General features: G+C 42.9%; 2 protein-coding genes and 2 long non-coding RNA genes across 8 annotated transcripts; 1 reads left to right on the forward strand and 3 right to left on the reverse strand.

Moving 5' to 3' along the window:
- Positions 1–7,062: 7,062 nt before the first annotated feature.
- Positions 7,063–52,543, reverse strand: ZCCHC2 (zinc finger CCHC-type containing 2). 4 transcript variants are annotated; one of them, XM_053943703.1, is made up of 15 exons: positions 51,510–52,543; positions 36,884–36,995; positions 33,485–33,561; positions 31,257–31,328; positions 27,907–28,019; positions 25,846–25,940; positions 22,435–22,518; positions 20,474–20,531; positions 17,644–17,782; positions 16,096–16,160; positions 15,145–15,239; positions 12,242–12,370; positions 10,049–11,557; positions 9,002–9,074; positions 7,063–7,803 (listed from the first exon to the last, which is right to left on the reverse strand). In XM_053943703.1, exons 1-14 carry the CDS (start codon positions 52,434–52,436, stop codon positions 9,007–9,009), a joined length of 3,543 nt encoding a protein of 1,180 aa, XP_053799678.1. In that variant the 5' UTR covers positions 52,437–52,543; the 3' UTR covers positions 7,063–7,803; positions 9,002–9,006. The 4 variants fall into 4 exon arrangements, with proteins under 4 accessions (XP_053799678.1, XP_053799687.1, XP_053799674.1 ...); XM_053943712.1 differs by having other exon boundaries at positions 7,063–9,074; positions 17,644–17,779; XM_053943699.1 differs by having other exon boundaries at positions 7,063–9,074.
- A 7,162-nt stretch (positions 52,544–59,705) lies between these two features.
- Positions 59,706–82,407, reverse strand: LOC128791581 (uncharacterized). Its single transcript, XR_008432081.1, has 4 exons — positions 81,449–82,407; positions 77,224–77,391; positions 75,165–75,333; positions 59,706–61,301 (listed from the first exon to the last, which is right to left on the reverse strand). It is a non-coding gene; the product is annotated as an uncharacterized LOC128791581 (long non-coding RNA).
- A 2,944-nt stretch (positions 82,408–85,351) lies between these two features.
- On the forward strand, positions 85,352–86,992 carry LOC128800661 (uncharacterized). Its single transcript, XR_008435028.1, has 3 exons — positions 85,352–85,628; positions 86,142–86,238; positions 86,386–86,992. It is a non-coding gene; the product is annotated as an uncharacterized LOC128800661 (long non-coding RNA).
- A 3,667-nt stretch (positions 86,993–90,659) lies between these two features.
- On the reverse strand, positions 90,660–117,108 carry TNFRSF11A (TNF receptor superfamily member 11a). Of its 2 annotated transcripts, none has more exons than XM_053946860.1 (11): positions 116,726–117,108; positions 115,956–116,165; positions 103,589–103,670; positions 103,027–103,152; positions 102,329–102,472; positions 101,132–101,225; positions 100,691–100,785; positions 99,700–99,807; positions 97,810–97,859; positions 95,321–96,173; positions 90,660–91,214 (listed from the first exon to the last, which is right to left on the reverse strand). In XM_053946860.1, the coding sequence occupies exons 2-11, from the start codon at positions 116,013–116,015 to the stop codon at positions 90,832–90,834; spliced, it is 1,995 nt and encodes a 664-aa protein (XP_053802835.1). In that variant the 5' UTR covers positions 116,016–116,165; positions 116,726–117,108; the 3' UTR covers positions 90,660–90,831. The 2 variants fall into 2 exon arrangements, with proteins under 2 accessions (XP_053802835.1, XP_053802825.1); XM_053946850.1 differs by having other exon boundaries at positions 97,810–97,862.
- Between the last annotated feature and the right edge of the window lie 4,463 nt (positions 117,109–121,571).

Genomic DNA, 121,571 nt, shown 5'->3' on the forward strand with positions numbered 1-121,571 from the left:
TACCCAAAATATGGGCCTGAGACCCACGTGGGAAGACCTGGCCAGCACATAGGCAGGATGAGGCACACGGACAGCACCAACCAAGCAGCACCAAAGCCCCTGGCTGAGCTGAACTGGGGCTGCTGGGCCCATGGGAGGCTGGGCAGGCTCATTGAGGCCCATTAGTGCCCCCAAGGCCCAGCTGTTCACGTTGCATCAGCTTTGGCTTGTTTTCCCCTCGTGCTTTGCCGAGCAGCCGCCCCACTGGTGCTCCGCTCCGCACAGCAGTCGGCGCGGCGCAGCTCCCACTCAGGACAGCACAGGCAGCTGTGGTGGCTCCCCGCCATCCATCCCTCCCTCTGCTGCCTTTAAACTCTCACGTTTCCCTCTATCAAAGGCACGGCCAGCTGTAAAAATAATATCCTGGCATGGATGGAACAACAGGGGCACAATATGCAAACACCTATGCAGAGCAAAGCGAGGCTGTATGCGGCTCGAGAGAGCGAGCATTTGAAGCAAAATTAATTTTGTTTAATTTTATTAAAGAACTAAGGGCACTTCCCAGCTTTTAAGTGGCAACAGGAGGAACCTGGCATGTCCCTCCATCAGAGACAGACGGGAAGAGTTCACGGACCAAAGGGAAGAGAGCATATGGAATGTGTTACACATGTCTGTCATTGAAGTAAGGAGCTTTAAAGAGTTCAGAAGGAAACTAGATACATTTCCAAACAAAAAAAGGCTGAAAAATGCAGGGTGAGTGACAACACCCAGTGGGAAGGGGAGAGGGCTCCCATCACCTTCCCTCTGACTGAGAAAGCCTGAAGCACTAAAGTCTTTTGAATATGGAAGTTGTCTCAAACTGGTTAAAGATGTGCACTGAAAGATGAAACTTTAGAGCATAAATCAAGAAGGCATTTCTGGGAAATTAAAGAAGGGCCCAAATAAATGGTTAAATTTTCTTGGAGCCCACAGTCTGGCTATACACACTATTGGAAATGTCAGGCTGACTTGACCTACTGCATCCCAATCCAGGCTCTACTTGCTTGCAGGAAGACCATTGGCTAGGTGCTTTTAAAATAGATCCAAACCCAGAAACAATTGAAGTTTGTAAATGAAGCTTCTGTAGCACAGACCACCAGCAAGCAGTTGTGGTGCCCCGTGGCTCCTGATCACAGCACCCACTCCTCTGCCAGCAGGATGCTCACCCCCACCCATGTGCAAATCAAAACCTGCTCTGAAGTGCTGTGCGCGTCACCTGCCACTGGCCAGGAGGTGGCATTCCCCTGCCCGAGGGGGACCCAGGTGCTCTGGAAAGAGCAGGAAAGTGAGGGCAGATCACCAGCTAAACGCAGGTTGAGATGTAACCTGCAAGCCACAGGATGGTCCCTGCTGAAGTGAACTAAACACCTCATGCTCCTGTTGTCTTTGCTGATGGGGCTGTTGGTACAAATGAAAACACGGCTCACACAGGTGCCTGAAAAAGTTTCAGAAATGGAACATCAGCATTCTCTTTCTTCAAGCTCCCATGCCAGGTTTTGGGCAGTGGTCCCCACATCCTGAGCCTGAAGGCAGAGTGCTGGTCAGAGCATGAGCACCCTGCTCCTCTCACATCTGCACTGGGCAGTGAAGCACAGCACCTTCCCACCAGCTGTCCCATACAGGCATGAGCATTAGGAACCTGCTGGCAATAGATGGCAATTAAAGCACTATAACAGTCCCTTCCACAGTGAAGAACAAAACTTAGGGAAATGCTGTTGTTAGTCTCCAGCAGCTTGGCTAGACATCTCTGGCTTGGACAAAGTGACAGCTTTGTCACCTCAGGGCAGCTGCTCTCCCCAGTGGTGCTGGAGGCTTGACAGCCTTTGGGAATCAAGCTTTAGTTGTAGAGTATCCAAGCACATTTGCTTTCCTGTTTAACTCTGAATTAACATCCTGTTCTTTGCCTCCTCCAACTAAGAACATGCTAGAAATGAGATATCCTTCCTCAGAAAGGGAGAAAAATGTGTTTTCAGTGTGCAGTGCAAAGTCCCAGCTCCCATTTAGCTGCCTTTGCAATGGCAGGCACTGGCACAGGCTCAGACTCTGATAGCTACCCTCTTGCACTGGTTATTTTAGTTTGAATTAGCAAGTTGTACTATCATTTGGGAGTTTCCCTATCACAGATTAAAGCATTTCAAATGGCCCTCCATGTCCTTCATAACAATGTTTAAACCATGAACCATAACATTACAGTCTCTGTCACCTTCATGTGCATGGCTTTAGCACACATGGGAAAGAGAAAGGCTAACCAGGGCAAAAGTGAGATGAAAAAAACCTCCAGCAAACACATAAATGAGAAATGGGGGAAAAAAAAAAAATCAAAGGGTGACAACACTCAGAAGAGTGTCTTAGTTAGCTCTGTGTAGCCATAACAATTATGAACACATTATAAGGTTTTGAATGTATTGTTCTAGTCTGTCCCATGTCCACATAACTCAGCCCTGTGCAGATTGCTGGAAGGGCTCATCTCCTCTGTCATGTGTCTGATCTGGCCAACTCTGGCCAACTGCACTGGGTGACATGCAGAATTCAGCTGCTTTTGTACCAAATTGATGCAGTTGCTCTTTGAAGTTCTGTGCTATGAAATTGATCTGAGCTGTGGTAAGAAATCAAGTGATGTGTGGAAATTGTCTCTCCCCAGTGCCTGTTCCTATTTTTTGGTGCTGCTGTTGCTTTCCCCTGCCCTCCTCTCCTCATGTTACTGCTCTTTTCATCTGTGATCTTTATTTTGTACACTGACATAGGCCAGGATGTACATGCCTCATTTGAAATACCCAGGAGGCCATGGCAAGATGTACCTCAGAGCCAATCTGGTCTTAAAGGAGCAATTAAAATAAGTCCCATGATGCTTTCATCCAGAAGTCTTGCAATTGCTAAGCTGTCTGCTCTTTTGCTGAGGCATGTACATATCCTGTAAAAAACATTTTAAAGAAAGGAAAGGAGCATCCTGATAGCAACACAATTACTTTTATACAATTACTTTTATACATTATATTCACTCAGCCTAGACATGCCATCAGTTTCAAATCTTAGTTTTGGTCAAAAGAAGAAAAAAATCTGATGTTGAAATGGCATCAAACTACAAATGATGTAAAAGAATATTTTAATGTAATATTTGATTATATAAATTGTATTTTATTATGTATCCCATAATTTTTTAAAAGATGTTCCTAAGCAGCATTTTAACACCAAAGCTAAGTGGCAAGTAAGTTTTTAATGCAACGATCCCCATCTTTCTGTAGTCACACCAATGAGCATTGGTAGGAGTTAATTCTTATCTTTGTATCCATCTTCAAAATCCTCTGCCTCAGGAAAAAAAAATACTTTAAAAGTCAATAAAAAATGGACATTTTAGATCAGAGGATAGTTCCAAGATGAATGCACAAGTGGTTAAGATACAGCTTTCCTTTTCCAAGTTCAGCACTTTTTTTCAGCCTCTCCTTTTGTACCTTGTGCTATTGACTCATTCATGTAACGATGACTGTGTACACCAGTCAGGGAACACATATCAACATTAAAAATAATAGTTTTATTATGTTCTGATTCTTGGGCAAAATGTTCCCAAGCATGAGATATTCCAGATAAATCTGTGAACCTTCAGGCTAAGTAGAGAGAGGTAAGTAAGACATTATCCTCAAAGATAACCAAACTGCCTCAGGAATTACTCCAGGAAAAAAAAAAAAAAAAACAAAAAACAAAAAACCTTCACAGTGCTCAGAAAGCAATTCTCATTGTATGAATGCAAGCATCTAGAACCTTTTTAATCCTCAATAGTTCTTAAGACACAGCCTCCACATCCAGCTGCAATTCTCTGTGTCTTCATTATGACACCTCGGCTATTCTAGCTCTTGTTTGGGTTGGCAGGGACCTTTAAAGGTCCTCTATTCCAACCTCCGTGCAATGAGTAGGGACACCTTCCACTAGATCAGGTTGCTCAGAGCCCTACCCTGCCTGAATGTTTGAATGGGATGGGGCACCTACCTCCTCTCTGGGCATCCCATGCCAGTGTTTTACCACCCACAGAGTAAAGAATTTCTTCCTAATATCTTATCTAAACCATCCTTCCTTTAGTTTAAAACCACCTTCCTGGTAGGCACCCTTGAAATATCAGAGGCCACAATAAGGTCTCCTCAGAGCCTTCTTTTCTCCAAGCTGAACACCCCCAGCTTTTCCAGCCTTTCCTCATAGGAGAGGTGCTCCAGCCTTCCGCTCATCTTTCATGGCCCTTCTCTGGACTCAAGGTTCACATCCTTTAGTTAGGGAGCTGTCCCAGAGCTGGACACAGTACTCCAGCTGGGATCTAACCACAGAGGTATAGAGGGGCAGAATCACCTCCCTCCATCTGCTGGCCACACAGTTACCATTCTTATTTTTTTGAGAGGTAACAAGTAGTATGCTCATCATGTGAGAAAATACATAAACATGAGAAAACTCAGCAGAAACGAGCATTACAAAATCACAAGTCAAAGCTTATTTAGATGTCATGAAGATGCTAAAACCAAGTTAAACTGAAGCATTTGAGATTAACTCAGCTGTCAAAGCATGGTGCCAATAACACCAAAGTCGTGGGTTTGATTACTTGGACTCGATGATCCTTGTGGAGCCCTTCCAACTCAGAAAATTCTGTGATTTCTGTCATCTTAAGTGGTACTTACAAGTTCCCATATATTCCACTGGTGGAGTTATGCTGCCACCTATTGTGAGGATGAACCTGGCATGTGTTATTTTGCTAGGCAACGTTTGCAATAATTACCACTTGTCTTTCTCTTCTTTGTATTAGAAGTACTTTTTTTCTGAAATATCTGCTGCTGATCAATGTTGGTGAGAGGCTGTGGGCATAAGTGGCCTTTCAACCAGACCAAATACAGGTGTTCATACATTCTGATCTCTAATCTACCACATGTACAGTTTAATTTGACTCTGTCTGCTGCTGTCAGCTCAAAAGCTGGTCCAAAATGAGAACCCTGTTTTACTTTGATTGGTGGTTGAGGAATTCGGCCATGGGCAGAGAGGCAACGTGCTCCCCCAGCATAATGCTCCAAGATGTGCTTTTCCTTCCTCCCTCATGCAAGGAGCACAGGACTATAGGTCTGTTCCCCAAAACCGAGACAGCACTTGAGCTATAGTATGAACTCATAACTGTACCTTTAGGACACCTCTTCTTCCCCCCAAGCACAAGGGCAGTCCACGTGGCCTTTATATATATTGTGCCCGACTCCAGCAGCTGCAGTTACCAGCCCTGAGCAGGAAGCTCTGTTGCCCAAAGCTCATTTTTTCTGTGTGCAGAATTTAGGCAAACTTATTTCAGGAAAGCAGCCTCAGGAGGCCCAGGCCAGCACACCTCCAGAGGCTCACACCATGAGCAAAGCTGAAACAAACTACGATAGTAATTCCATCTCTCTAAAACTGTAGCTTGGCACCGGTCAAGTTCTGCAGTTCTCAGTGTACCTTTCCCCACCTTTTTACTTCCCCTCTGCCTTGGCAGAACACGGAGTTGCTCTGTTCCTTCACCTCTCCAGTAATACCACTTAAGCCAAGACCTAGGCACTAGGCCATCCCTGCCATCCAAAGGTCACTTAGCTGGGAAAACGAGGCCATCTGTTCAGCCACAGCAAGCAGCGTGCATCATCACACTTCCTTGTGCTCCCTCCTTCCAATCCTTTCCATGCCTGCCTCATTACTCATTTTTTCTTCCAGGTTAGGAACCAAATGGTTCCAATCCAGAGCAGCACTGCAAACCAGGAGCAGCGCTGACTCAGGAGTCACTCCTGGACAGCCTGGATAGCTGCTCAGGCCAACCAACTAGTGGGATTTTCTCATTTATCTTTTGGGTATTCAGCAGCTTCCAAGCCACTCTGCAGGACAGAGAATCTCTGGAGCTGCAGCTGGAGTGAAACCTGATTGCACAGACAGCAGTGGTACAGCCAGAGAGGACAGCCAGGTACAAGTGCTGTCAGCTCTCCAGCAAATCAAGCACCAGAAGTATGAGGTGTTTCTGCTGTTCGCTGTGCCACAGGGTACGTATTTTTACACTTCTAAACTGAATCCAGCCAGGATCTGTCGAAGTCAGGGCTGCTTGCAGCACAGAGGGAAACAAATATACCAGCAATTCAAGATGGCATTGTAAGTAGCAGATGGCATTTTTAGAGTAGCATCACCATTCACAAACTCCTTGGATAGGTATTTGCACTCCCTTGAGTCCAGGGAAGGGACATGAGCCACTTGCAGTAATGGAAACTGTGACGGTGTCTGTGTGACTCCTGGGTTCAGTACCTTACCATGATTATGGGAATTGCCTGAAAGGTTGGGTTCATGGGCAACTTTCAGCCTCCTCATCACCTGAGCTGGTTTCTCCAGAAGTAGGTTGTTCTGGGAGTAATATGGGATAAAAATCCAAGGTAGACTGTGGCACGTGGCTCCATAGATAAACCACAGCCAAATAGTAGGAAGAGAAGTACTCTTTACAGCAGAGTGAGATCAGAGTCCTCAGTACCCTTCTCTTCCTAAGTACAACTCAAGTACATCCAGACACTGTATTCCTAGCAGACCCTTCAACTGCCCTGATTAGGCAAATTTTTCTAAGCTTCTTTCCTACTCCTAGCAACTTCTGGTGCCCTTCCATTTATTTTAGAAATAGAAGGTCTCGCATTCTGGTCACTACAGGACTAGGACACACATTATTTGCATGGCAGTAAAACAAAAAAATAGCACATTTAACCTGGATTTTAGGCCAAATCCAGGAGCCATCAGGTTAGGACAGGCTTACCTGTTCTGAAAGGGCTGAGGTCCAAGTCTTGGGTCTATCACACAAGGGCAACCTGTTTCTACCAGATGTGCTATATCTTAGAGAAGTTTAAATCGAGATACAGTATCTTAACTTCAGACACAAGACTGACCTCAGTGTAAGTCAAATATTCTTAGCTTTGCCTCAAAAGTAATAAATTCCAACCAAAATGGTAACTTGCCAAAACCTTCCATCATCCCATCCCTATACCCAGCAGCAGCAATTCATCATTCTCAGTGATAAAGGACAGTACATGCACACAGGTACTTTTTTTCTTTTTTTTTTTATTGCTGTTAATTCAAGGAAAAAGGTTGCATAAAATCCAATCTCTTCTAGAAATATAAGTGACCTTTCCAGTACATTTCAAATATCAAAGTATATGGTAAACATACAAATAAAGAGAAGGTAACATACCTCCTATTTACAGTACAGTATTTTAAATCATAAAATAAGTTCCATAAAGTACAACTGGCAGGTAATTCACAATACAAGTCCATTGGTGGTTTAACACCCTCACTTCAACTCAAACGCAGTTCAGTCATTTCAAGTGGTCCAAAAATACCCAGATCAAATAAAAATTTTAATCAAAATAATTTTCATTTACTACTTAAACTTTTTTTTTTTTTTTAAATTAAAGCTTTCATCTACCTCCCTCCCCTTCCCCCCTCCCCAAGAAAAAAGTTTCAAAATGTACACTGGTGCTATAAATATAAATGCTATCTATGAAGAAATGTAGTAATCAAGCTTTTTTTTTTTTTCTTCAAGTTTTTTGTTTGTTTAGCAATTTATTAGACAGCTGAACCAAAGATTGATTTTTATTTCATCCCTCTACCGGACACTGGGTCTGATTTTAAGAAAAAAACATTTCTGCCATGAACTGTGAGGAATGCCAAACCTTATGGATATACAGTGGTAGTTGTTCATCGGTGTTGAATGCAGCAGTCAAAAAACACACTCGTCTTCCAGATAACCTCAGTGCACTTTAGGAAATCAAATATTACCTGGAAGCAATTTAGTACATATATTGGCTTTTAAAAATAAAATAAAAAATACAGCAGCATTAAACTTACTTACTCATGATACTGACATGTTTAATACCATCTTAACACTCATTTCAGTCTTTCACATTATACCGTAATTACGCATAGTGGTAAATTGTTATAAAATAGTGAATTTCCTATTTGGTAGACAGGTTCTAATACTAATACCTGACTATTTTGTAGAAAACCATAGCTTTTGTTCAATTTGAAATAAAACATTTACATTCTAAGTACAATGCAACACTGTAATAGTTTAGGAAAAAAATATTCAATCAAGTAATGTTCATTCTGTGTTGACACGATGTAGAATAGCTTTAAAAAAGGAAAAAATGCTGTCAACTTTCATTACAAATGCAAACACACTGAGTACAACATTCATACCATTTTTTTCACCTTTGTTGCTGAACATACAGGCTAAAAAGCTACAAGGGAAGAAAAATCTGTCAATTTAAGCTCGTTCATTTTTCTAAATCTGTTCCAGTCCACACAGTTTCAGCCCCTTTCTGTTCTATGTATTTTCATTTGTTTGGCCCTTTCGAGAGCTGCGTATCTGTATTACTATCAGGTATAGTACACATACACTATCGTGTTTTCCTTTGGACTCTGCTAAAAGGATGTTTGAACATCTCCCCTCAATTCATGAGCATTAAATTTAGAGTACGGGTAGGGTCTGTATGAACTGCTAAACATTCATGCAAATCCAACGAATCCACGTGGACAACCAGGGAAAGTAAAGAAAACAGCAGCATAAGGAGATTGGGGAGGGAAGAAGATTGTGGTAGGGAACATGACCAAGTTTCTTCTTTCACTATATGACTGCTCCACCAGTGATGTCAGAGGTCAGAGGAATTTTTTGTTTTTAAACTGCAGTAAACATTGCACATGTCTCAAGTCTTCAGTGCAAAAGCATGGTTCGAATGCTCTGTCTGATTGTTTGGCTGTGTGTGTGAATTACATGCATTACGCAAGCCTCTTGTAGAACCAGGAGGAGACCAGGGACTCAGCCTTCTTCTTTTGTACGGAACAGAGGTGCAAAAGCAATGAAAAATTCCAAAAGAATATAAAACCGGGAATGTCCCAAAACACAAGATCAACCTCCCCCTCCCACACACACCTTCCCCCAAATTCCCAAGCTTCAGTTTAAGTAGGCAATGTTTACTTGTTTCAGTCTGCAGAATCCAAGGTATCATTGGAAGGGGGAGGGGGAGGTGCGTATCTCAGTCTGTAAGTGCCTAAAACAGGAAAGAGAACTACTAAGTCACTGCTCACAATTAAAATGGATTACAAAACCACTACAAGGTATCAAAATGGACATGCTCTTCAAAAGGCACTATCATCCTCCAGTCCTTTTAAAGTAGGTCCTCAGACTTTATCCTATTTTCTTTCATCCTCTTTCTAGAACTGTAAGTTTAAAAAAAAAGGTACAGAGTGTAGATACAGGACTTGAGCTCTACTGGAAAAGTGAAAAGATAGTCCCAACCAAGGTCCATCTTTCCTGTTCCGGTCCAATCAAACTACTCAAGTCAGAATGGGAACGAGGGCAAGAATCAAAAATAGATTGTGCTCGATGCAAACGCTGCATTTTCCCCATTCTTCTGGACGGAGAGAGAAATGGAAGCTATTCCTTTTATATTTATCTCCAATTAGTTTCTGCCTTTTTGCTGCAACTTGTCTGAAAAGTTAAATGGGGCATGATGGGGCACAGAAGGATGGCTGATTGTGCAAAGGTAAGCCCTAGAAAACATTAAATATCAAATGGCCAGTCTATTGGTTTTTCTTTCAATTCTCAGAAGCTTAAGGAATCCAAGGTCATATCATAAACAATAACTGATTTCTTTTTGCCAATGAATTCTCTCAAAAAGCACCCCAATGAATGGGAAAATTAAAACAACATGCAAGTCTCAATGCCAAAACCAAACCAGTGAAAAAATAATGACAATTTAGGACTGGTATCATTTTACTTTCCAGCTCTGAACCCATTTTCAACTTCATGCTGTGAACCCCATTCCCTTGCACTGTTCTACAAGATTTTCAGGCAGAGATAGGATACTTTGCAGTTTTAGAGCAGGTCACTAGTGCACAACCATTTACACGAAACATACACACGCACGCACACCTTTCTGCAAGACCAGAAACAGCACATTCAGAAAGGTAAAGAGAAACTACCAAACTCAAAAGCAAGTCCGCTGGGAGTTATCGTGATTACCTTGTTGACTGGCCTCCATGGATGACTGCTTACAGTCCTGCGCATAGTGTCCACTTACACCACAATTGTAACATGAAACATTCCCATTCTTCTTGGGTCCCGACCCATTTGTGTTGGCAACTACGTTAGGTGCTGGATATACAGGATAGAACCTCCCAAATCCTGCCATCTGCTGCATACCATAGTTGGCTTGGCTTCCCATCACTGGGTCATGCATAAGCCCATTTGCATACGGAGACTGAGGCAGGAAGAACGGAAGTTGTGTTCCATTGCTTTGATGTGCTTGATTGAGGTAGCTGCCATTGCAAAGTGATGGCAGAGTGAAGAAAGATGGAACTCTGTAGACTTGTCCATGAAGTGGGTTATGATAAAAATAGCTATTAATCTGAAGGCTGCCATTGGTCCCACAGCTACACCTACGTCCACAAGAACCGCAAGGGCCAGATCCCAACTGCTGCGGAGGTAACATTGTCCCGTTAGTGTTATTATTCCCAACAGCGTTTATGTAGGATGTGCTGTCACTCTGTGCAGTGCTGTGTGTTAGAGCGGGGCTTGGGCTGGGGGCAGGGCCTGGCGTGTGTGTCGGGATTGCAGGAGGAACAGTGGACTGGACCTGACCAACACCAAGGCCAGCGGACTGAGGTGGTGAGGAAGTTGCTCCAGTGCTCAGCACGTTTGTATTCTGGTTGGGCAACACACTGGTAGCGTGAGGGCTGCCTGGCAAAGCGAACGAAGCTGGTGGAGGTGGCGGTGCTGCTGTGGAGAGACCAGCTGCTGGAAGAACTACCTTGAGATTGGTAGGCTGAGGGATTGCTCCTGGGTTTCCCTCAATGTGAGGCACCATTTGATTCAGTCCTACCACCTGGGATGCAGGTTTTGTGATGGGATCTGTAGTAGGAACTGGGGATCCTGGGAAACTACCTGGATTGTGGACTGGGATAAAGGCAGTATTTGGTGATCCAATACTTAAGCTTCCTGTCGGCTGCTGTGGTCCATTAACTGTGCAACTTTCTGATGATCCCTGTGGAGAGGGGATTTTCAACCTATGTATTGCCAAATGCAAAGCAGGGCTACCAGGCTGGACAGAATGTGGAAGGAAAGAGGATGGGACTGGCAAAGGGGAAGCCATGAGCTCAAGGCGTTTCTCAGGTTCACCAGAGGTCACTGGGCCCATTCCCGCAGGAGGGGAATTCGCAGCCTCTCTCACTGGCGACACAGCGACAGGCGTGGTAACCAGCATTCCCATGGTTTTACCATCTGCAGATATGGGTGGTGGGACAACTGCTTCAGGCTTTTGGGCAGCGCTGTGCATCACACAGTGTAAGGCAGGCATGAAGGAAATATGCTGAAACTTTGCATTCAAAGGATCTTCTGAAAGGCTCCCATTTTCATTATTCACTGAAGAAATCTGAGCAGATGATTTGCTCATATTTGATGAACTGACAGCACTGTAGCCTGTAAACCTGGTTGTATTTTGATTCCCAGAGTCCTCAGAATTGCTGTCTGTATCTGTGGGGACAAAAGCATTTGTAAGTCAGAAGAATGAATCTTAAGCAACAGAGAATCATGCCCTGGACCCATTTACCCATATAAAATCTATTGAGTTTGACGACATGAATGACAGTTATGTCTTCCTAAACTGTGACAACTTCGAGATTCTTTTCATTCATCCAAATTAAGCTAGGTCCATCTTCATGACTTGCCTGTATCCACCTGCCCAACTAGCTACTGTGTCTTTGACTTGTGCATATCTGCAAATGTGAAGAGCAGGACACAGTGATTTAGGAATTTGCATCTGTCTAGAAAGATATTAACACAGATTATTTAAATTTGGAGGGAGTGGCAAATTGTCAGTACAAAAAGACGGAGCTCCTGGACATGCCACACATAATTTCATATAAACCCAGCCCCTTTCAGGCCAAAGTTTTCCACATTATTGTACTGTGGAAATTTCTCAAGAGAGCTGTATCATTGAGGCCAAAAAATTATGGCACAGGTTTAGTAACCTAAAACTCTGGTATTTAAACAGTGCTAGAAGCCCTCAAACTGCCCAGTCATGAAATCCACAAAGAAAAATGTATTCTGTGGCTAGTTCAGAAAACAAAGTACCTAATCAAACTGAAAAACTAACTAAAATAAATGCAAGAAAGTCTAGGAATAAAGGCATTCATGCACACTCTTCATAAATACAACCTCTGTCTTTTTCTTCTTCACTATCAAAGCTTTCCTGTCCATCATGTCGTGGACTAGAAGGAGAGCTGTAACTTTCAGATGATGTTTCTCCACACGTATCATGACCAGATCCAGCATCCAAATTCAGATCTAAAAATAAAAGTTGTCAGTTTTATTTTTGATCTCAGTGTATGGAAGTGAGGTTATTTTGGTTTTCTCACATCTCCCGCTAGTTGAGATTTTTGCCTGTCCCTACTTAATTGCATCTGTCCCCCGTATTCCTGTCACTTCCATTCCCAGCACTCAGGACTGGTCTCGTCCCTAAATTTGTGATGAGTGAATCTTTGGTGTTAAAGAAGGTGATACTGAAAATTGATATTTATGCAAAGCAGTGAAAAGAATGATGATCCTGAATTATTCCTGTGATGTTTATACTGGAAAGCACTGATTTCCTCTGAACAGTAGTGATCCAGCATTTCTGCTGGCAGAGCTGCAGCGCTCCTCGGTGACAGGAAGCTAACTCAGCAGGACATGGCAAAACAATGCACCACTTCACAACTCACTCTTCTAGAACAGGCTTTAACCAAACTCTATCAACAAATCCTGTTTAAAGAAAAAGAGGTGAACTGAAAAAGTGGTAAACTGTTTTCTAAATTCTGAATAGATCATAAGACACTCTTTTGCTGGAAACTGCCCTCAGGGTGGGTAGCTACTATGGTTTGGCTTTCAAATTCAGCCTCAGAGGGGAAGAAGAATGACAAATGCACCCTCTCTCAGAATCTATGACAGACACAAGCTGGAAACCCCAGCCCACAAAACCTTGGTTAGCAAAACCTCAGGACAAAAATTAGAACACAAATTATGATAATAATTTATAAAAAATTCCCCATTTTTTATTGCTACTGGAAGTTTAACAGGTTGGGATGGCTCACCAAAAAGTTGCCTTGATGCTTCAATTCTTGGAATTTCCTGAATTAAACCCATAATTGATTAAATTATTTTAACAAGTACTTTGAACATCTTATATAAACTGGAGCCTCACTGTGGACCTGAGATCACTAAGACCCAGAGTCTGAAGCGCTTATCACAGCGTATCTAGTCTTAAAAGTTACCATTGTAACTAACTAATGCTTCAGACAAGCTCAAAATAGGGAGGAAAAAATGAAAGAAAACATGATGAGGATAAGAATGACAGACTCAAACAGAGCATTTCAAACAAGGCCTGGATATATAAACCTAGGCAGAGATTCAGACTGTTATTTTTTTTTCCCATAGACTATTTCTCCAATAAGTATCTCAAAAGACATTTGATGTTTATACATAGGTTGAAAACTCGTCTCTGAGCAGGATTTAATGGCTTCCAGCCTGTGGGTTACAGCTTCTTTTTGAAACAGCCAACAGTTTCACAGGAGGCAGTTTCACATCTGTAGAGTGGTCGGTAGTGAGCAAACAGAACTCCTATGGAAAAGCATTCCCTACTAACTTTGCAGAATCAGACAATCAACTATGTTGGAAAAGACCTCTGAGAACAAGTCCCTATGCCTAACACCACCTAATCAGTTAAACCATGGCACCAAGTGCCATATATCCAGTCTTTTTCAAAACACCTCCAAGGATGGTGACTCCACCACTTCCCTGGACAGCCCATTCCAATGCCCAGTCATTCTTTCTGTGATTAATTTTTTGCTAATGTCTAGCCTGAACTACCCCTGGCACAGCTTAAGTCTGTGTCCTCTTGTCCTGTTGCTGTTTGCCTGGGAGAAGAGACCAATCCCCACCTGGCTACACACTCCTTTGAGGTGGTTGCAGAGAGTGATAAGGTCTCCCCTTACACACTACTGCATCCCCCTCCTAAAGTCATTGTCAGTTCATAAAACTCAGTGCGCTTTGCCTGACAACAAAAACATTAAGAAATGCATGCAGCAGAGCTCTGCTGTAGAGTATGTTTTCTGCTTAACGGCCCTTAACTATAGCTTTCCAAAACTGTTCTAATTTTGCTAAGATTGTGAACAGTGAGTTCTTAAAAGTTTTACTCAAATGCTGTTTGTAGAAGGTAAAAACACCTGCCCATAAAACACGTCAATAATTCCAAACTGGATCCAGCTGGAACTCTCCAAGGTGAGAAGCGGTGAGAAGAAAGAATGAAAGCTTAATCAAGATTGTATCACAAATGGAAGCAACAGAAAGACAAGGCACTTTTAAGAGTTCTTTCAACACTTATGCCAATTAGGTGATGTAAAAAAAGGCAAACTCTGTCAACCTTCTGTCACAAGAACTACATGTAAGACAGGCAAGGTCGCAACTGATAGTGGGAATTTAGAAAACACCAAGATGGTGAAGTCAATGGGTAGCACAGATCTTCAGAAATTTGTAATAAAGCTTGGGGACTCAGTTTACTAAAGGAACACAAATACAATTTTTTCTTACAACTGACTGATGTACACAAGTCTTGGGCTAGACACTACATTTAGGATTACCCTAAACTGAAAACCCTGCTAGGGCAGCATACACAGTTCTGTGCTGTAGCTCAGCAGTCACTTTGTTTAAACACTACAGTTCATCAATGGTTCACATCACAGGTTTTATACAGGTTTCTTGTGGGCCATCACACAATATATGAAGAAACTAGTAGGCTGCAAAGAGCACACTAATGGCAAGATGCTCCATGTCCACAGCAGTAGCCCAAGAGCAGCAACAGCCCAACAGCACCTATGCATGAAGACACACACCCCAAGCAATTGGATACAGAAGACTGAGTCTAGTGCGTTCTATATAGCAAGTCAAAGCACAAATTAGATTGCCAATACACCAACTTGCACCAGAACATTTTTCAGACTTGTGCTCTCCCCTTTACAGAAGGCCCCGAATAAATCAAGTTCTGCAAGTTCTGTTTCTTACTAAGAGCTTTGGAAAAAGCACCTTACCTTTTGCTGTCCCAGTACGGATGTGCTGCGATGCTGCAACTCGAACTCCATTGCTCCTGTTAGTCAACCTGCAGTCAGTTTTCTTTGCTTTCTCCCTGTGTAAAAAATTTCATGGCTTTTTTGCAAATGCATGAGCACAAATAACCAACCATGAAAGAACATGGAATGACACTAGAAACAAAGGCAGTGACTCCAGGCCAGAAATGCATATTTAATAGATATACCAAGAAATAATAAAAAATTAAATAGAGGCTGATGGCGCAATATACCAGGAACTAAGCTACAAGCAGCGTTACTAAATACTTTGAATAAAGATCTATATAAGAAAAGACAAGAAAAAGGAACAGGAGCAGCAAACAGTAAAGTAATTTTTGAAAGCTGATGTGTGTAATGCAGCCCTACACCAGTCTAGTGTAATAGCATCTGGAAACTTGGAAGTAGGCAGAGTATTAGGTAAGGGTGGAAGTGCTTTCACTTCTCACAGTGCAGAGTTGTGTAGCCTGCAGGAAGTTCTGAAGCCCTCTGATGTGCAAATTATCTTCAATAAGACCTTTCAGCCAGTTACCACTCACTTCATTATGTTAAAGGTTGCCATCAACCCTCATTTGATTTTCAGTATATCCTGGACAGCTTTACATCTTTTAAGTTTCAAATAAATATAAAGGGAAAAAGGCAATTTAGTATTGGCTAAGAATGTACTTCCACTTCTTCATCTTTTAATTACATGCCAAGCAGTATTTTGAGAAATTAATGCATTCACTTAAAATTCTATTTTTCAAGTTACTTCTTTACAGAATATAAAATAAGGATTTGTATGTAGCCTTGCCTCACACCATGCCAGCTCTTGTGCCAGCACAGCAAATGAAAGCACCTAATTGACTGCAGACTCTGTTTATCAGAGTGAATGCATTACACTTCATTTCTGGATTACCAGTTACATTAGAAACCTACTTTTCCAGCTGTGGCTTTCCTTTCTTCTTGCTTACTGTAGACAGACTTCGTTTTTCCACCGTGTGCTAGACAGAAAATGCAAAGCAACCAGTCAACCAACAGAATTTTTAATGAAAGCCAAGACAACACCCCTTCTAGACCCGTAGGTCCACAAGTCCAAGAGTAGTGGGCTCACAGGTGCTATAACCACCCAAACAACCACTTGTTCAGTACATCTGAGCCTGTAAAATAATGCATCATGTCTTGTTTACAGGAGAATCAGTAAAACACTCAGCAAATTACTACTTCCAAGTATGCCAGAGATATCCATCAAATTATTGTTTATATGCTGTTCTTCCACCAGAGGATAAAAACAAATGTGTTTCATCACATACCTGCTGAAAAGGCCAATCATCAAGCTTAAGGAGCTACAAAATTTGTTGCTATAAATGGAATTATTTGATAGTTGGCAGTGGGAAATACATGTGACAAATTATTTCTACATAGTGACAAGCAGGTACCTAGCCTTAAACTGGAGGTTTAAGCTGCTAAATTAAACTCTAGAATACAGCATACAAGCACATAAGAAAAAACATAGGACCTACATAATTTTTAAAGTATGCTATCAATAACTGTTATTAACAACTCATATTTGGAAAGGAAGTAAAATTTATGAAAATTCTGAAATAATCTCTGTCCAAATCACTGTATCTTGACTTCCATTAAATAGCTTTTCCTTTGCTTTAGTAAATTAACCTTTTTCTTGCTTCAAGCTTGCAGTACTTCAGGCTTTGATGCAACCCACCATTTCATGTTTAGAAGCCAACCTCAATTCACTACCCTGCTTTATGAAATAAGGAAACAATTTTTGTTTGGCTTGCTATTCCACACATAACAATCAATAGCCAAATTCCAAACATAAATGAGAGTAATATTAAATAATCCTAACATTCTGTGTTTTTCATATATAAGCAGTGAGCAAGCTTCCTTCCCCCAATTTCAGTAGTAGATAATTTTATTTATAAACGATTGTGCTGTTTACCTATATTTACAATGAGATTGAAGAGACACAAATCCCAGAAAAAGTGTATATGTATCTATCTATTAATTTTTTTCAAAGATTATTACTTAAATAATGCAGGCAAGATAGAAAGAATATGTTTAACCTGTTGTACCTACTGTAGCATTAATACAGTTTAGCTATTAATACTGTTTCTAGTTTGCTCCTTGCAATAACAGAAATTGCCCAGGTGTTCTGGAATCCTCTCTGATGACAATGCTACAGTAACAGGAAAACGCCTGATAACAAATTAACATTAGACATTTCTGATTATTTACATTCTGCTGGGAAATTTTATTTACAAATTCATAAACAGAATATTCAGCTGAGACGGTGGTAAGGAATTACAGAGGGTTTTCTAGAATCCAGGTAAGTCAGCAGCAACTTCAACACTTACTTTGTACAATTTTAGGAGCACTTTTCATCTTTTAAAGCTAAATCTCATCATGTAGTGGACAGTCTCCTCAAGTGTCTTGGAATATGGTTTTAAAGAATAAACAGCAACACACCTGGTCAAGTAGGTTAGTACAGTGCTCTGGGTGCTGCTGGACAATACAGCTTTTCCTTCTCCAGTCCATTACCCCATTCTGTTCCGAGTGCTGAATGTTAAGGCTATCCAGTGAAGAACATTTTGCACTGCTAGTGCTGCTGAAAAGAAAAAAGAAGCCCCAAAAGTTACGCTGATGTGAACAAATCTGCAGGCTTTTCTTACCAACATACATGTTTTGCATCGTGACAAAGTTTGCTTTTAGAAAACCTTAGGAATTTTCAAGAGATTTAAAAGATTTAAATTACAGCAGTTCTTGTGCTCTAAAGTTATGATCTGACCATAACTGGAGTTCCTTTTTTAATTTGTCTAGTATAATTTGATGTAAAATTCAGAACAACAGAATTTGTAGAAAACAGTAATTGAGGGAATGGTCTCCTTGGATATTTCTATACACAAAAACTTTGCTATTTTCATACCAGACATGTGGCAATTTTCCAGATAGAAATGTATTCTGAATTCATCTTCTTTCTTCCTTATCATTAATGACAAAGCTGGAATTACTCTGTAATCCCTGTTTCAGAATTCATGAGATATTTAAAGAATGGAGCACACAGTTACTACAGATCATACTGTAGCTGTATTTGTTTCAATTTCAAAATGGTCATCTTGCTTTGCATTTTCACCTTCAGGAATGCTAGTTTTGAGTAGTGCTGGGAGAGGGGAGTTACACTTGGCATTTACTTCGGACTTTACAGCAATTTCCACCGAAACTCTGCTCTACAGCAGCCGGTCATAAGCAATATTGAACTAGGTCTGAGACCACTGGTCAGCTAAAGCTGCTGGAAAATAGTCAGGGTTCTGACAGAATCTAAGGCACAAGGACCTATAACCTTTTCATATCTCATACAAAACTATGCCTTACTGCAGGTTGGATGCAAAAGAAAAAAAAAAAAAAAAAGAAAAAAGTAGTTAACACTTGTAAATTCTTATCTAAATACTTATGCTGATAATTGAAAGTGCCTTTTAATTCACAGCTACTTGGGAGCTGCTTCACGAAAGTTACCACAATATGAAATGTTACTCAGTTCCCATGATGGCAGAAATCCAGCTCACTTGAAAGCACAAGACATGCTGAAGTTCCAGTAGCTACTTACCAAATACCTCTGTGAGTAACAGCTCAAACTACTTAAAAGATACACAACAGAGTATTAAAAAAAAAAAATTAAGAAAATGGCAAGAACCCGAGGTCCCAAAAGAGACATAAACCCCTGATTGCAAAGATAGAAGCAAGGTCACTTTAGAAATTTCTGCCAAGTGGAGGTAAATGATTTCACTGCCAAATTTGCAGTCATTTCATGGAAACTGTAATACTACTAAAGGTTTTGTTTTGTATGTGTGATCTCATTCCTACCAGTAAGTTTTTGGACTTTTCAAGAGTAAGGCTGCAATACTGAATGAAAACAAGAGGAAGACAGATGCACAATGTCCCAATGCTATTTGAGATGAACTGCTTGTGACTTTCAACACCTTTATGCATATTTAAAACAGAAAAGTTTCATTCAGTGCCATTTCTTTACAAACCCATAAACAAAAGGCATAGATTTTAAGGAGACAGATACATAAGCCAAACAGGAGAGGACTAACAGACCTCTAGCAGTCAAGGAGTAAATACATTTCCCCCTCTTAGATAAACAGAAAATAATAGTTAGCTAAAGAAGTTTCTTTCTCAGAACTCTGTGGAAATGTCTCTCTCTTTCCTACCTGAAAGATAGATCCTAATCCTAAACTACAGTCATCCTTAGTGTAATTCTTTATACAATGAATAAAAAAAAGACAATTTCTTTATTAATAACCATAAGCTACTACATTTGGATCCTGCTCTGACGACTTTGTAGTAGACACTATATCCATCATTGTAATCACAGATTTTGTCAAGTTTATATTTTCTTCTTGAGGAAATATAAGCTGAAAGTAGGACAGTTTAAAGCCAAAACAGACACAAAGCACTAAATTGTCTTGTGGTGAGTTCACAAGAATTTAGTCTGTTAAAGATCTCTGTACCTTAATCAACACTGTTCTGTGCTATGTTTATATTCTAATTACTGGAATTCCAGGTAAATTTTCACCACAAGATAAAATACCTTTTACAGATAAATCAACACTGAACAAAATTGTAAATCACAATAAATTCTGTATCCATTTCTTTCCCTTATTTTAGTTGAATTATGCACAACTATACGCAAACATACCTGAAGTTTTTAATCAAAATACATTAATGAGTGAATTCACATTAGGTACTTCAGGGATCTTAAGACATATATAAACTACTTTAATATGGTTAGGAACTGCTTCCACTTACAATGGACACAAACCAGCAATGTGTACGTGCATTTGCCAGTAAGCAAGGTAAGAATGGACTACCCTCTCCTACAAACTCCTCTTTGAGGTTACTTAGGCTTCAAACCAATAGCACTGGAAATTTTCAGTACAAGTATGGGGGTATGTGCACATAGGAAAGATACATGCCATACAGATTATGGCATGTAATATCTTATAAACACAAATCAAAACATCAATTCAAATAGTGAAGATTCAAAAAGTTTGGGAAAGAAGAGCTATCCAAATGACCTAGAGCAATAGATTTAGAAATAGGGTCTTCTGAACTATTTTTCTAATAGTTCAGAAGTTAATACAATCTCCCAAATGATAAAAATAAGACCAGAACAGCCCACCACAAACAAACAAAAGCTCCACAAAGAAGCTTTAATCTAGAAGGACACATACTCTCAAAGCACCAACAAATGGAAGTTCAGACATGTAACATGGTCACATTACACTCTAGTACCTACTTGGCAACAGGACTTTTTCCATTATGTTTCTTGTGAACTGCTGTGTGTTGCATTACATCTGGAAAAAAAAAAACCACCAAAGCATTATTTCAACAGAAATTCCTTTTAATCTTTTAAATCAATCCAGCAAATTCATCTTTCCACCACTACCAGGCACATAGCAGAAGACATCTTCATTAAACAGGTCAGGCTCAATTTACAGTGCTGAAATTAGCAGATGTTGCATAGAAGAAGAATCAGTTTGTATAGATTATATAAACAAGACTCTTTACCTTCCATTTCACAGAAGAATGAAACAGAAAGAGAGGAACTATGACAATGCCAATGTTTGCTCACCTCTATATTTAATTCTAAGTACTGAATGCATGACTGAATATCACCCAGTATGAAAGAACAGAGATAGAAGAAAGGAATGAGTCAGAAAAAAATACAACATTTTGTAATTTCTTCTGAATACTGAAATTAATCTCAAAACTATGTCACACATTCTGACTAGCAAACAAAGACAAGTCCTACACTAAAGTACTGCATTCTGAACCTGAAAATTCACTAGGCAAGTAAAGCTTTAGAAATTACACCTGTCAAAAAGAGATCTGGCCTCAAGGCCTGGCTGGGTGGGTCTCCAAATAACCTGGTATGGTGGAAGGCTCCCTGCCTGAGGCAGATGGTTTGGAACTTTAAGGTTGTTTCCAACCCAAACCATTCTAAGAGTTTACGAAGAAAAACGGAGAACTGTAGAGACATAGTCTACCCATTTTTTTAAGAAAGCTGTTAAATTTTAACAAAAGCAATTTTCCTTAATTCCAACTATTGATGATCTTAGTATTCTTGGTACTTAGGATTTTTCCTGAACTGTCAATGCTACACCTAAGTTCAAATTATGATTTAAAATTTTGAGGAAAAAAAAATCATGGTTTTTAAACTTCTGGTAAAGACTTCACTAAAATGGCACAAATGATGTTCTGAAATGCATTTGTAGTTTCACCAGATGAAGAGATTTATGTCTTTTAAAGAGCAGTATATAAAAGACTATTTGAGCAAATATATTGTAAATTTACTTGTATTGTAAATTCTTGGTGTATTCTTAAGAGTATGGCAATAATTATTTTCATAAGAAAAAGCTGTTCAAACTGCATACATAGATTACTGAATCCACAGAAGTTCAACAGCAAGCTTCTTATGAATTATTAATGTGAAAGAGGATGAGAGTGCTGTCATTACTTGAAAGCCAGTGAAAGTGTTCAGTGGTCCGTGTTCACCCATCAGTCCCCTTTCCCATCCTTTCCACCTACCAGAAGCTTGCATTTGTTCCCTTCTAAAAACAATACAAAACTGGCTTGCTGTTCCTTTCAGAATGAAACTACTGACCAGTCACCAGGCTGCTGCTTCCATGTGTGAACTGTTTTTGAGGCATTTGAAAAACGCTAGCTTTCAGACTGTAATCAATACTCATTACAGCCCCAACCTTAGTAACAGTCCAACGTATCAAAGCAGCATAGGTTCAGAATAAGAAGAGGAAAACGTTAACATTTTTTCTGTGTAAAATTAGAAGCTAGATAAATTTGGCATATTTAATGTAAAACAGTCTTGAAATACTCTTGAAATACCCTTGAAATACTGCACTTAACTCTGAACCCCGGTAAATGAAGAATAAATAGGTAAAGACACAAAAGTCTATAAATAATCTTGGCTCAAGTAAATTGTGAAGTATATTTTACTGGTTGTTCAACACAGCTGTGAACTTCTGCCTTCAAGCTGTCTATGAATGGTGCCACTTCTTGAGTTACAGAACAACCTCTTAAGGAAACTGCTGAAAGTACACAAAAATTCTTCATTTGCAGAGCAGATTTAATTCAGTTTTTGTACCACTTTATATCAATGGAGAAATCAGTCAAGTGTATGATTTCCAGAACTGAGTGTGGTAAAATATCTCAAAGAACCACCTTTGAGTACACAACTACCTTCCTCCTGACTTGAAGCTTCTGAACTGTCCTCCTTGAAGTGTTCTGCTGTCTTAACCGTCTTCAAAGAGGGTTGTAAGTTACCTGCAGAGAATAAAGTTCACGTAGTAACTTTATAGATCTTGAACAACTGGACAGTTCCTGAATGTTTGCACTAAACTGGAAGCTAGGGAAATGGAAGACTGAACTTACTGGTTTGCATGTGGCAGCTATTTGAACATTGCCTTCTTCAAAGTAGGCCATCTCCAAGAGTAAAGGCTCTTAAGAGATACTTTTATTTTGAAGAAAATAGTGTTGAAAATAATTTTAGTGCTATGGTACAATTTCAAAAGGCTGTGATTGTGAAAATTATTAGAGATATTCCTACTATGCTGCACTTCAGACTTTTCTTTATAATCATTTTGTTTTACAACAGGAAATGGGAGGAGAGCAATGAGAGTTACTAGCACTCTTCTGCAACAAATTACTCTCCTCCACTGTCAAATCATTCATCTGCCAAAAGAGACCTAATTTGGGCTAAAGTCTTCTAGTGCCCTTAGCACAGTCTTCACACATCATTTTTGCCTTTTTATGGCCAGACAGGATGAAAAATAAGTAGGAATAATATTAACAGTTTTGTTGCAAAAATACCACTTCCATGCTCTGAAAAAGGTCTTAATTTCTTAAATTAAGAAAGAGTCTACTCTTCCCCTCTCAAAAAGTTCCAAGTTAGTGCAGGTGAAAGCATCTGAAAGCTTTTGCTTAGGAGCTTGAAACATCGGTAAGATCTTTCTGAATATCATCTGCATTGAAGACACTAAACTCCCAGAGATCATGCTCTCAAAATCAAAAGCTGGAATCAGAAGTCTACTCCAACCTGAAAAATTGTCTAAACGACTGAATTTATGAACCAGGAGGGAGCTAATTAATTTCCTCCTTAATAGAACCATAGCAGCATAATTAAGCTTACTGAATATTCAGTGTGAGATCCCCACTATTAATTAAGGTATGAAGACCTATCCCAAACATAGAATTTACTTCCACATAGGTTTTGCTAAATAACTTTGTATTTCTGTAAAAAGATATTTTTATCCCTGACTACTGTATAGCAACTGAAGACCAATTTAAGCCACAAATGCTTTGTCTTTCAATTAATTCTTCATGTTCTATTAGAGAACGAGATGAGATTTTTCTTAAATATATGCTTCCTTTCCCAACACTGTCAGCACATGCAAAATGTATGACTACAACTAACTTGCAGTAACAAGGAGCAGGATTACAGGAATCCCAAATAGGAAACCTAGAAAAACACAGAAACCAACACCCTCAAGGGCCACTTAACTGGGGTGATTTTGGCAACAGGTGGGGTGAGTACTTTTGTCTTAGTACAGCTTCTATTAGCCTGCACCACAGGAAATGTGACTGTGAGCTACCATGGACAAGTCATCCGGTCCCTCTTCTCAAAAGAAAAACAACTATGCTTAAATTTATCACACTAATTCTCTTTATCAAATGTTTTCTTAATATCTAACTCAATGTCAGGGCCTGAATCATGCCAATGGGCTTTGCAACTCTTCCTTGCTCTCCCAAGGGCTTCACCTGCCCACAGTGAAGATTCAATCTGGTACATTGCAGTTTTGCAATTCAGGGTGTGACTGCTGGGAAAAGAACTGGCAGATGCCTCACCCAGGGCCTCCATCCTTTGGCTCAGGAGCTGCGTTTGAGCTCAGGCCCTTGCCTAGGGTGCACCGCCAGCACACCTGTGCCTGGACATGAATCTTGCTGATCCTGTTCTTAACCCTGATCTACTGACTTGTTTTTCTGCCTTGACCTCACACCTGCCTCACTACTCTGGACTTGTCTGGTAATTACCAGGTTCTTGCCTGCCCCTGGTCCTAATCTTCTTCATAAGAAGTTAAGCCTAGTGCTTTCTGTCTTATCCATCAGAAAGAACAGATCACCCTCTTTACATTACGACTCTGGTATTTGAAGACTTAAATCATCTTCCATTTGAGTCTTTCCTCCTCTCTGCTAAACAATTAAGTTCCTCATCCTGTCTCTCATGCATTCTACATCTAACAAATCCTCATGAACTTTCATGTACTCAATAATTTATTATTATAAAAATTATCTCACATTTAAGATCACTAATCTATAAGACTTCTGACAGAATTGACATTAGTCTATTCTCCTTCTGATCTACCCACCCTGCAGATCATTTCTGCCCAGTCAACTCTGTCAGGTTGGAACTTGGCACTGGCTCTTTTTTGAAACCATTTCAAACTACTGCCATGTACAACAATGCATTTGCAAGTCCTTCCCAACCAGATGTAGTCTACAGTCTAAAATATGCACACCCTGTCCAGTGTGCCCAGCATTAACATGAATCTTTCTGGACTTTGGAAACTCTTTTCTCCCCATGCAGCCTTTCAGTACAACAGAGATATCCAAAGTAAATTCCAGCCAGTTCCACAATTACCCTGATTGTTATTAGTTTAACATTTTCACAAAATTGCCATGTAAGGATGTACTAAGTGTTTCTAAAAAATGTTACAAAGGGACCTATAGCTTCTATCCTAACCACAGCGCTTCTATCTCATCATGGAAAGAATACATCTGTCACAGATCACAGACATCATTTCAAACTGAAGTCTGCTGTCATTCCTCTATTTTTTTCGAAATGAATATGAGCAATCTGTTTGGAACCTCCAATCTATTCAATTCCTTACTAAGATCTTTGGCAACTTCTGAGGCCTCACAGCCAGTGCCTCAACTGTCATGGTGTATAACATGCACTGAAATAAGACAAGATTCAATGGAAACAAAGATCACATCCTAAGGCATCCATACAGAGAAGCCAAGCTTTGGTCACACAAACAACTGTAATACACAAGTAGGTTAAGAGGGCCACCAAAGAAATCTCTGCAAAGCAAATGCTGGAACACAATTCTGTATGTTCTGAAATTAGGAACATCCCATCATTTATGTACTCAAAACAAATCTCAGTTTAAACATCAAGACAGATGCTTAATCTACAAAAGAAAACAAACAAAAAGCAGATGTGATTTTTCATGTCAGTTCAAACTTTTTGTTCCAAAATTTAAGATTTTGTGAAAGGAAGAAATGCCAAACTGTTGAACATAGTCAATTCATAAGAGTCTATTTGAACAGCATGATGGTACAGAGAAGAATGAAAGAAAGAACGAAAGACAGAATGAACAAAAAGAACACAAGCTGATGCTACATAGCATGTTCGCACAGTCAAAAGTATGAGTATCTGCTCAAGAAACTGTTAATTGACCAGGAGTTCAAATACAACCAGTGGAATACAATACACAAACAAAAAATTGTAGAATTGTACTTAGGAACAGCAGCAAGATTAGCTTTTTATAGACTTTTCATTATACAAAACAGTATTAGGATATTTCTTACTGTGAGTGTGCAAAGATTCTGATGAAATTGATTGGAAGAAGTTGTATACTCTCTGATTCTGCAGAAAAGCTTGTGATGTATTTGAAAATAGCTGCCTGAAATTTAAGTGAGAGTTTGTTAAATTAAGTAACAGAATCATAGGAAGAACACAAAAATTTACTACAGTACCATTTAGAAGCAAAACAGGCAGTTCTTAGATGTCCAAACCCTTCAAATTGCACATTCAACAATGCTAAAAGCTCCTTTGAGCTTTGCTATTAAGCACTAGTGTAAGCTTGGAGTACAGTCAATATAAGCATTCGGAAGGATGATTTTTTTGATTTTAAAAAGGTAGGTGCTTTTGAGTCATCCCAATTCAAACATTTTAGCCACTTATAACATTTTATTAAAGAGTAGTTTGGATTGAGTCCAAAAGCACTGGACTCTCAGTTTTAGCTTTTTTTTTTTTTTTTAACTGAGAACATATTTATTTTCCCAACACAATGCATCTCTTTCTTAAATACATTTGTATGGTTAAATACAAAGTTGATTTCACCTATAAGGTCAGTATCTGAATTTCAGAATTATCTCCAGATCTAAGGGCAGGATGCTCAACATTGCTCTGCACTGGTCTGAGTCAGTTACCAAGATGTCAGTGACAAATTTTACTAGCTTCAAATAAGAAAATAGGCCAACAATGAATGGTTTTCATTTCCCCCACACAAAGGTTTCAGGTATTACTTGCCAAGAGGCACTACCCAGCTCTATTTCTTTGGAGGAGGGGCAGGGGAGAGCAATTTTTGGCAAATGGGCACATATTGAAACCCCCAAATAAGTATATATTTATGCTAAAACTGACACTGAAAGAAAAAGGAATTTGAATACAGTAATGCTATTCTCTTGAGATTATTCATGTAGCATTCCTGTATAGTCACAACACAACCTACAAATTGTAATTACAGTTGCTTACTCTAGCACAGTTCAGTTTGTTCAAAGGTTACCTTTGAAGTGAGTCTCTTGGGTTTGTAATTACTGTGCAGTGAGGCTTCACAACCTTTCTGTATTACAATACATTCCCTTAAGTCAACCTCTGCTTAACAGGTTTATTGATTTAAAACCACTATGCTTATTAGCCAGAATTGTTCACAGAGATTAATTTTTGGCTTGACAATCAAGTCAATAAAGACAGACAAATATTACAGATCAAGATTTATTAAAAAATTGGCAAGGAGGTAAGTGGAGGCTCAGAGTGGCTCCACATCTTCTTTAACTAAAATATTAGGACAAAATGCTAGAACCAACAGAACATTATGAGTAGGAGTTTAAGAAGCAGTGCCTGATTCCTCAACTACTTCAACTCAAGAGACACTGCCTAACATGATGAATAATTGGTTTTCAACAAGGTTGAACAATCTTGACTGAAAAGGATAAATATAATAAGGTTATCTGTATCAAACAAACAAACAAAAAACAACAACAACAACAAAAAAAAAAAGAGGAAAAAAAAAAAAAAAAAAAAAAAAACCCCAAAACAAGTAGGCAAACCCAAATTCATATTACTGTTCTGAGTTACAGAATTTGACCACCAAGTTCTCTCATCACTAAACAGCAGGTAAATGAGATATGGGCCATTTTCTTAGAAATACATGAGCTACTTTTAATTTTATATACATACTTCACTATTACTGTTAATTCCTTTTAATTTCCGTTCTGTCTCTCACTCTATCCTGTCATAAAAAGTAGAACATATGTGCTCTGAGTTACTGTTTCTAGTATTTCTAAATATACCCTTGTGTAAAATATACCCTCCACAAATGCTAATCATTACTATATAATGCTGCTTAGGACAAATATTTTCATAATTGTGCAATTACTTTGAAAGAAGTAATTCTATGAAATTTAGTAAAAGTCTTAATTTAAAGAAAATCTAAGAGTCAAGAATATCTACTTCATCACTGACTTCCCACTTTCTTTGCAAATTGGTTTTAGGTAGCAGAATTTCCACTGTCCATAGGAGTCTTCCAGCTTGACTTCCATCACTTTTCTGGTGATTAATTTCAGGCTATTTGCTAAAACATTTACCTGATTATGGGCTCAAGATCAGCATGCCTTCGTTCTTCCCTCTTCTGAAAACCCTGATTTAGTGCTCTTAAAATAGCCTTGTCAAATGCTTCAGAAGACAGTTCCTTTGGGAGCTGAGAAAAAGGTTAATGTGAAAAATGAGTAGTTGACATTTTAAAGACTATATTTGTTCGCTATGTGTCTTTATACTTTTTAGTATCAACAAGAAATTCAATTGTTTCAGTTTGAGTGATGTATTTTACAGACCAAAGGTACAACAAATCAACATCATCTAGATTTGCAAGAGAAACACTTTGCTGTAAATCCTCACAGCAAATCCAGGCATAAAACTGTTTAAAGCTCTATTTGAAAGAATTACATTTGGAAATCTACCAAATACTATGGTCTTTTCCAAGATAGTTTACAGCCTTTTTCTTTTTCCAGGATAGTTTACAGACCTTTTTTTTCATTTATTCTTTAAATCTTTCACATATAGAAATTAGTTCTGAAAATGACACAAAAAAAAATAACCAGGCGTGACTGAATGCACTGTACTCACAATCATCACATAGCTAGACTAAACAATTTTAAATAAACAGGAGTAGAAAGGAAACCATTTCAGTTATTTAATACCCTAGACTTCATCAGGCAATGTTGAGATTAATTAATAGCGAGTTCCTCCCCAGCTGCTATTAACACTGAAACTTCTTATCACAATTCATCATAACTTTCCAATGCCCATACTACAAAGTGAGGTCTTCTGATGTTCTGGTTGAGAAGGCAAAATTCTTGCTACTTAAGAGCATGTCTATTTTAAATGAAGAATATTCCCCAGAACAAAGTTTTTTCACCTTACACTTAAGTACAAAATATTGTACTTAAGTACATCAAAGCTGATCAAATTTGTTCATCTACATTTAAAAAAAATATTTCAATATGGCGCAATTAAGAGTAAACTGCCACTGAAAACCACTTTTTTTTACTAAAGTTCAAAGCTATTGCTAATGTTGTTAACATCTGCCACCAATTATGATAAACAGCACTAAGTAATTTACACTAGAGCAGCATCTTCCTCTTGTATATGTGGAATACACCTGACCCAGAGAGCCAGCTGCATATTGCATCCTGCTACTAGAACAACGGCCCAGCACTCAGTAATTCTTTCACTGAATGAAGTGGTACTAACAGAGGGATGCTGTGTCTGCTGAAGATAATTGCTTGGTAACACACCTAAGAGGAACTCCTGGAATGCAGACAGACAGGTGCTGTTAGTATTATGTTAGTACTGAAATGTCTTAGATCTAAAACCAAAAAGGGCTGAAAGCAGCTGTTCTTAACAGACTCTTTGGCTTTAATATGTATTACTGAGGAACTGTGACTGAAGAATTAGTCCGTGTTAACCAAAAGGTACCAGCAAGTTACTGCAGAAGTGTAGGAATGAGCAAATCTCCTATCCTAGTATTTTGTAATGTAGATTTGTCTCTGGAAACAGTTACCTTCTTGTCTTTAAAACTTCCATTAAAAGGAATGCAATTCCTTCTGCAGTTAAAGATTCAGTTATACGAACCCAAGATTAGGTGCTTAGCTTAAGGTAATGAGACAGCCTTGTTACTTACAAGCTTATTAGTCCTTCCACATATGTGGGAATTTCCTACTTGCAAAGAATTTTTCATGCTTATCACCTAAGAGAAGCCAGTCTTTAATATAAAGCATCCAAGTTATGCCATTTACTACCTTAGTTTTCCCACCAATGCTTCTAATCTGAAACAATTTTTACCATTACCTTATTTCTATCACATGCACTGGAATTTTCCATCAAGTATTTTGACCATTCTTTCCTGTCCCTCGGAACCTGAGCATACTATTTAACAATGCCATGTAGATTGGAACAAGAACAACAAAAAGCCAAAATGCAAGGGAATATAAGGCTGACGTTTGTACTTTATGTTTTTTAAAGCAAGTAAGTTCTGTCCTGTTTTATTTAACAATCCTCTCTTACTTCTATACCTACGGCTATCAAACCTGCACAAACCACACATACTTTTCAGCTGTTCACATTTTCCACAGAAGACCGCAGGAAGCTCATAGCAGCTTGTGGTTGTCTTCCTCTTGTTCTGTCATCTCCTAGACACTGCTGGAGCAGTCAAGCCAGCACATGGAACACCCTCTATCAGTCAAACAGCATAACCCTTCAATACTCTGGAATCATGTCTGTTTTCCTGACTCCTCTAGGAAGCAAGCAGGTTCTACAAGGTCCATTTCAGACACTGATGTTTGTCTTACACAAGTGGGAGAACGGGGGGCATGCAGAGCTGCATAGGACCCTGTATGAAATGCTGTTTTTAGGGTTCTCTTCAGGTGCAGATGCATGTACCCTAAGCTGTGGAATAACCCACTTGCAACTAGACATGCCATCCATAATTCAAATCCTCACAAACTAAGCTCTGGGAACTCTTAGAACAAGATATTCAACTAGATTAAAGCAGTTGTGAATATTCACTGCTTAATTTCTGGAATACCGGAAAACAATGTTGATAATTTAAACAGTGAACAAGGCAATGACCTTTGTACAGTGACTGGCTTTCCACTCGCAGTTAACATTGCAGTTAAGAACACCGGATACCATCAAAAATGTCCAAACAGATATCTCATTACTGCCCTGAGTAGGGAAGAGTTTAAATATAGAGTAATTTCCCCAAATAGGTGTAACGCAAATTATTAGACAGTGGCAATGAACACACAGTTCGAGGTCATCACACTGATGGGGTCTGTACATGGCCTATGCACAGAAATGTATTCTCTGATCGGAGCAGAGAGGAAAACAACTGAGAGAACTTTTAGTTTTTTTAAACATGGATACACACGCATATATAGTTGCTAAATTTTCCTCAAGTTGAACTCCTTGTGATGATGAATAGGCCAGCCTTTGCTCTACTGAGGAATACAACAGCTAAATCAAAAAATATTATGCTTATGGCTGTGTCTCACCAATTAAACATAACCAATTATATTCTTTAAGGTCCTTCTAGCAGGAATACAAGCAAATGACCAGTGGTTGTACCTATACATGAGCTCTGTGGGGAATATTGGAAACTCATCTGGTAGTTTAATTAAAACTCTAAGCACCATTTCAGATGAGACTAACAATCATCTCCTAGGAAACTCCCCAAACATTCTGCAGGGCTGCTTCTTCTGTCAAGATCCTTCTTTCCAATATATATAATTAAATGGTTAATGCAATTGTGAAGTACAAAAATCTGCTGGCATGCTTTTGTTTCTATAATTACACTCCAGAAATCACAGCTCTCCTAGACTACTTCTGAAGTTATAAACCTGATGTGTAAACACTACTGTAGTATTTGAATACATACTTTTAGCAGGAATTCCTGAAGCTCCTGATGTGTTTTTGTTACACATGTTACAGAAAAATCAGACCAGGTTACCTAGAATGAAGGAAAAAAAAATGAGGAATGTTCCTTTTTCCAAATTCCATAGCAATTAGCTTGTCAGAACAATTCCATAAATTTGGCAATCTCAGAGTTAAGACTCACAATTAAGCAAACACCATGCAAAACAGGGATAAGGCTGTACTTTTTCAAAGATATACTAATTCTGAGTGCGTATTTTAGGATCACCTTCATGATATTTGTGGCTAAAGGGAGCATGGACAAATTCAAGGAAATACAATGAAGTCCCTGAAGATTACTAACTCAGAAAGAAGCCAGGCAGAAGGCTCTGTAATTATGAGACTTGGATCAAACAGAAATAATTAACCACAAAAAACAGGTACCAGAGAAAAGGACTGTAGGTCAGATATATTGGACTGAACTCTCACTGTCATTACCAGGAGTCAAAATGAAACAAAAAAAACCCTTCTGTTTCTATTACCTATAAAATAATTTTATCTGCCTCAGACTCAAATCTTACACAGTCATATAGAAGGTTTTAGGCTAGAAATCATAAAAAGTACTGCAAGTTACTGAAGAAGGCACTCAAGACTCGGACATCATTTTGGCATATGCCTGTATAAAATTTCAGTAGCTTATTGCTCTGACATGACATGCAAGTAGTAAAACAGCACCTTCACATGCATGTTTTGAGTAAATAATAAGTAAGCTCGGTTAGATGAGTGCTGCTTGGCTTTAAGCCCACTTCTGGGCCAAAGATTCCAATTAGTTACATGGGAAGATTCAGGGTAACGGGAGTGGACACAACAATTATAAACATTCATTTACTCTCAGGAGTTGATAGAGTAATGTCACCCACCAACTGCCTTCAACTTAGTCCCCAGAAATGCCAGCTACCCTTGTGTCCTCAGCTGGGAAACCATGACTGCAATTGCTGTTATAACCTTTAAAAAGCAGTGTCTGGGCAAGCACAAAATTATCTACAGTGAAGAGCACAAAATACACCTGCACAGATGAGGAAAACAAACTCTTTTTCCTAACAGAAAGGTGGAGTTTCAAGATTACTGAAATACTTGCCAGAATATCTCCACATTTCCCCTTTAACAAAGAAATTCAAAACCACTGTCAAATCTGTCTAGATGATGAATCTTTAAAATATTTTTTTGACTTTAAATGTTAATAATCCATATAGGCATTCTGTACAAACTTTCCCCATCTCCTACTGTATTTTACTTCGTACTCACTTCACAGATTATTTGGAAACGAATTTATGATGTGGTTTAAATATTTGGCCAGATTAACCTTAAAAACTTTGAAGGCTACACTCCACATATTACTGTCCTCAACAAAAGAAGAGTGCATTCATTTAGAGAATACCATATCACAGAATACAATACCAAACTCCGGGATCAACACATCAACTTTCAGCTCAAAATGGCTTTTTTAAAGTTTGCTTCTTCAAAGACCTCCCCCATGTCAAATGACCAGTTAGAATGTTTGATGTGAACCATTCTTTTTTGGGTGAAAAAGGGGAACATTTAACTTTATCTTCAAATCTGGTATAATACCAGATTCACATCTATTGGCACAATGACTCATAGTGTTAGTCAGCCCTTGCTAAAAAAATTACTACTTTGATTCAACTAAAACATCACCACCAACAGCCTTAGTAACTATTATTTAATACATACTGCCCTTAGCTACTACAATAGATGAAGACTATACCAGGTAGGCTGTTCAGTTTGTGGCCATTTTGCCTTAAGAAACAAAGTCTAAAACAATGGCACCAACCTCCAGTTTTCTCAAAAAGCACAGGATCCACCCTTATATGCCAAACACTGAGAAACAAGATCCAAAATGACCATATGACTCCAAGCAATCTACAGCTGCAGACACAACTGTGCTCCTGTGCCACGTAAGCAAACAACTGACTAGTTTTAGAATTCTTATGAATTAGAAAAAGCCAAGTTTCCTGAACTGATGTCACACACCCAGCTATGGCTGATGTTTTACACCTTCCCACCTTATGCCCACAATTACATAAAACACCTGATTTGCACACAGAATTCAAAAGAATTACAAGATAATCCAAAGAATCTCAACATTGCCTCCTGTGAAGGTTTTTGAAACAAGCTGTATGTATCTGCAGTACATAGACAATAATTTTAACATCCTGGAAGTTATTTGCTTACTTTGAATGTGTACTCCAAATGTTTGTCAGCCCTTTTTCTTGATACGTCTTTCAGGGTTATCTTCTCAATGTGTACAGCTGAAAGAAAAACACCTTATTGCGCACTCCAAAACTGACAGTTTGCAAACCATTCCTTACTTTCCCAGGCTCTCTGAGCATGCCTCTAGGCTAAATCCTGATGCACACAGCACGACTCTTCCTTAGGAGCTGTTTTATTGCAACAAACTGCCAAAGGCAGGTAGAACCTTGCTCTCTCCAAGTACTTCTTTGGCCTAATGACAACCTCTTTGGCACAAATCATGAGAATCTGTGCATAACCCAAGAGCTTATTTAGACCAAATGTCACATAACTACAACAATATAACCACTATAAGTGAAAGGCAATAAAAGGAAGTCAAATTGTATCTTTACTCCAAGAAGTAACAAGTTCTGATAAAAACCAGACAGTGACTTCTACACCTAGGTATCAGAAACATCAAGTAGTAAATGAGGGCAAACTAAGGCCAAATAACTACATTTCTGAAGGGTACTTAGGTGAAAGAAAATAGTTAGGGAAGGACTGAAGGAGACAGAAATAAGTGTCAGCAAACAGAAAACAAAGAAAAAGCAGAAAGCTTCGACAGTTGTACTGTAAAGAGTGTCACTGAACTGAACTGAGAAGGGAAAAAAAGGTACTCTAAGTATGTGTTACTTTCACATTCCTTCTCCACAGCCTACTGTATACAACAATAGGCGAGTTCAGGCTGTGACCTGGCAAACTACAGCACCATATGGCTTTCAGGGCCTGGAGACTTTCTTGAGGGCACACAGCATTGTTCAGGTAATACTCCATATAAAAATATTTATGTAGCTGAGATGGGCTTTCCACTTTTGCTGCTATGCTGGCCTAAGAATTCAACAGAATTTTATTCTAGTGCAAGCCTGAACACATCTTTACATGTTAAAAAAAAAAAAAAACCAAACCCTATTTAAAAGCAGCTCGACCTGCCCTACATCATTAATGCTTCCTTCCAATGCTTTAGAAACTCCTTTTTTTGGAGGGAGGTGGGTAGTGTTAACAGTTAATGTTTTCCTTTCAATTTTTAACTGCATGTTTACATGGGATATATTGGGAACTACTCATAACAACAAGTGTTTCTTCCTAAAAAAAATTAAACCTCCTGCAATTGTATGTTGCAAAACTTATTAATGGATATTAGCTAATTATCATCTAATATAATGTAAACATTTTAAAATTAATTTTGTTACAGTTACAATTCAAGTCTCATCCTCATCAAACATGCCATTTCTCAGATAATTAAGTATTGGCAATTTCCATAAAGGAACAATAAGCCAGCAAAAAAGCCTAGTAATAGTGCTACAGCTTCCAATTTTCTTAGTAGAGAGACAAATACTGAATGTGCTGGTGTACACTGTTTGTAATCCTCTAGCTGGGAGTTAGGAAGATAGACAAGCACTTCATTTTTACCAGTTAATGAAGATTTATTATTACAAAGGAGAGAAATCTGAGATGAGCTAAGGATGCTAGACAATATCAATATTTTATGAAAAGATGTTTAGTGACCTTAATTTTTACCTGTCTGGTATAGATTAAAGTGCTGTTAGAAGAAGGACCATGGCACAACCAAAGTTTTGTTGCAGTAAAATTTCTTAATGGGTAACATTCAAATTGATACTGAAATTTATATTCATAAGTTAATTAAGAAGCTGATTCCCCTGACTGGAATTAAGAATAGTGGTTTAAATTGCATTCCACTACATGCATATATTTAGCACACACAATTAGGAAACTAAGACCATTAACATTCACAGACAAGCTTTTTCTCCCTAATGAGACTGTGCTTATTTTAAACTATTGAATGTTCTCAATGCTAAAAATTTGTCCTCAGGTATAAAAAAATGTATTACACAATGCAGTACCTTCAACTTCCTTAACTTCTTTCTGCTGCATGCTTCATCACAATACATGATACAACAGGTAACTACACTGTTGTTGCTGCACAGGTTTAGTTCTACAGTTTCAAAAGACTCCCTTATAATTCTGTCACCACAATGACATTTTAAATATTCTAAATGGCTAGGCAGGAAGAAAAGTTTGAATACACAAGCCAATGAGGCATGTTACATGTCTGTCTCTATTCTGGACACAGCACATGCATCCAGGATGATTAAGTAAAGCATGTATACATGACACTGCTTCCATTCTTAAGTCTAAGTCAAGATCTTAAAAATACATATTCATCACCACTGAGAATAAAACCCAAGTTTTACTATCGGTCGTATTTCTAGCCAGTAAGGAGACTTCTGCAGCAGGGAATCTCTACCACATAACTGTGTGGCAAATATCACAAATTTATTCTGATCCTTCACTGTGGTTTCTAACTATGATAATACAAATGCAGAAAAATATTTAAGCTCTTTGCTAGATTAAGTTATTCGATTTTTTTTGTGCTTCTGCTACTTAATTTGAGTGTTACTAAAGAGATTTCCCCTTTTAGGTTTCTAATTCATGAATATGAACACTACAAACTCCATAAAAGAATTTGAAACAGGTTTGTTGTCTGTAATCTGCCATTATCTTTCTCTTATGGTTTTTTTTCAAGGAATCAAATTGCCTGCCTTCAAAGTGCAGTTAAATTTCCACACTAGAGACAGAAGGACATTTATGAGGACAAAATGAATAGAAATCATTTTTCCATATTGTTGGCTCCTTCCTATCTGCAGACTATCTGTTGACTAATTTTGAGTAGACAAGTAACTTGCTAATCCTCTTGAAAAATAAAGGGTGAGAATAAATCTATTTTCAGTAATGCTCATTTCTTCAAAGAGAAGAAATTGTGCTGGCAATTGCATATCAGAGTTTTAATAATGCTCAGAAGCCTTGTTCTTATTGTCCCCAACAGAGCCAAAACACTGACTGCTATGAAACCTTTAACTTTTCCAAACCGCCATTTCTATAACACCTGCTAATATGTGGGTTTTCTTTGCTTTTTTTTTTAATTTCATCAAATACAACTGAATCAAGCAGCAAAATCTATTGACTACTTCCCAGTATTTTAGTGTTTAGCTTTGCTTAAAAAATCTAAACACTGTTAATACAAATGCATTATATCATCTTGGTTTCCCCCAAATCCTACCCTTTTTTTCAGTGGGAAGCCTATTTGCAGCTAATTTTCATGCAGGCATTCACTAGCAGTTAGCAGCTAACACAAATGACAACTTGTTACAGCAAAGAAAAGACCAAGTAGGTGGCAGAGAAGCTATTTTACTTACCAATCACTGCAGCTTCTTGTTCAGATGAACAGCAAGAGAGATACAAGATGCCTACAACTCCAAGAAGAGTTTAATGTTCAAGGCAACCCTTAAAAGCCTTCCTCAAAAGAAAGCTCAGACAACATACCTTCTCGCTGAGGTCTATGGGAAGCCATCGGGAGTCCATCACGAGGTGCTGTGGTTCGTTCTAGCAAACTGGTCTCATTACTTGCCATGCAGTCACCATGGGAAAAGTCATTCTAAATCAAGAAAAAAAAAAAAAAAGAAATGTCTTAGAAGATCTGTTACCAAAGCTTGCTCTAAATAGCAGGTATTACAGAAAAACCCACAAACCCTTTATCTGGTATTCCACAGGGCAAAAACCCGAAGCTCTTGACATTGGCAAAAAGGTTCCCATTAGCCATTTCAGTTATGTGTTTATCAAATGTCACCTATAACCTCCAATGTTTCACTGCCCTTATTTTAAAAACAGAATAGGGTAAGGAACAGGGTATCTCAAGCTGGACAATTCAAGACCTTCATTAGCTCAGAACTTCAGTGATAATTTACAATTAGCATGAACTCTTTCAACTACTAACATGTCAAGTCATCAACTCACCACATTCTAAATATATTCTCCTCAATTATATTCATGCCCTGTACCTTCACCCTGCCACTTCTTCTATAGGGAATCATGAGTAACTGCTTGGACAGTCTATGAGGACATGTAGTCCATGCATCTCTAAACAACTAAATCCGTGCATCTCTTACCAACTAAACATTCAGAACACAAGCAGTTGCCACCAACACCCTCACTTTCGTAGAGAAAAGGACTGACTGAAAGCTCATATCCCCCCCACATTTACATGCAGACTTCAAAATTATATGCAAAGACGTATTACTGGTTTAATACAGTGCACAAGAAAGGACACAACAAGAAATCACAGGAGATAGATAACATGGACAGATAAGTAAGAGAATAAAGAACAATCTAGGCTAACAATGGTAATTAAGAAAAAAGTATTAGAAGAGCATGGACTACAAGTGGTTTCCCTAGGGTAACAAGAGCCTATATAATATTTTCCAAATTAAGATGAAACATTAATGTATAAATTTACACATTATTCAATGTCCAGGTCTTGCTAAAACAAAAGCAAGCAAGCAAACAAACTGACCAACCAAGCTAAAACTCAGAAATATTTTAAAACATCCAGTGACATTAAATGCAGCTGTTTAATTCCATGTTCAAGGAAACAACACATTGCCTTAAAAAGGTACATCCACAAAGAACTAGGAAATACAGGAAGTTACTACAAGTGTTTGGATTAATCTGTTTCAAGTAAAACACCTTTGTTTATCTATAACAAGTAGTATAACATATGAGCTGATGAAATAGCAAGGTCGGGAAAACTGAATGCACCAGAAACATTTAGGGACTGGTCTGCATGAAAACTAGATTTATTCATTTAGGACGAAGACCTTCATAAAAGATGGGTAGAGAAAAAATATAAATCTCCAGAGAGCACTCTTTATTTTTAAATGCAGGAAGCATAATAAGTGCCAAGAATATATGTGGTTTGTTGGGTTATTTTAAGGACTTCTGCAACGTGATGAGATAAAGCATTAGCCAAGATTGGTTACAGTATTTGTTGAAGAGGACCCCAAGACTGTCACAACAGACAGACCAGAATGAGAAAGCACAGAGGCGGCAAAAGACATCTGAATCCTCTGCCAATTCTTCAAACTTCTTCAGATGTGACAGATATATCAGCTAAAGCTGGATTCATCTTACTAAACCAGCTTTACTTCATCTACAGCATGGGTACAAACTGTGGCAACTCCTAACAGTATATCCAACACATGCAGACCCAGGAAGTGTCCAGGCATCAAGGCTGTCCTGGGCGTGCTGGTAACCTAACTTTGGTCAGTGACACCAACAGCAGCACAGTTAGCAAGTGCCTTTAGACTGCACTGCAGGACATTTCAGCTGTTTCATCAAACTGGTGTATGGTTTGTGCTCTGAGCTGAGAGTTGGTAATTTCAGGTTTCAAAGCCATCAGATTTAAAATATAAAGCCTGCTTTGTTTCTTCAAGATAAAACTCACACCAGTCCCCAGTCACTCAGTAGACAATCTCAGCAAACATCTAATAAATAATGAGCTAAATGTCAGATATGGGGTAAGAAAGGAAAACAGCTGTATGTCAATAAGACTGCAATTTTTAACAGCTTTAGCTCATTTTCAAGTTTAGTTTACTAAAATAACCCCTCAAACAAGCCATGACACAAGCATGCTCTGGAGAGAACTACTTCCAGAACTCTTAAAAAAACCCACTGATACTGTTTCAGCAGACATTTCATAACAACTGTGGACAGAAAAAGTGGAAGTACTTTGGTTTGGTTAACTCCTGATCTAAAAACAATCAAATTTGAGGTCAGACCTTCTTTTGCATTCAAAGTCAGGATATTTGTTTTGATTAATGGAAAACAAATTACAGTCTATTCTAAAAAATAATTGCTAGTTTAAAAGTCAAATAATCTGTGAGCAGTTTTTAGGAGACATATAGGAATAGGATTTACTTCAAAAAAGTATTCTGTTCAGCTCATGTCAAAGAAGCATTAAATGCTGCTACACCTTCTAATACTAGAAAATTGCTTCTTACCTTAGCACCTTCATCTCTGTAACAGCATTCATATATTTTTGCAGTGAATTATTCCAGAATGGTTATTTTTCTATCCATGGCAGCAGTCTGTAACAGGCAAACTACAACCGCAGTTGAAGACCCTCTCTAAACTGCAAAATATTATGTGTTTCAAACCTTATTTAAATAATTATATTGATGATTACAAAATAACTATAATAAATTCATAATTTATTCACTTGAAGAATTCTTCACCTCCAAAGTTAACCAGTAATATGCACTGTGTGTATTCTGTGACTGCTGGCTTTCACAATAGCTAGTGCAATGCAGGAGGTAGTGGGAAATCCAGAGCAGCCACAGCTTTATCTTACAGCTTGCAAAGCTCCAGATCCTGTCTTAAACTGCATTACAACTCTTCACTTTTGGTGTCACCTGCTACCTGTGACAGTTCTACATCAAACCCACAAGTAACTGAAATACAGGTGCCACTGTCAGAGCAGACAACTCTAGGGCGCAAATGACTGCAAAGTCTGAAGAGCCAAAGAATATTAAGAGTGGCATCGTGTGTTGCCAGTCACACCAGGAACACAAGTCCTTTAAAGCCTGGCACACTGCTGAGGAAGGTCATGCTGTACAGAACTAGCTGCACTCATCCTTTCCTGTCAATGAATACAACATATTCCATATTCACACAACACACACGACCATAAGGCTAACCCTCACATAAACCCTTGTCACTGTGAGACTTCATTGCAGCTCACAGTGCTGCTGCTAATGATTAAAATATAGTGAAGCAGGAAATGTGGGTGGCCCCAAACCAGCTGCCAGATAATTAATTTGATAATCACACAGATCTCAGTGATGGGCTGGAGGATTAACTACATTGCTCCTTGAAAGTGAAACGAGCAAACAGAGCACCCTCAAAATTATTTGCTCTTACAACCTAGACCAGAGTTTTGTATGAAACAGATCTCTGCTCATATGGTTGAAAGCAAGTACTATGTTAAAAAAAACCCTATCACTTGGGACATTTCCCAGGACTGTATCATATGATCACAGAACGTTTTGGGTTGGAAGGGACCTCAAAGATCACCTAGTTCATCCCTCTCCCAAAGGCAGGGACACCTTCCACTAGACACAGTTGCTCAGAGCCCCATCCAGCCTGGCTTTAAACACCTCCTGGGATGAGGCATCCATGATTTCTCCAGGCAACCCGTTCCAGTGCCTCACCTCCCTCACAGTAAAGAATTTCTTTCTAATACCTAGAATGTGGTTGGATTTCTAGCCTGCAAGAACACATTGCCAGGTCACATTAAGCTTCTCATCAAACCACACTCTCAAGTTCTTCTCCTCAGAGCTGCTCTCAATCCATTTTCTGCTAAGTCTGTATTTGTGCTTAGGATTTTCCCAAGCCATCAGCAGAACCTTGTACTTGGCCTAGCTGAACTTCATGAGGTTCACAGAGATTCCTCTCTCAAGCCTGTTAATGATAAGTGAGGATCCCTGTGGATCGTTCCTTCCAGTGTGACAACTGCAAAACACTGCTCGCTGTCATTTGCAAACTTGTTGGAGGTGCCCTTGATCCCACTGTCCATGTCACTGACAAAGACATTGAACAGCACCCATCCCAGTACCAGCCCCAAGGAACTCCAGCTGTTACAGGTCTCTGCTTGGACCAGGGAGCCGTTGAAAACAACTCCTTAGAGTGTGACCATCCAGCCAATTTCCTTATCCACTGAGTGGTCCATCTGTCAAATCCATGTCTCTCCAGTTTAGAGACAAGGCCATCATGTGGGACAGTGACAAATGCTTTGCACAAGTCTAGGGAGATGACGTCAGTTGCTCCTCCTATCAACACTACCACCCAGATATAGAAGGCCACCAAATTTGTCAGGCATGATCTGTTCTCAGCAAAGCCATGTTTGCCATCAAATGCCTCCTTATTTTCCATATGCCTTAGCATGGTTTCCAGGAGGATCTGTTTCATGATCTTGCCAGGCAGAGGTGAGACTGACCAACTTCTAGTTCCCTGGGTCTTCCTTATCTCCCTTTTTTAAAATGGGGCTTATGTTTCCCCTTTTCCCGTCAGTGGAAACTTCACTAGACTGCCATGACTTCTGAAATATGATGGATAGAGGCTGAGACACTTCAATTGTCAATTCCCTCAGGACCCATGGAGGCATCTCATCAGGTCCCATTGTCTCAAGCACCCTCACATTCCTTAGATGGTCTTCAACATGCTCTCCTACAGCTGGTGGTTCCTCACTCTCCCAGATCCTGCCTTTGCTGCCATAACTTCAATGGTGTGGGCTGGAGCATTGGTGAAGACCGAGGCAAAAAAAGTTATTGAGTACCTCAACCTTCTCCATATCCCATGTGACCAAATATGCCATTTACTTTGAGTCTTCCTTTTACCACCCATGTATCTACAGAAGATTTTGTTTTTGCCATTGACATCCCTGGCTAGATTTAATTCTATCATGGTTTTAGCTTTCCTAACCCGGCTGCTCAAACAGCTTGTATTTCTCCCAGGGTATCTGTCACTGCCTTCCACCCTTCATAGCCTTCCTTTTCATGTCTGAGTTTGTCCAGAAGCAACTTACTTATCCACACAGGCCTCCTAGTATTTCTGTCTGACTTCCTCCTCATTGGGATGCATCACTAATGAGCCCAGAGTAAGTGATTCTGTAATATCAATCAATTTTCTGGGGCCTCTTCTTCCCTTTGGGGCTTATTTCATGCTACTCTACCAATCAGCCTCCTGAAGAGGAGCACAGAAGTGTTTATGTCCCAAGGTCCAGGGAAGCTTGTCTGTAACACAAGCACCAAATATCTAAAGTGGTGAGCCATCCTGCTGAGAAGGATGTTGCTCTGTCTAATGCCATGTGAGCTGAGCAGATCCCAGCTAACCTACACATGACAGATGTCCAAACTCTGCCTTCTATCAATGTAGATGACTGATCAAACAATGTCATGTTGGCATTGCTTTGGCAATAATGTAGTGAAATCTATTATTGGATAGCCTACTAATCATCACAAGCAAGCAATTGATGCACGTAAGTCTTCTGATGCTTGCACTGCACTTTCATAAAAGAACTATTCATTCCTCAGCTCTGATGAGCACTAACAAGGGAAACACACTTGCAGCAGCTGGACAGCTTGATTAGTTCTGCATGCTCAAATATGAAATATTATTTTTCTGCAAGACTACAGTAAATGTGCTATGAGGGACAGCACTACTCAGCCTTGCAGGCTGTGCAGATGTAAACTGGCACAGCTCGTTCATTCATCCCATCCATTCATGGGAACTGACAAACAAAGCCAGATGAAAGAAGGCATTTTGGAAAAAAACAAGGTCTAACTCATGATTGTGAGTTATCAACTACAGCATCTGCACCTTCAACAAAATTGAGTGATGTCAGAATAATCATTAACAGATGTGGTGCCAATTACAAGACCAAAGACATGATTTGCTTATAACAAACCCTGCATGCTCTTACCCTCATTGCTTCGAAGCTGTGATACGCAGATGTATTGTTATATAGCTGTGGTAGCATAAAGGTTCAGCATCACCTCTCCAGAAGAAACAACCAGGTGTATTGGTTTCTCGAGGTCGGGATTGAAGGCACTTGAGACAGCATTTCGTATTCGGACTAAGGTGTTTATTATTTCTTATCAGTGAAACAGTCTCACAGCCATGAGTTCAGCAGCTTTTCATTAGAAAGGTACAAAATGGCTAACTAACTCTTGTTACAAGGTCTTTAAAAACTAAACTATCCAATTAAGAAAGGACACCTAGATTATTTTCCCTTTTAACCCAATAACTGATCCCCCGAAGCCCGCAACGTGGACCTTTCTGTCCAATCACAAAACATCACCCAAACCCATGAAGAAGAAGGAAGAAGGCAAAGAAGAACAACCTGTCTCCACCTTTAAACCTCCATCTTGCTTTGTATTTATTTCTATATTCTAAAACCCCAAACTCTTAAGTTTTCCACCCTGTGATATTACACACTTTTAACCAACTACATACCCAGTAATCCCAGTACTATCAGTCAACTTTTGAAGTCTTCTCCACAGCCTCAGGTCAAATGCAGTGTTCTCTTATGGGTCTGTGCCTTTCAGCACAGAAAGTCTAAAATTCTCAGCATCCAGGATTCCAACCAGGTGAAACTGCCTGTGTATTTGTGTGCTGCTGAACCCTCTCCTGATGACTACAGCAGCAGAGATGAAGCCTTACTCAACATTCTGAACAACTGTACCTGCACCCCACCACTGTGGGGTGTGGCTTGGATACCGGGACAGAACATTCTTGTGATTTTAAAATGGAAATCCAGTGTGTGCATTTAATGCTCACAAATGCAAACATATAGAGCAGCAGTGCTTCAAAACCTGTTTAATGCTTACCACTGTTGATACAACAGATTGTTCCCTAACCAAAAAAAATCCAGTACTGTCTCAGACAAGCTGCTACGCAAATGCAAGACCAAGACTGCAGACAAATGTCCAACAGACACTGCTGCTAAGCCATGCTCTAATCTGCGAACTTTGAACTATGCAAAGGCACCATCCAATTGTTCTAAGATGCAGAGAAGCTGTTCTGTTCTACAAGACTAGAACAGAATCAGCCTCAAGATGTAGGACCATAAAGACCCACCAAATTATCTCTCTTCTGGCCAAACAAAATACAACTTAGAGGTTTCCATGTTAACTTATCTTTTAACATGTAGAATCAACCTCCAGAACAATAATGCTTATTCCACATAGAATCACAGCTAGAGAAATGGGCTGACAGGAATCTCAGAAAGTTCACCATGGAAAAGTGCAAAATCCTACACCTGAGCAGGAAAAACTACAGGCACCACATATTTGGGGACATAACAGACCATAAAGCAGCTTTGCAGAAGATCTGTACGTATAAAAATGTGTGTGTCTGTGTGTGTGTGCGTGTATACACACATCTGAAGGGAGAGTGCAATGAGGATGGAGTCAGGCTCTTTTTAGCAGTGACCAATGACAGAAGCAACAGGCAGAAGCTGAAACACAGGAGATTCCCTCAGGACATCTGGAAACACTTTTTCATTGTCAGGGTGACTGAGCACAGGTTGCCCAGACCGGCTGTGTAGTCCGCATCCTTGAAAACACTCAAAACTCATTTGGACGTAGTCCGAGGGAATGAGCTGTAGGGTAGCCCTGCTTAAGCAAGATGACCTCCAGAGGTTGCAGCCAACCTCAGTCCCGTCATGGTTCTGTGACCAGACATAAAATCCCATAATATGTGTAGTAAAAGCCTTGCTGGCTGAACATACAGTTCAAATGGATTATGTGCAACTGCCCTATTAACTCATATCTAGTAAGCTGGGCTGCATAGGAGAGTATGCACGGGTGCCTAAAGGTACTTTAAAGCATATTTGTTTTGCAAAACTATGTTAAGAGCTCACCTGTAAGAGGCAGCAACAAAACACTATAATGGAGACAGAAACCTGACAAAACACCAGGTGATTCTGAGAAGAAGATTACACCACGTGACAGCTTCAGCAATCACATACTGACTAACTTATAGCACTACCAAATCATAACAATTTTGAGACAAAGGGTATACCAACCCTCTTACGTCACATGAACAAATTCAGCCTGTGGCAATTACATTTGAAGTACTAGACATGGCAGCTACACCTATGATTCACAGTGCTGGGGGAATAATGAACCTTGTGTTTGCTAGAAACAGTGTGTTCTACATCTCACCTCCACCTGAATTTCTAACAGGACCCAAACCAGTTTCAGTCCAACCTAGCTAGTCCATGACACAGTAGAACTTGAAGCTAGAGGCCAGCCAAGCATCAGTTCAAGTGTTACTATATCCCTAGGTGGTTGCTCATTCAACAACATGCAACATCAGTACTCCTGCTATTGTCAGCTGAGTGAATAAAAATAAAATTACTTGAATGTAGCAGTTCAGACTAATACAAAAAATTATTCTCATAACAGTCTAGAGTGACAGGAAGATTTAAAAAACATTTGCCCCTGAAGAGTAGTTCACTGAAGTACAGTCAGTATTGAGAAGGGACGATGCCTTCATTACTATGTTTAATTACCATCATAGGACAATATGTCATTTTGTCCAATCCTTGAACTCCGGCACAGTTTGAAAGTATTCTTTTATGTACTGCATTTTTGAATAACAGAAAATCTCTGGCTAGTGGTTATCTTGCTCCTAAGACACTTCCCAAGACACTAAATTTTCTTTAACTGTTCAAAGAATTTTTTTTAACTTTCTTCTCCAAAAAAGACAAGATTAAGAGGTCAAGGAAAGGCAATAAACTCACAAAGGAATGCAGCTTGTAGCCAGATCTCTGCCAGTTTTGATCTCTAGAAGTATAAACCCTTAGACTTGGAAGATACTACAGAAATTCACCAACTCTTGAAGGAAAAGTAGGTATTTTGTTTTAATTACAGTAATGAAGAATCAGTTGTAGTGTCTTCTAGGACAGCTATGGCTAGAGACTGATTAATGGCAAACAACAAGGTGACAGATTTAAGCAGGCAGAATCCTACAAACTTCAGAGCATTCAGGCATTGTGGTGGTGTGTTTTTGTGTTAAATTTGTGTTTGTCCCCTGTTCCCTTCCCTAATCTCTCCTCTCCCCTGTTGTCAATCTTCCCAAGCCCATCCCTAACCTCCTCCCTTCCAAGTTCTCAATCCTCCCCATCCCTGGCCCTTTCTTCCAGAACTCTCCCTGCCAATCCTCCTTGTCCCAACCCTTCCTTCCTATTTTGTTATACTCGACACCCTATTTGTTACTTTGTGTTATTCCACTCCCCTATTTCCCCTGAGAGGTTTACAATAGTTTAGTCCCACTTTAGACCACTCCCCAGCTTTACTCTCATTGGTTAATGTTCCTACATCCCTCCTCTTGAGTTACTGTATAAAAACTTCTGTTCACCCCCCCAGCTTGGTCTTTGGTTTTAGTTTTGTCTACCTAATAAACTCATCCAGCCTTTACCCCAAAGATCCGTGTCATCGTTATCTGTCCCTGCGCCGGACCAGTGATTACTGGGAATTGCAGAGCTCACAGGGGAACAGTCTCGCCCCTGCTTTCGCCACCCAGCACGCCCCCAACAGTGTGCAGCAACCAGACATAACCATCTTACTCCTGCTGTCTGCACCCTTTTCTGCAGCTCTTCAGAATAAGCTGAGAGTCCTCTGCACTCCAAGCCCATTGAGATCCTGCTACCTATAAATAAGTCAGCATTGGGCAACCCTGAAAACTGGACCACAGCTCAACTACAGCAATCGAAGAACAAGCATTACGAAGTCACGGGTATATTTTCAACACCCTTAGTACTCATTTACTATGCTGGAGAACAAACTGTCAGGGACAACAAAGAGGCTGCTTAACTCTGGTATAATGGGACTGGGAAAGGCTACAAACTTGTACTAACACCTCATATTTAGAATTAAACAGCTCAAAGCAGTGAAAGTTTTTACTCCGCAATTTCCTGGAACATCAGCATGCACATCTAGATAGAACTCATTCATTTTAGGCATTGTTTTTATCTAGCTACGACTTCCTTTCCAGAAGACTTCCAGTATTGTTTCTGGAAATTCCTAACTCCTGTTTGGAGACAGAGAAATTCTCGTTCAGAGACAAGGCTGTTAGGGTCTCTGAGGCAGCTGGAATGTTTTTCATCTCAGTATGCAAAACTTGTAAAACATTTGTATTTCCCTGGAGTGCACCACCATTTAAAAGATCTTTGCCAAGAGTAAAATGACATTTTTTATCTTTATGTCTCTTATTTAAACCAGACTCTGAAGGTACACTTCCTTATACTCAACTCTATGACACTAAAAACAGTGCACTGCAGACAGAGCTCTTAGATACTAAAATTAAATTCTACTACCTTATTTTGCTGCAAGTGACTGAAGATCAATTATAAAAGCACTCTTCTAATTTGCACACAAAATATCCTATAAATAGAAGTTTACTAAGAAAAATACTCTGTAAATAGAAACTTCCCCTTTGTTTGTAAGGACAGACTTTTTTCTGTGAAGAATCCTGCAGCCAGCTAATTATACTACTATTCAACAAACCATTATCTCCAGGAGATTGCTTATTTCAACAGAACCTTGGTTCTATTCCTGTCAAGTATGCCTGATTAAATATTCCAGTGCCTAATGCAAGCCACGTTTATTATGTTTGTAGATATTTTATACAGAGTTTCTTCGGTATTCCAGCATTTTGATCCCAGATATCCGATGGGATGGTGAAAGATAAACAACGAAGTCAAACTGCTTTGATAACAATGCACTTATTAAACAAAAATAATCAATGCAAGAGTTAAGCTATGTGTTCTGTTACTTAAGCCAATATACAGTGGTATCAACAGGATCTTTGCACACTAACACTTATTTTATTCAGCAGCGAATGCTGCTGATTTATTCTTATACTTCAACTTCAGATCCAAAGTTGATATTCTGCAGTTTAATGCACCAATGAATTTTTTCAAAAAGATGTTCTTATAAACCACACCTTAAATTAAGAATTTGAAAATACTATCAAGTGTTTCTACTTTAAGTATAAAAACTCCCTAACCTTAATTCAGAACACTTAATAAAGAAACCATATTTATCAACTGTAGGATAATCCTGGCTCTGCCTATCCCACTCCAACAGTCCTACCTCCCACAACGTTTGAATTCTTCTGTTTTGAGCTGAATTTGTTAAAATATCACTAAAAATGTTACATTTTTCAAAATCATTGAAATAAGACATTAAAAATAGCAACAATCTTATTAACCCTTTGTCATGAAACAACTTTATTGTGAGCTCAATTTTATCAGACAACACATCCTAACTAGAAAACATAACCCCACAACAATGGGAAAAAGCAAACTGCTTTATGTTCTAGTAAATCACTCACAAATTCTTTGCAGATGAACCTCTCAAGCCTTGGTGTTCACTAAAGCTAGGTGTTACAGCTCCTCGAAACCTCAAACCGAGCCATTTTGTTAGACACGCCACGTGCAGTAGCACAGTCCTTTGCCCTAAAAAATTCAGAACTGACAAACCACCTGATTCTACTCCAGCTCTGAACTTCCTCACGTTTGCAGGCTGATTTCACATCGCTGCTGCCAGCCATAGGAATATATTAGCATTTCACGGCCCACACGGTGAACAACAGCTCAGCGACCACCTTCCGACGGGTCAGAAGCCTGCAGCTGAGAACGCCCAGGAGCGCTAAGCACAGGAAGACTAGAGCTGAGTTCGCAGCCTCTCTGCTCAGAGCTGCTACCGCGCCTTCCCTGCCCGATAAACGGGCACGCCGCGGTCCCGGCACACGCGCTTCCCGCCGGCCGCCCTGGGAAGCGGGGCAACGGGGCGGTCCCGGCCCGAGCGCCCCCCGCTGTCCAACGGTGGCGCCGCCCCTTCCCGCGGGCCGGGCCGGGCGCCGCCCCAAGGGCACGTGACCGGGAGCCAGCGCCGCCATGTTGGACGGGGCGGGAAGCGGCGGCCACCATCAGTCACCGCGTCCCTGTCCGCGCAGGGGCCGGCGGAGCGACCCTCCGCCCCCGCCGCCATGGCGGGGCAGCACGGCAGCGGGGCTGTAAACTCACGAGGCGCGGGCGATCCGTGACTCACCCGTCCTCCCCGCAAACAAAGAGAGGGGTCACCCCCTTTCACCACCGGGCCATGACGGTGCTCGGTGGGTTGGGGCGCCGTGTCCACCCCCGCTCCCCCCTCCCGCCGGTCCTTCTGCCCTCGCCGCGCTCGGCTGTGCCCGTCTAACCGGGGAGGAGAAAGTCCCCGTCCCCCTCCCGGGCATCGCCTGCCCGAGCACTTCCCGTGTGGCCCCGACCACCGCGAGGGCTCCCGAGTGGAGCTGCTTGGGCTACCCGGCATGGAGCGGGTACTCCCGGAGATGGAACCCAGCACTTCTGACACGAGCCCAGCCGAATAAAATTTCAGAGAGGTATTTATGAACCGTTCTAGTTCACAAACGCAGAGCCCTCAAGGCATTCAAATTTCAGAGATTAAAGAGAAGAAAAGGCCTGTGGTCACCAGACAGGATTTTAAACCAAGTTCAGTGTAATGCTACGGCAGCATTTTGCCAGGGAAGCCTTTAACCCTGCTACTGGCTCCATCTCCTCCAGCGTTTTATCTGCGAGGGTCCCACCGTCCCCGTGCAACGCTGACTGAACATACTCAGGAGAAACCCACTCATCCCTCTGTTCCCTGTCAGCCATTATTTCCCAGAAAGGCTGTGCTGTATTTACAATTAGCCATTAAGAGAGGGGGAGGGGAAGGAAAGCCTACGGAAGCGTTTCACTGCTGTGTCGACTACGGAGTATGTGATGTGCATGTACAGCCAAGCTGACTCGGGTCTCTCAGTGTTCCCCGAGTAAACAAAACCACCACAACTTGGACAGCTGCTTTTATGCTGAAGCCAGAACACTGCACAAACTGACTTCAATTCCAGTAGTTCACGGGAGCCTGCTCTCCCAACTGCATTTGGTGGGACACATTGAGCAGCTACAATTGCTGTGCCAGTTCCAGGCAGGAAGTATGTTTCCGGTTAATAGCACTTTAAACCCAGAAGGGACAGTGTCCAGTCTTACCACTTCCTGCAATTCAATCTTTTCCCCAGAAAGATGGGACTTTCAGGATTAATTCTGGGATAGAACTAGACTTGATACAGGCCAATGAGCCAAAATAAACACTTTCTGGACTTATGTTCTGAATTCATTGTGATTTCAGTTCTATAACATCAGCCCATTAGTTTATGATCTGCCAAATGCGTTTTGGCCTTTAAATGATATAAGCATTTATTTAATAAATATAATATCAGAAGGCTTAGAAATTGATCCCTGTCTCCTCTGAGTACTCCTCAAGAGCATACCCCATCTTTAGCAAACAGAATGAGCTGTTCCTTTCATACAGCAGGCAGTGTAGAAGTTTTTTACAAGTGGCTGAAATGGATTGCACTGTAAGCAAACTTAGAAACAAAATCCCGAAACCCCAACCCTTACTGCTCTGTACCCTTTTCTGTCAAGTAACTCATGAAAACCTAATGGGTTCCGTGGAACAGTACTGTAAACACCCATCTTCCAGCCCTTCAAGAGAAGAGCTCCATGAGGACAGCCTGGCTGCATAAATATGGGGGCAATTTTTAAAGCCAATGCTCATCAAGAGGGCAGCAGTGAATGGCACTGCGGGAAAATCTCTGCTTAAACAGAGCTACTGCACAGGAGAATGCTTCCGTTGTCACTCACTGCAAGTCCTCATCCCTGGTGACAGCCACATCCTAGCAACAAGTGGCACATCTGCTTTCAGGATGAGCTTTGCTGTTTTTCCTGACAGCCACCCAAAAAATTAATTTTTCTTCTACAATTACAAGATTAAGCAGTGCTCTGAGTAGTCAGAAAAAAAAAAATCAGTTTTTCTCTGCACAGAAGCTCCAGTTGTGACATTTTAATTTGTTTCTTTAGTGGAATCATTGCCACCCCTTTCCTAATGTTGTCAGCCATCTCACTGAACCTGGTGTTTCAGAGAACCAGCCTTAGAGCTGGTGACCCAACTGCTGCCCTGATTCTTGCCAAGTTCAAGTCTGTGGCTCATTCTGCGAAGGGGCAAGGAAGTAGACTCCATATAAAAAAATATTTCAACTTGTTCTATTGGTTTGAAGCCCCTAGAGAACGCTCTCTTAGGCAATCTGGTCTCTATCTAGCATTATTATTATTTCTGTTTTTACAAGTCTAGTCAAGTTGTTGCTTGTACTTCTGCTTCGTACAGTGACCTACAGCGTACGAGGCAGCCAGTTCAGTACTGTACACCCTGCACTCCAGCACGGCAGAGTTCCAGAAAAAAAAACCAGCGTTCCAGAAAGCATGGCAGACTAGGAAAATCAGCCCTTCCCCCCGCCAAGAAATTTGTAGTAGACACTCCACAGGAGGTTGTGGGGGCGGCCGGGGCTGACACTGCCGTGGTAGGGGGAGGACGGAAGGGACTACATCCCACTGGGGGGGATTCGGGGAAAGCAAGCAGCCGCTCCTACGAAAACGGGAGGGAGCGATGGAAGAAGGACGAAACCACCCGCTGAGATGGCGCAGCAGGAAGGGCGCAGGACGCGCCGTTACCTGGGCTGGGTGGCGGCCGAAGCCCTCCTCCTCCTCCTGGTCCCCACACAGGGCCCTCCGCAGCCGCTCCAGGTGCTCCCGCAGGGTGACCCGCTGGTGGAAGGAGAAGGCCGGATGCAGCGAGGCCATGGTGAAGAGCAGGAGCAGCTCCTCCTGCGCGCCGCAGCCCAGGCCCTGGGCGGCGGGGAGCCCGGCCTGCCCGTTCTCCGCGGCTCCGTCCATCACCACCACCACGTCCCCCTCCTCCTCCTCCTCCTCTTCCTCCTCCTCGGCCGGGGCCCGCCGCGCCGCCGGGCAGCTCTGCAGGATGGAGTCCACCTGGGGCAGGAGGCGGTGCAGGCGGCCGGCGGCCTCGCGGTTCTCGGAGCCCAGCAGGGCCAGGTAGACGATGAGCTTGGAGCGCACGGCGGGGTCGCGGAAGTCGCCGAGCTGCCCGGGGTCGCTGAGCCCGTTGGCCTTGGCCTCCGAGTCGCGGAGGCAGTGGTAGTCCTTGCGGGCCAGGTCCTCCAGGCAGGAGCCCAGGAATCGCAGCTCCAGCGGGTTGCACAGGTCCAGCAGCCCCACCATGAACTCCAGGCGCTGCGCCGAGCCCAGCACCAACCCAAACCACTCGTACACGGTCTCCTTGTCGGTGCGGGCGGCCGCCGAGCCGGGACCGCCGCCGCCCGGAGCGCCCAGCGAGGCGGGGGGGGGCGGCGGGCCGGGCCCAGGCCCCGGCCCCAGGCCGTGCAGCCGGCTCGGCCTCTCCAGCCCACACCCCCTCCCCGCCGCCGCGGAGGCGCCCCCGCGGGCCCGGGGCACCTGCTGCTGCAGCGGGAGGTGACAGTCCAGAGCACCGCCGGGCTCCTTCAACCCCGCCGCCGTCGCATCTTCCGCCGCCGCTGCCTTGTGGCTCGTCTGCTTCAGGGGCAGCTTCATCTTCAGCATCCTCGGCGGCGGCGCGGGGGGGACGCGACGCCCGCCGGGACCCGGCGGCAGCGGGGAGGTGGCGGCGCGCGCGGCGCTCAGGCGGAGCCGCTCATGCCGCTCATGCGGCCCGGCCGGCGCGGGAGCGGCGCGCGCGCACGCGGAGCGGGGGGAAAGGCGGCCGAAACGGTCCCGGCGGGCGGGGAGTGGGGAGTGGGCGGGCGGGGCGGGGCTCGACTCGCTCGCGGCGGCGGCCGTTCCCCGTCTCCGCCTCCCCCCGGCGCGCTCTCGCGGCGGTTCCCCCTCTCCCCGCCAGTGCCCCGCGCCCGCGCAGAGCCGGTAGGCGCCGGCGGTGGAGCGCTCGTGGCCCTGGGCCGGCGCGGCGGGACCGGCTGAGGCCCGAGCTCCCGGCGGGGGAGCGGCGGGGCGGGAGGCAGGGGAAGCGGGGGGGGGGGTGGCGGGCGGAGCGCGCGCGCGCCTCTCCGCCTATGGGCGCCGCCCGCGTCAGCGCGCGCGCCCGCCCGCGGCCGGTGGCCGGGGGGCGCGAGGCGGGGCGGCGCGTTGTGCGCGGGGCTGCGCGCGCGGCGCGCCCCGGGCACGCGCGGCCGCCACGGCCCCGCCCCGCGCGCGGCGCAGGGACTGGCGCCCGCTTTGGGAACGGGCGGGGGCCCCGGGTTTGCCCGGTGAGTCCCATTGGTCACGCCGATGGGAACGGGTCAATAGTTCGCCTGGGACCAGTCCGAGCGAGCCTCCCTATCTCCTCGATAAACGATTTCCCTGAGATGAGGCCCTGCGTTGGCTGGTGGCTCTGGTGTGCGGAGCCACGTGGGTTTGCCCAAAGCCGGCAGGAGCGGGCCCAGAGCTGTGCCGTGCCGGTGGTGGAACAATACTGAGTGTGGAAACATGGCTGCTACAGGCCTTTCTAATTTTTATTTCCTATTTTCTAAATTCTAATGCAGTTGGAATTTCTGCTATTGTAAGATGTCTCCTTTTCTAAAATTACTATTGCTATAGTATCGTGTCTTTCCACCCAGTTTTTTTTTTTTTTTTTTTTTTTTTACAATAGAGAAATAAAGGAAAAATTGCAGGAAAAAAAATAGTATAATGGCTTAGGGATATTCTGTTAGGAAATAGCAGGCTTGCTGTGCTCTCATTCCCCCAGTTGCGTTCCCAGCTGTTGTGTTCCACGATGAAAAGCCTACAGTTACAAGATTAAGCAGTGCTCTGAGTAGTCAGAAAGTTGCAATGCTCCTCACTTGGTGTTACACAAAGGCAGTGCATTGAAAAGATGAACCAAGTCTGTTGCTTGCTTAACAGCACAGTGAAGAATAAAGTTAATTTTAATTACAGTTATGCAGAGCAGCATCCCTGAACTGCTTACAGCCACAAAGTATAAACTGCCCGAGCTCACTGCCCCTTATCTGTTTGTCCAGAAGCCGATGGCGCTACGATGAAGAGCTTTACCAAAAAAGCTCTTCCAAGCTTTACCAAGAAACTGTCATGAAGATTATAATAGTCTTGTATGCATCACTCAGATTTGCCACAGAGCAGTCTTGAGTGGTGGTTACAGACTATACCATTTCTTGCATTTTTATGTATGTACAGCAAACATATGTATTCTGTTTTTAAACAGAACATTAAATGATTAATTTGAAGGTAGCTCAATTTCCTAGTGGCTGCTCAGTCCTCTTCTGGTGACACAAAGGGACTTGACCCTGACTCAGCGCAGCTCTCCTCATTCACTGGCGTCACAGGAGCACTGTCACTGTCCTCACCAAATCTTCAGGAGTGGAGAGGGAAGTGGGATGTGGGTCAGACCTGTCCTCCCAGACCCTTCCATCCCAGACTGCCAACAGTTCTTTGCTGGTCCCAGGACTAGGGAGGTGAAGAAAAGTGTCGTGAAGTCTCATAAACTTGTTTTATCCTCTTATTTGATTCCGTTTGCCAGTTATGGCTGGGCTGGACCTGTGAATCACTCCAGATCCCTGCAGTCATTAGTCAAAGCAGCTATCATAATGCCACAGTAGAATATTTTCTTATGTCATCATTGTGAAGCGGTAATTCTAAAATTACAGCAATTCTTGTCATATTATTGTTTTTTTTTTCCCAAAGAAAAATTACTGTGACTGTCTTGGGGGATGTGCCAAGCTGGAATTGTGGAAGCACAGAAATAAGGCTTGACGTTTCTGCTTAGTAATTTAAACAGATATTTAGTCTGAATAGAATTCACAAGATCAGAATTGCAATGATCCAAATGTTAGAAATAGCATTTCCTACTTTAACAATCTGTGATTCAAATAAAACGTGACATAGTTCCAAACAGATAACACCATGGAGAGTGAAAAAGGAATTTATATTTGTGGGAATGAGTGGAAGTGGGGGGGGGCAGAAATAGAAGGTACGCTGGTCCATTCAAAAATCCACAAAGGTAAGGTAAATCACAAATTCATGAGGGTAGTGGTTAAAAGTACACTCTCTTCATCCAGAAAACGCTTGAAGCCCATCCCTATTTGTGACAGTTCCCAAGCTGATTCTTACTTTCACAAATAAGCTTAAGAACCTAATTAACTCAGCTCTTCTTAGTTTTCCCTTCTTAATGGCTTACACTATGATACTTGAGGAAAACAGATGAGAAAGATGCTAAGTCAGGAAAGAAAAAAAAAGGGTAAGGAATGTTATGAGAAAGCAAAAAGAAGACAAAGATATTCCAAGTGGTTTACAAGTAATTCAGTAGCTGAGGGAGGTGTCAGCAAGGGAGAGGGCAGTGCCAAAAGAGAAATGAAACTCAAGTGCCCAAGAGAAATGAAAGTGAAACTCCGGACTTTGAATGGAATGAGAACACGGAGGGGAAGTGCTCGAACACTGACAAGCTAGTACAATGGGAAAAGCTACTATAAAATTATCTTGCCTAGTGCAAGTGCCCTGGAGGTTTTCTAACCTGGTTTTCTTTAAAAAAATGAATAGCTTGCATAGGTCTTTAATGACTTGGGCCCAGAGTCATGCTGACTTAGGGTGAGCAACTGTACAGAGCCTTAGAGGGAAAAATATGTGTGTAATCTGTCAGAGCTGAAAGCCAGATGAACTCTGAGGCAACACAGAGCAGGCAGAGGAACAGCAGGACAGTGCTGTTGGTTCAGGAGCAGCCACTTCTCTAGGAAATGGTTTTCTTTAGAGTACAGCAGGGATCTGGTCTGACACCCCAGGACAAAAGGCAAGAAGCCGTGTTCAAGTGAGCCGTGGTCGCCACTACTGGATTTGCAGCAAAAGGATCAGTGACTTTTCTGAGTCTTCCCCACCTGCTCTCTTTTCATCTGTACATCATAACCCCTGTTTACCAAAGCCTTGGAGCTGCCTGCGTGCACAGAGGCTTCATTGCCAGTCTAGAAATGTCCTTACAAACAGGTCCTTCTCTAAGCCTTCTGGCTCAGCTTTTCCACCTGGCTGTGACCACCACTGCTTGGATGCATGAGCTGTGCAGAGCACCAGGAGACACAAAAGCCCTGGAGAGGCGATTTCCTGTAATTTGTGTGCCACCACACGGAGTAGAGGCAGCCACAAGGTGTCTTTTGAGTGACACCTCCTTCCTCACTAAATTCTTCCAAAGAGGTCATCGACATTGCAGGATTTTGTTCAGCAGGCCTAAAACTTTCCCAGCAATGCTTTTAGATGGGGGGAAAACCATTAAGAAAAATGAAAACTAAAACACTGGGACACTGGACCGAGTGCTGAAGCCAAGGGAGGAACCAACAAAGCACCCTTCAGCTCTATCAACGTACATTTCTTTTTGTGTTTTTTTTTTTTTTTTTTAATTGACTTCTCTTTCAGCAACATATAAAATCAGTTTCACAGTCTCTGTTTGTTTGTTCATTTACTGCTACTTAAGGATCTGCTAAAATTGTTTTGTAAGAACAGGAATGAAGTTGATCTGTGGGCGATTTAAAAATCAGATAGGGACATTGTAGGGTATGTAGATATATATTTCATGTCAAGTAGTATATATATGTTTCATATATATCAGGATATTTTTTTCATGTTGATACTGTTCCCCAGGTACTGTCTCTGCTACTAAGTATTTTCACTTTTAACAAAGGCTGTAACAAATCCTCAGTGAGGATCTTTGCATAGATGCCTATACTATGGGGTTGAAGATACATAAATAAGGAAACAAATCTTCCTATCCTCCTTTTCTCCTTTATTTCCTTTCTTCCCTTTCCCCCCTTTATTCCCTTTCTTCTCCTTTCCCAGACTGTATGATAATCAATTGCTTCTTCATACGAAGTTTGCAGATGTGTTTAACCTACTGTCAGTAATATTGTCAGGTCTCCCAGCCAAACTCCCAAGATGTAAGGAAATAATTTCAGACAATGTCAGACAAATGACACACAAAAGAAAACAACCTGGAAGAACAGATAAGTTCCTTGATAAAGCTCTGGAATGATTTTGCTGACTCATGATCTGTCCTTTATCTCATGACAGCTGGCATTTTTTGTGTAACTTACCTTTCGTTAAATAGGAGGTAGTTACCTTTTAGCCCTAGGCTCTGGAAGAAAAAGCCTTGAGAATGTGACAACTCGAAATTCACTAAAAATAAAGCCTGTCAAATTGATAGGTTGTTATTACTTGTTTTTTAATTCTTATTGCTGTGGTGGATTTTGAATATTCAAGCTAGTTTATTCTTTCAAACTTTTTCAGCAGGAGTTGAGCAAGCTTTTGTTTGAAAACTGAAGATATGTTTAAAAAAGCACTTTTTAAAATATGCATGTCTGCAGTGAAGACATGCATATTGAAGATATTTAGGACTGTATATTCAATATGAGTAGTTAAATGCAGAAGATGGCCCATAGTCCTAATTATGTTAGCACTCAATGTAGGAATAAACATACAATTTTTAGCATATTTTAAATGATTTAAACATAATTTTGGAATTAATGTTACTGAAAAAAAAGTTCGGTGTAGGCAGAGGGTGTTTTCCCAGGATCAGCTTCATTATGAAAGACTGTTTCTAAAGTCAAACTTGTTGGTTATTCATTTGCAAAGGTCACCTATCCCAGGCCTCTTTGGCAAGCTTGCCAATAAAGGTACTGTTATGAAACATGGTTGCAAGTTTCAGCTCCCCGTTCAAGGGAAGCTGAACTGAGGCTGCAGTCTATCTTTTACATAACTATCAAAGGTGATTTATTACTATTTTCAGCTGGATCCATCTCAGAAACCTGTGAAAGACAGGTTGGAAACGTTACCAAGCTGCTAAAATAGGGGGCCCTATTTCAACTTCAGTGCAGTGTTCCAGTCTGTGAAACACATGGCCATCTGTATTGGTTTGTTTTTCTCCTTATAAAGTTATCAAGAGAATTTGAGGAAAGTTAAATGTGCAGAAGCACTGGTTTATTCATATCTTTTGGATCTTCTTTCTGGCCAGTGGTTTCCTTGGACTGACTCTAATTCTCCATGGAATTTTACCATCACCGAGCACAGCCTGCACTGATTTGAGTCCCCCTGATTTAAGGCTGGTATAAATTGTGCAGTACCAGCATACCTTGTACCCAGAAAAGAATTTTGCACAGAAAGCTACTACCCAATCTAGACAATTCCATTTTGGGCAAGAAAGTAATGGGCTTTTCAACACCATTCAGCTTCAGGCTTCCTAATGTTTCAGCAAGGACAGTGGTGAAATGCCTGTGATTCCAGGTTGTTACAGGTGAACCATCGGTGTGTGCTTTCACAAGGTATAGCACACTAACTCATGAACGTGAGCAGCCTGCACACACAGCTCAGTTAATGCCAGGGCTTTGCTGTCAGAGGAAATGCCACCTAAATAAGACCAGTAGACAGAAGACCATTTAAGCGCATGCCCAAACCAGTCTCTGTTCTAGTTAGCAGTGAAGTACATCCTTAAGTATAAAGTACTGAAATATAAACACCTACACAAAGAAGAAAAGGCTTAGGCCACCTTAAACATCTGATGAAAGTTAATTGAAATCTGTTCTGAAATGAGGGCTGGCAGAAGGAATGTGGGTGTGGCTCAGGCACCAGGCCTGCCTGATATTAGTCATGTACATGATAATTATGTATGCAGCGAGCACCCAGGAATCAAACTGAGAGGTTTATTGGCTAGATTATTTCATAATCTCTATGCTTGGGCCAGAAGGAGGAGAAGAGCAACCTGCTGATCAAACCATATGGAAACCACCATGTGCACTGGAGGTTCTTCAGAGCAAAACACTCACCTGTATAGAGTCCAAGGTACTAGAGAGAAAGTACTGTCCTGACCTTTAAAATGTGCAGTTACAGTCACAAAGACCAAGGGATGCCAGCGTGAGCTGTAGAAGAGTCATGAGTCACTTGTGAGATTTGTGCTGCAGAAGGAACATGTTATCCCTTTGCTCTGCTGGTAGTGCCAGTCTCTTTCTGTCTTAAATGATCCATCTGCTGCTGCCCAAATTAGATACAGCTCTCACTGTCACTGTGCAAAGCCATTGCCGACAGTGCTCAGAGCGTGGTGTTCTACGTAGCTCAAACCTTGCTTGGTATCTCACCTGCAGATAGGGAACCCCCTCATGACAAGAATGGCTTATGCCCCACTGAAGCCCTCAGAAGAGGAATTGTAGCTGCAACTGCCAGAGACAAATATACAAAGTTGGGATCCTGTAAGTCTTTGCCAGGAAACACAGCTGAAGGGCAAAGGAGAGATCTTCCTCTGGGGTGGGAGTTGCTGTCATGAGCCTATGGATGAGCCTGGGTCTGTTGGAAAAATGACCACCCCAGCGGCACAGCTCAGTGCTACTGGAGGTGTGAGGTGGTTGTCTGCTACTTCTTGTTTGTCTTCAGCTCCACACCACTTTTTTTTCCTCAGGGCACACATCATCACTGTTAAAAAATCCTCAAGCCTCAGCACACCTCGGTACGCTGTTGCTGTTTGTTTGTACCCACTGCATGCATTAACCTGAAAACAGTGCAGGAGTGCTCACCAGAGGAGGTGTTACACACTGATATTCAGTTATGGTAAAGTAGGTTGTGAAAATAAGAAAAACCAAAGAAGCAACCTTCACTTTCCTCATGCTCTCTCCCACAATACATGTATTTATTTTGAGGTGCCCCTAGTTCAATTGTCCTTGAGAATTTTCCTGTTTGCTCTTTGGGGACGTCCAGTATTCAGTTTGCCTGTGAATCCCTGCTTGTAAAGCAGGAATTCTCCATTTGGCAACATCTTGGGAATAAAAGGAGTAATTGGAAATCTCTCCATGTGTAGGTGTTTCTTTCTGGAGGTGTTTCTGGCTTTCCACTTCTGAAGAATGAGTAGGTTGCCTCGAAATAATGACATTTACGGAAGCTCTTTAAGTCTGATCTGTATTTATTAGGACTATAGCATATAAGCAGGATGTCTTACAATCTGAAAACGAAAAACATCACAAAATTTACTCTGGAAAAAAAAGAAATAATTCACTGAATATCTGAGTGGATACCTCCTACAGAAATAAAAAAAGGAACCTCCATAAACTCTGGTTCCTACTGAAATTAATAGTCCCACTTTGGTGGCTTTTAATCCAAGGCATCAGGTTTGCTATTTAGTGTCAACATCTCAAATCCCAGGTAAAGCTGAAGTAGGGGACTGTGGCACAGAAAATATCTAAAGCATGTCTGGGCACTGAAGAGCAGCTTGGGTGCCTGCAATTACCAGTGCAGTGCCCTCAGCTCAGCCAGGCTTCAGCCTCACCCCCTGGGGCATCGCAGACTTCCACCACAAGGCCCTCCCCTGGCTGGGTGGTTTGGCTGTTTTGGTGGTGATGCTCAGGCTCAGGAGCAGCTGTATTTCTCTTCCATAAGGAAGAAGAGTGATTTCTAAGTGGAGAGTACAGACTATCTTCCATACTCATGAGGTGAGTGGGTGCTCACCTCATTCCCACTCTGGTTCAGCAAGGGCACTCCAGTGCATGCTTACCTTGAATTTGAATGTAAAAGTGGTTATACTTGTGATTTGTTTAGCAAAGAGAGGTGTTTAATGTGGCTGAAACTCAAAGCCTTACACTTTTTTTTTTTGTTCATCAGTTCAGGCTGTCATTAGTAATTGAAGACAAGGGAAGGGTCACAAATTACCCTATTCCATCCCTACCTCAAGGGATGTTTTAAACAGGATATAATTATGATCCACAATCATCTACAAACTCTTCAAATAATAGTTTAGTCATGCCTAGCTTTCTCTAGCATGTATTGAAAGAACAATCAGATTTTAAAAGAGGAATACTCTTTCCTTCCCAGAAATCTGAAGTATTGCAGGCTCTGAAGAACAAAAAGCCTACTTGAGGAATCATTGGCAATAGGCTGGGTTTTAATTATTAAATTTAAAAACTTTTCTGTCAAAAAACTTCTTAGCATCTTCTTCTCAATTGAGCAATTTCAAGATTTTTTTCTGCATGTATCCCATGTTTTCTTCTCTCTGGGTCATTTTATACACAGCTGCTCTTCTTTCTTAAATACTTGCCATTGGATATCAATGAGCTTCAAAAGTCTTTTGATGGGCTTTGAAATCCATTCCCTTAATAAATCTGTTCTTGGCCCAAATGATGCTTTCTTGCTGTGACTTGTGCCAAATCTCTTGGTCCCTCCTCTTCCAGCCATCCCTTCTGCTCTTGCAACACTGACCAAATGAGGTTGCTCAGTGTCTTTCCTGCAGAGGTCCTGATATTGCCCAATGCAAGGGAAGACTTCACGTGTAGAAATCAGACTGCCTCCAGGACAATGTGGACTACTGTGTTTGCCTCCAGTCCCCATTCAAGAACTTCCTTTTCTTCTATGCTATACTTCTGGATTCAGTTTTGGTGATAAACTCACCTGGTCATGATAGAGACTTCCTCTGTATTTGTGCAGTGGCCAAAGCATTGATCAAAACCTCTAGAAAATAATAAGATACATAATAAAATAGTGATTAAAAATCTTCTCTTCAGGACAAGTTGCTTTCTCTATCTTTAATATACCTGATGCACTTTGAAACACTGAAAGAATTGCAATCTGTAATGCTTTGAGTTTGCCGGAAGATGAGAAAGCCCTGATGATAAAAAGCTCAAATTGGAAAATGTTGTGAGCACACAGTCCACAATGTGGACTCTTATCTGTCTTGACAAACCTGCTTTATCACCTCCCAGAGAAAAGGTGGCAAAATCAGTTAAATCAAATGAATTACCATTGCAGCCTTTTGCAGGATCCTTAAAAAGGCACTCCAGCTCCTTGGGAAAAGATGCTCTGTGCATGCATTTTAAATAATTTCAAGAGTTTAATTTTTTACCAATTTAATTACTAATCAGTGTCAGAAGCCAGTTGCAACATAATTCTGCCCAATTCTTTCTCTACATTTCCTGTTTTAAAGAGTCTCTGGGGATTGCCCTTCCTCAGTCCTGAATGCTCTGTTTAAATACGTTAAAAAATAATCTTTGAAATGTGAAAATCTACCTTGGATGTGTAGTTTAAATCTGGCATCTAATGAATTCCAAGGAGTTCCCAGATCCCTCAACTCCTCTGAACACCACATTCTGACTAATTTAAAAATTCTACTGTCCTAGGAGCTCATGTTTTTTAAGCACTTAGAGAGCATAGTAACGAGCACAAGAGAAAAGCTGAAAGAATATTACAGAACCATGAATTTCAAACAGCAAGTGCCAAAAAACCTGAACGTTACTTTTGCTTTTAAATAAGCTTGTAACAATTAGAGAAACAAAGTAGTAATTGTTGAAACTGATTTGAGACATGCAGCTTAACAAGATGTTTCCTCTCAGTAGATCTCTGGAAATGCTTGGACTTCTTTTGCCATCTGCAAAAAGCTTTTCAAACATTGTTTACTTAACCTTCTCCTGGGAGACCAGTGGGAAATTAGTGCATTCTTTTTCAAGGTATAGATATTGAAACAAACATGGTTAAGCCTCATCATTTAGGAATTCAGTCCCAGTGGATGCAATCTCTTCAGCAATTCTGTCTTCAGAAGTGATGGCTGGAGGGAGCAATTGGAGAGGACAAGAATGGGGAAATTAGGAAGTTTCTAGCGGAAGGGATCTTTAATGGTGAACAGAGATTAAAGAAGAGTATGTGAACTGGAATTGTGCTGAGGAGTAGGAACAGTTACTTGGAAGTCCTGTAAAATGTTTGAGAGTTAAACTAAAATGGCAAAGGCCCCTTGGAGCAGTGGGAGGTGAAGCAGTGCCTCAGGGGAGCCTGCGTGCTCTGAAGGAAGCAAAGGGTGAGTTGCACAGCCTGCCTCGGGCTGTGGCACCAACCCTCCCTTGTGTCTTGTCTTCCTGTCTCCTGTCTGTGAAATGGACCCAATACTTGGGTAGATTTCCTCAGGCAGGAAAGCAGGAGGGCATTATGACAGAAGTGAGAAATGAATCTCCACCTCATTGCCTCTGGTTAGCCAAACACTGACCCACCACCACACAGCATTGCCACTGCCAGGCTGGCAGTGTTTTAACACTGTTTTAACAGTGTTTAACCCTGTCCAAGTTTTAACACTGTCAGTTCTCTTGTTTTGTCCTGGCCAAAAACATTGGTTTGCAATAGAAAGACCTGCAGGTTGAAAAACCTTGATAGCATATCTGAGGAACACATGCTTACCCTGCCATGCAACATCATCAGAATAGCAGTGGTTTACTTGTTGGCTGTAAGACCCAGAAGACAACATCTAATAGCTTGCTTCCCACTGCCTTGTCTCTCCTGTGGCCACCTCAAAGCTTTAGCCTGAGAAGGTTGGCAGAATTGGTCCACAGTGTGCAGTTAATTGCAGATTAAAACTCCTGCAGATCAGGAATGTTGCCAATGAGATAATGTGATAGGCCCCCAAGTAGACTGATTTATCCCTAAGAAGTATTTGCCTTTTAAATATCATCAGAACAGTCAGAACTTTTGACTTAAAAAAAAAAAAAAAAAAAAAAAGGAAGAAAGGAAAAAAAAAGCAAAGCTTTTGAAAATTATCCTGCATTTCATTCAGTCTGAATTAGTGAATGGTGTTAGAAAAGTATTGTTTTTCATAAACAATATTATTTGCAATAAATCCTATTTCAAACTGTGTCATTAGGGACACAGCAGAAGTAGGACAATTTGTTAGGAATTATTCCTAATACCTATTGCCCAGCCCTGTGGGCAACGTGAAGATCCATTTTACTGCACTGTAGCGATTTAAAAAGGATGGTAAAGTGAGATGAACATCCAACAAAATGAATTTGCATTGAAAAATGTTGTCTTGTCAAAGTTGAAATGATTTGTAGGGATGCATTGGTTGTGATGAATTTCTTGATGGTTTCTGAAATCTACAGCATTACCTTCTTACTGCTGACCAGGGCACAAACAGAAATAAACATTGGAATTTTTTTTAATCTTGCAATAAATGCCTCAACACAATTTTGTTCTGCTGCATAAAAATTGTTTTGAAACCTAATGCAGCTTGATAACACATTTCCAAATGGTGGGAGGGAATTCATGTCTAGAGGCTGGCTAGAAATTATTCTTGTGTCTTCTTAAGAGCCATTTACATGTCTATAAAGGTGCAGAATTATTGTATAAGTAAGACTTGGAACATGGGGAGTATAATCTCAAGCAGACCTTGCATATACACCCACAGAATAAGTATTGGGCACTGTTTGCTTTTATAGATGTGGCTTTCTGTGCCAAGAATCCCATAAAGATGACCAGCATAGGTCTCATCAAGGAACAGCTAATAAAATAAGAACAGTTGAAATAAATAGACCCTGCACCAATCTTTGTATCATCATTCTATGTGTCAGAACCCCTGTCTTTCTGCAAAGACCATGAAATTAGCCAATTCCAGATACTGTTTATTGTATAGGTATAATGGACACATCTGTTTTTGGGGGAAAATGCTGCCTTTTAGGCTCATGCTGTCTTTAGCATATGGAAAAGTCTTTCAAACTTCCAAATTACAGATCTCACCAAAGGGAAAAGTAGCTGACAGGAAAGCAGGTCGCATCACTTACAGAAGGCAATTACAGAGAACAGCTGGAAAAAGAAAAATGCAAAACAGCCAGGTGTTAGCCACACTGAGGGAGACAAAATGGAAAGGCTGTGAAGGAAAGTAAGGTCAAGAAGAAAGCATAGGATAAAAAAAAGTGCCAGTGATTTCCAGTGCTCAGTAGAGAAGCCTGAGCTCTGCTCCTGTAGCTGACCTGTTCACGTACCTCAACTGTATAAGGCTGCAGGACAAAAGTGTCTCCTGCTGGCATTTTTCTCTCTCTACTGCAAATTAGTTCAGGTAGTTGAGTGAGGAAAAAGTTACAAGATTTTTTTTTTCCCCCAACTTGGTAATTTCAGTTTTGTGTCTGTTGATTTTCTGGTTTGCTCTTTGAATTGTTCTCATCATGACACAAACATTGTGTCAGGGCAAAGCAAGTGTCTGGCTGGACCTGTGCTTGTTCCAGCTCTGACTTAGAGCAGCTTAAGCTGTCATGGAAATATACTCAAGATGTTTCCTAAGCACGGAGTGAAATCTGCCGGCTTGGTTCAGTGGTAGTTGCTTTAGAGCTATTGCTAGGTCTACACTTGGAATCTCTTCAAGGTCAAAACTTAGTATTTGGCAGAGACCACCAAACAGACATCCCAGACATAATAGTAATTAGCTATCGTGTCTGAGCTTACTTAAACTCACAGTTGATTTGGAAGAGGCCTTATCCCCCATTTCACATGCTCTGAACTATTCAATCTCTATTTTCAATATCCTTTTTATTTTGAAGGGTGATGGTACTTCAGCCACTTGTTGTATTGAAAACAAGAATTTTTGTACAGTGCTCTGGTGGCAGCAATGGTGGGTTTAATAATTTGCATGTCTAGTTTTGGTCAGGACTTTAGGTACCTGGCCACGTGTGGTGGTGATGCTGAGCTGAAGCACACAGCCCTGGTGCCAATTCAGGATTCCAGCAGAAGAGATGAGCAGTGCCCTCAGTAGCTGAGCCCAAGACACTTTGACTTTTCCCTCACCGGGGGCTCTCCCCAGAGTGCTGGGAGGAGCCAGAGCAGGAAAAGATGGTGGTGGTGGCATCATATGACACTGTATCATTCCTGTCTGATGGGGCAGAGCACTGACAGATCTGTGACATCTGGTGCATGCACAGATCTGGGAGGAGTGTGACTGCTTAGCACGACAGTTCATGGCCATTCTTTGTGGAGTTTGGGGAGACTGAAGGGACCTGGCAGGGCTTCTGATTCCAGTAAGGAGAAGATGGGAGATGTGGGGTGTGTGTGTGTGTGTGTGTGTGTGTGTTTGTATGTTAACTATTACCTGAAGCCTGAAGGAAAGGCAATTGATACACTTTTTTGTTAGTTGATTTCTACTTTTTCAGACAGTTTTTCTTTCTTTATGTGCTGCTGGGTGGAGTAATGTAGGAAAACCCTGAGTTATTCTCTGTAGTGGTGCTTTCTGCTGCTCTCCTTTCTATTTAACTCCATGAGGTTCTTTAATCTCTAAAGCTATTGAGAGAGAGGAAAGAAGCTTATCTTCCCAGTCTCGAGTGAAGGAAGGGAGGAGCTTATTTATTCCTCACTTTTGCTGGGGAGAGGGGAGAACTTCTTCCTATGCTAATTCATTGAAGATAATTTGGTTGGTATCAAGCCACAAACTTGGTAAGGTGTCACTCACATTGTGGGATGATCTCCTGAATTTGTAACTACACAGCTTTATAATAGCACGGGGTGTAGGTGTGGGTTTTCTTGAAATCAATACTTGATTGATGGCGGCCAGGTTACGCACAGAGTGCATTTTATTCGGGCTCCCTTTTTGGAGACATTCACATAAGAATGTATGTGCTAATGTACAGGTAAGTTATCCTGCTCTGTGAGAATTGTAAGACACAGATTTACTTGAACTGGATAAGTTATGAATGCTTATGAATTCCTAGGGGCATCCATTTCCTTTGGACTAGCACAGTTCAACTTATTACATGTTGTCTGACTGACCAGTTGTGTCTGCCAGCAGACAGGGAAGGGACAGCTTTGACACAGTAGTGCTGCAGTGGGACTGAGAGGAATGCTCACCTACGTGAGGGGCTGGTAGGAGAAATGGTCAGGAGGAAGTGACATGGATATGCATCAGAGTAAAGCATAAATTAACTGAACAATTGGGTAGAAGTAATGGATATATCTCACAGACATAAAAGGTGAAAAATTACAAAGGACTGAGGGGTGGGATGCTATCACAAGGTGACTTTGCCCCAATCAGTAGTTTTCACTCACATTTCAAGTGTGCAGTGTGAACACAAAATAGCTCCCACCACTCCCCTTTGCTGTTTTTACACTGTTTACTGACTGGTATAAACATAAGTGGTTACAAAAAATGCAGTGCTAATCCATTAGCAGCACCCAGAAAAAAAAGCATTTCATGTACCTGCAAATCTTCCATCACAAGATCTTACAGCAAGTTCCCAAGTGCAATATGGTAAAGCTCAGAACAGATGGGCTTTTTTGCCACCTCACATTGCAGGTAGAAGGTTGAGGTGATGAGAGATGTTAAGTACCTGGTTTAAGCTGCAGAGGCTTAAGCACAACTCAAACTAGTAACTCCCAGCTCTGACTTAGCTCAGCAAAATGAGAGCCCTCCTTTGCTGACATAATGGCTTGAAAGAGGAAGCAAGAAAAGAAAGCTGCTTTGACCATCTTTTATTCTTAGTTTAAAATTAGTGTGAGTAGATAATGGGAACATAAAGAAATTATTAATGAATGTGTGTATGGAGGGGAAGCAGTGAAACAAGGTAGACTAGGAAGAGGCAGTGGGATTAAATTGATGAGATGATTTTCTACTAGCTGTGACAATAAACTGCCCAACAAAAGCATAAAGGAAGCACATAATGGTGTGACTGGAATAGATAAACACATGGGCCATTTCTAATCCCGCTGCCCTAAATAATGAGAGTAACAAAAACTCAGCAGTGCAGATGTACAGAATTGACAAGCTGGTGGGGACTCGTTGCCTCCCAAGGCATCTAACACCACTTGCTCCTTAGGGAATTCCACCAGACAGCTCTGGGTTGCAGTGTCAGTCAGGGCATTGCTGCTTCACGGGTCTCTGCACAACAATTTGTCTCATGGCCAGGATGCACTCTCAGAAAAAGGCCCAGGCACTGACCTGTCTGGAGAAGTACATCACCAGGTTGTGCTGATGAGAAGATCCAGACTGGCCAACCAACTATTAAGAGAAATGAGTAGGGTTTTTCCTGCCTTTGAGAAAGAATCCTTGCCTGTCGCTTTCAATTAGCCAAATTTTAGCTGTCATTGTGTTTGCAGCTCATTAAATACCAGGAATCTGCTTCAAATAGTATGGGCAAATCAAAGAGACAGTCTTGATAAGATTCTTTCTTTTAACCAGAAAAAAATACGACTTCTTTTCTATCATGACACTTCACTGAATCAAGCCTTTGTTTCATCCAACCTCATTTTTCCCCTGCATTACACCTTTCTACAAATATCTAAGAACTTTAGTGGTGCTGTTCTTAGGAAAGAAAGAAAGAAATAAAGTAAGACCAATAGACAGACAGGCATGCTGACCTCTCTCATGCAGCCAGGATGTTTGAGTACTGCATAGCAGCTACCATAGAGGCTTTAGTTCAAATACAATGTTTAACAAAACACCTTTCCACCTTTCCATATTGGTCATATTTTTTCTTGCTTTGCTGTTTCTCTAAAGGAAATACAGATTCAAAGCTACTTAGATTAAAATAATTCACTGTAAAACACATGTTTATATACAAAAAGCACAGGAATAGTCTGTAAATAAAAGACTTCCCTGTTTGAATTCTGTATTAAAGTCTAACTCCAGCCATAACAACAGTTGGTAATAGATAAATTTCATCTACTCTTCCTCTTCTTAAATATTTTGTTATAGAAAGCCTTTGGAATATTAATCAAGGGTGTGGATCCCGTTGTACTCAGCACAAATGCAGAACAAAAGGATGGAGAGTTTACAGCACAGATATAAGGCCAGATGGAGAGGACAATAAATGGGCAAATATATGGAACCAATGAAATCATACTGATCTGTGTAAAATGTCCTGGTCTCAGCACCCTGGTGGCTTAGCCCTTTTCTTTTCTTTTATCAGCACCATAAAAAAGCAGGGTTCTGTAAGGTCGCTAGTGAAACCAGTTAATAAAAGCCTTGTGCACGCCTTCAGTAAACTCCATTAAAGCAGGAAAAGTGGTGTCAGAGAAAACCTGGTGTTGTTAATTTCCTTAGCTGTTCAGAAAGTGGAGACAGTGCAGGGTCATAGGAAGATCACCTCAAGGGGCTGTCCATTTTGGCAGGGACAGGGATGGTATTACTCGGAGCATGGGCACAGAAAAAGGCAGAAAGAAGGGAAAAAGGAGCCCAGAATCAAATTCAGGGAGGAAGGCCAAGTGGGAGCAGTTGGAAACATGGAAGACAGACAACATATGGCAATAATATCGCAGGGATGGAAACAAAATGCTGTGTTGTTTAATAGAGGGCAAAGAGCACAGAGGAGAGAGGTCAGGTGGGGCAGATACTGAATGGAAGCTCAACTCTTCCACTACATTTGAACCTAAAGCAAAGAAAGGCATACAAGAAGATGTGTGCAAGGACACTAATCATGGATGCTTCTACATTGCATAAGATCCTGGGAGCAATATAGCTACATCTATGTGGGATGCTCTCATCCCTGTATCTCTGATATTAAATACAAACATACTTGTTTACTCTCTCTTTCCCTTAGAAATACCAAGGCACCCTGGGGAAATACAGTTAAGCTTTTATAAAATCATCAGCATGCTGCTTGGTAATTTTATTCCCATCTAAGTCCTGCTATGTGGTTAAAGCTGGGCCACGTGCTTCCTGTTAAAGCAGAACACTGTGTCCCACCTTCAAAGACACACCACATCCAAGTCTCCACAAACTAATAGGTCTGAAGGGGCAGCAAATCTGAGACCTACATGACACTGGGCCACTTGTTTATCGGTCTTGCAAATGTGCAAATAAGATACATGCCTGTCAATAAAACACATTTCAATCTGATTTTCTCCAGTGAAGAAAAATAAGACACACAGAAAAAGAAATGTATTTTTGGTGCCTGAATGTCTATTGGTTCAGTTTCAAAATCTGCTTTTATTTATCCTCTGGTTTTCATTGATCTCTGGCAATAAACATGCCAGCTGAGAGAAGTTAGTTCTAACAGACAGTTTTTCTTCCCTCTGCCAGAAGTGATCTGGTTTCCTATGAGCCGTGTTTGGGAGTCTTCAGTCAAGTTGAAATATATCTCAATTCAGTGGATTATAACCAAATTAAATACAGCTTTGCTACAAAAGATTTATTCTTTTTTCAGGGTCTTCAAAATGAATTTTCATTCCTTTTCTCTCTAAAACACACAGGTTTATTGACAGCATGTGTCGTTGTCTGAAATCCAACACGTTTCTTACTGCACCTTATTATGAATCCCTTCTCTCATCTTTCTCGGCCAATGATCTCCCCACCTGCCTGCTCTCTCCTTTGTCTCCTGTTTCCAGACCCAAACCTTCCTCCATCACCCTGTTGGCATGGTCATCTTCATGTGCTCAGATTTACATGTCCCCAGCATGGGACAGAAACACTCTGAACACACCTGTGAGGCCCTTACCAGTGTCCCAGAAATGCCACAGTGGTTTTCAGCTGGACTTTGTGGCCTTCTAGGCCACCTCTGGTTTGCTGCTGCTGCTGAATACCTTTTCCTAGGATGCTTTTCCCAGTTTATTTCCTCCTGAGCCTACCTGTGTACATTTGGGTATTTTTTTCTGACAGAAAGCATCTCAGAGGCAGCTCTCAATCAACCTGAGGAGCTGAAAATCCCTTCTACATCATAAGAATAAATCCAGTAGGAAATTCCAAGGAGCAACCAATTTAAACGCTGTTTAATTAAGGAAAAGTGCTTCTCTTACCTTAGATTGATGCATCCATATACCCCAAACACACAGTCAGGGGTTGAAATGCCTTGATAGGGCATACAGAGCATGCCACATTTGCATTGTCAATACTGGCACTTTTCATGTGAAATAGTGGGAGCAGTGAGACTACTTAGTCACACTTCACTATTTGTATACCAATACTTCTGAGTTTTCACACAAGGACTTCTGAATTTCCCCTGTGACTAAGGCATGAAAAGCACAGGTACATGCCAGAGGAAATGCATGTCAAGAATATATTTGTACCTGTGCCTGCTCTGTTTGAGTGCTTTTCTTACCTGCAATGAAGCCTCCTAGCCCATTTAAACCAGGAGGGCTACACATTCATGGTTCAAACAGCCCAGCATATAAAACAAGGGGTGACTTGAACTTCGATTAAGCTTTGGTGAAACAGGAGTTTCTTGAAAGTAATTAACTATGCCTTAATCTTTACCTCATTGGAGCCAGTATCTTGAACCACAAAGGTGATAAGAACTTGTAGAGAAGTGATTATTTTTGAAGCTCTGTTGCCATTTGTCTGGTTGGTTAATATTATTCGTAGCATAAAACAAATTTATTTCACTTGGTAATGGTGAAACGATGCATCTATAAATAATGCTCAACACCTTATGTAAAAATATTTAACACTGAAAAAAAAAAAAAGCATGAAATTTTATCTTTCCTGAAACTCAACCTCCTGTCACTACAGAAATTCAATTTCTGACAGAAACATTGTGGTGAAGACCCAGCAAGCAAAGCAGTACAACTGTAATTAACAGGTTAGGGAAACCTTCCTATGACACCTTTTCACTTTTAAGTGGGAAACACTTTCTACTCAGAACTAAACTGTCTGCTTCTGGAAATTTAACACCAGCAACCCAAATATCCTTTGATGGGGTCTAATGGGGCTTTTTGTATGCAAATTCCCACAGCTCGAGTAAGAAAGTGAAAGTGATTGACAGTACATGCAGCCTGGTGCATTGAGTATCCTGTGTCTCTGGGTCACGTCAGATCCCAAAGTTCTGGCAGAGCCAGGCGTGCAAAGGGCTCCCTCACCTCTTGGCCAGCGAGGCCAATGACCAGGATACCCCAGTCCCGGCCTCATGGTGAGCAGTAGAAGGGCTGCTGCTCACAAGGAGGAGGAGGAGGAGGAGGACATGGGACCAGACGGCGGTTGTTTAGCTTGGCCGTCCTCACCTTCCACGGCAGCCAATCTCGCTGCCAGCATCCAGTCGTTCCCACAGTAAGCTGGTCTTAGGCTGGGATGCTTGCATTCAGTTATTAATTTGGATGTAGCTGAAGTTTTCCTGAGGAGCTCGAGCCACGGCACGGGAAGCACATATTTCAGCTTTCAGCCGGGGCCAGAGTGAAGCAAGATTTCTCTGGCAGGAGGAGCAAGGCAGTGGTTTTGCCTCAGGCCTGTCTGTTGACTGGATGGTGGGGACTGGTGGCAAGGGGAGGTGGGCTCTTCACAGAAACCCACAGGAATCTCCTCGTGGAAAGCCTTTGGCTGCCTAAGACACTGGGCTTGGGCCAGGTGCCCTGGAAGTTAAAACAGCTACTTAACAGTTTCATAGCCTTCTTTATGTTCATTTGTAAAGCACCTTGCAAGAGTGCTTTGTGAGAATCCCCTCCACAGATAACAGAAGCGGGCAGATGTGTCTAAAAGCACCTGGCAAATTAATGACAAAAATGTAAAGATAAGCAGAGGCCTCTCATTCACAGGCCATGCTTGGGAGAAAAAAAAAATACATGAAAGGTAACAAAAGCACAAAAGCACATCTGTCTGTAAAATCGTTTTCATAGGATCACTGAGCTGTGACTGCAGCTGATATTGTTTAAGTCTGTGAGCAGACACCAACTTTGCCACGAGTTCTCCTGCCCTGGGGAACCACATCAAAAAGAGTCATTTGGGCAGAAGGGAAGATGGCTTAGATGCTGAGAACCTGACTTCATTTCTTATTTCAGGGTGACATAATCCTTCAGAGGTCTGTATCAGTTAGATCACAACTTGTTAATGATGTAGTAAGTCACCATATCTCCCATTTTGTCTAAGAGATGTAGAAATCTTAGTGCTCTGCTTTATTGTTCCTTGAAGAAAAACAAGAATATTTTGATCTGTTTCAAAAATAGAGTATCAAACCCACTATTTTTTATAAAAAATAAGGAGTAGACATGTCCTTGCTCAAAGCCGCTTAACACACAGCACGTACCACACACACAGAGCAAAAAAACTCCACAAAATAATGCAGTGGCCAAACGAATGCAAACATCAGCAATGGCTCTGAGGGAAATATGTGTCAAAATCACCCCTAGAAAAAGAGTCTGTGGCTGCTTTGCTCTTTTTATTACCAGAGAAGACTTCGGTGGCAGTAGAGTTGTATAGTTGCCCTGTGGTACTGCCTCATGTTGTTAATTCACGAGCGGAGATACCTCACTGCTCAACCTAATGCACCCTTGCAGCAGCAGAAGCACTCTTGCAGAGCCGAAGGGATAACTTCGTTAGCTCAGCCAGTAGAGGGAACTGCTAATCAGCACTAATTGCTCACACAGGCCTAACAGATATCCTACCAAGTTCACGAAATACTCAGTCAATCATTGCACTTCACACTTTCTATGCTGTGTCTGACTGCAGATGACCCGGCAGATTCCAGCACCGCGATCTCCCTCTGAAACTCGCCTCCAGGCCTTCATTTCCCTCACTTTGACCTCATGGCTTTCTCCCGGAAGGAGGGTGAACTCTCAAGCAGTTTTGGCACAATGGCATTTCTGTCTCTTTCTGGTCAATTGAGCGCTCAGATAAATTAAAATCCTGCCTGAAATACATTAATTCTTTTCCCCGCTCACATGTCCTCTCATTCTACCCTAGCTCTGCTCCTGTCCCAGATATTTTCTGCCAAGCAGCAGCTGTACAAATCGAGGGTTAAATCAGGTAGCTCGTATTTAGCCTCAACTTAGCAAAGGTAGAGGCCCACACTGACTGGCTTCACAACTAGGCTGTGATCTTGTACCACAGTGCCAGAGCCACAACGCCACAGCCAGCGCCTGGGCAGGTACCGCTCCTCCAGAGTCCCCCTTGTAATTCCTTGCAGCTTTCCACAGAGGAAACACACACATAAGGTGCAAACCACTCTTTGCTTAATAACAGTTACTTCAAAAGCTCTGTGGCTATCAACAGCTAGTCAAGGTATGGCTTGGTTACATCCTCTTCCCTGCCTCACCCCAGGCTGAGCCAGTGTGCTTTGTATCTTCCAACATGAAGTACTTCCCAGTGATATCAATTTGCTTCCAAGAGGGCAAACAAAAGCAATCCCTTATGCCATTTGTTATAGCAGTCCAACTTGCTTTATTTAGTGCTCATCCTGGTGTTTTATTTCTCCAAACTGGATAAAATAAAAGGTGCTGGCAATGCCTCCTCCCTGCCAACAGCTATAGCTCCCATTCCTGTAGGAGCAACCCCACCAGCACAGCTGCACAAGATAGAGTGGGAAATGAAAAATCTTATATCAAACATAAGCACTCCAAAGGGGATCCACTGGATTGAGAACAAAGAATGCATGCAGCAAAAACCTCATTAAGGAACTTCTGATGATCTTGTATCTTGGAGGACATTGAGCATTGAGAGAAGCCAAAGGCAGCTCTCTTTTATACCCATCACCTGTGGGCCACCAACATCCTTTTCATGGCCAGCAAGCAGCTGGAGCACAGCCTGTGTCAACCACACTTCTGTTGCAAAGGCCATATGGCACCTCCCTGACACCTCATTTCCTGCACCCTAAACATCCCAGGGAAAGGCTTGGGTAGCTGAAGACCTGGCCTGCTGCATTCACATAAAATCAGCAGGGGAGTCTCATTTGCAGGAATACAATGAATTAAACTGGATGAGGTCCAGGACTCAAGTTACACTAATTATGGGTTTAAAATTAATGTAACACTAAACACCTGCTTCCTTCCAGCCTGACAAAGATGCCTTTAGAAGGGTGTTATGTCCAATTTCTGCTTTTACAACCTTGAGAGGAAGGTGCTTTTACCATGTGAAATTAATTGCTTAGGTGCCCTCCCTGGACTGTCACATGGAAATCTGAGCTTTTGAAAAAAACAGGGAGTGAAAAGACAACAGCTGTAAGATGAAACCCATGATAGAATAAAGGCAGCACCTTACTGAATTAATTTTACTTTTTCCTGTAATACATCCCTGGTTGGCATCCCTGCTTAACCCTTCCTTTTCCATTGCAATTTATTTTTGAAAAACCTCAAAACTTTTCCAGTCTGGATTATTTTTTTCTCATGTTTAAACAATACTAGTTAAGATACACAAAAAGCTGTACAAGCTCAGGACTGACAAACCTCGCCCGGCCTACCCCCATCTCACACTCTCCAAGGAAGTCTGTCTCTCTCTTTTCTGGGATACCTGTGTGGCACAGAGCCATCCTCCTCCTCCAGTACTCTTTGTCCAAGCTGGCTGTCACCAGCTAAGCAGCAGCCCTGCCTGTGCCTGCAGCTTGGGAACACAAGCAAAGCCACACATACAGCATTGCAGCTGGAGGAAAATTCTTTAGGGGACCACATGCTCCAAAAGGGTTTCTGGGAACACCTTTGACTGCAGTCTGGTGATACACTACCTTTGCTTGCATTGTGTGGCAAAGTGCATGTTCCTTCCTCTCCTAACTGGCCTGGCCTGCAAGTCCCTCTCCATCTATCTCATGGCCTTTTTGGAAGGGGCATGGAGGGGAGACATAACCATTCCTGCTCACCAATCTTTAAAAGTTCTGTAACTTGTGCACAGCCATCGGGAAGTCAACTTGTGTTGGGACTGGCTCACAGCTTGTAAATATTACTCACCCAGAGCAGTTATCCTAGAACAGGCATGCACTGCCATTCTTATGTCTTGCAGCACCTTGTGCTTCCTGCATTTTCAGTGCTGTATTTCTAATGCCCCATGTGCTGTACTGCACCTGAAGGAAGATTCATTCCAGAATCCGACTCTTTGGGCAACATGGAACAGCTGCAACTTTATAAAGGAAAATAATTATATGTAAGAAACAATTCACTCTTTTCTAGCTCAGTGAGGTCCTTAGTAAGGTGGGAACAGGGATCAGCCACTTAGTGTTTTGAGTTTGACCAACTTGGTGTGAAAACAGCACCACTGTTGATGTCTTAGAAGCCACTGGTTCTCCATGGGGCAGCACTTAGAAATCAGAAACCACCTGCCAAGCGCCTTGCAAACATTTTATTATTAAAAAAAACCCAAACAGTAATGAGATAAATCCTCCTCATTCTGTGAGTAGATTTTTCCCAAACTGAATTAAATCTGGTCATTGCTTCCAGGTCTGCACTAACTCTAAATACCCCTTGCTCTCCCAATGCCACATTTTCAATATGTTGTGAGCCCAGAAATATGTCCTTGATAGAAAAGTCAAGCAGTCCAATGACCATCAGTCCTGGGGGAAGGGGAGTGGGAAATCACTCCCTTCTATCCCAGACACTGGGATGTCTACAGCTCCAAACAGCTGCAGTAGAAAGGTGGGAACAGGCCAGCAGTTTTGATCAGAGGAAGTAGCAAATTTCAGAGCCAAGAAGGAAAGAGCCCTGAGTGGCTTAACTCAGGCAAAATAGTTGAACCGTTTAATTTTTGTACTTGTTGATGCTATTTCAGTGCCTCCGTCTGTAACATCTGGTTGCCTTAGATACATGAGGTAACTACGGCAACTAGTTATTACAGGGAGAGGGATAAGAAATAGATCAACATTACTGAATTTGGCAGGCTCTAAAATAGCTTTTCTGTAAAGCAGAGGCAGGTGCAGAGGGTACAACAGCACCATGGGGCAATGAAAGGCAAAGGTGGCCACAGCAGGACAACACCCTGGCATTAGGCTGCTTAAGAATCGGGATGCATTCTCTTTAGATCTCCTTGCAGCAGGATTACTGGCCAGAGTACCAAAATACTTGGGATACTCAAGGGGGTTGCCCAGTATTTGTATTGGAGCTATCTTCACTCTAAGTCATCCCATCCCTACCACCCTACACTCCCCAAACCTCTCCTCCTCAAAAACAAAGAAGGTGTTGGGAAGTACTAGTTGTTCTCCATGGATTTCTAACTAAAGGTGGGATATATGAGGTGAAAATCTGTACTGACCAGAATCACTGTGAGCCTGAACACATGTCCTAATATCAACACTTTAATGGCACAACTGACACCATGCCTGGGTGATGTAATGTAATGTAGTGCACAAAACAGATCATAAAATGATGCACAGTTCTCATTAAAGGATCATTTTAGTGCTTTTCAGAGTAATTAATTAATCTGTTGGAAGGTGAGCAGCTTTCAGGCTGGATTGTCTTCCCTCCAGAAAGTCATTAAAGTGCACTGAAACACCCCAGTGACCTCCTTGCTCCAGACAGTAGGGAGGAGTGGGTGTTCCCAGATTTGAAAGTGAACCATCCAAGACTGCCAGAAAGACATGTTTGTGCCCGAAATGTCTGTCTGACTTTTTTTTTTTTTTTTTTTTTTTTTCCTTGGCTTGCAGGAAAAGCTGTGTTAATAAATCCTGAATAAAGGATTGCCTGAAAAGCTGGATCTGTGTGCTGTCTGAATATCTTTCACCAGGATTATTCCCGCACAGAAATTTTCCCTACATACCTAGGACAAAGCCTTCATTTCATATTTGACTCAAAACTACAGACATTTACAGAAAGAAGCCAGCACCACTGTTTCATCTGATGCATTTCATTAAAAATATCTCTAAGATCAGGGTGTTACAATAGCCAACCAGCCCCAGTTCTGCAAATGAAAAGCATCATGCACTAATCCTGGCAACACTATATTCCAGACCACAAAGGGTGCTGCCTTATAATATTGTTTACATATGAAATCCGAGTGTCTAAAACAGAAAGTCCCCACCTTTTCACCTCAGCAGGCTGTTCGAGGGAAGTCTGCACAGAGTTTTGCTTCCCTTAGGATGTTTTCCTCATTAAACAGGCTAGTTGGTAACTAACGTAAGTTTGTATTTTTCCCAGCAGATTGCCCTCTTGGAATTCTTTGCTATCTATCTTCAGAGATGAGAACTGGCTGGATGAACAGAAATGAGATTCAGTCTCGGTAAATGTAAAGTAATACAAGCCAGAGGAGTAGTGAGAGCATTTTCAAGCACCGTAAGGGCTCTAAAATAACTACCTCAATTTCATAAAGCGACCCAGGTGGCAATGCATAGCTCAGTGAAAGTCATTACTTACCATGCAATCAAAAATGTTGACAATATATGAGAAGGCTTAAAGAATGAGCTGCAAGTTAAAAAAAAAAAAAAAAAAGTTTTAAGACCATCTCAAATGACTGAGAAATGACTGATCACCAGGCACCGGGCAGACTGTGGTATAATATTGTGTATTTACTGATTAAAATATTTCAGGAAAAGTACCACAAGAGTTCATAAAGAATAGGAAATATGAAATCTTTCCAATTAAAGAGCAATCTGAAGGAGTGAGACTATATTCTTTAGGAAGCAGATTCTTTAGGAGGGGGCTTGAGAGCAAGCATGGGGAATGAGGAATGATCTGGAGATATCAAGATCCTCTCCTTTCCCTTCTCTGTAATAAAAAGACAGGATATTCAGCAAATTAGAAGCTGGGAAGTTCAGAATATCAAGAAGGAAACACTTTTACACAGTCCATACATTTTGAAATGCTGTGGAAATTGCTGTGAAAGCAGTATAGGAGGTTACTGCCTGGAAATTCTTTCCTATTTTGTACCTGCACTGCAGACACTGGAAGGACCATGTGCTGGCTCTCTTGTCACCCCCGCCCCATCACCAGCTGAAACCTTAGCCTGAGAGAAACCTGAATGAAAATGGCCACGTAGCAAGATGTATGAGGTCTGGCAGCTGGGAGCTGGGGCACACGCTCCACTCCACTTCATTATGGGACTGAAAGCCAGCAACAGAGAGGCTGTAACAAGTATGTGATGAAACAGAGCTGCAGCTGCTGGCTCAGCAAATATAGGTCAGAGCTACAAAACCTTAATCTACGGAGGAAGTGTGAATGTCAAAAACATAATCAGATTCAAGCAGGATTACAAGTTGTGTGGGTAACCAGAGCCCTAGGAGTTCACCCAAATTAACTGATAGAGAATTTATCTCTTTCCGCATAGATGCAAATGGGACTAAGCAAGCAAGACCTTCTGAAAACACAGTGACCTTTTCTGAAACTTTAGAAAAATTGCAAACTTTTTCCACCCAGCAAGCAACATAGTTCCAGGACCTTTCAACAGCTGTGTTGCAAGGTCACCTCTGCAGTGCGCTGTTCAGACACTGTTACCTGGGGGGTGTTTGAAATGGGAGGGCAAGTAGAGGAATGGGGTCACAACACCATAGCTCAGCATAGAGGAGCAGGTAATTGTTTTGGGGGACACAATCCACCAGAATACTGGGGCATCACTGTGTGCTAAACAGGGGTGTATGTATCTTAAGCAGTGAGCATCAACGTGTGTTAAATAGAAAACACAGAAGCAATCTAATGTCAGACAAAAATTACTCAGAAGTCAAATAGCTTTTTACCTGTGGAGAAGTTCCCTTTTGGTAAGTCAAACCCATCTTTAGAGCTTTATTCCCTGTGAAACTGTTGGAGGTGATTGCCTCATCGTCACCAAATTGCCTGTTAATATTGCAGCCACTGAGGCAGTTGCAGAGGACTGGCAAGGGCAGGTTTTCTGATGTGGGCAGGAGGAGTAGAAGGGCTGGTAGCAAAGCAGGTGCTTGGGGGAGGAGCAAAAATGTCAGGTGAGGAAACTTTATGACTTCTACTTAGAAAGTAAAATACAGGCTTCAATTTTGTGAGGCCTTTCCAAGAGCATTTCTCTCCACATGTGCCATTATTTATGTGTGGGCCAGTCACACAAGCAGTGCTTCTAGGGGCAGGACCCCTAATGATTCCAATGGGAAAATCATATTTGGGCTGCTTGCAGAATCCAGGAGTCCTATGTTGCACATAACATCTTACTTTGACAACCTTAGAGGGCATAAACTGCTCTAATCAGACATCCCTTTTGGGAGGGAAAAGAGACCGTTCAAGTCTTTCTCACTGTCAGTCTGAACAGGGACATTGATTCTTTTCTGTGTAGCAGAACCACAATTACTCAATTTGTAGCCACTGGAGCTTATGGCAAAAACTATTGAGAAAAGAAGCCAAGATTTTCACAGCTGACTTGAAAACTAGAATGAGGACAGGCAGAAGAAGACCTAAGTCTACTCAAAATGGAGTGAACAAAGTCCACCCATCCTTAAGCCCTCTCAAGTAGCAGGGTGAAGTAAGGCTATAACCCCAAGATTAGGCTCTTCTTTATAGTGCCATACAGAGTGGTTTGAACTCTACCCACCTTTGGTCATTGCCTGATATTCAGGACATTAAGCCCTGCTTAAGTTACAAAGGCAGAAAAGCAGCCTGGGCTTTATGTGATGGGACCTGTGTTTTATAGGACTGGATTATTGAGACTGGTTTGAAGACAAAGAAACCAAGCAGACTCCTCCATGGCCACTAAGATTCTGAGGCTCGCCAGCCTCCTGTGAGACAGCAAATGCTTCACCTCAGGTGAGTCAGGTAGTGGGAAAAGATGTTCAGCCAGAAAATCTTTCTGGCACTTTTGTCTTTAAATCTGTATGCATATAACTTTGGGGAAAACAGAGGAAAAAGTTCTTTCAGAATTAATGCTTTTTCTTTAGAGTTGTATACCATGTATTTTCTATATACTATTAATATTACTTATCAGTATTGCAATACAACATTAACTCTTTAACCAACCATGCAATGCCTCTGCTATGTTAAAAGCAAACCCAAATATATTTGTGTTGTTTTTGATAAAGTCTGAATCTGCTCACAAATATTCTACTATTTTTAAACAGTGTGTGATTGCTATTAGTGCAATGAAAGATTATCAGGATATTATTAGGCTACCAATATTTGCTTTAAAAATGTAACTTTTTGTAGTAGCTGTGCTACATTTCCAAGCTTTTTTTTTTTACTTTTTTTTTTTTTGCTGCAATATGTAGTCCTTGTTCATAAATTTACAATCCTATATTAATGTTTTCCTTTTTAGTATATATATCTATGCTCTTCTCATGTAAGCCAGATTTTAGCCATACATCATGTTCTACAGAAATGGCAATGGGATAAAAACCACACAGATGTATTTCATCTTTAAAACCCTAAGTGTCATCATTCAGACTCAAAAGTGCAGAGGTTATAGTAGTTACAAAAGGAATAATTTTCTTTGTGCTGAGTTCATTAATGCAATTCTTACTTCAGGAAAGTAGGCCTGGGTTAGACTCAGCAGGAAAACGAAATACTTCCATATAGTAGTTTTCAATAGAATAAATTTTAAGGGATCTTTTTCTCTATTAAGAAAGGGATGGTTTTTTTTTCAGACTTTCTACTCTCAAAGGCAGCTCAGAATTGAGAAGACTTCTAGGAAATGATTTCAAATGGAGGCAACTCTTGTCCCAGTACAACAAGAGTCAGATAAGAAAGCTTTAACTCTAGTATAAAACAGACTTTGACTTCAAAGGTTTAATTTCTAGCTGGCACGGGACCAAAAAACCCAATAATTTCCTCTTTAGATTATGTTTTCTGCTAATTGAATGTCTGTTCTTGTAAAGCATGCTAGTGAGTGGCACACAGTGCTGGCTGCAGCCCAGCTTGCTGAGCTCCTGAGTTTATCCATTTGGTAAAATACATAATTATGTGCATTGTGTGCATGGAGCCCAAGGTCCCACTGACTTTGTCAGCTGATAAGATCTCATTTTAAGACCATCAGCATCTGTTCCTAAGTTATTATTCCTCCCATTCAGATTTAAGTTATGTTATTTGTTGTGGCTGTTTATCCCTGTTGGCTAAGGATTTCAAAGCAGCTTCAGGGATTTAGATAATTTTTCCATTTTGACTCCATATTTACATTTCCTTGAAGAACCCCGGTCACCCTATTTATAGACTTTTGTTAAGCTCCGTGACAGCAATCCTGTGGGCTTTACATTTCACTTAAGGATTGGTCAATGGGTGACACAGGCTAAAATATGTATTTGAAGAGCACAGGAACAGTATATTCTCTTTCTATATAGTGGCCTGAAAATGAGAATACAGACCTGAACCGTGGCAGCAGTGATCTAATTTAGACAGCAGGAAGAATTATTTAGCCACAGAGGAAGTGACAAATAGGACTATGTTGCCACAGGATGCTGCAGTGTTTCCATCTTCAAAAGCAGTGTGGCCAGCAGGTCAAGGCAGGTGATTCTATCCCTCTACTCCACCCTGGTGAGACCTCTCCTGGAGTGGGGCATACATCTCTCAGGTCCTCAACAGGAGTGAAGGATGTTGATCTGTTGGAATGAATCCAGAGGAGGCCACCAAGATGATCAGAGGGCTGGAGCACCTTTCCTATGAGGAAAGGCTGAGAGAGTTTGGGTTATTCAGCCTGGAAAAGAGAAGGTTTTGGGGTTGTGGCCTTCCAGTATCTAAGGGAGTTTACAAGAAAGATGGAGAGGGACTTTTTACAATAGCATGTAGTGCCAGGATAAGGGAGAATGGATTTAAACAGAGTAGTTTCAGTTAAATAATAGGAAAAAATTCTTCATGGTGAGGGTGGTGAGACACTGGAACAGGTCTTAGATGCCCCATCTCTAAAGTATCCCCAGGCCAGGTGGATGAGCCTCCGAGCAACCTGGTCTAGTGGAAAGTGTCCCTGTCCATGGCAGAGGGGCCGAAACTAAATGACCTTTAAGGGCCCTTCCAACCCAAGCTATTCTCTGGCTCTATGACTTTTAAGGGTAGGTTATATGGTATTTTACGTATAGCCATGTCTCCTTTCAGGCTGGCTCTTGTGGCTCTGCAGTTTCATACAGGCCGCAGGCAAAGTGCTGCCAGGGCGTGAGGCCAGGCCAGGGCTGCTGAGGGCACCGAGGGCAGGGATGGCCTGCCAGGAGCTCCGCTGGCTGCACCTCGCTTCGCTGGCCTTGTGACAGCAAGCAAGCTCCCCTTCCTGGCTGCTGGGAGAAGCCGTGCCCGGGGCAAACAGCAGCCTCTGGAGACAGGGGCTGGCGGCGAACCGCGCCTCCCCTCGGCCCCGCTCCGGCCGCCGCCTCCTCCTGCTCCTCCTGAGGGCACGGCTGCCCTGCGGCGCCACCGCGCGGCCCCGCGGGACACGGCGGGACCGGGCTGGCACGGCTCCCGAGGGACCGCCCGGGAGAGCCCGGCCCTGCCCTGCCCTGCCCTGCCCTGCCCTGCCCTGCCCGGCCCTGCCCTGCCCGGCCCTGCCCTGCCCTGCCCGGCCCTGCCTTGCCCTGCCTTGCTCTGCCCTGCCCTGCCCTGCCCTGCCCTGCCCTGCCCGGCCCTGCCCTGCCCTGCCCGGCCCTGCCCGGCCCTGCCCTGCCCTGCCCTGCCCGGCCCTGCCCGGCCCTGCCCTGCCCGGCCCTGCCCGGCCCGGCCCTGCCCTGCCCTGCCCTGCCCTGCCCTGCCCTTGCCTGGCCTGCACACAGCGCTGGGCGCAGGCTGACACACAGACACACACACAGACACAGCCCCAGAACACACCCAGACACGCCCAGACACACACACAGATACACACATACAGACACACAGACACACACAGACACAGACACACACACAGACACACACGCCCACGGCTGCTAAAGGTGTCACATGCGCCTACCCGACAGCAAAAAGCGATCTGCCTTATTTTTCCATGCAGCACTGTCAGGTTAAAAGCATCTGCTCCGATCTCGCGCTCAAGTTATCACACACATGACACAGATTCTCTTCAGGAGAGCCAGCATCCACAAAGGCATTCTTCATGCACGCTGGTGGCATGGGACACACACCACACTGGGAATTCTAAGTTTCCATTTTGATCACACTGCTCAAACATGAGAATGAGTCATCTACCGTACTGAAACCATGACCTTTGTATTTACACCGAAAAAGGAATGATAAGCTTAGGACAGGGAAAGAAAACTAGAGGAAATGAAAAAAAACCCAAACATAAAACACCCAAACCCAGGCATATCTTTGCTCTTTGAAACACAGTCAGCTGATGTTATTCACATGCAAGCTAAAGAAGTTGTGGCTGTGATTGGGTTTGTTTAGTATATCTGCATGAACTCCAAGGGAATCATGCTCTGCAGTCCCTGCAGCAGGCATATTCTGGTCACAGTAAAGCAAGGCAAAGCTTTTTGTGTCCATTCATCCAGTAAAGGAACCATGTGAGATATTTCACTTAGAAATAGAGTCCATCTTTAATTTAGAGCAATCCTGCCCCTCAGCCATCCTCAGCAGCACACAGTTGTCCTGTGAGGGAAAAAAATGCTGGCATGGAAGAGTTGCTACTGTCAAAGTAACCAAAACATGAAGATCCAAAAAGAAACAAGCCTTATAAGACTTTAAAAAATTATTAATGGGATAGAATTCTTGAATGTGTTTTTCCATCTCCTCCTAAGTAAGAACAAAAAATACTAAAATGATTTCTAGTATTTTTCATCAACAAACCACCAGCTGTAGCACTTCCTACAGAGCAGACAGAAGTGTAATGCAGTGGACCCGAATGGGACCTGTCAAAGAACATGACTTTGAAGAGAACAGACCCAAAGGGTATCAATATTTAAATACAGGAGTCCAGCCTGACTGAGAAAACCCAAGCATTTAAGTGGATTTATTATTTATGCCTCTGTCATACTTGGAACATCCCTTCAGACAAAGGGGACAAAATCCTGGCAAAGATTGTTTTGTGTAAGTGTAAGACAATGAACTGGACAGGCTTCTAATGCATCCCTGAAGTGTGGCCCATCCAGCAGACAGGTTGGTTCTATGGGGTGTGGATGAAAAGAACAGGGGTTGCAGGAAACATTTATGAGCAGCCTGCTGAGACAATCATTAGAGCTACTTGCATCCATCTCATTCTCCAATACATTCAAAGGTGTTCTCAGAAGAAAATTTGGCTGTGTACCAGTGGACAGCTGTATTTTTAAGTGGAAACCTCTGTTAAATTAAAATTTTCTGTGTTCTAGCATGAGCTCTACCATCTGTTGTCTAGCTCATTTATGACCAGTTAAGCTTGCAAAAAACCCAACAAGGAACTGAAATGATGCAAAAGGCATCATTTCCCCAGTCCCCTGGGGAAACTGTTTTGTATTTCCCACAGGGAGCAAGGATTTTTGTGCTTGAGTGGTGCCTACAACACTAAGAGGGAGATAAATGAATGTTAGAGCTGAACAAAACCAGAGAAAATAAAGAAAATAAGCTGCTTCCTAAGGATATGTAACTGAGAACTGTAATGGCAGGCCTGCATGCTAAAAAATAGCTACTCATTTGAGGTGCTTCAAATAATTGAGACTTTGTATAAATAGCCTTCCATTATAATTCAGTGATTATCAATAGTAACAGCCTATTGATGCAGTGGTTTCTGCATTTGAAATGGTTTGTCCTCATGTGCTGCTTATGGCAAATTTCAGTTCATTTTGTATTCACTGATTTTATTTGAGAGAGACACACACAGGCCTGATTTCATCTGATGGAAACCCTGGATGAGTTGGCAGCTGCTTCTTCCCCTGCAGGACAGAGGAGACTGAAGTCTCATCGGATAACACCTGGTATGGGAATGACAAAGCCTCCAGGATGCTGCTGCTCACGCTGCCATTTCCTGCAGCAGCAAATTGCTGTCTTCTCCCCACATCTCTACAGGGCAATGTGAAGAGGGAACACATCTTTCAGTCTTTGCTCCTCACACCAGCTCCAGCCCTTGCCTCTCATCCTCCCTTTCTTACAGGTGGGAAATTTGAAGGCCCATTCCCAAGCATGAGATAAAGTTTATTGCCCTATAACCAGACAAAGACAACAGGGGGGAACTTGGTGAAAGGTTTTTCTATCATTTTAGAAACCAGCTAAGGAAATAGCTCTATTAGAAAAAAAAACAAAAAAACAAAAAAACAACAACAACAACAAAAAAAAAAAACAAAAAAAAAAAACAAACAAAAAAACCCAAAAACAAAAACAAAAAACCAGCTTCCATGCTTCGAAGGGAAAATAGAAAAAGTGGAAGAGGAGGAGGGATTATACTCTATGTAAAAGAGTGATTTGAGACATGGGCAAGAGGACAGACCAGCTGGGTGTCTTTGGGTCAAAATCAGAAGAGACACCATCAAGGAAGTGCTTGTGGTAGGTGTCTGCTATGGAAGACCTGATGTGAAAACAGATAAAATCTTCTTCAAACAACTGAAGACTGGAAGTGGCAGCCTTGGCTGCACTGTTAAGATTATCCTAAGGAATGTGAAGAAGGTGAGTAGCAGAGTAAAGCCCCAGACCTTTATAAGAACAGACTTTTATCTCACTCAGGGAGCTGTCGGGAAGTATCCCTGAAGTCTGCCTTGAAAGCCAAAGGTGTTCAGGAGCATTGGGAGACTTTCAGACAGCATTCTCCATGCACAAGAACAGTCTATCCAACTGAGCAGGCACAGCAATAAACCAGCCTGGTTAAATAGTGAGATACTGAAAAAAAACTCAGATGCAAAAAAAAGGAACATGAGAGTGATGGAAAAAGGAACAAGCTTCCAAAGCAGAATATAGAAATATCACTCAGGCACGCAGAGATGCAGAGGGAAAGGTTAAAGTCCAGCCCTAGCCTGAGCTGGCAAAAGATGTCAAGAATAGCAAGAAAGTACTAACATCCTGTATTATGTGTTAGCAAGCAGGACAAGATATAGGGAGGTCCACTGTTGAGTGGGGTTGGCCAGTTAATTATAAATGACAGAGGGAGACCTGAAGATTTTCCTTTATGCCTTCTTTGCCTAGATCTTCATGAGGAAGGTTATGCTTCCAAGTCTCTATGGAATCAATGAGGAAGCAAATAACAAACTGCTGACAGCTGGAAAAAGCTGAGTTAGCTGAGGTATGTGTTGGCTTCTCCCAGTTGCCTTCTTCTTCAAGCCCAGAAATAGCTTCTAGGAGAGCCCACTCCATAATTTTTCAAGGTACTCAAGTGAGGTTGACTTATCTGTAATTTCCCAAATCTTTTTTTCTTTTTCTGTTTTTGTAGATGGATGCAATATTTGCCCTTTTCCAGTCAGCTGGGACTTCCCCCAAGCTCCATGACCTGTCAAAGATGTTGCAGTGTGCCTCTGCAATGATGCTGGCAAGCCCTCCCAGAGCCTTGACTGCATTCTGCCAAGTCCCATTGATTTGTATATGTTCCACTTGTACAGGTGGTCTCAAACACTCCTGAGCTCTTTTGCTCTCCTTGGAAACCTTTCCAACAGTTTTCTGTGAAGCTGAAATAGGAGTAATTTGATGGATGAGCATCTGCATATATTGTATAGAAATGTGAGACCAGCAATAGAAACATGATAGAACAAACCTGTCAACTTTTAGGCAAGTAAAAACTGGTGCAACACCCAGGGATCGACCAAGTGGTGAGGCAGGCTAAGAAATGAACCAGAAGAGCTGTGGTAATCCTCAGCCAAAACAAAGAAACCATAAAACAACTAGCCAGAAGAAGAAGAAGAAATAAAAAAGCAGTGTTAAAACACATCCGACTGGACACTCTGGCATCCTCACCTACCGCAACAGGGTTCCTTAATGTTATGCGGCCATTGCCTTGTTCAAAAGCCAGAGAGACTTGTAATAAAGCATGTTTTCACAAAGTTCAGGCTTATGAATGCTCACATTTTGTAACACAACAGATGTTTAACAATGTGACAAGTCAGCTGGAGGGCCTGAAGGCAAGACCGGAGCAACACTTGCTGCAGAGACAACACAATCATCTTGGAGGCCACAACCAACTTGGATGCCTGGCAGAAGGAAAAAACAAGCAACCACACTATCAAAGTGAGAGCAATGGGAAACAGGGGTATATGTTGGGGTCTGCCAAGGCGCTGCAGAAGTGAATCCTCCAGTCGTGGTAGATTATTTTTACAGGGGCATTGCTGCCTAATATGTATGTAGGTATCTGATAAAATGAGAGTGCTATTAAATACCTGATAAGCACAAAGATATCTTTCAGCAGGGTTCTGTTTTATGATAGACACAGGGGTGTAATTGCTCAGATACCATCAACATGATAAAAAGGAGGAAACCTGAACGGACAAGTAGAAATGACATTTTAGTGGTGCTACTCCCATGTATGCTGTAAACCTTGCAGAGTAACTTCCAGTCCCTGTGTGAACATGTAGCAAAGTACATAGATTAACAGCCATTACTGTCTACATTGATCTTCAATGCCATATTGTGTTCCATGGGAATAAGAAGGGCTGCTCCAGTGTCCTTGTTTTCCCACAGCTGTATGCAGAATAACTCCTGTCCTGCCAGTTATGAAAGTGGCTGACTTTCTAGAACACCTAGCATATTCACCAAGGATAATTCATGCGACTCCTCAAGCTAAAAGACTTGTAAAAATGCATGCTGTGCAGGAGGAAACTTCAGGAATGAGTTGGAATCAGTGCCTAGTTCTCAGCAGTAAAGCATTTGAGTCCTATGAGAGCTCCTATCAGGCTCAGTGCAGGTGCAGAATATGCATTGCAGAACACACTGGAAGATAAGCATTTCTTGTTAAAACAATTCAACATACAAAAAATGTTACAAAAGCCTAACTAGGAATGTAATTATACTCACATTTTGGTCTTTTTTTCTTTTTATTTAAACAGGCAGAGACATATAATAATGTATTTTATTTTCCCTATTTATTCAAATAAAACCTTCAACTTTCTCAAATAGATATTTCAGATTTTTATTAACATTAATTATATGTATTACAATAGCAGCCAGAAGCCTCCAAATTAGTGCCCAATGCACAGGTCCCTGTTGTACAGATTCTAAAAACCACTCCCAGCTCCAAACTGATAACAAATGAAATCATGAGGATAAAGAAGTCCCTTTGAGATCCTTGTCTAAGTGGTCAGGCAGAGACCCAGGGAACGTGCAGCATGCTAATGGCTGTGATATTGTTTTTTCACTTTGGAATAAACTCTGGAGGAAGAACTGAAAACTGGAGGAAAAACTGAGTCTGTTGGTGCATCATGTTTCCCATATGGGACTAATTTCTTCAGGCTTGCTGATGACCCTAGTTTCAATCCTTGCTCAGCAGGAACCTGAAATTTAACAAGTGAAAAATGTGTCCTCATTGAGGACACACAATAGATTCCCGTTATGTCCCTTCAAACCAGGATTTTGATTCTGCTCTCTGGTGGCAGTTACAAACGAAGAGAAGAAAGAAGCTTCAGAAGGAGAAAAAGACAGCCCAGGGTGATTTACCCAGAGATGAGTGCAAGAATTCAGTCCTGCCTGCCCTGTTGGATGTTTTCCAGCAGGACTGATGTCTTGGAGAATGCTTTCCAGAAAAAAAGCAACAGAAAAATTAAGTGGGAAAATATCTATACCACCTTGCCTGAAGGTGATGGTGATTCTGCTTCCATGTCCCTATTGTACCAGTGCCAAGGGGATACAGAACTATTCCAGAAGATATTAGAAAGAGGTTGTAAAAGATCCAACAGGAAAGACAAAAGAATCCCCTAGACAAGAGAGCCTCAGTCACACACCTTCAGAGAGGTGGAGGTAGCTTGGGCCATCACTGAATGGGACACTCTACCTGCCTGTCTGAGTCTAGGCTAGGGTGATCTAGTTTTTCAAAGGCCACATAGAGGTGGAAGTGAGACTGGTTGTTCATTTGCCCTTTCTGCCAGTCACCCAAGAGAGAGTCTTGCACATTTGTACTGAACTTTATATCCCAGATATATAAACAATGCAGAATTATTCTCCTGAGAGGTGAAGGTGGCTAAGCTCATCCTTTTGTTTTATGCATGAGAAGCTCTTTGTGACACAGTGATCACCTTGTCAGCTTTACAGGTACTCTTTTCCCACAGAGCTGTACTACTGTAAACAGCAGTGAACCCTTCAGCTTTAAAACCTTCCTGGGTAGAAGCCCTCCCAACCAGAGACCTTTTCCAACAGGGAAGCCAAAGCTACACTAGGTAAGAGATCCCTTTGCTGTCTGGCAGGAAACAGAGCACTTGCCCTCCTGAAGGCTCCAGCTGCAGAGAGATTCCTGCAGTACTTACACCTGCAGGAAAATGTCAGAAAATTATCCCTTGTCAGGAAATCATTAAAAATGTTATCTTTTTCTTTTGGGAGGTCCTTGAGTCTCTGCTCCCTTCATTTTTCTCTCCACAGTGGCTACTGGAGAAGGCTGCACAATATTGGACGTGAACCAAAGCCAGCTCAGTAGCCAAGATTCCATTCTAAATGCAACTACTATTATTCTTTAATGCCAAACCTGTGTCCCATTGCTCATCAGCTGTCAATGTGACAGAGGCTACACTCTGACTTCAGCTCACACAGGCCAAGTTCTGGAAATAGCTTCATGCTACCTAAGTAAATCTTTGCCTATTAATGAAAATAGCAAAGGGAAAGACAAAATTGTTTGGGCAGATAAAAAGAACGAGTGTTTGACCCTGACCAAACTCTCCATCTTTGGGTAATCTCTCCCTCTCCTGTAACTCCTGGAAATATCCACAGCTGGTTGTCCAGCTTTTCCTTTTTCCTTTTTCTCTTTCTGCTAGCAGCTCTTTGTCTTTAACTATAGTGATGTTATTCCTGCAGCAGTGTACCAGGGACATATCACTCTCATCTCCAGAGGTTTGAATTCCTCTGGAGAGGTGCAATAAGGCAGAGGTGAATCAGGGTCACTATAAATGCTCTTTGCTCGAGATTAATCTGATATACTTTTAAGGCATATCAGCTGTATTTTGCATGTTATCATCCTCTTGTGGCAGCATTACACACACCTGTTTATACCCACATGTCAATAAGGGGCAGCCCAGGACCTTGGCTCTGATGCTGATTTGGGACAGGAGTGTCTGCTTCTTGGGGAAAGATGGGAAGGGATGATGCCACCTGCCACATCACCACAGGGAGGCAAAGGCTGCAGCAGCACCATGGCTTCCTTCCACCTCCAAGATGCCGCAAAATGGGTACAGCTTAGTTGCAAAAAAGAAACCGTGAGGCAGAGTTCAGGGGCCCCCATGAATCCGGTCCTTGGCCACACCATCCCCTCTCCAGGAGCATCCTGCCCACCTAGCCAGCTGTGCTCTCCTCCTCACAGAGTCCCCAGGTCGACAGATCTCAGCTCCCTTCTGCCACTTGCCAGGGAGAGGTGGCAGGGAATGGGGGCAGGCAGGGAGCCCATCTCCCTGCAGGGGAGAGGAGAAAGCCCTGTTGCTGCTTCTGCAACAGGGGCAGCGCGCCTGGCTTCACACATGTGCCCGTCCTCATTGGCCTCCACCCAGAGCACCGCCACCACCACCACCACCACCACCGACATGTGCGCCATGAGGGTGCTTCCAGCTGTAAAATTTCCCAGGAGACACCAGGGGCAACAACAGTCTCCCAGTTTGTCGTGACACCCAGGATTTTGGCAGCACGGCAGCAGCCCCACACCCTGCCAGGGGCTGTGTGCCGGTGTCCTGGCCCGCAGCAAGGACACCGTGTCCCTTCAGTTCAACACCTTCTCTGAGAAGTGTCCCATCTTCCCTTCCTCCTGCACGGGCTGGGAGGCTTGTCCACCACAGGATGGGCCCCACTCCTGGGCCAGGGCTCCACCAGGCCACCGTGGCCCCCCGCTCCCTGGGGCCGGGCGGGCGCCCTGCAGCTCCGCACACTTCTCCTTGTAGTGCTGGGCATTGCCGGCGAAAGTCTCGCAGCGGCTGAGGTTCTCCTCCTGCACGGGGCTGCCCACGTTCTCCTCACTCAGCCCTGAGGAGGCCGTTGTCCCCTCCTGAGAGTTTTGGCTAAGGTAGACAACAATGATGTCGCCCTTGAAATTCATTACTTGTCCACTTGAAATAAAGGTGGAGTTACTGTTTCCAGTCACATTTCCTAAGGAAGGAGGGGAGGAGAAAAGAAGACACATGATTAATATTTTCCCCTCACAAGGTGGACGCTTAGTGCAGTGAACATAATCTGCTGTGGTGGCTTTGTTCTTGTTCCATTATTTTTTCCCCCGTGACATGAGAATGTTCTTATAATCAATGCCTTCCACTGAACCTTTTCATTATTTCCATTTTCGTCTTCTCAGGACAAAGTCTGTCATACACAAGGAGCCTGTCTGGAAGGGTTGGAAACATTTTCCCTCTGAGCTGTGATCTGGGAAGCTAGAAAGAAGGTGACGATCTCATGCTCCCTGTGCTGCCTGGTGCACAAAGCTGTGTCCAATCTGCCTCTGCCTATGATTTGTGAGGAAATGCTAATTATTTCTGATTATGAGATTTATTTTTTCCTAGAGTCACAGAAATCACACTGTTTACCAAAGAGGCAATAAACCCCTAATCAATCCTACTATTTGGGTTAGATAGCAGTCACACAGTGTCCAAAAAACATAGAGCTTATACAATTATGTTATATAGTCCAGATCCTCCATGTAGGTACACTCTGGCACTCACCTCTGGCACTCCCCTGCACGGATATAGCTGGATATAGACTGACGTCGTTGAAGAGACAGAGTCTATATTATAGCAACTTAATAGAGTTATGGTTTCAGTCTGTCTGCCTGAGGTTAGAGATTTTTCAGTACAAATGCAATCCTTCTGCTATTCAAGGACTGGGCTGCTGACCTAAGTGACAGCAGGACCAGGCTCTGGGAATTAATAAGCTTTCCTCAGAGCAGAAAGAAAATAACTGAGAACAAACTTCCAACATCAAACTAACAAGCTTGCTAAAGTTTGAAAATGAAACAAACGAAGAAACCAACAAAATTTTCCTAGCCTGTCAACAGCCTTAGTAAGACATATTTTTCCTGCTGTGCTTCACTTCATCATTACTTGCAGCCTGATCCAACTCCTTTTAGATATTTTGTGCTTTCTTCATGACATTCCTCAACACCTGAGACATTCCCATTTTCCTTGCAGATAAACATGGCCCAGCCCAGAGAAATGCTGTTTTTCCAGTGGCCCTAGGTGCTGTTTGCACACCAGCACTGGGCACTGGTCTCCAGCTGTGTGGAGTCAGGATCTGTGCCTGCTCAGAGCTGAGTCTGGGCAGCACTCGAGTGTCTCTCTAATAGGGCCCCCTTAAGCAATCTTATTTATTTCACCTAAACCACTGCATTTCTAGCTCTTTACTTTCTTCCCAAGTGCTGTTGATTAACATGAGATGTCCATAAGGGTTTTCTTTGCAGGAGTTTTCCCCTGCTGGTTCTTTCCCCTGTGTTTGATTCAGTGTGGCTGTTTGCCATGAACAAAACTCTTGGGCATAACGGCAGTACAAAAATAACTGTTTGTCTCTAAACAGACTGCCTGTCACTTGCAAAAGGTGCTGTGAATAAAGTTACCAGTGCTCAGCACGAGATCAAAAATTTAGAAATATATGTGACAGTGGGGAGAGAAAAAAAAGGCAGATTAACACATTTGTAATGCTTAGCTGAATGTGGCTGGCAAACCTTCTGTGCTTTCTGAAGACACCATGCTGAGGCAAAAGGATATTTAAGGCCTGAAAACGCAGAAAATGGACACAAGAGCTTCCTACACTGTGCAAGAAAAGTGCTTCCACCTGAAAAGCCTAAGAGACACATTCAGAATGAAGGCATTGTTCTACGCAGTGTTTCAGCCTTTTGATCTCTTCAGACTATCTGATATTAATAACAAAGACAGATTAATTTTTGTGGCAATTGTTCACCAAGAGCTGGAAAAACGCAGGCAAATAATTTTCACTGAGACATTTAATGGCCTCTAGGTGGTGAGAACTGTTTGTCACTGCCAAACCAGGCTGGTTTGGGATCTGGAAGTGAAAGGCTTTGCAAAACCAGTCCCAGTTATGAGTCAGCTAAGTTTTCCTGCACTCATGTGTTACGCTGTAGCCCTGCACAGGATTTGAGGTGGGCCTGAACTGATCCTTCATGTTCTGACTGCCTCCAGGCTTGTGGGGTTTGAAGAACTGCTTGAAGGCTTACCTCCATCTCCAGTGGTGAGCCCTGGAAGGGGCACCTGTCCAGAGGTTCACTTTGGTCCTCTAGGATTGTTTCACAGGAGGGACAGAGTTTACCAGTTCTGTTGTCATTTTGAGTGTTAGTGAACCAAGACCAAAACTTCATGGAATTTCCCATTGTCTTTTTTTTCCCATTTTTCACCCACCCTTTTTTGTACCATTCTGTTTTAGCATAACTGTGTGCAAAGCCTAGTAGCTTCAGTTGCTTTGAGAAGATTTACAGAAAGTTATTTTACATGCACATTTATTCCATCTGGGCATTTCACAAGGCCTAGCAAAATGACAGATGCTGATGCACCCACATGTGCAGCCCTGGCGTGCCTGGGCTGCTTCAGTGAGGAACCTGTGGCTAAGCCCTGTCCCAGTCCTCATGCAAACAGGCGCTGCCAGGAGGGCATGTGCATTCTGTGGGCAGAAAAATTACTCTGCCAACAAGCCAGGTTACCCACAGATCGACTAACCCACACTCTGATACAGCCCACAGCTCTGCCAGTATCTTCCTGTAGTCATGCGTAAAAACTGGCAAATTAGAACACAGTATCTGTGCTCAGGTTTCACCAGATGGCACTATAGCATGTACATATCCAAAGGCACAGACACAACTAAAATCCCATATAAAGAATTGTGCTGCAGATCTAAGATGGCACTTGCTAGTACAGTGCTTATATCCAAGCTCTCCCATATGCTCTATTGTTCCTTAATATTTTCTCTTTCTCTTTGTGTCATATTTAGAAAGAAAAGCAGTACCAAATATAACTTGGCTTTCAGTTGTACCTCAAGAGTCCAACAATAACAAAAAAGATAATCTGTGTTCTCTGTACTCCTGCTGCATTTTTTATAGACCAGACAGTGAAACTGCATCAGGATTTCAGGAAACTGAAGCACCAGAAAGTTTCTGCTCTTCAGAAGAATGCTACACACTTTCAGATTCCCATATGGAATGCATGTTGAGAGAGGAAGGGCCTTCAAGTGTGTTGTTTTGGGGCTTTGGCAGACTGACAAGAATGTCTCTGTAAGAAATTTTAAGGCATGACATGGTTTTAAAGAAGGGCAACAGCTTACAACTGCTGTGGGTATTACAGTAATACTTAGATGTCCCACTCAACACTAAGGTCTCATTATGCTTGGCAGTGCACTGATATAAATAAAAATAAACCATCCAACTTTATAAGATTATAATCTAAAATGACTAATAACATATGACAGGCAGATTGCAGACTTTCATACTGAAGAAAAGTCTGGGGAAGGAAGGTTTCGTCCAGAGAAGGCATGTAACTTCCCTTCTGCTGGTTTTGCTTCAGTGCTTTTTTTCTGTTTTCATTTGACAATTTTGCTATATTTACTCAATTAATAAATTGGTAGACAGTAAACTAATCAGTGTTTCAGAGCTGTTTAGGCAACAAAGCATATGTGTATGGAGAAACAGTGTCTGTATGAAACCATTTTATGTGAACATTTATATGCTAGCAATTAAAAACAAAGACCTATAAGCAGAAAATTGTAGATAATCTCTTAGACCTAGTAATGGCCACCAGCTTGCAGCTCCAGCTGGAGCTTCACTGACCACTGTATAAATCTAATGGCAAAAATATGTGCACACACTGGTGGACTTAAATCTAATGGCAAAAATATGTGTGCACACTGGTGAATTAAAAGTATCTGCCTGAGCATTATGCATCCTTCCTTAGCTCAACCTCTAGGTCCCAACTTTGTGTTCTGCTAACAGAACTGCCTGGCCTCTGCAGTGACAGCCAGAAGGTGGGTTCTGCATTGCTGGTTACACCAGGGTGGGACAATGGTCCCCTGCTGGGCTCATTCTTCTTGCAGAATTCAATACAAACCAAATGGCCTTACAGTTTCAGATTTTTTTTCAGACTAGCTTCAGGGCAATTAAGTGGAAAAGCATAATTTTCTTCTCCTAAATCAGATCCTCTGAATACTACTGAGCTAGCAAAGAGGACAATCCTATACAACTGTGTATGGGTGAAACGTAATGGGCTTACCAGATGCTGGAGGGAGGTCTGAAGTGCTGCTGTTTGTCCCTGAAGGACTTCTGTGTGTCCCTGAAGTGCTTCTGTTTGTGTTCTGGTACTTCACGTTGGTACTATCTGAAGGTGCATCTTCCATACCAAGATTGTTTGCTAGAGTACTCTGACCAGCAGAGAGAAAATTCAAACCACAGGTGCACTGGGCACAGGAACCAGTTTCTGGGGAGGTGGAGGTGCTGTCAGCTGCAGCACAACAGGGTTTGTAACACTTTTGGGGAGATTCTCTGTACAAAATGCCACACCTCACACAGATCTTCTCTGAGTCACAGTTTGTTGCAAAATGATCTGTGTCTTTGTGGCCTGTTTCCTTCAGGCAACTGTGGGCATGTTGGCAAGATTTCTGTAGAAGCTGGTCCGTGGCAATGTGTGCCCCATCTGCGTTGGAGGGAGGGTGAAAGCCTTGAGAGACTGATACATCCTCTGTGCTCCCAATACCTGAAAAGTACTGGTTCAAGCTATCATTCTCCCCTGCCTCCATTGGTTGCGAAAATGACGACACGGTTTTACTGGCAGTCTGCCTTAGTAAAGATAAATAATCAGTGTTATTGAGATCCTTATCCATGTACTCGTCTTCCGTGGGAACTGGTGGGAATTGGTAATCATCAGTCTCGGTTACCACGGAAAACTCTGCTGCCTCACAAGGCTCTGTGCTGGGGCTCTCATTCCTGCAAGGAGTGTGACCAGAGGTGCAGCATGACTTTCCAGGGACAGGAGAGCCTGAGGGGACCAGGAGACATGTGCCTTCAGTGGTCTGGGGGACAGGAGCATTTGTGATGTTCACAGTAACAAGTGCATCTCTGGGGGGTTCCTGAAACAAATTAAAAGTAAAAATGTCTTTAACAAATACATCAACATGAAGTTATTTTTCAGACAAAGAAGGAAAAGGCAAATTACGGTCCTTCCTCTGTGTGGAGTTGCTGAGGTTGAGCAGTGCTGCTATATTTGAGTTTTGATGTGCAATTCTACTCTGCTGTGAAACTGTGACTGGTGATGCTGGGCTCAGCAGGTGTTGAGAATGGAATCTGGTGGCCTGGGGAGTAGTAACATTCAATCTTGTGAGACAACTATTCCTATCTTTTTCTTTGAGGCCACTTGAGAAAAGTTAATAAACCTAGAAGAGTTGTTGGATTCTGCTGTTCCTTATGGACCATTAGTAAAACCCACAAAACTGCTTATTAGATTTTGGAAACACTCCCATGTGTCTGAAGGGCTACTGATCTGTGAAGGCCTTACTGGGGCTGAGTTTTTAATATCAGCAATGACTGAAGAAAGAATCTGGGTTGAGTCAGAAGTTCTGAGACAAGCTAGAAGAAAACACAAGCAAGGTTGTATTAACCTGACAGGTTAGGACAAAAAAATGCAAAGGCCCATGACATCCTGTTGTCACAGTACTTGACAAAGTGAAGCTACATTTTTGGTAGCAGCTCCAAAAAAAGGGTTGGGAAATACTTCAGGGGTTTTCTTCAGTTTGTACAAGTTGTGCTTTAAAGATGGTGTTTGGGAACTGATACCTTTAATTTCTAGCATCTGTTCAGATCTTCCAAGATAGAAAAGAGAGTCTAAGTGCTGCCAGCCACTAATTGCTGTTGATTCACTCCTCTATCCCAGAGGACCTGAGCAGCTGCCAAGACAAGCGGTTGCATGAAGACTTCTGAGACAAAAGAGGAACTGCCTGCTCAGAAAGGTGGGTTTTTTTGGTATGTTTGGTTTTTCTTTTAAGCAATGAAATCGGAATCTTTCAACAGCTAAGCACATCACAGCTCCTAGAAGGGGTGGTGGGACATCTGGGACACCTCAGTCCACATCCACAGTGCTAAGCAGGCTGTGCACATGAACTTGAACCAGTGCTACCATCTGTTTCAAGCATGGGGCTGGTGTTCTTCCAGAGCAAAAGCTCTTATTTATTTTATATCAGAATGCACAAGCAGGATTTCTTCCTCCCTAGAACTAAGGAGTCAAACAGTTTCTTTAGTTGACAGCTCTGTGTTTAATCCCTTGCATGCCTGGCATTTTTGGCATGACTCAAATCCAAGTTTCTTCCCTGTGAGTACTCTGGTATGTAACAAGGGGCAAACTCAGCTGAAGATTTTCCTGCACTTAAGATTGAGAAAAGCTCTCTCCTAGGCAGTCTCAGGTGTTCAGCGACCAGTGGGTTCATGATTAACTTTCTCATCATAAACATTAAATAATCACGAGACCTTTATCTCTATTAAAACTGGCTGAAACCAGAAAGCAAGTTCAGAAGCTATTTGTGAATGGTGATTTCACATGCCTCACATTTACAGAAAACCAGACTGAAAAAGCCAAAGTTGTGAGCAATTTCTGAGGAACTCAAAATTTATTTTCTAGCCAAAGATTACCATGGAGTCTGCTTCAGACGGGGTGTCAGGAATGCCATGAGGAAAACCCAAAACAAAGAGAAGTGCTACCATCTTTGATTTTACCTTTGTTCCTTTTATTTGGCTGCACACTTCATTAGCCCAGTTCTGTAGATCTGCTGTAGTGAAAACAAAAGAGTAGCTGTAACATATAGCAGGCACTTAAGTTAACCACAGACCTAAACACCCACAGTCATTCACAACCCGCAATATCATATTAAATAAAACCAGCAAGCCTGTTTTTACTGCCTGCTCAAGTGTCCCAGCATCGGTCTAGCTGAGGATTCATTGTAACTGGAACAGGGATATATTTCTGTGGAACAAATGTTTCCAAACTCCCAAAATAGACCACGGTTAAACTGTGTTCCACATCAAATGGGGTTTCTTTCCTGGTCATATGTCACACCAAGCTATGACTAGCCCAACAACGACCTGCTTACAGCAGAAATGATCTATTTCAAGAGAAGTCACATGGATGGCCCAAAGGCCCTTCCCAGACAGGAGTGAGAAGCCTGGAGAGAAAAGGGTAAGCCACTGAAACCACAGGATGGCAGGCTCAAATATACCATACTCTACTTAATCAGGGTATGCTTAATGGGGAAAATTAATTCCAATTCCTTTGGAGTATCTCCCAAGGACAAGCTTTAAGTCCAACATGCTTTAGGGCAACAACTGACACAATGAGCAATTCTTGGTTTGTGTTTGTAAATTCATGAGACTTTGCAGGGCTCAAGTCCTATGTACATTTGAAGTTTATGATGGTTTTGCATGGCTGAAGATAGATGAGCTGTGCAGCCACTGCCAGTTCCCAGCAATGACTCTGTTGCTCTGATGTTGATTTACCACCAGTACCCACAACAAGCAGGAAGGGCTTCTTTCTGAGCCTGCAGTTCTCCCAGGTCAGGTGAGCAGGATTCCCCATGCAAAGGCAATGAGGGACTGTCACTGCAGAGCAGCAGGGCAATAAAAAAGTCAAAGAAATGGCATTCCCCCCGTAACCTGCTCTGCATCGCAAGTATTTGGTTTGCGAGCAGAGTCACCATTTCCTCCAGCCCATCCCAGAAATTCCAGATTTAGCACAACCCATGTTTAGTGTGGCAGAGGCAGCCTATTTCTAAAACACGGGCTGAAATATACTTTACAAGAAGTGAGTTCTGTCTTCCTTTCCCAAAACTTTTCATAAATTGCTAGCACTTGGAAAAGGAAATGATGGAAAAAGCTTTCCATGTTTAGGGGAAAAAGTTAAGAACCAACAGAATAATACCTATGTATGTCCTTCACTAAAGAAAACCAGGGCTTAACATAGAGTGGAGGAATATGAAGGTATTTCTACTCTGTTATTAATAAACTCAGTATCCCACTGTTAACCCAGTATGCTTTTGGCTAGAATTTTTCTATTTTTCTACTTTAACTATTCATACTATTGCCTTCTAGTATTTCTTCAATACCTCATCAGAACGTCAGTCTTCAGCTAACAACATCGTTTCCATCATATTCTCAAATACACATCAGGCCTTTGTCTTGAAATCCATATTTTAACCTGTCCAGATGCAGGTTTTTGGGTTGGAGGGAAAGTAAGGTGAAGAAGACAGAACTTCTGTCTGTCCCTGCTTCCCTTCAGCCAAGGGGTCAGCTGTGCCAGGTGCTGTAGAGCAGCCAGGCTGCTATGAAAACCCCCAGCACCAGCCCTCCTCCTTCCAACCACAGTCATGTCTGCCCTGAGGATGGTGACTCCATGGGTCAAGTGTAATACACTGTCAATTACTGCCTGCCTAGAGGAAAGGAATTCTTAGCCTGGCTTTGTACTAGATAAAGCATATGCAGATGGACAGACATAGGGATGGTATAGAACATCCAGTAATTCCTGAGCTTCTTAATCTGTTGGTTACCCATGAAATCAGAGCGCACAGAGAGCCACAGTTGTCACACCCATGAATACCATTAGCTATGATGTACCTGTCAGCTTTTTCCCCTTCTTCTTGTAGTATACAATGAAGACGACAATGCCAATTAGTGTCACAAAAAACAAGATGACAATCAACACGTACAAGATCCTGTTTGTTCCTGCAGGGTGTAAAAGAGATAGTGCCATCAACACACAGCCTGCACTCAGCAGTAGGACAATCCTTGCTCATTTTACCTGCTCTTCTACAGGAGAGGGTTGTTTTTCCTTCCTATTTGATGTTTAGTTTCTATAATAAGAATAGTAACTCTAGCACTCATGCAGTTCTGTGATAAGCAGCCACACTGATAGTACCTGGTACCAAGACATTTCCATAAAAACCGGAATCTTGGTGTTACAGTGCAATGTTGTCTGGTCAGGCTTCTCTCAATGTTCCCTTGCAAGCTGCCAGCAGGCCACTGGGCTGAGCTTGATCCCACTCAGGGGACAGAGGATACACATTTCATGGAGACTATAGATACAGGTGGAAAAATTTGTCCTTTATCTCAGGTTATGATGGATCGCTGCATGTCAGGCAAGCAACCTCCTTGGTACCATATGCACACTGAAGAAGGAAATGGACAGTGGGCAAGAAGGGATACCTGAGAGGGATCAGGCTGAGACTGTATCCATTGCTATAAAATAAGCAAGGAGAGGGGCTGCTAGTCTTTATACATGTAATGTGTGTGTTGAAAGCACATAAAAATGAACAAGCTGTAAATGTGATGGAGTCTTGGGTATAACATGGTTACAACAGCAGTGCTGCCATGCAGTTTTAGTGGGAGGTGTCCAACTCAGCTTAATAGTGGACATAGGCCCTAAAGTTACCATGCCTGAAACAATTTTTAAAGATGGGATTTTCCAAGAGCACTGTCTTGGTCTACAGCTGCTCTCCCTAGAGTCATTCACAATGAGAATGGATTTAAGCCAGCCCAAGTCTCTAATAATCACATCCTTCCTCCTCCCTGCTACTTTCTAATCGTCAACCCCTATGAGGACACAAACCATCTTCTGATGGCTCAGGCATCTTCCGTTCTTTACAAACTGCATCAGACTTGTCAGTCCCAGGCACACTTTCTTCCATTCCTAGAGCTGTACAGCTAAAAAAGAAAGACAAAGAGGCTAGGTTCTCTCAAGGAAGCTTGTTGTGCCTCCTACACTTATGCAGAGCAGTACTTTCTGTTGTAAAATATGACATTTCTCCACCCCACAGAACCTCAGATACTTAATTTTTGGCTTAGCAGTTCTGTTGTTACTGCTCTCTCTTGTTCTCCTCCAAGGAGAATTCAAGCTTCGGCCTGACAATGCCTTCATCACTGCACAGCCAATGCTGATGTTCCGAGTGCTCTACAGGCAGTCTGGAACACCTCACTGAGAAATGCTTTTGCCCAAGCTTCTCCCTGCCTTCTGGCTGGTGTGGTCTATTTGCAATGCCCAAGGACTTACTTGGTCCAGGATTTACACTCGTCGGTGGATGAAGAGACCTTTGAGAAGTAGCCTCTGGGACATGGTATGCACATTGTGTCCCTGTCTTGTTGCACTGTGTGTAGGAAGGAAAAATGTCATAGATGAGTTTCTGTGGGTTCCTTCCAAGTGGGAGGAGGTGACTATGCTCCCCATCCTCCCGCTCCACTCTCCTTCCACAATCCCCCTGAAAGCTTTCATAAAGAGTGGGGTCTTAAGTTATATTAGGGCAGCAATGACAGCCCCATGTAAGCCCCAGAAAGTCTCACCTGGGCACTTCTCTACATGACCAAAATGAGAAATGACCAGGAGCCATTTGTGTGATTTACTGAAAAATAACACACAGCTGCTACATCCTTCCCCTTCTATTTATTCCCTCATGGTGATGCTGTGCCAGAGACAATGATGCTGACTGGTATTGTCACTTCTATGAAGCCACAGTAAACGAAATGCTGCATCAGAATTTGTTAGGCTGGAGAAAAAACAGCAACTGTCCTCCAGACACGTGAAGTATTTCTACCCCCCACTACTCTATTATTGCTGCTTTTTTGGGGCTCCTTATGCTTGGTGCAGCTGTTCCCAGTGTTCACTCTGAACTTAACTGTCTGTTTTCCACCCACAAAACACCTGCATCTGGTTTTAATTAGACTTAAATTAAATGTCTGTAATAAACCTTTGCATTACTAGCCATCCAAAACAAAATACACGAGCCACCTGAAAAGTGTTAATCACTTTTTACTTGTTTGTAACATTAAAAAGTGGCAAAGCAAAGTCATTGCGCAAAACCAGATTGCAAATCTGACCTCAGGAACAACCCCCAAAAGAGTGCTTCTCTGAATACAGGAGCAACGCATGACCTAGTGACTCACAGTCAGACACCTCAGCAAACATTAGAAATCTACTGGACACCTTGCAACTACTGCCATGTCCACGTGATACCTTGCAGAAGTCACTTGATCCAAGATACTATTTAAACTAAGGAGGCAGAAGCCTTCAAAATGTGAATAGTCCAGGAGGATTACATGCAGTAGCAATGACAACTCAGACATGCATCTTCTGTTGACAGTCATCTGAGAGTTTAAAGGACTGCCTCTAATGTCACAACCCACACAATGCTAGCCTCATCCAGTAGGCCTGAGCTGGACATTTCACTTCGTACATCCCCTTTCTGTATCTTACCAGGAGGCTTGACTCCGAGTCCAGGAGCACACATGGTATTTCGCTGACAGCAGTCGCAGTCCTCGTTCCAGTGGTAGCCCATCGTACAAGCACACTGCCGCTGGAACGTGCTGTTCCCTGGGTTCACTTCTCTCAAGGCCTTCCCTAAAAGAGAGAGCAGATGAGAGTAAAAATCTCTCTGATAACAAGCCTCAAGTTTCTGAACCTCCCATTCTACCTGCTTGCTCTGCTTGAATGGCAGAGGCAAAACCATTCATGTTAGAGGAAATGGTGTCTTTTCAGGAAGCACAGGAGACCCTTGATCAGCACGGGGCTCCTTACCCACTGCACTCCTTAACAATACATTTCCTTGTGGCTATTGTAGAAAATAAACACAGCATTTGCAAGGGTGAGACAAACACATTAGGGGAAGTGAAGGCGGTGTGCTGGGCAAAAGGACAACTTCTAAAATCAGCTCACAGGGGTGAATGAATGGCCCCAGTGAAGATAATCATTATCAGCAGCACAGAGACTGCAGTCATGGTGCTCTGCACAGCACAGGATCTCTTCTGTCTGGGGATCTCCCTCTCTGCCAGGCTCTTCTGCAAGCTCAGCCTTCAGTGTTGGGCACCTGAACAAAACAGCTTCCCTAGATCCACTTTCCCATCTTCATGCTTCACTAATTTGGATTAAAAGGTTCTGCAGTATGAACAGCTCACCTTGATCACATATTTTATGTAGTAAGCATTTATCTTCTTCATTCCAGACATCCATATACTCGTTCGGGCCACACGGCTGGCACACGCTATCAGAAGTAGCAGTGCATCTAGCAGACAAATACTTCCCTGTGATTGAGAAAAGGACAAGTAGGTCATCTGGAAGCTGTAAAGCAGTTGTCTAAGGAGGTTAGAGAAAAATAAGAGATTGGGTGCTAACACTGCTGCGAACAATCATTTCTTCCTGCACCTTTTTAGTTTGTCAATCTGGTCCCCATTTCAGTGTGGCACTGAAACATCTGTGAACTGGACAACCTGGGAGCACAAGAATCGAGCTGCTTTCTGTCTCCCGCAATGGTTAAGTGCTATCCCAACAAAACAGCTGCTGTAGCCTTTGCTGAGGCCAGCAGGACCGCTCCTGCCCTAGGAAGACAGTTGAGATCAGGCACCTGCAAGGCATGTGCCAATCCGTCAGCAGTCAGGAGAGCTGGCTGTCTCACCAGCCACCCGCAGAGCAGCTGCTAAGGAGCCTCTCAGGCTCACAGCCCAGGCAGTGCTCACATACCTGGCTCACACTTCCTGCAGCACCGTCCAGAGTACTCATAGTGTTGCTCGCTCTCACACGGTGGAGTGATTTGTAGTGACAGCTGGAGAAGGGAAGGAAAGAGCGGACATGAGAACCAATACACCTGGAGAGCTCCAGACCTACCCAGTCCCAGTGCTGGCAGAGAGAAGGAAGATGTTCCATCTGTACAGCACTGTGGCTAGCCAAGCAATAAAACTTACCCAACATTTGTGACTTCAAAGGTGCTTTATAGACATGCTAAGGGGATGCACTTGATGATGTACACACAGGGATTTTTAATAGAGCCAGGTGACAAATAAATAACCCATCTTGCAATTTGTCATGAACTTTTGGCCTGCTACATAGCCTTTTCTTACAGTACTCTTTTATTTAAAATCTACGACTTTAAAACAATTGTAAAGACAAGAAAAGGCATAGAGATACCTCTGTAGTCTATTCCACAGAAATTACCTCATATCAAGACCTGGGAAACTGACAGTTTTAATGTAGAGCATTAAGCAAACAAGCAAAGTGAATGATTTATATTTCTGAAAAAGAAGTTCCCAACTTCCCACTGGGATACAAAATGCTCCTGGCTAGTCCCATAAAATCCTGGGCTTAAATTTTGCAGCTTTTTATGGCTCCCACTGTGTCCTGCAGAGGTGGTCTCACGGAACTGAGGCAGCCATCCAGAAAGGTGATGCAATTAAGCCAACAGCTTTTTCTGTCTCAAAAAAACCAAACCAAAACCAACACAAATCTACACAAAGCACCCCCTTTCCCCCCCACCCACCTGAACTGGGTACATGACAGGGCATCTGCAAAGTGGGCAGCAGAGTTGCCTCTGGCCCTCATGGGCCTTTGCATTCCCTCCCAGCTCTCAGCTGTCTGTACACACAATGGTCGCACCCAGAGCCCAGGCTTGAGGGCATGGCTTGTGCTGGGGATCCTGGCCAGCCAAGCATTGTGCCCAGCCCTTCTCTGACCCTGCTTTGGCAGCCCAGAGTCCTCGAGGCAAACTCAACACCTCACAGTTGTTGATCTTGAAATTAGATAAGGTGATTCAAAATCGAGCCCATAGCAAGGAATTCTTCACTCTTGGATACAGCCCTGAAAGCTGTATTTACTTGGACAAAGCTGCAATAAAGCTTCTTCTGCTGGTTAAAGGGAGCTTCTGACATCTAATAGCACATGACAACCCTATGCCTGCTGGTGCTGGTTCCCACTTAGCATTCTCCCCTTGTTTCCTCCAAGTCTTTACATCTTCTCTTTCCTCCTTTTCTAGTTTAAGCAATAGCAACCTCTTTAAAAAAAATAGTTTTCCCTAAGCACCTTGCCCTCTTCTAATGCTAGGAAGGGTCTTGTATGTTAAAGATGACCAAAAAACATTGAATTTTTTTTAAACACCACCTTTTGGCTTGGAGTTTGAGCCATGGGTTGGTGCATGACTTGTGTTTATCAAAACTGCGCTAGCTGTGTCTGGAACAGAAAAAGTAGCACAAGTCAGAGGTCTTGAGTTCTCGTATTTTTGCAGGGTATAAACAACTTACAGCCTTTTTTTTATCATCACAGCAATCCCGGGTCAAATTAAGAGTCTAGTCTTCTGTTGTCTCATTGTTTCCTTGTCTCTTTCTTTGCGTTCATTAGCAGTACCTTTCCTGCGATTAGATAATGCCTTTTTGGAACAAACACTGCATTCCCTGTTTACATAGCACCTCCAAGGAGGGGCACAGGGTAACAGCCAGCGCTGGTGAGGGAAGAGGCAATCTAGGAAAAGGAAAGTTGGGCCAGCCTGGCAGCTGAACAGTGAGCTGAACAGTAGCTCAGTGACCCCTATACTTCAGGCTAAAACACTGAGATGGCCAGCAAAGGGTGGAGGTGATGATGTGGAACCAAGCACAAAGAGTGTCTCGAGCAATTGATTCTCTATCCAGCCATCCAGAAAGGTAACAAGGTCTCCTGTGGTGAGACCAAAAGCAGGTCCAGCCACTCGCTTTGTGTTACAGAATATCCTCTTCTTCCTCGTTTGCCCCTGTTTAATAGTTCCTCTTTAGACAAAAAGACTAAAAAAAATTACTGAAGTGTCAAACAAGGGCAAAGTCATCCTTTTTGCGGAAGGATATGCAAATCTGCTAAGGAGCATTCAGCTAAAGGGTCTGGAGTAATTTCTGAGAATCACAACTCAGCCTGAGGAGAAGCAGCAGGGCCCTGGAACCAAGGTGAAGGGAGCAGGCTAATTGCTGAGCCACCTTTTGAACATCATTTTATACCACCAGGCTTTACGACACAATGAGGGCTGTTGTTATGGAATAGGTCACAGCTGCATTAACCTGTGCTCTGCGTCAATAAGCAGCCTCTTCTGTGTCTGTGTCCTTCCCCTTTTCACACAAACCAAGGCATTCATAAAGCTGCAATACTCCCTCTTTTGATTTGTGCCCAATGGTGCAAAGATAAGGCTCTCATGGGGCTAACCCCCAGGTGAAGGTGAGGGATTCTAGCCTGGTATGGGACTGGTTGGACCTGCCGAGCATGAAAGCTGGGGCAAGAGTGGACAGGAAGGGAAACCAAAGCAACCTGGAATTTTCTTATGGTGGAAGCCAAACTCAAGACTTTTTGCTAACACAGTTCTGTTGATGTCAGGCTATCCCATGTTAATCCCTCTGACAGGCAGATGTGTCTGTCTCAAACTGTACACTGACTTCCTTCGGAAGATGAGAAGTACTTGTGTTGCTGGCAGCACGACGACCTGATGCTTCACCATCACCAGCACATTCCTGCCAATGTGTCCTTCTGAGACAGGGAAGTGCAATTCATTTGCAGAGGAGGAACTTGTACCAGGAGGCCATCTGGCTTTACAGAGGTGACAGGAAACCAAACCAAGTCTCCCAAGGCTCAAGTCTGCTCCGTAACCCCTGGAACATCCTTCCTCTCTTTGGATGCTGGCCTGTGGGTCAGAGTGATTTGGACACCACCAAGCTCTTATCTAGAGAGAGAAAGTGCCAACTTCCTCTGAAGTGCTTAAATGAAAAAAAACCCAGCCTGGTCATTCCTTTAACGGTCTTGCTATTGATGAAGCGGCTGATTAAATCCCACCACCATGTGTAAATAAGTGCTTCAGAGAACTCTAGGTATCCTGTGTAAGTTTAATTTGTCACTTCAAAAGTGTGCAATGCACCCAGATTTGCACCAGTTCCTAAAAAAACAGGCAGCTTTCCCATTTGATCAATATTACTTCAGAACAAGTATATCCGACAGGGGAAGAAGACAAACCTCCTCTAGGCTTGGTAGATCCAGTTTGGTAAAGCACACCAACACCTGCTTACCTTGAAGCACATGATTACCACAATGGACTTCTTTGGAAAAACAGGCATGCTTACATCAAGGTTTGCAGAAAGATTGTGTTTTAGTGTTGAGCTGCAGGCAGACTTTTCAGCTTTGGGTTTGGGTTTTTTTCTTGCTTATTTGTTGAAAAGGACACTAAGCAAGAGTGCGCTTGTGCTTTTAGGGTTGGAGAACATCAACACAAAGCAACACTGTGTTACTCACACCTTGAAAAAACACACACACAGGTGCTTCTGAAGGGGAGAACCGGCAGCATTCAGACTCCTGTCTTCAGGCTTAAAGAAATATTTATTCTTTGTGCCCTTGAGCAATCAGAGGGCAGCAGAAGCTGTGTGTCATGGATGCTAAAATTACTCTTCTCGCTCTTCACATTTCAGAAAAGATAGAGTTGCATGGGCCTCTTTCCTTTAAAAGAAAAAATCTGGAAGAACAAGGTCGGGGGTTTCCACAATCTTTTTCCCATGACACTTTTGAACAAGAACCTGAGGCCTCAATGAGGATTGCTCATTAGCGATAATCTCAGTTTTGCAAAAATTGAGATGTAAAAAGACACGTCAAGGGACAGCTGTCTTTTAAGATGACACCTTCTTGACCAGTGTAGTTGTTTCTGGAGAGTATTCAAGTCATCTGTCATCGTTTCACTGAGCAAAGCACTTTTTTTTCTCCATTTATTATGACAGCATCAAAGTACCTATGGGAAAGACAACTATGGTCTGTCCTGCCTTGCACACACCACTTCTTCTTTATACTTTGGAGCCCAGGTTTATTCAAACCACTTGCTTTTGAGATCTTTAGACTTGCTTGCTACAAAACTGAAAAAAATATGTGGATTTGGGGCTCCTTTGTCAACAGGAGTGACTTTGAGCAATGTTTCCTGAACTGAAGTAGCCCCTGCAAGCACAGTTAAGAGGGCCTCTGCAGTCATCTGCTGCTGCTTCTTCAAATATGAGCCACTGCCTCTCCCCACACAGGTACCAACTGTGCCCACAGCCTTCCAGCCTCCTACCTGATTTGGGTCAGCAGTACAGATAACCAGACCCCAGATTTCTTCAGCCCATTGCCAGTTTCAGAGGCTTGCCTAAAAATTATTTAAGACTAAAAATAGAATCTGGTTCTTGATGAGCACTGCTGTGGCTGGTGCTCCCAGGCACTCTATTGAGGCACTTAATAGTAACAACTCTGGAAAATTTTACAGTTGTGGGTGTACAAGGGGAAAGAGGAGCCCTGTGTTAAGGACTTAATCATAATCACATTGCATCCAACAGTTCCTTCATGGATAGTCTTCACTGTTGATAAAAATTAAATCAAAGTGGCACCCAAGTCACAGCTTTGCAATTGCAGTTATTTGCTTGCAGGTCTGTAATTCATCACAAAAATCTTAGATTGTGAATGAAATGCTTTTGGTGATGTCAATTTTCCAGTGACCAGTAAACCACATCACAGCACTACTACCACGTGGTAAAATAGAGCCGGGAAATGGCAACAGCTTTAACTAAATATTATTTCACTTTTAAAAATAGGTCCTTAAAACCCTGTTAGAGCCTGAATGCCTGAAGAGGCCAGAAAGAGCGTAAGGGATAAAATCAATAATGAAGAGGTGAAGAGAAAACTGTAACGTGCAGCCAGGACTTGGGCAAATGGTGGCAGAAGTTCTGTCCTGCCTATTCCCCTTATCCCTCTGTTCCAATGTGCAGCCAAAAGCAAACACCTGAGCAACTGGCGCTGCTCCACCAGTGGGAAGGAGCATTCCTCAATCTCAAACCCACCAGAGCTATTTCTGGCCAGCAGCTACGCAAAGGAGAAGTGCTGCACTGACGGCTCTCACAGCAGGGTGGGGGCAGGCAGACAGGAACCTCAGGTATATCAGATATATCAGACGGGAGACAATGGGGGTGAGAGACAGCAGGGCTGAAACAGGGACTGACTGAAGCTGTGAATCAGCCAGCCTGCTTCTATGGGCTGAAGACTTGCCATCACGTGCACAACATTTGTCATTCAGAGACAAAGTCATCTCCACACCACAGCCAGAGGGGTACACTTAACATTTTCACTGCCTGGGCAGTCTGTAGTACCTGCACATTGCCTGCACTTTGCTGCAAAACCTCGTGCTTTAACCTATGTGCACCCACAGCTGCAGCAATTCAAAGACTAACAGCTACTAGGCAGAATACTCTGAAGGCGAATCAGAGACTGAGAACCCAAAAGCTAACCAAACCAAAATATTTAACAAAAAGGCTTGACAGCAAGACCAACAGTCCATAACAAGCAGAAATAAAGGCTGCAGAATAATGACATTATCAAAGCTAATACCTAGGTGTGCTTGTGGTAAGGCCTGCAGAGGCAAATCTCTTCTAGATTAAACAGGTGCGAGAGCAGTGCTCCAAAGAAAAGTTTAGTAGCCTTACCAATCCAGTACAGTCTCAATGACTCATCATGAGTAACTCTACACCCATTCAAGCTTAATTAAAAAAAAAAACAAAACAACTCCAGTAAAGCCACACTGGCTTAGGGGGAGCATACTCCTCTTGCATTTTAGTTCAGCAAATCATTTTTCTATGCTTCACCAGCTGAAATTGAGTCTTAATGAAGAAATGACCATGACAGATTTCTTGGGCTGGATGTCAGATTAGGAGTCCAATGTGGACTTTCTATGCTTAAAATGTGTATATTTATGTACCCTTTCCTTCCAGCACGCCCTCAGAGTGGAACATAACGTGCTAATCTCTTACGATGTGAGGTGAGATCCCACAATCCTAGCTGAGCTGCTAAGCAGAAAGCTTGTAGAAGAGAGGAAGCTTGCTTTCACCACCCGATGCTCTGCTTTGGCCTCCTTCTCCTGGATTTTAGCATTGTCCATGGAACAACTACTGAATACTCTGCAGGCAGAAACATGAAGGGCAAGAGGTGGGGCTGCAGCCCTTGCTTGGGATGATGGCTGTCTGGGGGAGACGCATGGAACACCCACAGACCATTCTGCCTCGGTGTGAGTTAGAGGGAGGACTGCATGACTGTATCTGCACCTTCTCCGTTGTGAAGGAATTGCTGCCTTTATTAAAGGGCTCAGGACTGGGCTGAGAATTGATTAATTCATTCTTTAGGTGTCATCATGAGGAACCAGCTCTGCCGGTGGCTGCGGCCAGTAAAGTCTATGGAAATATTCTTCCCTGATTTAAAGAGGCTCTGGCTGCATTCCATAAGCAGGCTGTTTTACAACATGTGGTATTGCAGGGGAGAGCTTTTCTTCCTGTGAGATCAGATTCAAGGAACCATCTCATCCTTGCTACCAAACAATGCAAAGTTACTGGAGCATATGTTGCTCCTAAGGCAAAACTCTTCGCTGTGGCAAAATAATGCACTCAAAATAGATTTTTTTTTGTGTGCTACATAAGCAATTTTAGGACTTCATATGAACCTAGTTGCACATTTTTCCCTATCTGTATTTCTGCATTCCAGATTAATGGGTTGCCTAACAAAACTTCACAGTATTTTTATTTCCATACAAGATTCTTTTCTTTTCCCTCCACTTTGACCACTGACTAAATATATTCTGCGTCCATCTGCAGTCACAAATGTTGTTCTTCGCCATTCTTGAACAGACCCTATATACTTTTTTTTCTTTTGGAGTAGCCACAAAGTGGTGAGGGTGAATGACCTCATTTTTTTTCCCCCTCCTTGGCTAATTGGATCTTGCAGGGTGGATTAAATTGGCCAGCTTAGTTCTTTTACCAAAACACAGCCTTTTCTGGTCTCTTTTATCTAGATTTTAAGAGGGGAGGCAGTCAGAGGGTTCTGCAAAGGCTGAGAAACAACCCTGGGTCTCAGCTCTCTGCCTGTCCACTGTGCTGCCATTCCCTTCCAGAGCCCCTGCTCCAGCCACTCCTTTGGGAATGCTGCAGGGAGGCAGCACCAACACATCTGGTCAAGTGGTGTGGGGAATATGCCTCTGCTGTGGGGATCTTGCTGAGGTCCTGGTCAGAAGAAGATCCAGAAAACAAGGGTGAGAGTTGGATGCTGCAGCCTACGCTGTGGCATCCAGCCAGGGCAACATATCCACTCCCTTCCTGGGCCTGCGTAGGCAGACCTCCCTGTGACTTTGGTGAGAAACAGATGGGGCACTATCCCAAGGTGATTAATGATTCTTTGGTTTCATTTGCAGCCATGACATCCTGGGCACTGCACAAACACCAAAGAAAGCCATGCCCAGAGAACTCACACCCTGAGAAGGCAAACAGAAGAGGTAACCACTGGAAGCCCTGCACAAAGCAGCTGAGGTGGCTACCACAGGTATGAGACACAAACCAGGATGTCCTGGAGTGCCAGGGTGATGTCAGCATTGCTCCTGCTGTGCAGTGCTGAGCCCTCCAGAAGGCACCCCATCACAAATATGATGGCCCACTGTGGTGACACACAGACAGGGACAAATCAGGAAAACTACTTTCCAGAGTGCCAAAGCATCTCACCAAGTCCTGCTTGCACAGGGCAGACACAACAGCAGGCTGCCCTGAGTGCCAGTGCAGCCGGATTCCCACCTGCAGCCCACCTTGTGACTTCCAGCCATTGCTGCTTGTGGAGTTTGTCTTCTACTACATGAACTTTGGACTATTTTCAAAGAAGAGCAAGTCATAAAAAAGGGCAAGTTCTTGCAGGCAGGCTATTGTGTTGCACAGACCAAGGCCTACTCAAGTCCAGAGTGCAACCTGGTTAAACATCACTTAATTTTTATCTTGCATTTATAACACACAAATATTTGCCTTTGCGTTTTCCATCAGCAGTAATGAGCCATTCTCAGAGCAGCTGCTTCTCCATGCAAGCAACGCCAACCAAGGCATCCTTAAAAACAGGGTGGTGTGGCTGCAGCAGAAGCCAGTGCTGCCTTGCAAGCTGAGTTTCCATGGAAAGGAAGGGGACAGTCTATGCAAGTCAGAGCTGCAGCTGATGACATGATGAACCAGCTACCTCTGTACACGTCCTGTGTAAGCTCAACCAGCTCCCGAAGCAACCGTCTCCCCCAGGTGTCCAGCAGCCTTTGCTGCAGAGCAGCCCCCTGCAGCATGGGGTGCAGGATGGAGGGAAATCTGAATTTTGTGGTAACGGCATGTGGTGGCAGGAACCCTCCTGGCTCTGGTCACCACAAAGACTTCTTGGAGACCTGGTCATACAGAGAGGAAGTGGGCAGGGAGAAGCAGGAGGACAGCCTTGCAGCAAGCATTGCCTTTTCCTTGCATCTGTGGATGTACCTACTACAGGAGAGCCTTTCACCACTTGAACTCCTCGGGACAGATGGAAAAACGTAGCAAAGTGACTCAAGTATGATTCCTCTAAATAGTGTTAAGGGTGTGTTAAATAATGTTAAGTGATGCTGGAGGGCATCACTTTGAGGTTTCCATGATTTTCTACGTCACAGTTACACATGCATCCCTTTTACCATCTGTACTGGTTCCTGCCCAGCTGTCAAGTTACATTCCACTTTTCTGAGCTTGACGGTTATAGACAGTAATGGGCAGTAGAAACAAAAAACGATGCTTAAGGATGCAGTTAATCTCTCTGCTTGACCTGTTTATTTCGGTTTTTCCTTCCTTCTGGCACAGTATGAAGAAAGCCCTGTGACCTAGATGACATCGGTCAGTACCCTCGAGATGTCTGATAAGCTTTGAATTCTACCAATTTGTGAAATGTGGCAAAGATTTGTTTTGGTCCTGTTGGTGGGAAAGAAGAAATTACATCAGGCAGATGATGCTTAACATGAAAAGAGAAGTGGGACAGATCTCTTAAATTGTGGGTTGATGTAGTTTTGCATACATTATATTCTGTTGATATGAGGATTCTGTAAGATTTTTCACATGTTCTGGGGAAACTGCAAAACAATGGAAGGCTTGCCAGTGTTCCTCAAGGGAACTACTGCTGCCAGGGAATTATGACAAAGGAACTAACTGAATTACAGTAGCTTTGAAGCCCATGCTGTTAATGGTAGAATATATCCAGGAGTTTAGGTTAGATATTGTAGAAGTTTTGCTCTACTGAATGTTTCCTTTGGCCCTGATCAGAGCAGGAATAATGGACCAGGAGGGCCCACGGTGTAACACAGTATACTCACGCTCTTTTTCCCCCCTCTCTCATCATAGGGACTGTGCATTTTAGGAAGGTAGAGAAAAACTATATTTTGGCCAAAACTTTTCTACATTGCAAAGAATTCCAAATGCTTGCAATGAGCAAACTTTATCTATGAAGTAGATGTTACAGAGTAGTGGAAGGACCCATTCCATGCCACACAAGGGGAGATGAATCTGCAGTGCATCTGATTTATTGCACATTTGCAAATGCACATTCTCAGAGACTTTGACTCCCATCTGATAGTAGCATTGATACTCTTTACTGGTGTTAAGCAAGGAAAGGGATGTGACTATTCTGTGCAAAGAAGCTGAGCAAGATCATGCCCCAGAGAGCAAAATACCTCTGACAGGTGCCCAAAACAAATCACTTGGAAAGATCATCTTGTGGCTGAAGCACAGGATAAGTAGGGCTGAGCTCTGTTCCCAGAAGTTCTGTTCCATGCTTGGTGTGTGACCTAGAGCAAGTCACGAATTCTCTGTTCCCATTTCCTCTTTGGTGAAAATGATGACAATGATCATGTCTATTCTCAGCAGAATTATGAGTGAGTATGCAATAACTTACATTTCCAAATGCTTCTCATTCTTTGCAGGAAATACATTGCAAATATCACAGTTTGAGCACTATTCCACCCTATTAACCAGTCTAAACTAACACAAATTAAACAGAAAAACCTCAACCCTCCCACAGGTATTCTCACATTTGTTCCATCAGAAAGCAACACTCTTCTAAGAAACCACTGCTCAAATCAGTCAGATAAAGGAGAAATTGAAAGGCTGTTCCAGAGCAGCACATCTCTAAGCTTGCCTTTCATATTCTTGTAGGTTCTGATCACTCTTGAAGGCAGAATATTAAATTAATGGGCTGTTTGACAAATTGTTTTATCCTTATCTTTATGCTACAGCTTTCCTGGAGCTTCCTACAGTTTTTTGCTGCTACTTGTCCAAAGCAACGGCAATGCAAAGTTGCACCCTGTGCAAACACAGACTCAAAATTAAGCATGTGTTGGAGGCAGTGGAAAGACTTTACACATCAGCCCAAAATAAATACAAGTTCCTTGTTCTGTGTCCTGTGAAAGGCTATGAATCAAGAGGTGAGAAATGATGAGGAGCTCTGGCTCCTGCATCACGGTACCTGAAACATGCTGGGAGCTATACCATGGAAATCTGAATTTCCAAGGTTTGGTCAAAAGCTGAGCCAGTTCCAGGCAATGAGGATATTCCAAAGGGAAAAACTGCACTAAACCCAAATGGCTCCAGAAGGAAGCAGGCATTTAATGGTTACTGACCTGAAGTAAAGGTACGAAGAGCGCTGAGGTCTGCTCTTCCTGCTGCATTGATCAGTCTCGAGCACCAGGGCAGGAAAAAAGAGAGACACAGAGGATACAGAGGGACAGGGAAAACCCTCTGAAAGCTGTGATGTAAAAGTCACTTTTGAAATTTGCAGGCTCATTCACATACATATGGAGGACACCTGGGAAGCAGTGATTTGAGAGAAGCCTGAGAGTGAGGGTGGACGAAATGAAACGTATGTTTTAGAGGGAAAAAAAAAGGCCTGTGTGGTTTTAGGCAACATATTTAGGACCAGGGATCCAAAGGAAAGGCTCTCAGGACTGTGTGGCCAGACATTAAATTGTAAGCTGTAGACAGCAGAGGGTTTTCTGTTTTGGTTTTGGTTTTTATCTTTTTTTTTCTTGAAGCTGCACCTTGCTTTCAGGGAACCCAGCCATGGCCCAGTTACAGCCCCATGTTGAGGGAAGCACTTTAAGTTACATAACTTATCGAGAATAATGACACATAGAAAAATACCAGAAGTTCAGACAAAAGAAATACAAATGGTAGTGAGGCTGCCAAACATTGATTAATGGAGGAAATAAAGTGTAAATAAAGGGTAGCATGGTATTTGTAAATCCTACCAGTCTTGAAGGGTCTAAACCAAAAGGGAGAAGGATAATTTTTAAGCCGTATAAGTAGAAAGAGCAAAGCAAGCTTCTGCCGCTGTAAACTGCTGGAGGAAACGCGATGAACGCCATTGACAAGGATGAGCAAAAGCTGGCTTTAGAAATTTATCTTTCCGACAGCAGGGGAAGACCAGCCATGATCCCAAGTGTACCACGCTGACCAGCAGCCACCTGGCATCGCACAGAGCTGCGACGAGAGCACGCTGTGTTTGCAAACAACCGCAGAGCCAAACCTCGCTCAGATCTTCCCCCGTCAGAGGAAAGGGCTGCCCTTTGGGGCAGCTGACCTGGCATCGGGCTTGGGTTCCTGGCTCTGCCATGAGCAGCTCAGCAAGCTCCGAGCGAGTTACGCGGCCGCTCTGAGCCTCAGCCTCTCCCACTCGTGGACCTGGGGTCACAAGGCCGTCCCACGTCCCGGGGCCGCTCGGGGCTGCCAACATTCCGGATGGCCAGAGCGTGAGGAGACTCATCCTGGTGGGGAAGCTGGAAAGCTGAACCTGGGCTGCGAAAACCCGGCGTCCCATGCCTGAGGGACAAGTGTGCCCGCGCTCTCTCGAATAAATCTGTTCGGTAGGGTGGAGTCTGCCTTATTTTTACTCTACATGCAAATTATATCCCTCAACAACCTCACTGCAAATATTTTCTGGTTTCTCACACCCTGTCCTGGGCAGAAGCAGGCTGTCTTCCCTGCAGATCCCCTGGCTTCCTTTGCAACTTTGGGTTTGGACTACTTTGACTTTACAGAAGCGAGAGAAGCTTATGAGTTGCTGGGATAAAAACAAAACCAAAACCCAAACAAGCAGAGAGGGGGCAAGGCAGGCGAAGCTGTTCTGCCCAGCCCCGCGGGATGCCGCGGGCTCCGACCTCGCCGATCGCCCCGAGCAGCGGGACGAGCAAACCAACGCTGCGGGCGGGATGCGACACCCACCCTCCCCCTCCGCCGGCTCCCAGCCTTACCTGTTTGCCAGCGGCAGCGAGGCACAGGAGAAGGAGCCAGCAGCCTGACGGGACGGGCATGTCTGGCTGTGCGTCTCTGCCTCCTCCCGTGGCTCCTTTTCCTGCCACCGAAGGGAAACTAGATCCTTCCAGCCAAGCCCCCGCGCCCCGGCAGCGCAGCGAGGCACATTTGAGCTGACTACTTCTCTTTCTTCCTTTCCTTCCTCTCAGCTACACGAGGGGAGAAGAGAGAAGAAGAAAAAAAAAAAAAAAAAAAAAAGGCGCCTGGCTGTAGTTCCCACAGCATTTCCTCAGCCTTGACATGCAGGGTTTTTTTTTTTTTTTTTTTTTCCTCGCTTCTTGTCCCTCCCTTTCCTTTCTCCACCCCCTTTTACAAGAAGTTTAGTCACCATGCCCACGTCCCTCCTCCGGCCGGTGGGGATTGCATTCCCGGTCAGTCCTTCTCGGCAGGGCCGTGCATCCACCTGCCCCCGCCTCTGCGCCCTCCCGTTCCAGCCCCCAGCACCTTTCCTCGCTGTCAGTCTCCCCTGGAATTGCTGCCTTCTCCTCACGCCCCCAGGTATCGCCTGTCATTGTCAGAGGACATCTTGGGCCTCAAGCAGCCTCCCACTCGCCCCCCATGCGTCCTGGCTCTACCCCCAGCCCTGAGGAAAGCTCCTGTCCCATCCCTTCCCGTGCCCTATCCCCTCTCGGTGCCCGTGCAACATGTGGGTGCCAGCCTCGGCCTTCTGGCACAGCTCGAGGTCCTCCTCCCTTCCCCCTCCACGAACTTTAGCTGATGTCGGGAGCTGGCGGACGGGATTGCCGCCAAGAGGGGAAGAAAAGCGGAAGATGTGCTTTGGGAGCTCTCCCAAACCACTCCAGGCCCTGCGACCTGACTCGGAACGCTGCACGGTGGCCTCTTGACCCCCAAAAGAGCCTCCACCGCCAGCCCTGCGGCAGCCGCCCTGCCTGGAGGCGAGTGGCTGCAGCTGGTGGCATGCCCGGCAGGGCCCGCCGTGTCCCCTGGTCTCACAGAGGGTCGGGAATCCTCTGCGGTGCGGCAGGACAGGGCCCGGCTATTTCCACAGGCTGAGGACCCAGCGGAGCTGACCCTGTGGACACAAAACCTGCCCTGTGCTCACATAATGAGAAATAAGCTTGGGAGCATGTTTCTGACTTAGGCAAAGAAGGAAGTTGTTCTTTCACTTATGTATTTAGATTTAACCCTTGACCAGTAAAAAAACCTAGAGTTTCTCTATGTTTTCGAATAAATAAATACATTCAAACACAAAAGATGAAGAGACTGTTAAAAACTCATCCTTCCTCGGTGGTGCCATTGTCTGATTTCTGCTCACAGGATTGATACACTCAGGACAGAAACAGCTGCTGAGCTTTTTTCCTGTAGCTAGTGGAGGACCTGCCTGCACAGTAACATCAAGCTATGACCTTCACCCCCAGATAGTTTCCAGGGGCCATAAAGCCTTTTTAATCTCCCTAAAGTTGCTTGACCCCCTCAATGTGCTCAGCAAGCATTGGGCCCTGACTGATCTGTGCTCAGGCAGGTACTGTTTGAGGTCCTTGTGCTCCTGCACTTCTCGGCCTCGTTCTCTGACACCACGTGGCTGTTTGGGCACTGGTGGCCCCTAGGTGAGCTTGATGCCCACGGTGGACTGTGGCTCAAAGCAGCACTGCATGACGTGCCTGGCTTAGGGCCAGCAGCTGCTCCTGATGCCCTCACTCTTCTGGAGGTGACTGGGCAAGGATCATGCTGATGGGTTTCAGCAAGCCATCAAGCTTGCAGGTGCAGTGTCAGAGCCCTGGCACCCTGCTTGAGGAGTCAGGGTCTCACCACACTTGGGCTGGACAGGCTGCTGGTCCAGAACAGAACTGAGTTGGGAGTGAGGAGTATGGGGGATGGCCACAGCTCCCAGCTTGCTTGGTAGGCAACAAATGCAAAGCCCACTTCACCAGGGCTTTTCAAGTTAAGGTGCGACATGTGCAAAGGTGTGTGCCCAGCTGCTGGCAGCATTGCTAGCCCTGGTTGGCCCTGGAGGGAGCCCACTGAGAGGGAGGGACAGCACCGGGGCAAGATCCTTCTGCCAGAGCCTCATCCACTCATTGCTGAAAACATGCAGCTCTGTGCCAGCAGGGATGTTTTAAAATGTTTGTGTTTATGGTACAAGGAAATGTTTCTTTTTAAACAGAACAGTCTGTTAAGTCTCTTCCCCTTTTCACATTTAGCACAACACCAAGGCTATAGGCTGTGTTTATTTACCAGCTGCTCGTTCTAACCAGAGATTAACAAGAGCAAACTCACACTCTCACGAGCAGTTAGATGTGTTATCAGCTTGCTCTGAAGGTGTCAAGTGAAGACTTTGAAGGCATCGAGTAAAGCCAAGCCCTGTGCAGCTCAGAGGAGCTTCAGAGCAGTCGGTACTGCACATCAGCTCAATTACTTTTGCATTCTCACCCCGATCCTATCTGAAATATTTCTTGTTTGGGCTGAAATTTCTCTCATTTTCTACCACTATGTGAAAACAGCCTCTTTTTGAAAGCTCAGACATTTTCCTCCAAGTTAAATTTTATGTTTCTGAGCCAAAACCCGCAGAAGCCACTACTGGGTGCTTTACAGTCTTAATTATGGATTGCAGTAGATTGTTAGAAACTAAAATGTGAATGCTATAAAATATGAACTGGGGAACGTGTGGCACTGTCAATTCTCTCACAATTATCACATATATCATTCTATGTAGCACAGATAAAACCTAAACATTTATACCAAAACTAGTTTGTCCGCCTGTTCTAGAATTTTTTTTTCTCCTACACAACATTATTTTGTTGTTGCAAAGCACCTGTTTTGAATAAAACCAAAATGCTTGAAATACTCAGGTTTCAAACTTAATGGTGACACTTGTTTCTGTTTTTGGGTGCCTCTTGTTTCTGTTCACCACTGTGGCACACAAGCATAAACTGGACTAGCCTTTGGGAAGTTCTTATGAAAGAGGAGAGATGGAAAACCCTGTGCAGCCTTAGCAGTGTGACAGAATGAAAATAATACCTTGGATAATTCCAGGATCCCTTCTTTGGTGATGCCTGCCATGGAAAACAAACCGTGAGCCCAGCTAACCGCTTAGGGCTGCGGTCAGTATGGATCTTCTTACTTCCTTCCTAGAGAGAGAAAAGTGGGTATTACCTGCTAAATGCTATTCTAGAAGTTGCTATCTACGTCAATGTAACACTGAAAGTTTTGTAGCTGTGTGAAAATTACACCCCTTCAGCATCAGTGTAAAAACTCTTCTTTTACAGGAGCTTGGATAAATGGCAACTCAGTCCCAGCCAATGCCTGAATTTGTCTCCCATCTTTCCAAAACTTTCAACTCAAAAAAGCAAAGGCCAGGAATGGTTTGGTGGATACTCCAGAGCATCTGTACGCTCATGTTTACGTCCCTAGCTGTTCTTCACTTTATCCATGCCACTGAGCTCCCCTTACTTGCAATAAGGACACCAACACCTTGTGATGCCCCTTTCCCCAGGAGGGAGAACCAGGAGGCTCTATGTTAAATCCAGGTCTTCAAAGTGACCTGGATCTTCTCTTCTTAGGTAGAGAAGCAACACTGAAAGGCAGATGGTTGCACCCTAGGAAATCTTTTCTCATGTGCAGGAAGGCTGTGAAGGCATTCCCTTGCCTCTCACATGCTGCCAAGGGATAGAGGATGAGATGAAGGGTTTTGATCGATCACGATGAATGGTTGTCTTTCAGTATGTGCCACAAAGGTTATCTGGGGTTTCAGTCTGTGGACTAAATACAGGTTGTGTAAACATGAACACCTGCCTCTCAGCAGGTGAACAAGAAAGGCAGTGCAGTGCAAAGTCAGAGCTCTAGGAAAGATCCCTCTAAATCAGGGGGATGCCCTGCGGGGCAGGCGGCTCACAGGGCAGCTTCTGGAGTACCAGCAATCCATGCAAAGAGTCTGCCATGGTACCAGGGAGAAAGGCTGCTTTCAGCTGCCTCATCACCCACTGCAGGGAGGGAGCCCTACTGTATGACCCAGCATGTGGAGCTTTCTACACTTGGAGAAAAAAGGTAGAAAAGTATCTGCACATTTTAGCATAGGAGGCTCTAGTTTTATTTGAGAACTCTAGCTATTAAAATAAATCAATTTAAAAAATCTATTATTTACAAAAAACCCCAACCCATACACAAAATCATGTCGTCAACTTGAAACTCTTTTCTTCCTGTGAAAGGCAAGTTTCCATAGCATTCTTTTGCCCAGTCTCCTTGAAATTTTCAAACACACAAATATTTCCCATGACAGAGCAACTATAATAAAGCTCCTTAGTCACACTGGTGTGGTTTACATAACACACCTTTTACAATCCCACAAAAATGTACCACTGCTAAATGCCTGTCTAAAAACCTCAAGTCCACAGCATTCAAAAGAAAAATGTTGCCAACCACCCACCGCTAGTACGTCAGATATTTGAAGTACGTGCAAGCAGACATTGAGCTGATAGGTTATCACCAGCCACTGTGGCAACAGCTATGCCTGCATACTCCAGGGAGGAAATACAAAGTCATGGTGAATTTTTAACTTTGATGTTTATAAGATAGCTGTTGACCTCTAGGACTTGAGTCATATATTCATCCTTGGGACAAGAGCAATACTGACATGGCCTGGGGAGCTTGCTCTGCCCAGGATATTCCTCAAGCCCTGGAGGTGAGTCTTTAAGGCTGGCAAACACCTACCAACAGGGGGACTGAGATCCTAACCCTTGGCAATACCCTATTACCAGTTCCCCAGAGCCACCCTACCATTTAATCTAACAGCACATTTAATGATCCCAAACTCCTTTGAAAACTCACCTGATTGAGATGACTCATACTTAGATCAATGGAGTGCATTCATCTGTCAGCAAGGGATCAAACCTACACGAGCCCTTATTGCCTATTAAACATTGCAGCTGCTTCTTCCCCATCACCACTTCCCCTCCCCTTGCAGCGTATTTAAAGGGAAGGCGCAAATGCCTGACAGAATGACCCGCATGATCCTACAAGGCACTTGCTCTTTTACAGCTGCTGTCACTTCAGCAGGACTTCACTGTACTGCCTCCATCTCCTGAAGAGGCCTCTCAGGTGTTACAGAATGGGGAAAAAAATCTGTAAAAGCGCAGGACAAGGAGCAGCAGCATAAGACCACAGGCACAATAGTTCTGGGAATGGCAATATTCAAATACACAGCAAACAGCCCAATTTGCAAACAGCATTTAAATGGTAGAACAAACAGCCCTCTGCTTCTGTGGGATGGTGAACTCAAGTGGGTGCAGACCACCCTGACATGGGGTGACTGAGGGAGGCAGTGGCAAGCACATGCAATCCCAGTGCTGGGAAAGGAACCAGACTGACTGCTGCCATGGTGTTGGCCCTTGACACCAAGTGGTGAGTCACTGTTTCAAGTCACTGACTTCTGCAGTAGAACTGCTCATGCTCAGAAGTTTCTAGGAAATGGAAATCTTCAGCCTAAGAAAGTCTTTCACCAGACTGGAAGTGTGTGACACACATTCAAGCTCAGCACATAGTGCAGATGCCTCCAAAGACAAAGGTGTTTTGCCACTGACTTGGTTGTTACTAACTCT

This window comes from Vidua chalybeata, chromosome 1, assembly GCF_026979565.1.
Source record: "Vidua chalybeata isolate OUT-0048 chromosome 1, bVidCha1 merged haplotype, whole genome shotgun sequence".
In the NCBI taxonomy this organism is placed as follows: Eukaryota; Metazoa; Chordata; class Aves; order Passeriformes; family Viduidae; genus Vidua; species Vidua chalybeata.

Excerpts from the sequence above, each read along its gene's own strand:
- ZCCHC2 (XM_053943703.1), bottom strand. The coding sequence starts at position 52,436 with ATGCTGAAGATGAAGCTGCCCCTGAAGCAGACGAGCCACAAGGCAGCG. Across the intron at positions 22,519-25,845 it reads AGAATCTTTGCACACTCACA|GTAACTTACAACCCTCTTTG; the intron begins GTAAGAAATATC and ends TATTCTCTGCAG. Across the intron at positions 9,075-10,048 it reads CATGGAGGCCAGTCAACAAG|GCACTTACAGACTGAGATAC; the intron begins GTAATCACGATA and ends TTCCTGTTTTAG.
- TNFRSF11A (XM_053946850.1), bottom strand. The coding sequence starts at position 116,015 with ATGCCCGTCCCGTCAGGCTGCTGGCTCCTTCTCCTGTGCCTCGCTGCC. Across the intron at positions 103,153-103,588 it reads CTGCAGGAAGTGTGAGCCAG|GGAAGTATTTGTCTGCTAGA; the intron begins GTATGTGAGCAC and ends TCTCAATCACAG. Across the intron at positions 101,226-102,328 it reads ACTCGGAGTCAAGCCTCCTG|TGCAACAAGACAGGGACACA; the intron begins GTAAGATACAGA and ends TCCTACACACAG.